The 144179-nt window shown below is 40.6% G+C and overlaps 5 protein-coding genes across 7 annotated transcripts; 1 reads left to right on the top strand and 4 right to left on the bottom strand.

The window, feature by feature from the left end:
• Positions 1 to 38888: 38888 nt before the first annotated feature.
• Positions 38889 to 40995, bottom strand: ino80c (INO80 complex subunit C). Its single transcript, XM_028581649.1, has 5 exons — positions 40705 to 40995; positions 40208 to 40324; positions 39993 to 40104; positions 39442 to 39509; positions 38889 to 39339 (listed from the first exon to the last, which is right to left on the bottom strand). The coding sequence occupies exons 1-5, from the start codon at positions 40888 to 40890 to the stop codon at positions 39208 to 39210; spliced, it is 615 nt and encodes a 204-aa protein (XP_028437450.1). The 5' UTR covers positions 40891 to 40995; the 3' UTR covers positions 38889 to 39207.
• A 5885-nt stretch (positions 40996 to 46880) lies between these two features.
• Positions 46881 to 50568, bottom strand: LOC114557778 (sperm-associated antigen 4 protein-like). 2 transcript variants are annotated; one of them, XM_028581432.1, is made up of 10 exons: positions 50512 to 50568; positions 50050 to 50141; positions 49400 to 49490; positions 49085 to 49284; positions 48866 to 48960; positions 48586 to 48706; positions 48363 to 48475; positions 48071 to 48244; positions 47869 to 47958; positions 46881 to 47687 (listed from the first exon to the last, which is right to left on the bottom strand). In XM_028581432.1, the coding sequence occupies exons 2-10, from the start codon at positions 50060 to 50062 to the stop codon at positions 47523 to 47525; spliced, it is 1062 nt and encodes a 353-aa protein (XP_028437233.1). In that variant the 5' UTR covers positions 50063 to 50141; positions 50512 to 50568; the 3' UTR covers positions 46881 to 47522. The 2 variants fall into 2 exon arrangements, with proteins under 2 accessions (XP_028437233.1, XP_028437232.1); XM_028581431.1 differs by lacking the exon at positions 50512 to 50568 and having other exon boundaries at positions 50050 to 50221.
• Positions 50569 to 54543: 3975 nt separating this feature from the next.
• galnt1 (UDP-N-acetyl-alpha-D-galactosamine:polypeptide N-acetylgalactosaminyltransferase 1) lies at positions 54544 to 107694 on the top strand. 2 transcript variants are annotated; one of them, XM_028580743.1, is made up of 14 exons: positions 54544 to 54900; positions 73621 to 73733; positions 91859 to 91998; positions 92126 to 92294; positions 97784 to 97950; positions 98375 to 98502; positions 98609 to 98688; positions 99265 to 99435; positions 101450 to 101567; positions 101879 to 102059; positions 103578 to 103717; positions 103897 to 103995; positions 106022 to 106156; positions 107057 to 107694. In XM_028580743.1, the coding sequence occupies exons 3-14, from the start codon at positions 91860 to 91862 to the stop codon at positions 107201 to 107203; spliced, it is 1674 nt and encodes a 557-aa protein (XP_028436544.1). In that variant the 5' UTR covers positions 54544 to 54900; positions 73621 to 73733; position 91859; the 3' UTR covers positions 107204 to 107694. The 2 variants fall into 2 exon arrangements, with proteins under 2 accessions (XP_028436544.1, XP_028436543.1); XM_028580742.1 differs by having other exon boundaries at positions 54544 to 54904.
• Positions 107695 to 114832: 7138 nt separating this feature from the next.
• Positions 114833 to 128128, bottom strand: tmem245 (transmembrane protein 245). Its single transcript, XM_028580338.1, has 17 exons — positions 127454 to 128128; positions 125410 to 125527; positions 124672 to 124767; positions 123906 to 124013; positions 123515 to 123718; positions 123258 to 123427; positions 119659 to 119763; positions 119492 to 119574; positions 119305 to 119395; positions 119090 to 119188; positions 118868 to 118999; positions 118537 to 118659; positions 117777 to 117922; positions 117502 to 117602; positions 117222 to 117396; positions 116370 to 116564; positions 114833 to 116282 (listed from the first exon to the last, which is right to left on the bottom strand). Exons 1-17 carry the CDS (start codon positions 128051 to 128053, stop codon positions 116252 to 116254), a joined length of 2577 nt encoding a protein of 858 aa, XP_028436139.1. The 5' UTR covers positions 128054 to 128128; the 3' UTR covers positions 114833 to 116251.
• A 1853-nt stretch (positions 128129 to 129981) lies between these two features.
• On the bottom strand, positions 129982 to 132959 carry frrs1l (ferric-chelate reductase 1-like). Its single transcript, XM_028581476.1, has 5 exons — positions 132422 to 132959; positions 131928 to 132012; positions 131536 to 131674; positions 130587 to 130833; positions 129982 to 130494 (listed from the first exon to the last, which is right to left on the bottom strand). The coding sequence occupies exons 1-5, from the start codon at positions 132624 to 132626 to the stop codon at positions 130322 to 130324; spliced, it is 849 nt and encodes a 282-aa protein (XP_028437277.1). The 5' UTR covers positions 132627 to 132959; the 3' UTR covers positions 129982 to 130321.
• Positions 132960 to 144179: the final 11220 nt, after the last annotated feature.

Raw genomic sequence — 144179 nt, 5'->3', positions numbered from 1 at the left:
TCTCCTGTAATTTGTGTTAGTGTTAGGCCTTTTCCCATTTTCTGAGATTTTTTTTTTATGTTGTCTCTGCTTTTTGAAACGGTACGGACAGAATATCTTGTGCAAGAGCCCTCAAAGACACCACCACGCTCTGTGTCGCCATATTCAACTTCACTGCAGGATTTGATTCAAGTTTTTAAAAGACAAAAACATGACGTATAGCCGTATAAAGTTTGTACAACCTCACGAACTGTGTTGAAACGTGTGAAAATGTCACCGCCATTGTGCATTTTGTGTTGCAGTGACCTTTTATGGATCACAAGGATGCAAGAGCTCCACTGTGCAAAGGAACAACACTGTTGAAAGTAAATTATGTTTAGGTTCATACAATGAAAAATACAACCTATCCTGTATAAGTCGTTCCATATTGTCTCCTCTCTATGTCTTTACTTCTGCCTGAACATCTTTCCCTCAAAGCTGGAGCCAACTTTCTTTAGCTGTCTCGTTTGTCATTAACGCTTGTTCACTTTGACAGATTTTTCACAATAGTTATTTTAATAAATAAAAAAACTATACTCTGAACAATGGGGATGATAGAAGTGTCACATTGCAAAATCTATCATTCTTGATATGTAGTGAATGAATGTAGTCATTACATTACATTGTATTACTACATGAACACAAAAGGCAGTTGGTAATGGCATATGTACACTTAATTTGCATTTGTGGGAACATTTTTAGAAATTCAGATCATATTCAAATCAGTAAAATGGATTTACAGTAGTAGATGCAAGAGAAGAAGCTGTGCCTGAACTGTGAGGTCAGTCACACTTTAATGCAAATGTCGAAGTGAGCTGGTGGGTTGGACTACTCATAATATATGACAAATGAACCAATTTAAGAAGATGTCTGAACACTTTCTGAATGATAATGAATGATTTGCACCAAGTCTTGGAGAAGAAGAACATGTCTACTGAAATCTTTCTTCTGCATTCTTTGTTAATTGAATCAAATCACCCTCTTTAAAAAGTTGCTTGTGAATCAACCACCATCTTCTCTCCCTTCTTCTTTTATGCAAGTCTGTGTTCCATTTTAAGATACTAATGCTAATTATAAAATGACCATATGATCATCCATATGGCTCATTCTAATTGCTTCTCTTGTCATCTGACATTACACACTGATAATAAGCCACAGCTTTCTGTGTTTATACCTGTTCTCTTTCAGTCCACTGTCTCTGAGTTGAAGGAAGAATCTGAGAACCAAATGAAAATATCACCTGGACTCGTTCCATTGTCCCCACTCTGCCTCACTCCTTATTATCTATTTGCCAACTTCTCTTTTATTATCTTTCTGTTTATGCTTGTTTGTTTGTGTACTTGTTTCTTTCTTTCTGCTCCTTCTCTCTGAAGATGCGGGTTTCCTGCCAAGACATCCGTGTCCTCCATAACATCTCCATGCATTGATGCCAGAGAACTGCAGAGATAAATTAGAAGTGCATTATTTACCAGTGGCCCTGGGTGTCAGGGCTAACACTGAAAACTTCCTGATCCAAAATCTTTTCAAGGAATAGTTTGACATACTCTCAGAAATACGCTTATTCGCTCTCTTTCTGAGAGTTACAAGATCAGAACTTGTCTTCTCATCTAACTCTCAGAAAGAAAGTAAATAAATGTATTTTCCAAAGTTTTGAATTATTGTTTTAAAGATCACTAGCTATTTAAGATTAAATAGTGAACAGTTTTGAAATGCATTTGAATACTAACATTACATTACATCCTTTCCTACTTCCCTGGACTTTATCTGGCTATTTGACAAGAGAGTTAGCATAGATAAATCCCACCGACTGTGGATCCATTAAAAGTAAAACAAAGTGAAAGCAAAAAAAGATTTTTGTTATGTGGTCATCCTGCAAATATAAAACAATTGCATTCAGCTAAGTATCATGTAATTTACAACAAAAGATGTCTCATAAAGCAACGTCTGTTCTAACACACTCTGATTACACTAAAATAATAATTATAGATGCACTCACAGTGCTAATAATGTGCATATGATTCCTGTAATGCTTTCTAAGCACCACAGCAGCTGCAGATGGCGAACACAGAAGGACTGAATGCCAGACAGAGACCGGGTGGGCAGTTGGTTTATACTAAAATATTAGTATTAGCAGTGAAATAACAGCCTGGGAATAAAACCACTATATCTACCTATTTATTTATTTAGCTGTAGCCTCAGGCAACAGTAAACCGGTGCCCTGTCAGCTACATCAACCAGTGGAAAAGCCCCTCTGTGTATATAAGTGTGAGTGTGTGCATACAGTATGTCTTATTATATATAACCACGGCAGACACAAGCAGAGCTAAAGCAGAGCAATAATAATTCTCTTCTACATATACTCTCCCTCTCTTCACACCTCGCCCCCCCCCGTCTCTCTCTCTCTCTATCTATCTCTCTCTCTCTACCTCTCACTCCCCATCTGTCGCTCCCTCTCTCTACCCTCCTCTCTCTCCACTCGGTCGGTGAAGATGGATCACTCTGTGTCTGTCAGCAGTAGTATCACAGAATGAGAATGTATTGTCTGCTGTCTCCGATAATAAATGCTGCTATCTACGCTACTGTTCCTGGTCATAATAGATGGCCCATATCTACACAGCTTCTGTTTATGAGATTATCACAGCCCTCTGCTGTCCCCCAAGCCCCCGACAGGAGAGATGGAGAAATTACTTTATCGCTAGGGGGCCCCGAAAGTTATCATTTGTGAGGAATTCGTCGAGTGGGAGCTTTGTGAATTGGCAGTTACTGCCACTTCTGCTGTGGCGACACACGCTCTAAGAGTGTAAGCACAGAAGCAGGAGAGGTTAAATTGTTCTGTGATTGCTCTTTTATGCTGCTTGAATCCGTGATGTGTTATTGAGAGAGGCCAACTGAAGGAGGGGAGAAAAAGATTAGCATCAAACCAAACTCTCTCGTCTTGACAGTATATCACCATTTATCTTTTTTTTTTTTTTTTATCTTGTTTTGATTTTTGTGAGCATGTACTTAGCACATGCGAGTAATCACATATGGATCTCACACTGTCGGGTTTATACACTTACAAAGAGCCTGGTGCTGAGTGCATTATTAAGATGTTTGGAGCTCTTTCCAGACAGTATTTCTGGCTGCTCATTCAAATCAGTGCAGGCCATGTGATAAATGAAGGTCTGGGCAGCAGAGAGAATCGGTCACAGTCACTGGTCACTGTTGGACAGGGTTGCCAGTCATTAAAGAGTGTGTATGTTCATGTGTGTGTGACATGTATTACTGCCGGTCACTGAGGGAGTCTGTTGACATTTGACCCCAGTCTTGACCGCCTGACCCCGGCGTGACCTCCCTGTCTGGCTCCGACTGTAGAGCAGAGGGTCTTATTGGCTCGAGCTGCTGACTGATGGTTCTCCTCTCCTCTCTTGGCTAAAAGCCTCGACCTGTGCTTGACCACAACAGGAAAGAGCAGGATGAGCCAACAAGGGCAGCTCCTCATGACCGTCATGTACAGATACTGTGCACTGTGTATGGGGGCCTGTGATATACAGCTAGTGATGTTTCTTTTAATGCCTTTTAGTGTTAGAATTAAGTCTTAACATTCACTCACATTTGAATAATAAGCAATAAGCGAAGCAGACTAACAACATTCTGTCCTGTATTGGAGAGAATCTGGGCTAAAAGCACTGACCAATACTCCACACTTGCTGACCAATGGCTGTAATTGGCTCAAGACCTGAACAGGGGCTTTAATTGGCTGTTGGCCCTGTCCATATGAGCAGAAGGGACAGTTGGCTCTAAGCCACCTGCTCTGCTGCACATGGCTGTTAATCTGAACTGCTGTACGGTTTTGCCTGAATTTCATCTTCACACAAAGCACAAGTTCCAATTTTGCATATATTATTTTTTCTTCAATCTTGGTACAATACATCTGATAACATGACTGATTTTACTCCAAAGCTATAAGACAGGGGAGCTGAGCCCTTTACTAATAATGGCATCATGGGAAAAGAGACAGTGTTTTGGAAACTGACTTCTTTGAGATGTATCAGGAGCTTTTGACAAAGACTTTATAAATAAGAGTGCTGTTTTTATGTTCACCCATTTATAATATGAAATTGTTGCCTTTCTATAAATAGAGCTGAGTGCATAGTGACCAAGTCTGACTCAAATTATTGCCAAAAGCTTAAAGTTACATTGAAGTTTAACTTATAAAGGTCATCTGTGCTGCATTTGGATGGCTGCCATGCAACTCTAAGAAGAAAGGGTTCTTATCTACACTAGATAGTGCAACCAGGGATATGAAATTTAAAAAAATAAAACATTTTAAGTGCTGTGTTTTATTACCCATACTACATGATAGCATTATATCGACATGATTAAAACATTATAAACCAACACAACTATTATTGTATTGAATTGCTTTAAGGAACAGAACACCCAGAGGACTTTAAAGGAGAATTCCGGCCAATTTTTACGTTAATCTTGATTGCTAGCTACGCGAGTACTTTCGATAGAAAAAACCCCGACCCGAATCAGTGCAGGTAACACGGAGAAGCTGCAGCTACGTACTACAAGCGTCCCCTGAGCTAAAACGGCAGTGCTCGGGGCAAGTTTTAGAGTGCCTTTGTGCCTCTTAACAGACACAAAATGCAATTAATATGTCTGTGCCACATGAACAGGGCCCTTACGTGTCAACAAGATGCGTTTTCAACTAAGACATTGTTTAAATTCCCCTACCCTGGTCCCTGTCTCGATCCTGCCGGTAGCTAGCTTGCCCTGCTAGCTGATAGCCGTTAGCGGCTAGCTGCCGTCCGGTGAGTGTATTCAGACAGGCTTCTGTGATAATCATCCCAATAACAATCCACGGAGCGGTGGTGGTGTGGCTATGTCCTCCAGGGGACAGGTCATGTCACGTCTTGAAGTGTATTCCCCCCTAAAAAAAACAGTAGTGCGGTAGTAGCTGTTAGCTGTTAGCTGCTAGCTGCCCTCCGGTGAGTGTGTATAGCCAGATAGCTGTTAGCCGTTAGCTGCTAGCTGCCGTCCGGAGAGTGTATTCAGCCAGGCATCTTTGATAATCATCCCAATAAAATCCACGGAGTGCCCGGTGGTGTGGCTATGTCCTCCAGTTACTGAAGGCTACCTTTAGCTTGTGCTTGGAGCAGCAAGTTCATCTGCCTGTTTCCCCTCTGTCTGTCAGTCTCGTTCTTTCCAACTCTTGAGGCTAGTTCTTCGTCCCATTTCTGCAAGTAGTACTTTTTTGCTCTGCAGGTGTTTTTCATTTCATCATTGCTTAAACAGTCCAGAAAGGCCAAAGTTGTCAGTTATGAGCTTGTTTCAGGATTTCCTAAAGCTTTTAAGCTCATCGTTCAAAGAGGCAATAGTGTGCTGATATTTTAGTCCCCCAGTTGCCCTCTCCTGCTTTCTAGAATAAAAATGTCCCTGTCCTCTAGATCCTATTGCTTTGTAAACCTTGACAAATGTCAGAGCAGGCCAAGTTCAAAGCAGACAGCTCTACATTGTCATATATATGTTTGTTTACATTTCAGAAAACAGAGCAATGAATATGCACCACATGTCTTTGACACACGCTCATTCAGCTTGTATGTGTTGACTGTATGTGTAGTAATCAGCTAGGGAAACATCCATCTAACTGTCACACTATAGTCCATAGGGAGAGACACACACAGGCTAACACTGAGGAATACACACACATGCACACACGCCCCTCATCTCTGTCTGGCAGACCATTGGTTACTCATTAGATACAGAGGGTAAAAAGACAGACTGGAGACAAAGAGCAGCTATGCTCTGATTTCCCCCTCTCCTTTCTCAGCAGTATAACAAATGATTATTTTCCTTTATCTGTATCACTCTTGTTTTTACACTATATGTACTCTGTATGCTTGATTGTATTGAAAGTTAGAACCAAAGACAACATCTTTGTTAAAATCTGGACCGTTTTATGTTACGTTTATATCACATCTATTCCCCTCAAACATCAACTTTACAACAGTTATGGCTCCTTTGGCACTAACTCAATCCATATGTCTTCATCGGATGTTGATCTAATGCAAAAATTGTGTGGATTAGTGCATTGGAAGTGTTATGTAGAGCAAGCCGGTCGTTAGCGAATACAACCCCGACAGGGTGATGCATGACCCTGACGCGAGGGGGCTTGAATCAGCCTGAAGGCTTCTTACCAAATAAATAATTTGACACATAATATTGATTAAAAAAGGATTTTAGGGACTGTTCGTTATTTATATAAAGAGCCACCGGAGGAGTTTTGGGACCTTTGTAAAAATAGACTTGACCCTCCCTTCGACAGTAAAAAAATTTCTATGACACTACAAAATGATTGCAATAAGAGGAATGACCCTCCCCATCAATTTATGGATGCCTTCTGTACTGGTTAGCACTTGGTTAAGACGGGCAGATGCCATTTATTTTTTACAGCCAAGACATACATGATTCAACCTCTGCATTCTAATCTTATACATCCCAATCCTCTGTTACGGTGTGGTGGCCATTTCAATAGATTTACTCACTAACATTGTTGTGGAAACACAATAAGCATGGAAACTAAATGCACACTTCATGCATTAATGCATTACTTCAAATACTAAGTAACTCATCTAGTAAACTAGTATTCACATGAAATAAAACAATAAAACATTGAGACCATTCACCAAAGGGTGGGTAACACATTCAACACACAAACTGGTTGCTATGGACTCATCACTAGGCTTCCTCAGTCATTGTATGTTTTAGCACATAGGTAAAGCTGCCAAAGCTGAACATTATATTCCAAAACATATATGTTTATTTTTAAAGCAGATTTTAAATTACATTTTAACAGTTTAACAATTCACCCTTATGAAATCCAATCGCGGCATTGGCTGTCTTGGAACGCAATAGACAGATGGTGGCAGGACACCCCGACACTTAAATTCAACTAAAATGTAACAGTGAACCTACAGTCTGTTGAAATGCCTCTCCAAACGCAGAAACGAAGCGCAATCACACCATGAAACATTAAGAAAATAGATTTTTTTATTTTGCCGTAATCCAATGACATGAAAAAAAAGTAATCGACAGCAATCAGTAGATCCACAAAAAGGTAAATGCAAGTTCTACGCACGTCACATTCACCAGCCAGTTCCAAACAGGTTGAACGAGGCCTCTCCACTTTCCGTTTTAAGTGGAATAAAACATATACAAGTCCAAATCTACACAAAACGCGCAATCAATTAGTAAGCTGACATCACATGGCGTTTAGGAAACCTTTATTGCAACGTTGGCACAGCAAGATTTGCAGACATAGGCTAGTGAAGAGTAATTTTCGTTTTTTACGTCTTGCTGCTTCCATCGTCAGCCAGGTAGGCTAATATTTTTTTTATTAAAGCAGCATATGAAATTGGATGTATTATCTACCACCATTTAGTTGTTTTGTGTTATTTAAATTATTATTATTTATAAAATATCTGGTCATGCCAGACATTATTATTCCACTAATTTTTTTAAACAATGCAATTACCCATTTCAGCCACCAGGGGGGGGAGTGCTCCCTCTGCCTCCCAGCAAACTCATGGGTCAGATCCATGGTAGCGGGGGCCGAGACTGAGCGCTACATGGATAAATATGCACCAAACAAGTCATTTTGAAATATTGCTGTTTTATGAATACAAAAGTTGTGTGACCCCCCCTCCTAGACTATACAATTTTGGGTGACCCTCCCCTCAACAAAGAATAAAAAGACATGACCCTCCCCTATTTTCCTCCGGTGGTCCATTCAATAAATACCAAACGGTCCCTTATTGATTTTAAAACAATTATATTGCTTCTGCTAAAAAAAATAGTCCGTTCCATTTCTACGGTTGGAACACTGCGTCCATTGCCAAGTAAACTCTGTAGCCTAGCGTAATAATTCACATTAAACTGAAAATATCCGTTGATGGTGAAGTCAGACGAGGTGAATGGGACTTCTTTGAGAATATTTATGTAGACTTTTTGGTCCTCATTCATCCTGTTTCCTTCTTGCACAGGTGCTGCAGTTGACACACCTGTAAACACAATGTTACAATGTAATGTAACTGTTGTCCTTACGGCTAAAGTTACTGCGTAGCGATTACACACTGAATATGAAGATTTAGCAATAGGCGCTCAACAGATCTGCTGCAGTTGCCTGGTTTGGAGGACAGAATCTTGCTCCACTTTTCCCCACTTTTAGATAAATTAACAGACTTTTTTCTGTGAATTGACGAATGTCCTCCAGAGTGATCCGAACTGTGTCAATGGTAACGCTCTGCTATACATGGCAATGGTCTGTTATACAAAATTAGCAGTGAGTCAAATAATCAGCTACAATTGCAACTGACACTCGAGGTGCCAACCCCCGAGACTCTCTCATCTCATTTCCAACAGATTGAATAATATGGACTATTTGATGTTTATAGTTCAGTGTGAATATTCATGTAAGACCTAAAGTAGAGAATATTAGTAAGCATACAAATTAGAGGATTAAGAAATGTTTGTAACTTACATTTTAATCACTAATTAGGCACCTGTAGTTGGCAAAATAGTACATATTCATCTTGATTCATCTATATGCTTGACGTTCCACTTCCAGGATTGCTCCGGTGCCGCAGGAAATTCTGCCGGATGCATGTATTTTCGCCGATGCCAGTTTCCTTCCGCTTTCTTTGTGTTGGAATTTTAAACTGAGGTGGATTAATGAGGACTATGGTTAACTGCTCCTCAGATCTCTGCAGGGTGAATTGAGACAGCTAGCTAGGCTATTTGTCAAATCTGAGTTTTCTCTCGCACAACTATTTTACAGCGGCTCCTTGCAGGGCTTAGTGCCGCCCAAGATGATTGTGATTGATTTGAAGAAATGGGGTAGGTCTCTAAAATACAAAGATTAAGGTTTTGTATTTGTATTATATCAAACTACATAGTCTTTATGAGAGGCAAATGTCATCTTACGACAGAGTATGTTTGTTTTTTTAAATCAAAGACACTGACATTACTTAAAGTCTTGAAGCATTTTTAAGCACTGAACATTTTTTAAAACTCTAGAAACTGCCTGTCAACATCTGGCTGATTAAAGTACTTAAAATTGTTGTTGTCATTATTAGATCCATCGGTCACTGTAATCATAAAACTGCTGGGATGATGCATATATATGATTAGGAACCAGTATCACCGGACGAGAATTGTTATTGGACAATTCTGCAAAACCCCAGATTATGTTAAATAAAGACATTTTGGCACAGTAAGTTTTTAAAAATTCCTAATTTTTTACAATATGGTGATGTTATGGTTACAGTTAGGAACACATTGTGGTAATGGCAAATAAACTATGGTTTAGAGTAGGGCTAGGGTTAGGCAATTAAAACACTTGGTTAAGGTTATAGGGAAACAAAACATAGACCTCACATGCTATATGTGATAGGTCAGTTTAGATTAAATTTAGTTGTAAGTATGGCTTTGTTTGTTTTTTAGCCCTGGTGTCTCGTCCTTTTCACTTGCTGCAGTGCACCCGTCTGCCTGCCTCATAAATCCTTCAAATTGTCACCACATTCTGTCTCCAGTTTACTGTCTTAGCTAGCCTCAGGGCAGACAGGCTAACTGACATTGTGGGCGGTGAGGATGTCCTATTTAAAGTTTCCTTTACTAATGAGACTTCTAATCAAAATGAAAACAAGCACAAAACTACACACACCTTGTGTTTACCGTAGACTGTTTACTTCCTGTATCATCAAGTTGAATGAGGGATAGAGTTGTGTGTCTCTTCACTTGTTGCATAAGAATATTGCTACTGAATCAAGAGGCTGAACTTTATTTGAACTTGATTTTTATTAAAGGACAGGATTACACAAGATTCAGACACCATAGAGCAAAATAAGTCTGCATGCATGTACGTCATGCATGTGCCTGAGCAAGCACTGTCCACCTTGTGTCCATCAGTGAGGGAGTTGAGGGCCATCTGATAGCTCTTGGTGGTCTGTAGCATTGTTGGAAATATATAAAGGATGGAAACACAAGCATAGCCATCACTGTGGGAGATTGATTCTTCTTAAGTGACCTTGTGCAATGAAGCAATCATTTTAAAAGAAAGCTTATTGAGAAAGGTAGTGTGGTACACAGATGGCTTGATTTGATATTATTTTGCCCCAAACTAACCAGCCATCACGTCAAACAATGCTGTGAAGTTGACATTTGTATTGCTTATCACAACATTTTCATGTGTTGAGGTTTAACCCTTTGTAAAGTTGTTATTGCACAATTAGTCTAAACTTAACTTCTTCTTTACACTTCTTTTTTACACTTTAACATGTACAGTAAAGGCATCTGAGCATGATTTTGCAACATTGGTGCTTTTTTTCCACATTTTGCACTTGCAGCTGTCATTTGTGCAAAATTTGTTTTGGACTTTCACTTTGGTAATTAGATACATATAGGCTGCCATAAATGGCATACACAATAAAAAAAACAAGTAGGTAATTAAATTATGAAGGACTTCTGGATTTTGAGATTTTTGCAGCCATTACAATTTTACCACCGCACACAGAATACTGTATAGTATTGCAAAGAATTTGAAACCTCTTTTGCAAATGTTTAGAAATTGTATGCACTCCTCACATTTCAAATCAAAGCAAGAAAGAAACGAACATTCATGCTATAATAAAAATAAAAACCACACCACTTTGGTTTAAATAATCATATACCAAGTATGTCAAAATGCGGTATGGCAGAAGAGGGAAAACACTGTAAACATATTGGAATGGATCCAGACATTACCATTGCACCATAGCATTAATAATAAATGAACTATTATGGATGGAATCCATATCAGGATAACTTTGTTTAGAAAAAAAAAAAAAAAAAAAAGACATCAAAGATTTGTGATCTGACTGGTTTATTATTTATTTTCTTTTTTAAGCTTTGTTTATTGTTGCATAAATATACAGTTGTCCTCAGTGCTTTTAATGTTTATTATTTCTTTAATGTCAGTTTCATTGTATGTAAATGAGATGAGTGGATCGCCTTCAGAAGAGTCACTGATATAACTGACAGACTACAGGGCATCAAACACAATGGCAAGACGTACATAGGCCGTCTGCTTTGAACTACACACACACACACACACACACACACACACACACACCCCTTACTCCATGTGGAGCTGCTAGGAGGTTTGGTGAATGGAATTGTTGGGATTAACATGTAAACAATAGTGTGGAAAAGGACACACAGACACAAAGACATGAGTACTGGCAGACACAGTGAATACCAATCTGTGTGTGCGTGCGTGTGTGTGTGTGTGTGTGTGTGTGTGTGTGTGTGTGTGTGTGTGTGTGTGTGTGTGTGTGTGTGTGCGCTTTTTTTGTTTTTAGGCGTAACAATGCAGTGGCCCTCTCACCTCTCATTTCATGTAGATGATGAAATAACCCCACACATTTGCAGTAAATGAATGCACAGCAAAGAGGACAATATAATTTGTTTAATTAAGGCCAGGTTTAGCATGTTTAATTATGCATTACTTATGTTTCTTTTTCATCTACACCTGGTAAAATGTTATCAAGACTCAGTACATGTGTAATTGAACCATTCCATCAATGGCTGTATTCATGTTCTGAATGTGTTGTCTACTTGACTGGCCCTCTTGCAACATGTACAGTAGAGGCATCTGTTTCACTTCCCAGCATTACTCAGCTCGAGGCTTGGGAGGTTATTTCCTGTGTTGAATTTAAGAGGAAATATTGCAGCTGCAGCTCTTTTTTTGTTTGAAACTGTCCCTGAACAAGTCTCTGGATTATAGTAATGACATTACTGAGTGTGTTCTCAGAGAGAAGTGTACAAGGGAACCCCTGCCTTTATAATGTGAGTGCTGCATCCTTCTGTGTTTCTATGTGTGTCCTGAAAGATGTTCTTTCAAACATAAATCATACTTCCAAGCGGCAATGAATTCTGAAGAGCTCCCATGATCAAGGTTATTGTCCTCGAGTGTGTATACAGCCTCATACTGCATCATTCTATAAGCTAAGCCCTCTCTTGCCTTGGGACTTCACTAAATTAAAGGCATGCTGGCATCTCTTTCAAGACCTCAGATCTCTGTGAGTACCGCTGAGCAAACTTTCAGTATCTGTACAGCTCCTGTGAATGTCTTTTTTTTTCATGCTCCTGCACACACTGCCAGCAGCCCCTAACTTTTGTTTGTCTTTGAAGATACTGTTGTCAAAGGGCTTCCAAATGCCAGACAAGCAGAACAATATAGTCTATTATTTAATTGATTTGACTGAGGGTCTAAGAATAGAGGGTTTTGTGTGATGTACAGATTATAAAGCACTTTGAGGCAAATTTGTGATTTTGGGATATATAGATAAAGTTGACTTGACGTGTCGCTTGACGTTGATTGATTTAATTTGGTGTTTTATATCTAAATGGATGGATGGATGGATGGATGGGCGTACAGCGTGTCTGCTTCAACATCAGTGGATGCTGTACTGATCCCATCTCCTACCAGCAGTTAACGTTAGTTTCTTCTAACCAGGTGGTCTTTCCGTAACCTTGTGACATCAGTTGTCAAAGCATACCCACATCTTCACCACACAAATCAAGAGAAAAATCCCCTAACTTTAACAAAGTACTTTTAACCCAAGCAGGAGGACATGTTGAAAACACTCATTTGAGTAGTTTTGAAGGGTTTACAATATTTGCATTCATTGGGACTTGTTGCAATACATGTAGCACATCTCATACAAAGTAACAAATCCACTCATAGTCATGGCACAAGCAAGAGACAGTCTACTATACAGTATATTACATATGTACTTTGCAAAATATAAAAAAGCACATGTACTTGTACATGCAAAATCATAAATCAAAAAACAGATAAAAAAAACATTTCTCTATTATTACAAAACCAAAATTCTACTATTACTATTTCAGTTGTACAAAAATTTATTTTGGAGGGGTGTCTCTGTGGTTTAGTGGTCAAAGTGTAAGACTCTAAGGCACGTACTAAGTAATCATGATGTTTGAAACCTTTGTTGCATGTCATGCTCTTCACTGTCTCTCAACTATCAAATAAAGGACAAAGCAAAAATGAAAGATATTTTTTTATATAGATTTATCAGTTGTGTGTTACAAAAACGTAGAAAGTGAAAGTGGTTCTCGCCATCCTGATATGAGGAATTCCTTTCTCAGCAGTAGACATACATGCCCACGCACCTCCAAGCATGTAACAGAGACCAGAACACAGGTGCGAGATGTAGGCTGTGATTACGCTTAGTAATGAACACATTAATCTGTGTGTGTGTGTGTGTGTGTGTGTGTGTGTGTGTGTGTGTGTGTGTGTGTGTGTCCGTGTGTCTGTGTGTGTGTGTGTGTGTGTTATGAATTGCAGCTTAAGAGGGGGCGGGGGGGTAGAATGTCTGTGTGTGTTTTTCGGTGGACCCCCCTCTGTGTTGCAACATGCTCTTGCACACTCTCCTATACTCCAGATGGTGTAGGTGACTCTCACACACGCATACACACACATTCAAACTGCCAGACAGACATAGAGTAAGCAGCGGTGATGTCAATGATTACAGATTGGTGACAGGATTTGATTAATTAGGGTGAGTGTGCTTCAATATTCAGCAAAATGCATAATGATCCCCATTATAGCCAAAGACACACATACTGCTGTGAGGATTTACTGTTCTTATGAGCAAGTATTTGGGTGCATATGTGTGCTTCATGATACTGGTTCATTATGTCTCCAGAGCAATGGTGGAAGGAAAGAGACAAACAGATGAGATGAAGTAAATGTAAAGATATTGGGATGACTGAGTAGAGCGGAGAGGCTAAGACTACCTCTGAATACTTCAATGTGAAATAAAAGTTTTAGAGTAGTAATATTATTGTTTGTCTAATAAAACGTGTTAAACAGTGAGCTTTAGAGGTGTTGGCAGGCTTTTTTAAAAATCTTTGAACAAAACCAGGTCAGTTGTTTCCACCTGCTTCCAGTCTTTATGCTAATGCTATGCTAGGCTTTAAGAGGCATGTATTCAAAAGAGAAAGGTATTATTTCCTTGACCTTTACATTGGACTCTTGTTATACTTGTCTTTTTGTAGGTTTTATAATGTATTAAGCCCATCAAATGTTTTTTTATTCTTAATCATCCACTTAACTGCCAGGAAATTGATTTTGAATGACACGTCCTAACAATATTTGTCCTGTTATTGGGAATAGCAAACATTTGGGGGTAAATGAGCATCAAATGTGGAAAGTTTTTTCCCTCAGTGTGCCCTGTGAAAGCAACCAACTTAGATTGAAAATGTCAAGATATCCCTTTAACAAGGCAGATGTGATCAAATTGTACATTTCCTGTTCAGCAGACCAGGCATTTGGGATTTCTGAGGATTATATTAAAGGTCTACTGTTCGAAGCAAGAACTTTAATGATGTCGCTCCAAAAACTTCAACTACCACTTTTCACAATGCATTTCTCTAAAAATCCAACAATTGTGCACAAAGAATGAATTTCTGTGCCCTCTTTTTGTTTGAGTGAGTAAGTAAATGGGCCCTTTAAGGCCGAGCTATGTGACCATCGAGACAATGGGGTATTTTACAACTCCCTCCAGCCATTAAGATGGCTATTTCTAAAGCAGTGGCAGCCACTTTAGCCGGGGTCCCACATGGTGCTGTGGGCGGATATGGATAGACAGGGCAATTACACTGGATTTTTCATACACACACACACACTTACGCACATACACATACTAACATGCACTTCTAATAGCACTGTGATTTCAAGAGGTGACCGTGAGACACACACTCACACACACTCACACACATGCCTGTCCTTTTGTCTCAGCTGTAAACCTTCCTGTGTCATCTACCGCGGTAATCTATGGCATCATTAACAGCAGTAATTAACATATGTTATCCATTAACATCTGATATCAAAAATTAACCAATCAACTCTGCCTCTCTCTTTCTTTGTCTCCCTCCATCTTTGCCTGTTTTTCTTTTAATCATTTAAGAAAATAAGACAGCAGCATCAAACCCACCTCCTCAGCAGCTCAACACCTCCTCAAAAATATACAGTTTAATCTGCGAGTTCATAAATCCTGATTCTGCTTCTCTGGGTCAAAGGAAGAAAATCTGAGATTGAGTGGTATGCCACTTAAAAATGTGGCTAAGGATAGTACTGTAGCTGGCAGGACCTTTCACGGTGTGTATCTGTGGGTGGTTTAGAAGCTCCTCTGAACCCCTGCTGTTATTCTGTAAAGAACCGAGCAGCCTGCAGACGATAATGGCTCCACTGAATAGCTGCATGATTATACCTCTTTCTGTGAAATGTCTTTTTACCCTTTTCTGCATTTTTGCCTGCATCTCTCCTCTTTGTCTGTTCCATTCTTCCAGCTTTTATTCTTATTTTCTCCTTTTCTCTGTTGCGTCTTCCTCTTTTTATTGTCTACTCCAACCTTTCTTCTTCCTTATTGACAGAGTTCACTTCACAATCAGACTTTAGCTCGATCTATCTATCCATTCATCTCCCTGTTTTATCCCCATTTAAACAATTATCGTGTCTCGCCCCTCCCTATGGCTTTTCAAGCGTAGCCATTTGAACAACTATATTACATTTTGCCATTTGACATCAAGTAGTATGAATCAGTTTATTTGCAGCATACCGTTAAGACAAACCAACAGTTTAGGAAAGCACAGGCTAATGATGTTCTGTCAAAAGTTTCTAGATCCTAGTCTATTTTATTTGAACTTCCTGTGGCATTTGTGAAAAATTTATATCCTTTGTGAGATGACCTTGTGTGTGTGTGTGTGTGTGTGTGTGTGTGTGTGTGTGTGTGTGTGTGTGTGTGTGTGTGTGTGTGTGTGTGTGTGTGTGTGTGTGTGTGTGCGTGCGTGCATGCGTGTGTGTGTGTGTGTGTGTGTGTGTGTGTGTGTGTGTGTGTGCGTGCGTGCGTTTATGATTGCTGCATCAGTGCAACTAATGCATGCTGCTACACACTCTGTTAAACCTCTTACCTGGTCCATCTTTCCTCCTTCAGTGTCTTCAGTAACCTTCTATTGTCTCTGTCCATATTCTGTCATCTGCTAATGCATTCTCCTATACACACCACTGGCACATACATCAACACACAGATACCTACACACACACACACACACACAGACACACACACACACAGAACACAGTCACGGGCCTTTATGTGCGCTCCTCAGAAACACACATACACCTCCTGTCCTCTAACACTCACACACTCATAATGCATGCTATGGCATTATTATAACTTAATGCTAATCTTACAGTATTGCATTATTAGCTGTTAATGTATTCTAGGACACTATTAGCTGCTAACACTAATACTACGGCACTATTAATGCTTAATGCTAATGCAGTAACAGTGAGAGTCCTGAGCTAGCCCGCCCATCTAGGATTATGCGAAGCTTTATAATCCCTTGTTAGCTAGCAGCGGAGGCATACATCACACCTCCAAGATAATCTGACAATACACCTCGCCTTGTCCTCATCTACTCCCATAATCTACTCCTTCTGGGATAGTCACTCTATCAGCTACTTTGGTGATAATATGTACACACCACAGTTGTTGTCAGGATGATCTCCCTTCAGTCTACAGCAAACTACAGAATCACAGTACAAACTGTAAAGTGTATATGTTGGCATTAACTGTTTTCTGCTTGCCAGAGGGGGTCAAAAGCCATTATAGGCACAATATCCACTCAATGTTATGATAGCATTCAAAGCTTTGTGTAGTATATGCCTCAGGGTAATGTCTGTTCAGAGAAACCTTTTCTGACTCAGTGGATAGACATCCTTTCACTCTCAAATTTGTTCTCCCTTGCTGTTGTCGGAATCTCCCCTTCCACCTGACGGCAATAATTTTACTCTAGAAAAGTATCATGGGAAAGTTAATGTAGTTTGTGGCATCCTTTAACATTATTTAGCAGCCTGTGGGCACTGCAATAGCCCTTTCATACATTTCAACGTGGCAACTGTGTTGGCACAACACAAAGACCTCTGACAAAAATAATGCAGGATTTTCCAGCAAAAAAGTTGAACCTAGCTCAATTTTTGCAATGGGGTGCCATCCTTACCTTATCCTTACCTGTAACGCGATGGCCAATCAAATACAAGCAAGCACACGTTCATAGTAGGTTACGTTGTAACGTAACTGTTTACCTTACAATCATCGGGAGGGAGGATATAATTTTTTATAATTTTTTTTTAACACTGCACTGTTTTGGACTATACACCCGTGCAGCCAGGCCTGCTTGATTGTTTGCCTTGTCTGTATGGACATAATTACTATCTACAGTACAAAGGAAGCTCTACATTAGCCATTTTACCTCTGGCAATATTTACTTAGAACCAGTGTGTATAGCACAGTTTCAATTTTACCAATTCTGGCAAACTTCAAAAACCTTGAAAATGTTTCTCTTCTGTAGAACAATTAGAGTGGTTTCTCTCATACATTTCTCCCACATTGGGGCAGCAAAGTAGTAAGTGTAGTATGGAGATCCATCAATCCATCCATTTTCTGTACTCACTCTTCATTGTCATGGCGGGGAGAGCGATGAATATATGTCTGGCAACTGGAGATTTAAAAAAAACGGAGACGGGGGACGTCTAAGTCCAGACAAACTAAAACAAAATTAAGATGAAATAAATATTTGCTTGTCTGAACTTCATGCCCTACAGTATGTTAGGTCAAATACTAATCATACGGGCTGAGTTGACCTTGCTATATTGTGACTGCTGTATCAAAGTTGCTGTCTTACTCTTAAGACTAGCAGGCAAACAGATATATACTGTACATAACAATATATCTCGATAGCCAGACATTTAGGTAGGCAACATACATACTTAGTATAGTAATGTCCTTTTCTCTTTTGGTTATCACACCGTGATAAGAAACAGTGGATGGAAAGCTGAAAAGCATGATAGGAGGGGAGGAGAGGACAGAAGAATGGAGGGAGAGGGGGGCAAAGACAGGCAGCGGAGCCGAGAGAAGAGAGGTGAAAGAGGGGCGATAGGGATGAGAGGAGGAGCAGGAGGCAAAAAGGGGGAAGGGGGGAGACCGGAGAGGAGTGGGGAGATAATGTACTGTAGGCTGATTAATGTCAAAGGCGCTGAGTCCTGAATACTTATGAAGCAGATGTCAATGGAGCTTTACCCCGCAAGGTTACACAGAGGGAGGGGTGTGATGGGAAGGGAAAGGGGAGGGTCACGATCAGAGTCGGTAGAAGGGGATGAGGAAATGAAGGTGAGAATGAAACAAAGGAAAAAGTTGAATGAGAAAGTAAAGAGAAACAAACAGAGCAGGGATTGTGACAAGCAGGGAGGTGAGCGAGGCCATGTCCACAATTTGAAAACGCCAATCCAAAGTTTTTCATCCGTACTAGAAGTTTAAAAAAAAAATCTTGTTGCTTTAAAAGTTTGCCTTCTCCAATGAAGAAAAACACTCTTCTTTTGGGTTGGTACAGGCCACTTGAGCCAGCAACCATGTCCCCTTTGAATGTGAGCAGCTTTCTGCAGTCTTTGAGGCTTTGTTTGTCGTTTACAGAGCGAACGTGAAGAGTGGACTGTACCGCAGACACATTTTGGATGTGTCATGGATCAGATGCATCATCATTTTTAAAAAGCTCTGTGTGAGCGTCCACATTACAAAGCAAATCCAGAATCCTCAGATTGATTCACTTTGAGCGTTTTTGAAAAGACCTGTGAAAAAAAAGGAGACAAAATTATTCATTGAGGACATGAGGCAGGGAGAGCAAGTGGTCCAGACAGTAAACATGGTGTGCGTACGTACACAGATATAGATATATATATATATATATATATATATATATATATATATATATATATATATATATATATATATATATATATATATGCGTGTGTGTGTTTGTGTGTGTTTTTCAAAAACAAGAAACCTGTGGACTGAATCAGTAAAGTCTGTATGCCTGAATAAGCCACCACATCTGACTGAACACCACAAGGTGAACATTCATCTTAAGCGAGTGGTTTCAACACCATAAGGGCAACACATAGCGCAGCTGTAGTGCATAATGTATTCTGCGTTTAAAAAACTGTCACATACAAACAAACAAAAGCCGAGCTACGCTCCTGATCCCACTGATGTACCCCCCCCTCACCCCTCCCCCATCTCTGCCTGTCACTACTTGTAGACAACAATAGACCTTACACCCTGTTTGTTATTGATGACAGAGCAGCGACCTTTCACCTCTGACCTGTGGGAGCAGCCTTGACCTCGGGTTTGACCTCTTGGGACAGTTGTAAATATACTGGGATGCATTTAATGACCCCTGGGCAGGAGAAAGCTCATTGATGAAAGGTCAAGAGCAGATGTCCCACAGCCACGGTGACCTCAGGAAGGGACTGGATCTGCTGATTAACTGACCGGACAGTTGATTGAACAGAGAGAGATGGCGACGCGAGGAAAAGCTGGGGGTCTGTTATCAAAGATTACAGGTTAGCACTGCTCACAGATCATTCAAAGGGCGCTTTCTGTCTGAAACATGAGCCCTTTAGGTATTGAAACCAGCACAGTATCTTGTTTTCAGTATCGATACAAGCGTCAATAAGATTGAACCAACAAAAATGGATCTGTCTAATGTTAGATCACCTTCTAGGCCACATTAACACTCTTCATGTACTCTTTTCTTCTATGCTGCTGTTGTCTGCACTTGTGCAGCAATTACCTGATTCGTTCAAAGAATTCACACTCATTTGTTTTTTGTTTTGACATCCATGTGAGAGAGGCACATGAGAATAGTGAAAATAAATGCAGAATGTTTGGCAAATCATTTTAATGGTAATAAAAATGTATTCTGACGTAGATAAACTTTCTCTTCTTTACAGTTTGAACAATTTGAGTGACTTGACACTACTCAACAGTTTATTTAAGGAAAAAATATAGATTGTATAGCATACCAATTTTTACATAAGGTAAACAAGAAGGAATGAAAATCAGCAGTTTTCTTCAATAAAGTATTTTGTCTCTAGTAATTTATGGAATTACTGGGGGAAAAAAACTAAAGGTACATACAGTACCAAAGAATAGTGTGACTAATCCTGCCTCTCTCCAGCATCATGTGGCAAGTTTTCTTCATCACATTGGATGTCTGCGTCATCTCTAAATACTAATGAATGGGGTGTTTCTATTGCTTTCTGAAAAACAGTAAGAACACAGTTTTACTATTGTAAAGATATAGTGTTTTTCACTTTTTTTATAGCCGTGTATATAACCTCAGACATCTTATCTGGACATATTGGTATCTTTGCTCTTTTACCTGTTTCTCTCAAACAGTACAGTGTATAATTGTTTCATTCTTATTTGGTGTTTATATACAAAAAAAGGCTTTCTGATCTTTCTCTACATAAATACCGTATACATGTTCACTAACTAGTCTAAAATAAGACACCTACTTAGGCTTTCAGCTAAAATTGCAATCAGCAGTGTTTGATAGGCACCAGACTGAAATCTATTCTGTTTTGAATGTGTGGTTAACAGTTTTGACAGCAGTGTGTTATCATTTGAACAAAGTGCTGTAAATCTACAGTGTTGTGCACGTTGTGGTTAAAGTCATGGGATAAGTGTGTAGAGTTTTGAAAACTGTGTTCAAGCAATGAGAAACGAACTAGAGTTTGGTCCACATGAGCTGCTGCTGTGCAGACTGGAGTTAGAGTTTTGCACTCGTTTAGCAATCGAAAAAAACTGTAAGTAACATTTTGCCTGATCCTCCTAAAAAAATAGCCACTGAAAAGGACAACTAGATATAAACGGGCATGTTGGATATTTTTTAACAGGGATACTGAAAAACTGTTGGGTTGCCACAGAACATGGAGAAACGTATGACAAACATAAACTGCGTGTGTGCCACCTTCCTGCTGGGGGGGGTGGCTTGAGTAAGGCAGCTAACAGGTACAGTGACAAAAAGATGTCTAAAGGGGTCTAACTGTCTCACACTTCTAAGAACTCCAGTGAGTTTAACTTTGCCACTACAGGTGCAACATGGTGGGGGTTCCTCCCATGTTTGGTGAATTACTCAAATGTGGCTCTGCTGACATTACTATTCCTCTCTCATCTCTTTTTTCTTCCTGTTCTCTTTCAAATCTCTCCTCTGCTGTCCTCTCCTCCACTCCTTTAATCTCTCTCTCTATTAGTAGTCTATTTACAGCGTATTCAGCCTGACAACACTTACTGCTCTCCAGAGCTTTATCAAGCCCCTGATAAACTCCACACACACACACACATTTACATACAGACACATGCATGCACACAAATTTATGGAGTGTGTGTCTGCAGGCATGCATTTACGGGACATTTGTGTTTGTGTGTAAGTGTGTGCGTACATTTGTAGAGGTATATAATGCATACAGCTTGAGTTTCTGTGTGTTGTCGGTATGGATATATAAACGTGTGTATACGTGTGTTCGTATGCCTCCGTCTTGCGTGTGTCCGTGCACGTGTGTATACGTTATCAGCAGTGTCCCAGTGTGCTCGCCGAGGGCCAGTCTATTTAGTGTTCATAACAAAGCCTTTTACTGAAGCTCCAATCAGGATTAAACCCTTATCAGCACACACAGACCACAACACACAGCCAGCGTGAGAGAGAGAGAGAGTGTGTGTGTGTGTGTGTGTGTGTGTGTGTGTGTGTGTGTGTGTGTGTGTGTGTGTGTGTGTGTGTGTGTGTGTGTGTGTGTGTGAGGGGTGGGGTAAAGGGGATTATATTGCACGTGTGTGTATTGTATATTGTGTACTGTATGTGTACGTGTGTGTGCATATCATTTGACCATACAAGCTCATGAGTGAATGTGTTTAGGTAGGTATGTGTGCCTCATTGTGATTTTGTGTATGTGTGCAATTGCATGTGTGCATTTTGCATCTACTGCATCCACAGTGTTGCAGTTTATATGAAACTCTGAAACCACATTAAATCCAAATTCAAGGCTGGCAACCCCCCTGGGTTCGTTAATTATCATCTGTGTGTGTGTGTGTGTGTGTGTGTGTGTGTGTGTGTGTGTGTGTGTGTGTGTGTGTGTGTGTGTGTGTGTGTGTGTGTGTGTGTGTGTGTGTGTGTGTGTGTGTGTGTGTGTGTGTGTGTGTGTGTGTTCAAAAACAAGAAACCTGTGGACAGAATCAGTAAAGTCTGGATATCTGAATAAGAGGAGAGGAGAGAGAGAATGTCTTACTCTAATTTAACTCTTAATATAGACAATATGATAGTAGAGAAAGAAAGAAAGACGCATTAGAGATCAATCAAACAACAATTAAACGGAACATGTAATAATTATTGAACATAAAAAGGTTTTACTGGAGCCCAATAAAACTGCACTTCTTGCAACAGTTCCTCTGTAATGCACTTTATATATGGATTTTCATGTTCATACAGAGGATCTTCACTCAAAAACAACTTAGAGACAATAAAGTTTTGTGCGTTTGCGCCTCTCATGGCTGCAGATCCAAGCAGCGATCTTGGCAATACAGTCATCTTTGTTTTTTTCCAGGTCAAAGCTCAAAGATCTGATCTGAGGTCTCCAGATCCTATAAGAGATACTATATACTGTAGGCCTTTATTATTATGATAACACTGCATCTAATTATGCAGATTTGGTTCATTAATATGCATGAGCCATGCCGCCGCCAGGAAAGGAGCCTGCAACAGACACAACAATGAGCCGGCAAAATTAGAGTAAACTGAATCTATGAATAAAAATCGGAGGCCACAGAGGATTATTTACACCCGTCTGTCTGCTTACTGTGCCTACTGTACAATGAAGGTGCGTGACACTTTATTAAAAAGACAAAACAGAAAAGTGTTAAAGCTCTGTTGCTCTCTGCATGTCTTGTGTCTTTTTGTTTAGTAGAATTTATAGATAAATATAAGTCACATCATTTCATCCTGGTTATCTGTCTTTTTCCCCATAAAATTAATTTCATTGAAAATCAAACATATTATGCTTATATTTTAAAATGTGCTTATTGCACTTGTCATACATTTAGTGGCACCGTGTTTTGTTTAGTTATAGAGTTATAGAAGAAGAATGAATTACATCTGTGAAAGAAAAATCCACAGAGGATCATGTAATATTGTCTGTCTACACTGTCTAACCTTTAAATAAAACAGAAAAAAAATAGAAAACACAATTTAGAGATAATCCCTGAAGAAGAGAATCACTCAATTCAAATTCGTCCCCAAGGCTTTTGCTTTACTGTAAATAAGAATATTTATTTAGTAAGCTTGACTGAGTAAAAAAGCACTGAAATTCAGAAACGTCTAAAAAGAAAAACGCAAGTAAGTATCTCTTTTCACGTCCACTTTCAAAGATCTGCAGACACAGGAGATTTGGTGAGTTGTATAAGTTTAAGTCCCGATAATAATTATTCATATATCATATATCTCTTAGTTTTGCATTGCCCTTAATTCAAATCTATCCCGAAAACTAAATAGCAGAATACAATATCTAAATTCACAGTAAAAGCAAGATAAATATATTTTAATTTGTACCTTCAAGTCAAAGTTATAATGGTGAAAAAAAATTGTTATATTCAATAGATCAATGATGAACTATCAACGTCTCAGTCTCAACAAAAATCACCATGTTTTTCTGCACATAAATACATATGTACAATAAAGGATGGAAAACGATTATGAAGATTTAATATGACACTTACTGTCAGCGTGCTGTGTCTGATATACAGTAAAGGTACATCAAAATATCAAAAATTGGATGGGCCATCATAGTCCATTTGGATATAGGAACAGAATTAAGCTGAAGTGAAACCATGAATAAATATCTGAGTCCTCAGAGGATCATTAGCACCTGTTTGCCTGCTAATAACCACCATGCTATGCTAATGTGTTCTGCAGTTATGACCCGCTGGTAGCTTTTAAATGCAGAATAATGAAACTCAGGTGTATTGTGAAGATGCATGGACTGGCTTAAAAGTCTGAAGAATATTTTTAGTCACATTCATGCATAGCACTATGGCCAAAAATCACTATGACATTAAACATTGATGAAGTGAATTTATGAATAAATATGTCTGCCTCTGTGGAGAGTAAGGTTGACTTACATCCTCTGTGCTCACTGTTGCTGAAGGTCCACAGGTCCTGTGGATCCACATAGCTTTTATTCTCATTTTTGGAACAAACAAAACACTAAAATTGTGTTGTTTGGGAAAATGTGTGCAAACTCTGTCTTGTATGCTTGCAAATACACTGCTTGCGTGTCTTTAACTTAGAAAACAGGGTAAGTTAGAGAAGAGAATATTGAAGTTTTATCATCTCCATAGAGAAACTGGGACATTACAGCCCCAATATTAATAAAACATATCACTTTTTTTTTTCAAAAGAAAGAAAATGAAAATAAACACAAATAGAACTGTGGGGCGTATTTAAATTACAATTAAATCAAAGTCACAACCAACAGTTTCAACAGGAGATGTGTTGTTAAAATGTGTGAATGAAAAGTATGAAAGATTGAATGAACGATTTAGCAGACAAACCATGTGTCATATTCAAATCATTCTTCTGGGAGCCATAGTTGTGAGGTGTGAGTGTGGCAGTCAAAGAGGTGTTTTTTTCCCCAAATTCGCAGCCTGATTATTTGTTGTAAATTTACGGTAATGAGTTAACGTAAAACATTCTCAGATGAGACAAACATCAAACACATCAAAACACTTTCACAAAGCAGTTGAGGCGTATTCTTCACACGATGTCCATGTCACACATTGTTAAAAGACATCATGGCGTTCTTATTTCAATATTTTCTAGGTCTTGCAGGAAGTATAAATCCTTAATGAATCAGGGTCTCGATGTTTTCAAATCAAACTGGTGTGATGGAAAGACAAAAAAGTCCAGGGTGCTCAGGAAGTTCAGTCAGATGTTTGTGCTCTTTGGGGTCGGGAATTCAATTACAGTAAGTGGAAAAAAAAAGGAAAATCCAAGGCACTCACTCACAAAATTTAAAAGGGAGAAGCAACCTGGTGTGATGTTCATTCTTCTAGAAATCCAACACTCAAAGACAGAAGGTGGTCTGAACTATTCAAGTGAGGAGAAGCTACAGTTTCAAGTTATCGGCTTTGTGTGTGTGTGAGTGTGTGTGTGTGTGTGTGTGGGGGGGGGGGGGGGGGGGGGTTGTTGGTGTGCTTGTTTGTTCTAATGAGCATCTGTCAGTACAGACCTGATAACCACAGAAACACCCGGGGTGATTTTCTGCCCGTGTTCACAGAAGCTCTGAGGCTTTAGAGCGAGGTCAACATCTGGGCTAAAAGAACAACTGTCACACCCTGCAACACTTTAATTACTGCTTTCATTAAAATGTAGTAACACTGGTAGCACTGGTGTTTTCTGTATGTGTCTTTATATGACTAAGACTCTTCTTTTTTTTGGAAGTCTGTAGTGTGCTGTGAGATTCCCTACAAAAATGTGAAGTTCTGCAGAAAGTACAAAACAGTACCTAACTTTTTTATAATATATCACTGCAGTGGTGGAAAGTGCATTCACTCAAGTACTGCATTTATGTACAATTGTCAGGTACTTCTACTTTACTTTTAAAGTATTTCCATTTTCTACTTAAACTCCACTACATTTCCACTACATTCAATTGATTAATTTAGATACTAGTTACTTTGCAGTTTTACATTAAAGGTCCCATGACATGGTGCTCTTTGGATGCTTTTATATAGACCTTAATGGTCCCTTAATACTGTATCTGAAGTCTGTTTCCCGAAATTCAGAATGCTGACCATTATGATGACGGACAAGGTGTGGGACAACTGAGGCACAGCTAGCTTCCACGAGAAACTAGAAGCCAAGTCATCATCATCACCAAGTTTCATTCTTTTGGTCTCCTCAGGTTTGGTTGTGTCAGACTGTGTTGAGGGCTGAGATGTATCAGCACATTACAGTCTTTACAGTGACAAAAAGGTTGGCTGGTGGTCACAGTTTCGCTATGACAACCGCCAACCTTGAGCTGTTGTCACCAGCCGCAGCTCAACAGGATTTTTGATATGGTGAGTTTTATGTTTATTGCGTATTTGTTGTCTGTTTCGCTACGCTTAAAAACGTGATATAAAAATGTAGTTAACGTCAGTGTCACCTTGTGTTGTTTATGTGGTGAAACTTTGTGAACCACTGTTTTACAAAGCTGAGACAAACCACTTTCACTGTAGCCTGGATGCCAGCCGAACTTAGCCCCGCCCACAAAATTTGAGGTCGGGAAGTTCGACACAGACTAGAATCTGAGTATGACCACGTCAGGCTACTTTCACTGTATAAACCCATGGATTTAGTATTCAAGATGTCTGCTAATGCAAAGCCTGTCTGTCTGTAGGAAAGACCAACATTCTTAAGTGTTATGATGGTCTGTCTCTCTTCCATTGTTAATTGCCTTTTTCCCACCATTTTTATAGCAACACACTACTTTCTGCTGTACAATACTGTTCAAATAATGCTCACGAGGGTATGGTACCACAGTGTGTTCCAACAATACTTTTATACAAACAGAGGGGTTGTAAGTAATCCAGACAAGTTGGAACACCTGTGGGAATTGGTAGCACCAACTTTCAAAGCTTGATCAAACTCCATTGCTGCAGAACAGCTTTACGTTGTTAACCCATTTCTTGTTCCCTGAAAAAGGCCTTTTTGTAAAATACTAAAATGTACACTATTTTTCAGTTTTGGGTAACCTAGACTTTTTTTAACCTCAGGCAGTTCACCACTTACCTTTCTACCATTTCAAGCTATTCATTGGACTTGAACTGCTAAAATTTCAATAAAAAAAAAAAATGGGGTGTTCTAAAACTTTTGACCAATAGTGTATATATAAATATATATATATATATATATATATACATTGTGTGTGTGTGTGTGTGTGTGTGTGTGTGTGTGTGTGGTGCACAGAGGTGTGACTGTGAGCCAGAAGCAAAGGAAGGTCACCTCACGTGCACGGCTCAGTGGAACAGCCAGCGCCTGGTGACTGTGCACGAGGAGCCCAGCACCAGCAGTCTCCCAAGGACAACAAAGTGCTTATCCAGGAGAAAAAACAAGGAAGGCTGTAGAGCTCTCTGATCACACACACACACACACACACACACACACACACACACACACACACACAAACACACACCTGAGTATTCCGTGTATAGGGTCACATGTATAGACATAAACAGAAAAAGCCTCTTGAGTAAATTCTCTATGTCATTCTCTATGTCTTATAATCTCAATCTGGGTTGTGTGTCCCTGCTGCAATGTGAACAGCACATTTACTTTGTACATTTAATACAGTTGAAATGTTTTTTTGTGGATGTTCATTACAAACTATTAAGTAGTTCCATTTAGCTGCTTCAGTTTCAGGATGCTGGTATTGTACATGCTGGCTCACTGTCACACTGCCATGACTTACTGGGACACTTGAATAGACTGAAGCCATCGTTAATGTTATTAGTTACCCCTGTCAATATACTGTGAAAAAGGTCTGTTGACTCCAGGCGACCATCTCTTTGTATGAAGTGTTTACCTTTGTCAAATTCTCCACTGCAACTTTTTTCCAGTGCCTCTGTGTTATCTTTCAGACCAGCCTTTTCCAGCCACTGGTATGATTTCTCGATATCAGCCGCTTCTTCTATCTGTGGGTGGTACGTGCCATGCAAGGGCTTGTCCTTCCATGATGGTTCCTCTTCTTTCCCTGGCTCTTCATCAGCGTGTTTCTGCGGCCTGAGATATTCACTTAGCAGGTCATCACTTGGAGCCATCTTCTTGATGTACTACTGGAATTGTATAGTTTCATCCCAGATAGTGGCTCAGACACACATTTGCGGTGGAAAACTTTGTGTTTATTCTCCTGGCTTCTACTTCTGTAGTGTACCTCTTCAGGCAGGTAGCCAGAGCTGTGAGTCTTTGGTTGGCAGTCTCCAGTGCTTCAGTTATGGACAGTTTGGTGTACTTTCTAGGTACCTCTTTCTTCATCACGCCTTTCTGTAGCTATTATGGCCTATGCCATAAGGAGCACTATCCTATGAAGTATAAACAAAGTTCAGAGTCACTATCTGTTGTTAATGAATTCCAAGAATGGGTTTAAGGTTTTGAAACAGGTTTTGATGACCTGAGCAGGACTGGACTCCTCTAACGCTCCCCCACCTACACGTGGCAAAAAAAAAAGTCACCAAAATGTTTCAATGTTTAATTTTCTGTACATTTTGCTTTCCTGCATGATTGTCTAAATGATGCTTCAAAGCCTTGAAATAAAAATCTGGTATGAAAAAAAGCCAAGTCAACAAGCCATAAAATCAGCCTGTAAAATATCCAACATTTGTTTTTTGTTTTTTTCTCTTTTCTAAAATTTTTGCAAATTGTCACACTGCCCCAATTTTCAGATAACATTACCTCAGTGTTCTCAGTCGTAACAGGTCCTAAGACTCTAAATATAACTTTCATAACTAGACAGGAGTTCCAGCCAGTGCTTACAGTAAATGACAAAGGTGTAACTGATTTCTATTGTCTATTGTAGAGTTGCCACCTGGCACCATAGTTTGTAAAATAAACTGTGCAGCAGTCAATTCTCAGACCTAATACCTATCATACAAACAAAGGGCAAGGAGTTTAGTCAGGGAGGCATTAAACATCCACCTCAATACTTTTTCTTTCAGTAAGTATAGGTGTCATATAACAACTTCCTATTTCCGTGCAGAACCTTGTTTTGTACAGTAAGTGGAGCTGTCCATTGCCTGCAACCCTCTTCACTCTCCTCAATGCCATCGGTGGTTCAGCTGTTGTTTCTCATTATAAAAACCACCTTATTGTGTTTCTTATTATCCCAAGCTGCTCCAAGCAACCAGTATACTGTGTGCATCAGTGTGTGTGTGTGTGTGTGTGTGTGTAACTGCCAAATGGAGACTTTATTTGCCTCCAACCTTCTAGCTCTTTCTCTCTACTCAGGTGTTTGTCTCTTCTGTCCCCTCATTATAAAAAACACTTTTCTCCCCTCTCTTCTTCCCATCTCTTTCTTTTTTCTCCCCCTCCCTCTCCTTCCTCTTTACTCTCAGCCTCCTTTTCTCACTACCCCTCCCTCCCCCCTTTCTCTTTACCTTTCTCTCACTCATTATCAAACGGCTTGAAGCAACCAGTCAGCCATATGTGAGTGAAAACTGCCACCTCACACTGTTTGCTTGTTTTATATCGAGTCTGCTTTTTGCCTTTAACTTTGCCCTAAACCTTTGGCTATTTCTGTTCTTTTTAACAGTAAAACTAATTAAATGAGCAGCTCACAGCCAGCATTCAACCATATGTGAATCTATCTCATAATTCTAGCTGAATTTGTGTTTGCCTTAAATCTTTTCTATTGTGTTTTTTTTTTTTTTCTCAGTATAACTAATTAGTGAAGGAGCTCCCATCAGCCGTGTGTGAACTTGTGTCTTGTTTGTACTGAAGCTGTTTTGGCCACAAGCTATTTCAGTCCTGTCCCTCATTAGGGATACCATTCTAAGTTGTGCATTTTTACATTTAATGTGTTTTTATTTCTACCTTTCTTAAAGCTATAACCAATATTTATATAGCAATGGATGAAACAATTATATGAAATGTGAAAGGTGTCACACAGAAAATGATCATAAGAATCCTCAGTTCTCAGCTCTACGGAGCATTTTATTGTCTAAATGTTGGTTGTTTTGGTTTTACAGTCCACAACATCGTTCACTCTGATTGCTCTCACCAGAGAAACAAAAGTGGATTTAGTAAAAAAAGAGCTGAAAGGAGAGTGAACATTGCACATACATTTACCAGGTGGCCAGAAACACGGCTCAAATGAATATCCATGTTGCTCTATGTCTGCTGGACTTGGGAATAAGCAACTGTTGGCTAACGTTCACCATAACAACTTGATAATATATCCATGTTCTGTTTCTAGCTTGTTGTGCTGCCCCAAAGTGTCCAGAAAAATCAATAAATGCAAATGTAACAATACATTTCTGATCATATATCAAATATGTTGTCTCCTTATATATGTGGCATGGGTGGTAATGTATCACACTGTACGCAGATAGTATTTTTTTCTTTTTCACTGTTAGTATTACATTTTCTGTATTTTTTTATTTGAAAATATTATGTTCCATGGAGTCTAAATCATGTTGACCGCTCTCAATCAGTTATTTTGAAAGTGTAGATAACAACAGGCTTCTATCATTGATTGTTCTTTAATTCAGATTTGACAGTTTGTCCTCTGACAGAGTCACTCAAGTGAAAGTGTCATTCAGTTCACTTCTACTCAGGTTAACAAGATAATTCTATTTCTTAAACAAGCAAGTCAGCAGTCTTTGTAAAAGTCCTCTCCACGACGATGACAACGCTATAATTCACTTCCTGGGTCCCAGAGGGTCAAGCGTGACTCGATCCAATCAGAAACCATGCCAATTAGACGCCTCAACTGGCACTTAATTACCACTCTGAAGAGGCTGATGGGCCATTAATTAGCAGGACATTAACGGGACTGATTGTTCATTAACAGCAGAGCATATTAGAGGAGATAAGCCTCGATTGTTATGGACTCTGGTGGAGGAGAGAAAGGCTGAAGCTGTCTCCAATAGAATTAGATAACCTGCTACGGCAGTCAAGTCTGGGATAATAGTGTTAACAATGGCCATTAAATGGGAATACCACTTACTTTTAATGTTGGAGTATGTCACTCATATGACTGAAGTCTCTATTCATGCAAGTGACACGCTTCATCTGAACAAGCACTTGAAGCTAATTAACTAGCAAAGTGGTATTGTAAACAGTTTATACTGTTTGTTGTTTCTATACTGGGGTTAGGAGAAGGACATCTGAAAAATGTCAGTTTCTGTCGCAAAACAATGCATTGTAACTTAAACTTGAAATATGGTCAACACACTGGCAGTGTTCCTGACTTGTTTAAGGAAAAATAGATTTCAAGGAGTCAATTGCAAACAGAAAAGACCTGATAAAACAGAACCAAATTTGTTCAGCCGGATAAATTCATGAATTTTTATGTACAGATCTTTACAGAAAGATCAATGTCTCTGTTCATTGACCATAATGTGCACTAATGATACAATAGATATCCCCAATTATTTGTTTGTTCAGCTCTCTTTGGCATTTTTTTTTTTGTAGCCTGGTTGTAGACTTTTGAATTACTACCCACAGCTTGTTTTTTTAATGAATCAAATAGGTGGTGTTCATTGGCTGTTTGCCCAGTTGGAAAAATAACTGAGCCAATCAGAGCTTTGTAGGAGGGAATTGTGCAGAAGAATGAGGACGTCATCTCTCTGTGCCAGAAAAATAACGACAAATTGTGTCGCAAAGAGCATGGATTAGTTTGACGCAGCTGTACAGGTAGTTATAAGTCGACTTACAGAAATAACTTTTAAATTGGCACATTTCTTCTATGAAAAACATTAGCAACCGCTACTGCAGCAGTCACTTGTTACTAATCGGTTAGGGTAGAATAAGTATAAACATCAGGCCACTTACGTAGGCTACGGTGAAAGCTCTGCGTGGAGCCTCCGCAGAACCATAAAACAGCCACCAGGCGCATCTACGCTGTGTTCCGTAGGTGCCGCGACCCCCGCGAGTAATCACGGCCATTCAAGTCAATGCCAACAGCCGCAACACAGCGTGTCCCAGAAGCAAGCCGCTAAAGCTATGCACCTGGTCTATATTTACACAGGGCATGGGGCATTCAAACAGCGGTGCAGGAAGTGGAACAATGAGAGCATCCAAGCATCAATTTATCAAAAACACACCCCCAATATCGCACTCTTCTTTACAGCACCATAGATGACAAGAGATTCATCTTGGAGGTGGAAAAACATAATACACATTACAGATCCTTTTAATAAGGACAACGCCAGAAAAGAGAAGGCATGGAGTTCAATTGCAGAAGTGCTTGAAGTGGAAGGTAGATACTAGCTAATAAACACGTAATTGTTCTTTCAAGTACTTGTAGAGACAATAAAATCTGTGAGTCGGGTAGCAAGACTCTCTGCTTCTGAGGCGCTCCCGGTGTGGTGACGGAACAAAACCGTTGCGCAGCCGGAATGCAGCGCAGACGCGGCTGGTGGAAAATAGGGGGGTTTGGAAACATCATACTCTACCCACCAGGGGGCGTGCCGACGCAGTGAGATTAAATGTTTAGTTTTGTCTGTCCTGATCTATCTTTGCCTGATCTGTGTCAGTCCGCCGTAGAGTTTCCCTGGGGAGGAATGTTCTAACATCCCCAACTCTTCATTTCACGCTTCATTTACCGTCACACTCTCCCAAAACACTAACACGCACGCACGCACGTACGCGTGCTCGTGGGCCTTTTTCTTTCTCTCCATGTGTATGTTCTTTGTCTCACTCTTTCTCTTACACAAGCAAACACACAAACACAAATAATGCACTCAGACACACTTGCTAAAAAGTTAAATGACAGTGTGTATGGGAGACCAGCTTACTGTATATCTGCTGCAGTCAATAGGTACTGGATTGTTCTACAAGGGCAAGCAGAGCAGAAGGCAGAATGGACCAGAGCTCTTATGCGCAGTGATATGGATGGATGAAAAGTTTACACGCACGCACACGCACACGCACACACACACACACACACACACACACACACACACACACACACACACACACACACACTAAGCCAGTAACTGTTGTTTTACCTCTAAAGTCAATGCAATTACCTCTTTCCTCTCTCTGCGGTGTATCCAATGTATGAATATGGCTAGGAGACATGCAGTAAATGTGTGTAATTGTGTGTGTGTTTCTGTGTGAGAAGGTGGAGTAGTTATTGGAGACTCTGTAGCTCATAAAGCCTTTGCAGGAGCAATATAAACTTGCGTTACAGCTACAGGGTAGAGGATTTTTACAGCAAGGTGGTGCTTAAATTTTTTTTTTATTTTGCAAAAATGCTTCTATTTACAGTAAAAAAAAAAGTGAGTTGTGATACTCCCATTTACGTGCTAATGTATGGAATATAATGGTCAGGAAATCAGCATTATACACTTCCAGGGGAAACGGATCATTTGCAAGTTCATTCAAAGTCATCCAAGATTATGTTTTCCAGTCAGTGGTTGAAATTCACACAACAGCCATCAGACAGTTAATTGGATTTTGGAGCTGAGCTGGTGATGAAATATAAGGTCTGAGACACAGGTTCAAAGATACACACACACTTAAGCACAGTGAGGCATTGAGTTGCATCACCAGCAGCAGTGTGAATGGATGGGCGCAATCATTACACGCACACACAAACACACAATGGTAGGTAGGTATGAATAGATGGTCTGTCTCGTTGGTGAGATTGGTTCCATCTGTTGTGTAGAGGGTTGCAGGGTCACATCCCTCCTATTATATCTCTCTCCGTTCAATGACACTTTATTCACCTGAATGTAGGTTCCTGCGATGGATGGAGCTAATCTGAGCAACAGAGAAAGATGGGAAGGCAAGTTTAGATAGATAGATAGATAGATAGATGGATTCCATTCTGTCTTATAGGGAGAGAGTGTAACAGCATTTGCTGTAGTTGCTGTACATATCTAAAGTAAATGCAATGTCCTGTTGCTAGACATGAGACTATATGTGGTTTCAGAAATACAATACAGTATGAATGTGCCAGAAACCCCACTTCCTGGACCTCAAACAGTCTTAGCTCAAAGTCAACAGATAGTGTAGTAGCCGTTGTGTTATTTTCCACAGGCAACAGTCACAGCAGGCAACTTTTACACATACAAACAGGCCTAAATTAGTATCTCCACTACAGAAATAGTGGGCTGGGCTAATGAGGATGAGGGCAGGAGATAACACAAACATACAAGAAGAGAGACTGATAGACAGAGGAAGATGGACTGACAGAAGTCCTACCAATCAAAGGCCGAAGCAGAGTGCTAATCCTCCAGCCAACGAAGAAGAAGAAGCCAGGTGAGGAGCAAGAAGACCGGGAAGGTGAGGAGGGGAGATAGGAGCGGACAGGACAGGAAAAGGGAGAGAAGGAGAAAGATAGCGAGGAGACTGTGAATGTGGACCACTGAAGGACAATCCTTGTCTATCAACGTGAAGAATTACCTTTCTCTCTGTCCCTTATGCCCCCATGTGAGCGCACATACACACACAGGGGAACAAGTTGACCTGTGAGGGAGCACTGATTGAATCTTCAGTGGGATTAACAGGGATTTAGCCCAGTGTAATGATATCTGAATGAGTTGATTAGCTATCTGATGACACTTTGCTGTTTGACCTCTACAGCCCAATAACAACTTGTTCGTTTAGACTGCATTCAAACAGGGAGAGAAAGAAAAAAACTCATATGGAACTCCTTGAGGCAGCTAAATGAACCATGAAACTGTGTCACTGTGTGGGCAGCCATGGCATGATCAGTTATGGTTAAAGATCAGTTTTCATGTGGTTTGTCCCTACTGAGGGACACGCAAGCAGTGACAAAGTACGACCATGAAGGGCAAAAGTTTCCCAAGAAGGCAAAAGTACAACAACAAATAATAGCTGCAAGACGGCTACATACAAATTGTGATGATGCTGAGTGAAAAGGGGGCAAAAATGGAGTTTCTAGAGAAAATAGCTGCCTCTGCATCACAAAATGCTATATTAATAATCAATCAACTGTAAGACTGTAAAATCTGTGAAAATGGGTATACTGCATTAAATTAATTTTTAGTAGATTGTCAACTTCAAGTTTAAGTTTATCTTTATTTTCCTTTAGGGGTTAGGTTAGTCATGCAACCAGGTAAAACCATGTAATGTGGGGGGAAAAACGCTAAAACCTACCACTTTGTGTGTGTGCGTGTGTGTGTGTGTGCGTGCGTGTTCATGTGTGTGTGTGTGTGTGTGTGTGTGTGTGTGTGTGTGTGTGTGTGTGTGTGTGTTAAATACCAGCTGTGCCACTGGGATTCAAAAACATTTGAGTGGCGGTGCAGGGAAAGTTCTTCTTTCATCTCTTGACAGATCTTTTGTTCAGAACTTGATTTAGATTTCAGCTGCACTCCTCCGATCTCCAACACAGATGCTCTGTAAGGATTGTGGAGCTTTGCTCTTTTTTCACATCTACCTGCACATTGCCATTCGCTGCAAAAAGTGCATGTAACTGGTGTGTCAGTGGGTTTTAGGAAGGAAGTTACAAGTAAGGAGCTTTTTTTTTTCACTTTTTAGCTGTCTGAACTACGGTACATTTTAGTGGAAGTACTCTGCTTTCATTCTCATAGACGTCTTTGCCTGGAGATCAACTGCTGTGAGCTTGGTGCTTGTCTGCGCATAGCCATGTAGAAGATCATTAAAGTTAAAAATCTGATCATTCTAGTGTCTAAAGCTGATCACTGTCTTTAGCTAGGTGTTCAATGCCATGTTGAATTTAATGCAGGACTTAGCTTCATCACCATCACAAACCATAAACATTGTGCCTCAACCACTGTAGCAAAATAGTTTATATGGTGAAGCAGCATCTAATAAATTGAGACTGTTATGTCTTTGTTAACAGGGAGTAAAGAAGTTCACAATGCTACTTCTGCTGTGCCAATAGGTCAAAAACATAAATATGAAAGTTCCCCTGCTGGCTCAGCAGGCACTGGAGTTGGTCTATTGATCACCTTACCAGAGCTGGGGGTGCAATCCATTTCTCTGACTTGACATTTGAGGCTAGTTCTCATGGATTTAATGCATCATGGCTTCTATCAACAGCTTTTACACAGCTTGTTGTGAAAGGCTCATCCTTATGTCTGAACAGTCGTGACAGCTACTCCCTGCATGTGATGGCATGCTGAGTCATGTCTCTTCACAAAGAGAAGAGAAAATGAGAATGAGAAAAGCAGTCCTGGAAAAACTGTACTGAAAAGTGAAATAAACGATATAATTACTGTCTTTAGGCATTATACAGCACAGTAGCCATCTCCATCATCGCTAAAATGTGACAGTGACAAAAACCCAAGGGCAAACAGGCCCTAAATGAGCACCAAGACGACATTAGTTCACCCAAGTGCATCTCCCCAGTTTTGGAGAAACTCGTCTGCAGAAGTTCAGCAAAGTATACATTGGAAAAAAAATCTAAGGAGGAGATTTTAGCAAGTCTGTCTGTGCGTTCTGTGAAAACACACATCCTGTGAAATGCAGCAGGTGCCAAATCCTCCATCAAAGGAAGATTGCATGCACACGACAAGTTTCTTAGTGATGGTAGTTATAGGACTGAACTGTAGGCCTAAATTGCATTTCCGTTTACTTATTAAAATGTGTAATGATTAATGATGATTTAGTCATCTGCCTGTTTAAATCAGTGTGCTTGTGTTTTTATTATAATTATGGATACTATATATCACTTTTATCAAAGCCTGTTTGTCAGCTAAACTTGTCGGCCTGTTGTTAACTATGTACCAAAACTATGGAATTCCCTACCCAAGGCTATAATAGACGCAAGCTCTGTGAAAAATTTTAAATGGCAATTGAAAACGTATTTATTCAGCATTGCACAGCCTTTTACTAGTTGGTAGTATTTATCAATCACCTGTTGATGAATGGAAGGCAGTCAGAACTGTGATTGAATACATACAAATTATCTTGCTTCGGTACAATTGGGAAATCTCAGACTTTGCTCAGAAATGGACACACTTGATCTGAAGGAGTCACTGTGGGGCCGGGACACCGAATATGCTCAGCTACGTTTGGATGGCAGACCGAGCAGAGCTCTGGCGCACCCAGGTGGTGACACAGTGTGACTGAGAAGACAGGTGTACCTGCAGGATTTGTTTGCTGCATAATAAGTGAAAAACAGCTCGCATGCTGCTATTTTCCTTTTATTTTGGAGTTGATAGACTCGGTTAAGCAGATGTATGCGATACATATTCATATAAAGATACTCATACAAGGCATGTATACTACAGGTTTATATCGTTTCACTTTTGAGGACTTAACAATTACATCAATTCCTTATATCCTAACCATAACCTCATTCTGACTTAAGCCCTAAACACAAACTGATACTACCACTTTATACTTTCTTGGACACAGCAAAGATGCCCCAAAATGTAAAAGCACGCACGCACGCACACACACATACATGCTTATAGACACACAGACAAACTGTAGCGGGTCATGTGCTTGGGTAGCAAAAAGCCCTGGCACTGTTCATTAATCACTATGTTGAGGTTTTGATGTCACAGCAGGAATGGAAATGCTGGTCTGACTCTCATAGATATACTATACTGCCTTCATCAGCTTCAACAAAGTCCAAAGCTGGGAGAAGTAACACTCAGGCATGAGCAAAGACTGGTCATCTGCAAAAATACTAATATGTTTGTACATCTTTGGAACATATCACCCAGTGTCACTCATGTATGTTTTAATAGCTTTTGGGCAACAATGGGATCCTATGGCAACTTATTATTCTTTATTGGTAACATATACAGCTGACTTATTTCAAACGACTTCTGATCGATCTGTATTCACATAGCCCGGGAAAACCTTGACGAACTTCCGGCAAATTAGAAATTTGCTCTGCAAGTCACTCTCAGTTACAACTGAGAAGGGTCTGGTGTCAACCAGGCTAGTATTCACAGGGCCTGTGTAAACAAAGCATCAAGAAAGGATTGCAGAAGAATTATAATCTAAATTAGCAAGTGTATCTCCCCATCTCAGCAGGTAAGACCTCATAGCTCATTGGTCAGAGTGGTGGGCTTACAGATGTTTTAGGTTTGATTGATATTTACTTAGGGCTTTTTATAATTTCCCCAAGCTCCTGAGTGATCCGATCACAAGTGGTCATTCAGGACGCATTCGAGACACATTCAACTGACTGTGAAAACACACGTACCTAGAGCTGTCCACTTGTGAAAAGATCATTCAGGACAGATGTTAAAACCAGGTCGGAACGGGGCCTTAATGACTGTGCTTTATTCTTAGTTTTTGCATAGGGATCATTCACATGAGAAATACAAGGGTCCTCATTCATCAAGTTTGTGAAAAATTGCGTAAAATATACCATGGAAATGATCCTGGATGCTTGTCATGTGTGATTAATGAGCCATCCTCACTCTACCAGTCAGAGAGCAAATCATACATCAAATGCAGCTGTGGAATTAGAACCATGTGGAACCAATTCTACATTTACATATGGCGCATGTGAAATTAGGCCTGCTTGGTGACTCCTGGCTTATTAAGACTCTGGCTTGGCACAGCCACATTTGCATAGCTTACATACATGCAGGCTACTGCAGAGAACAGACAACCCAAGAAACAGGAAAGCGCAGCGTGGAGTGTGGATGTTTCAGTGAAGGCACATGGGAGTGTTATATAGCAATGTCTAACAAGTTTGATTAAAGGTTGTCATATAAGCACAATTGAGATGAAAAGTGATTTCAGCTACCAATTTTCTGTCTCGATCTACCAAGAAAATGTGTATTATACAAAGGAAAAAGAGAGACACTGTAATCAAACTTCAACAAACAATGCAACTAAGCTGACTGACGGTCTGAAATAGACAAACTCTTTCCAACAGCTTTGCAACATTTTTGTCTCCTTCTCTATAGCCCAACCTCACTGCATTTACACCACTGGAGTCAGATGTTCTACCACAAGGAGGTGTACAGCATCCTAGCCAGTAATACTTGTATTCAGTACTTGAGAAACAACTATGTTTCCCAAGGATTTGGCAGGAGCAAATACACACCAAGCTCTCAAATTTGCCTCAGGGTTTATAGGAACACTTAATGGGAAAATATCATCAAGGATACTGGGAAATGTATATGAACAAATAAGAATAAGAAAATCGTATTGCTGACTTTTGACATATGAACACTTTAAATGGTAAATAAAATGGTCACCGGACATTCTCGGATTGAGTCGCATTTTAATATCCAGTTATTGACAACAAACATGTCTCACAAATAAACTAAGCAATCACTCAAACATTTTTTTTCCCAATTGAAAAAAAACAAAAACTTGTTGCATTTATTTTGTCACACAGTAACAATTCTGACTCAGATTGCCTTCTTAAAACAGCAGTGCAAATGTTCAGCAGTGGCCTGTGAGCTCCAGCTGATCTGTCCTGTGCTCTCAGTGTCTCCTGGCTGGCCCAACAGCTTCCTACACTGACGTGAGTTCAGTTCTGGTTTGAACCTGTTTTAGGTTTCAAGCCTTGCTCGGCTGTCAGGGCACGATGCAAGTTGCCTTTCGGAGGGCCAGGTAGCCTGTGACAACATCGGTGGGGAGGAGGCGGATGTAGGAGAACTCCTCAGAGGATGTGAAGCGTAGCTTTGTCTGAGGGTCTGTGTAGTTTGCCTGAGGAAAGACAAGAGAGAGAATACAGTGTGTGCTTTATACAATACTTACAAGGTATTTTGTTTATTGTTCAATAAGAATTTTTGCACAGTGATAACTCACAGGGAGTCCAGAGATGTCAGAGTATTTCTTGGGCGGCTTCAAGGAGGGAGGGGCATCAATGCTGTAGTCTGTGAACACAGAAAGGTCATAAATTAAACTACTGATTAAAACTGTCCTAATATGGGCAGTTCTTCTAAAAGTGACATGGACTTATCAATGCAGCCTTCTATTTATTATAAGCTTTGGCATACAGTATACTGTAAAGAATTTTCAAAGCCTCTTTTTGCCAATACCACTACACCATGTTGACCTAAAAATCATTTAAAATACATTTAACAAAGACAAACTTGATGTATAGAGTCTTGAATTCAGTTTCAAATTAGTCATCGGTAGTATTAAAATCAAACACTGGAATTAATATGAACTTTTGCTTTAAAACTTTAAAAATATAAATGTAAGATTTGTTGCACACCTTAGACAATATTCATAAACTGAATATTTCATGTCTTGGGCATTAGGGTTAGAATACAGAAATAGAGCCTACTTTTTTAGAGATAAAACAAATAAAAACATGTACATGTACCAGGTAAAAATAAGATTCAAAAACTCACAGTTGGGATCGTTGAGCTTCCAGGGTAAAGTCCGCTCCAAAGCCAGAATCTGTTTGAGATTCTTCCAGGTCCTGTTCTTTTTACCTGCTGCTGCTCCACCAATCCCAGAATGCTGCCGAGATTAAGAGAGGAAAAAAGGGAGGCGGGGGGGAGAAATTGAGGGGAAAGCCAAAGAAGCGGATCAACTTTAAACCCAGATGGATGCAGACGCTCACCATAAATGTGGGGTCTTTGAACGGTGGAGGCTTTGCTGTGGACTCAGTGATGGCAATTGGTCCACAGTCAACTGTTCCCACGGCCTTCACCTCAGCCACCAACTCCACTGCTGTTATCTGATGAAGCATGAAAGACAAACACACATTTTAAGATACTTGTTTTGCATGTTTCCATGTAAACAAAGTGTAAACACAGTGTAACATTATCATAAAGTGTCCATGTAGCTGTTAGGACACTGATACTTGTACTTCCTGCAGTTTTGTACACTGTGTGTTTGTGATGTATTGTTTATTTGGCTGCCTTTACATCTGAAACAATTACTATTAGCAACTATTTTGATTTTTCTTGCACATTTCATTTGTCTAAAAGTACAACTGAACAAACCCAAACCCTGTTTGTATATTTTCTTATCAATTACGCTATTCTGAGCTCTGAGTAACGTTCATTAATAACACTACAGGCAGACAGTGGAACAGATAACATTACTGTTCATCACCTGTGTCTGTATTGTTGGTGTCGCTGTCAGCTGGCCTTTCTTCTTCTTGCTGCTGCTGCTGCTGCTCCCGGTGGCCTGCTGAGCGGCAGAAACCGCCAGACTACCGGGACGTTTCTTCCCCCGGAGAGCGGCGGAGCTGGCGGCTGCCGGCTGAGCCCGGGCGGTTATAGGGATCTGAGACGCCATTTGTGGAGAGCAAAGTGGTTGCAATGCGATATGATGCACCTTTTGCTCTCGATACTTAGCACTAGCCGGCTAACATCCGGATACATCGTTTCACCCGGATATGAATTGTTTCACTTCTGGGAACAACTTTAGATACGTTAAAATAATGACATAATTATTATTATTAATAATAATGTATAAATATGGTTATATATAGGCCTAGTATATATTATATCTTAATTAAAAATGTGTAACTACAAAAATACATATACGTTTTAGTGTATGTAGTTAAATGTGAATGCAGTAAAACAAAACAATATATATATATATATATATATATATATATATATATATATATATATATATATATATATATATATATATATATATATATATATATAACGTTATGGGCTTTATAGTTTTTATTTTTAATTTGCGTTGTTCAGATAACGTTAAAAAGGAATCCTCCGCAGAAACAAAGCATAAACATATAAATACAAAATAAATAAAGAACAATATATATGTATGTAGTCTGTGTAATCAAGAGTAGGCGTGAGCATCCATCAGTCGGCGGAATCATAATAGTTCTGGCCATTGACATATATATATAATGGACCAATAGACCCCGTTGCTCTGGACGGAGACCAGTGAAGGCTATTAGAAGCACTTTTCCGGTGATCTCTTGCTTCACTGCGCAGCCTCCAACTGACAGAGACAACGTGAGCAACGTGTCTGAAAGTTGTAAGTCTTCTGGTAGCTATGCCGAGAGAAATCTCAATTATTTCCAATCTTACAGAGACGGAGAGTGTAGGTATATGTAAGGAGATAACATAAGCACAGGCTAATTATTGCTAACTAACATGCTAGTTAACATTAGTAATTAAACCTAAACAGCTAATGTAAGTCGAAACTGCCTGCAAGCTTCTCCTGTACTATACGGTAATTCCTCTACTGTGCGACAGTAAGTCACTTGGTTATGACACAATCGTTAGCTTATTTTTACAAAAACGTCTGCTACGGAGCCATAACGTGAGATACAAGGTAATGGAGCCTTTTATACATTGTCGTGTTTCTTTAGAAATAAACAATGGACAAATAGAGTCTTTAAACGCTTCAGATGTAAAGTTATTCGCAGTCAAGTGACGTCGCAGCGCCTTCGGAGGTTCGCGTTCTGAAGCAAAGCTTACCCCCTTGGTTCTGGCCCGGACTCATTGGAACGAGCGCGCGAATTGTTTCTTCTTTTTTTTTTTAACCGGTTCATACCAGACCAGAAGTCAGTCGGCGGAATCGTAGTTGTTCTGGCCCGGGGCATTCGGAACGAGCGCGCAAACTGTTGGTCTTTCTTTGGATCAATTCGGACTGCAGGCTTTGTGGAAAGAGTTTATAACGGTAAGTTGAACGATGTCAAACAATCAAAACAATCAAACAGTTTAGTGTGCTTGTTTGTAATGCTTGTTAACATCATTTCGGAATGTTTTGACCAGGTTTTAACTTCTTACGATGGCTAACATTAATTGAAGAGGCATTGGCTAACGTACGCTTTTTAGCTGGGTTAGCTAAATTAACTGAATGAACTGATAAGCTAGCTAGCATTAATAAACAACTTTGTGTGTAGCTAGCATAAAACATTAATGCTGTTTAACGTTGGTTAAATGTTGTACGTTAGTTTTGAGGTGCTGTCAATTGGTGCTGTTCAAAACTAACGTAAGAAGTTAAAACCCGGTCAAAATTGACTGATGGATGCTCACGCCTACTCCTGATTGTACACAGACTAACGTTACATGCAGAACTGCATCTGCGTCGATTTGTGCGTCTTTCTGCAACACTTTTAAATGCTTCCATATTGCCGACATGTCAACGTAATTGTTCGGTGATTGAACATTGAAAATAAGGGAGATTTCCCGGAATCCATCCCCAAAATAAGGGATTTTTTTTTTTTTTTTTTTACACGATTCTTACCCACAAACTTTAAAAAAAGCACTAATCATTAACAGTCTAAAGAGTTTATAACTACACAATATATATTAAAGAATTAAAGATCAATGGATATGTTTAAAGTACTTTATTTATGAACAAAGTAAACATTACTTACACATTTTCATTTGCTACAATGTGTTTTAGCTTAATGTTGGGAGACAGAGTGAGAAAAAAAACTCAAAGAATTGGTGGTTAATTCGGTAATTTTGGCCGTCGGCGTCCTGATCCATCATTACACATCACACTCATCTACTCTACTCTCCTTGATCATTCTAAATTACTACTATTGCTACTTTTTCCCTCTTCCTCGCGCCGGTCACAGGCCGATGATGCCATCAGGACCACATAATTTACAAAGAGCAGCGATGAGATCCCCAGCCCACCAAACTGCAACCCCTCTCCACCCCGACTACACCTCAATATCCTCTCCATAAATGTTACAAACAGGATTGGTGACAAAGCGCAGCCCTGGCGAAGGCCAACCCTCACCTGAAACGAGTCCGACTTACTGCCGAGAACCCGGACACAGCTCTCGCTTTGGTTGTACAGAGATTGGATGGCCCTGAGAAGGGACCCCCTCACCCCATACCCCCGCAGCACCTCCCACAGTATCTCCCGGGGGACCCGGTCATACGCCTTCTCCAGATCCACAAAACACATGTAGACTGGTTGGGCATACTCCCAGGCTCCCTCCAGGATCCTTGCGAGAGTGAAGAGCTGGTCCGTTGTTCCACAACCAGGACGGAATCCGCATTGTTCCTCCTCCACCCGAGGTTCGACTATCGACCGAACCCTCCTTTTCACACCCTCTGGTCCCCCTTTTTAAAAAGGGGAACCACCACCCCGGTCGGCCACTCCTTAGGCACCGTCCCAGACTTCCACGCAATGTTGAAGAGGCGTGTCAACCAAGACAGCCCCTCCACACCCAGAGCCTTAAGCATTTCTGGACGGATCTCATCAATCCCAGGGGCTTTGCCACTGTGGAGTTGTTTAACTACATCAGTGACTTCCGCCTGGGAAATCGACGACAATCCCCCATCATCCTCCAGCTCTGCCTCTAACATAGAGGGCGTATTAGTCGGATTCAGGAGTTCCTCAAAGTGCTCCTTCCACTGCCCTATTACCTCCTCAGTTGAGGTCAACAGCGTCCCATCCTTACTGTACACAGCTTGGATGGTTGGTGCCGACCGAAAGTCCTTCTCCATGTCTTCTCCGAACTTCTCCCACACCCGCTGCTTTGCCTCTTTCACGGCAGAGGCTGCAGCCCTTCGGGCCCCTCGGTACCTTGCAACTGCCTCCGGAGTCCTCTGGGATAACATATCCCGAAAAGACTCCTTCTTCAGTCGGACAGCTTCCCTGACCACCGGTGTCCACCATGGTGTTCGTGGGTTACCGCCCCTTGAGGCACCTAAGACCCTAAGACCACAGCTCCTCGCCGCAGCTTCAGCAATGGAAACTTTGAACATTGTCCACTCGGGTTCAATGCCCCCAGCTTCCACAGGGATGTACGAAAAGCTCTGCCGGAGGTGTGAGTTGAAAGTCTGTCGGACAGGGGCCTCCTCCAGACGTTCCCAATTTACCCGCACTACCCGTTTGGGCTTACCAGGTCTGTCCAGAGTCTTCCCCCACCCCCTGACCCAACTCACCACCAGATGGTGATCAGCTGACAGCTCCGCCCCTCTCTTCACCCGAGTGTCCAAAACACACGGCCTCAGATCAGATGAAACGATTATAAAATCGATCATTGACCTTTGGCCTAGGGTGCTCTGGTACCAAGTACACTTATGAGCATCCCTATGTTTGAACATGGTGTTTGTTATAGACAATCCATGACTAGCACAGAAGTCCAACAACAAACAACCACTGTGGTTTAGATCAGGGAGGCCGTTCCTCCCAATCACACCTCTCCATGTGTCTCCATCATTGCCCACGTGTGCGTTGAAGTCCCTCAGCAGAACTATGGAGTCCCCCACTGGAGCCCCATGCAGGACTCCAGTCAAGGTCTCCAAGAAGGCCGAATACTCCGAACTCTTGTTTGGTGCATATGCACAAACAACAGTCAGAGTTTTCCCCCCCACAACCCGCAGGCGTAGGGAGGCGACCCTCTCGTCCACCGGGGTAAACTCCAACGCAGCGGCGCTCAGCCGGGAGCTTGTGAGTATCCCCACACCCGCCCGGCGCCTCACACCCTGGGCAACTCCGGAGAAGAAAAGAGTCCAACCCCTATCCAGGAGTATGGTTCCAAAACCGAGACTGTGCGTAGAGGTAAGCCCCACCAGATCTAACCGGTAGCGCTCCACCTCCCGCACAAGCTCCGGCTCCTTCCCCCACAGAGAGGTGACATTCCACGTCCCCAGAGCCAGCGTCTGCTGCCCGGGTCTGGTCCGTCGAGGCCCCTGACCTTCACTGCCACCCGTGTGGCAGCGCACCCGACCCCATTTATACCATGGTCATGGAAAATGGTTAAAATCTAAATGGCTGGCAGGTATTATCTATTAAGACAAACTTATCGCTAATTAAAACGTTACATCTTGTGTGTTTAGGCCGTAGAATCTCGTTTCTCTGCTGGCTTTAGCTTTTTTTTCTGCTTTAATTTAAAAAATAACACCTGTGTCATAGGTATGTGATAGTAAAGAAGTTTCTTGTTCCTACAGTTGTTAAAGACAGAAATGAGCTGTAAAATGTGTTTATTAGATTGATTGTTAGTTTGGCAATTATCTACTTTGTTTTAAGTTTCTGTCCTGTCTTTTTATCTCAGACATTTTAAATAAAATTTAAAATGTGTCACTCATCTGTTCTATCACTTTCTTTGCTGAAATTTTAGGACCCAGTACGTTGCCCAGTACGATTGCTCTAAAAGTTGCTCCGTGTATCATCAGTTTTAGTGTACCTTGGTAAATACAAGTCATAATATTTGTTATACATTATATAGACCAGTTAGTTAATAGAAACAAAAATCAACAGATTAATTGAGAATGAAAGTAACTGTTAGTAGCAGACTTCCATCCTATAATTGTAACAGTGCATGGGCTTTAGCGCCTGCCATAAGTTCTGTGGTTGAAACTATCCCAGTAACCCTTTGGCTTCTCAGACAGAAATGGTATACATTCACTGATATCTATTACTAGGACCCATAGCACAAGCTGAATCATGCACAACATCTAAAAAAAATTAAACTATCCCTTTAACTGAAAAAAAATCCATATTTTTGTATATGGTTTGTTTTGTGGGTATCATTATGACAGAGGCCAGAGGTGGTGTGAATCTGGGCCAGAACTAATAAATGGAGCTGGCCCAGTGCCAGTCCAGATGTGGCCCAGAGTATCTTGGAGACTCGGATCTGGATATGGAACTGGTCCAGATCTGGCCCACCTTTGGGCCAAATGACTATAAAATAATTCTCATCCGTTCTGGAGCTGGGCCAGTGCCGGCCCAGATGTGAAAACCGGATCCGCACTGGCATTGGCCCTTTGTGCTAAAGGACACCGGCCCAGGTCCGTTTTACAGATCTGGCCCACAACTTATGAAGGATCTGGGCCAGATCTGGGCCGCATGATTTTTGTTATTATGTTTCTGGGGGGTTCTGATGAAAAATGGTGGAGCATGTGAATTCAGTGAGGGTGTTTTTCTTTATTAAAGTGAAAAACCAAAACATGTTACACATACAGTATGTCCTGTGGTTTGATGTATCAACCACTGGACCTTGATTAATCAATGAAAAGCATGAGCTACAGTATGAAAATCAGAGCGCATGCATTATTTACAATAACTAACTTGATTTGTTTATGAGTTTTTCAAGTTTATATTCTATTTTCACCTGAATCTGGCTTTTTTTATGTTGTTTGTTATCATAAGTAAACATTAAATTATTTGTTGAAGTTTTTTCATGATCAACAATGTTCTTTTGTAAGATGGAAGAATTATATTTTTATGTTCTTTTATACTCATATCAAGGTAGCACTTAAGGATTTTAAATAAAAGACAAAACATGCAGAAATTATTTTCCATGATCTTTTATTGTTATGATTATTACATCCGTATTTATGCAACCAATTAACCTAAGCTGCACATATTTTGTGTGGGAGGAAACCGGAGAGGACCCGGAGTAAACCCACGCATACACAGAGAGAATATGCAATCTCTGCACAGAGCAAGAACCATAGACAGTCCTTCCTCTGTGCGGCTACAGCGCTCTCCACTGTGCCACCGTGTAGCCCTCAGACTGAAACCATCTGTGAATACGTAGCCGTTGTGTTGTGGAATTTAGAAGAAGAAGAAAGAAGACATGCTCTTAATGATCCCTAAGGGCAAATTACATAAAGTGTGAGAGTAAAGAGTGACAGAAAATACCAGCAAATGGCCAAGTGGTGTAGACAGCCACGTATCTCTTCTTTTCACCTTGCAGGGAGGAGGTTTCGCTGGAAGCAAGTATGGTGAACCTTCACAGTACACCATACTTCCCCCTAGCATCTACCCACCCACCCTGTCCTCCCCTGCACAAGTGTCCCACCCAGCCAATTGGAGTGGATATCATACCTCACCACCCACTTACATAAAAAAAAATAAACCTAACACTTGCTGGTATTTTATGACTGCAAATTCCACAACACAAGGTTAAATTAAGCCTATTTATCCACAGATGGTTGGAATCTGATTTAATTTTCACAAATGCATACTCATCTGTCTCTGCACCCAGATGTTGGTGTCCTGTCTGCTCCTTTGTGTCCTTCGTCTGCCAGCATCCCATGGACCTTGAAACTGTAGAGACAGGTGTAGTCAGGATTGCCCCAGTTGGTCTCGACTTGCAGCTTTACATGGTGGAAGACACCTTTTTTATGATCCTAAAAGACATGAGGAATGAGCAGAGTGAGTTAGTTTTGCAAAAACAGAGAGGATGGAAAATAAGCGATATAATGAGTACAATAAGGACAGACAAACTGTAACTCTTTTGATATATATTATCTTGTGGATGAAATAAAAAAATGCATTTGCATGTGTTTCATTGCATGGTGTAATACTCACAGGCAATTTGAAAGTCTGTGATGACTCCCCATCCTGATCATAAAGAAAGGTTCCAAGTGGGGTTCCTTCTTCATCAAAAGTCTTCATGCCCTGCAAGAGAGAAAAATAGAGATCCAGTTGAACACCTTGTTGTTCTCTATGTGATGTGTCAGTGAAATACACAGGACGTATGCAGTGTAACAATGTTCAATTTGTGACTTACACAGACAGAAAACTCCTTGGGGGCGCTAGTAATGGTGCCAGTTGGGGACAGGTTCCTTGAAAAGTGACTCAGTGACACGTGGCTTATGGTGACTGGGTGGGACAGGGTGATGAATAAATGTCCACGCTCACCTGCAAAGGGCCAGCAGTGCCCTATAACCAGGGGTGAGCCTCCCTGAGGAAAGAAAGAGTATAAAAAGAGAGTTTAGATGGTATGTTGTAATAGGCAATAAAACAATCACAAACATAATATCATACCACGTAGCAATGTGATTTGTGTATGTAGTTCCTACCTTAATTACAGTCCCTGGGTTTGCACTTTTTAGCCACATAGGTATCCAGAGAAAACTCCAGCCTGCTTGTGCATGGTATGTTGTTGAGGAGAGATGAGATATAACACAGGCCCCTGCAGACAAAAACACAGAAAGTGAGAAAACAATTTTAAAACAAAAAAACTAAAATGTGAAAATTACAATCTGACAGATGAAAATAATAACAGTGATTTAAATGTCTCACCTTGCGACTCCAGAGCGTAGTTAGGCAGTGTGTCCGCCACCGGTAGCAGGTAGTTTTCTAACCTCAGCTGCTTGTCCTGCAGCTTTCTTATTTGTTTTGCTAGCTCTTCACATGATGCAGCCTGTAAGTGGGTGGAGATTCATTTAATGATGCATGCTGACATCAGTGTGTGATTCACATTTTGGTTGGGTGAAAACATTTTTGGACTGCAATTGTGTTTACAGGTGCACAGAAATAATGTAAGTAAGAGAGAAAGCCAAGCTGCTTTTATGGGTCATACCTTAGTCGTATTGGTAACGTAAGTTGAGACAGGTGACTCTGAGGGTCCGCAGTCCAGAAAGCTGCTGTTCAGAGTCGGTATCAAGTATGCCAATCCTTTTGGAGGGAGAAATAAAGTAAAGGAGAAACCAGTCAGGGATGTTTTATTCAAAAGATAGACACTCAAACTTACAAGCTGATGAACTAGATACAATTGTTTGTGGAAGGAGATATTGCTTACCAAAACACAGGGGCACTAGGAAGAAGAGAATGCCAAAAATCTTGAACACAGTGGAGGCCCTGCTGTTGGTGTTTTGGATACTAAGTATGTTGCTGTTTCGGTTAGTGAGTATGTCACTGTCTGTGTTTCTGTTCTTCTGTTTTTCTGCTCTGTGGCTGGTACTTAACTGAGAAGTGTTCCTACGATGTCTTCTGAAAATCCTGGATGAAAGGAAAATGAAGATGTATAATGAAGAACGTATGACATACCATACATATACAGCATAACTGTCGCATACACACACACACACACACACACACACAAACTCCAGCTTACTTGCGCGTGGTCTCCTTGTAGCAAATGAAGGGTTCTCCCTCAACGTTGTAGTATCCTGTTGAATTCAACCGAGAACTTTTTCGTGATGCGACTGTAAACGAAACAAGAGAGCAGAGGAGAGGGTCAGTCACTCACTGTAACAAGTTATGTCATACACTTTGAACTGTTAGTTTTCTAATTATAAGACTTCTACTATTAGAAGCAACTCAGTGCACGTCAATAGTATTATGTTTTTAAGCATCAGATACACGACTAACGAATAACTGTCAGAGATGTGTTGATTAAACTTTACAGTCATTTTTGAGGTTGCAGTTTGTGGTGGATAAGCTTTTTAACCATCTACTCTTCTTTTTGTGAATATAGTCTTCAACATAGACATAGGAATAACTTAATGTCGCAAAGTTTTGGGATTGGATTTTTTGTCAAATTAGAAACTTTGCAGCTATAGTAGGAAATGTACAAAAGCCATGACTGGTTTACATTTTTTTGAAAAGTGTGTCAAACATTTTTTCCAGCCACATTTACATTGGACAACATTATTAGAAACATCTCTCTCACACAGCTTGCATTATAAATCTCCCAAAGGTATGATTTATCACATTAGGCCTACACATCTGAATATTTTATAGCAGAAACCATATGGGATTTACCTTTACTCGGCATGTCTGTAGCGTCGTAGTCTTGAGTCTTGTTTCCTTCAGAAGGCTAGCTTTGCGTTGTGTTCACTGAGAAATCAGGTAGCCTAATGAAATGCAATCTATTAAGAACACCTAGGCTAACTGTTGCGTTCCGCATTCTATTGGCGTCATAATGAACTGTAGAATGAATGAGCGTTGGACCGTTCTCTTCGATGTGTAGAACGCGCACACACTCACATACACACACACACACACACACGGGTAATATTTGTAATATTGTATTATATTACATAATATAATATATCTTTATTTAATTTGTTTAGGCAAACCCAAATATATAAAAGGCTATAGCCTACATAAGGCATAATAATATATTAAAACGCTAAATAAAAACACAATGAATAGGAAAATTAAATCAAGAGAAACAACAGTTAGTATTTCTAAAACTAATATTAATATTGATATTACTGTAACCTGTAGGCTCAGCAGCTGATTGCCTTCTGTCAGTGGAGTGCTGCTGCCACCGTGTGTTTGATGGGAGGTTCTGCACCGCAGAAAGCAATCGGTGCAGACTCTTAGCGATCACATAATGGATGAACATTCACTGTGAAGACAATTACTTTTTTAGCTCCGCAATGGACCCAAATGATAAAGCTGCTGATTTGTGGTGATCAGTTTTTTGCGACCAATTGTCATGAAAACGTGTGTCCTCGCTTTTTTTTTGGTAATCCCTAAAATGCAAACACACACAGCTTTAGGCCTACTCTTTAGTGTCCATGAGTTGTTAGCAGTTTGAACCAAAGAGTGATTTTCTGTTTAATCTGAATCTGAAACTGTTAGAGGCCTGAAGAGGTCAAACTATTAAGTACTTCACAAGAAAAAAGCAAAGCTCAGAGAAATGTCAGAAAAAAGAGAAATCTAAAATTGAGTAGAAACACGTTTTCTTTTTTCTTTTTTTTCCTGTACCAATAATCATTTTATGAGCCCTTATGTTCCTTGGATCCCCACATTATGAAGCACTGCTTTAGCACACTGTTTGGTCTATATGTTAACATGGTCAAATAATTATAAAAAAGTCATATTTTAATATGGCTATAAAAGAAAAGACACTTCCTTTGACCTGAACTGTGAAAGAGTGAAAGTGAGAAAAAACATTTCCTTCCAGTGATCTATCAAGTAGTTCAGGTAGAATTAAACAAGCTTACCCTGTCAGCATTACTCTGCAGTCTATAGTGGCCCCTGGTAATCTGCTGGTTGATTAGAGCAGGATGCTATGCCTTGGGAGGTACATGGTTATAGTCTTGTCGTTCACAGTATTTCGCACAAACACCTTTGAGGGGAAAGTGCCTCTAGCATATCCATCAGTCTACGCTGGCCCACCAGGGAAGGACCTGTCAGCATCCAGACATCTCCACACAAAAAAATATCTACATCAAAATTCAACACAGTGCCCTCTGAGCTGCTGCAGAGACCTTGATGAACTGAGGGATGCTAGTGTAATACTGTGAATGTATATTTGAGACACACACAGAGAAGCCTTACTGCTTCTTTGCTGTCCTTGTCCTGTCTTATACAGTAAATAGAGGACCACACTCGCAGGGGAAATGCTGATTCAGAGGAAGGTCTTTCCAAATGTCTCATTCATTTTTCAGTGCTGGCACACTGCTGCTGCCAGCTACATGAATAAAGTATACCTAGAGACTCTGCACAGGCTCAGTTGCAAACAGATATGAATGTTTCATGGGTGAAGTTAAACTATGAGCTATAACTGTGAGGCATTGGACCCCCCACACCCCTTTCCTGAACACACCCCTTTCTGTGTCAGGCCAACAGCAGGTCGGAGCAGCATGCTGGAACCGGCAACATCAAAGTCAAAGATTTTGCACCAGTTGTACTCAAGCTTACAGTCTAAACACACCTGGGTGATACGCAGAGCTCCACTGTCAAACAAGGGAAACTGTTGTGTAATTGCTCAGCTGTCTGCGATGCTCTCAAAACCATCATGTTGCTACAAATAGCCATAGAAAAGGCATTTTCATGGTGAAGTTGATTTTCAAGTTGACACGCACACACACATATGCATGCTGTTAGGGATGCTATTTAAAATGAGATTATGTGCGTGTTGGTGGGGTTTTCTGCTCCAGTGACTCTGTGTGGTTTGCAAGCCAAACATGTAAGCCACAGCCTGAAGCACAACTTATTGATCTGTGTCAGCAGGCCATTGACTGGTGCTGGATATGTGTCAATATTTGTAATGGGGATGGATAGCTCTCACGTGTGTCTGCGTATACAGTTGGCAGAGCCTGCATAGTTTAAGGACATTTGTATGTGTGTAAAGACTGGGCTACTGTATGAGTGTGTGTGGTGAATAAAAGAGCATTTACACAAGAACAAGTGTGCTCTCAGCTGATATGCAAACTCTATAGTTCAAAGAGTTATCATAGCTGAGCCCGTCTGATCTTTTTCAGTTTATCTGTGTGCTATACAAAGGATGTGGACAATGTTTATTTCTAAATACAATAACACAATAATAACAATAACAGAAATTGAGTTGCTTTATTAAATTAAAGCCTTCACGGCTTTGAAGTAGCTTTGCGGCATCCCAAAGGTAGCTGACAGTAGGTTTACTATTCCAAGTGAAAGTTATAATCACAGACAATAAAAACCCTGAGGTTGTGATAACCTTTTGCAGATGTATAATGACTAATACAAGATGGCAAGCTTGTTAGGAAAGAATGCAGATAGGCTGTGTGTATCACATATTTAATCACTGACTGGGCTGAATCTCACTTTCGGAATCCATTCTGCATGACCTAGAAGTGCAGCTGTTTTGCAATTCACATCTCATCAAGTCGAGGCAGAGTGTTTTCTGTCTGTGCAGGTAGAACATTGAGTCATAAAAATGAGACACGGCTCCTCTCTGACTTCATTATTTGCAACAGAAGTTTGGCAGCAATGCTGACACAAACCAATTTGCAACCAATTTGCATGTGTAACTCTGAAAAGTGGACTGACACCATATCTTGCACATTATATGCTGGCCACCGTGAATCTTTCACAGAATTATATCCGGGAATGTATTGCCAATCAGAAACACAATTGACAATTGTCTGTGGGAGTGCGGGGGTGGAGGGTGGGGAACAGTTCTTATAGGGACAATCTATGTATGGTTTGCTGATTGATCTACACTCCCTAAATAAATAAAAAAAACACAATTGACCATCACTGTGAATGAGTCAGTGGGTCAATAGGCCTGAATTGGTATCAACTGAAGAAAATGAACTCACTGAGTCAGGTAGCTAGCACTGCCTGGTACCGCCAATGGTCTGAGCACTCCCGAGTGCTTCTCTTATTCTGGTAATAAATTGTGAAGAAAAAAAGGTTATGCCTGCAGTCAAGACATTTAAACACTCCCCTGATGGAACAGGTAATAGTGAGCAATACTATTGACACATTATTTATAGCGTCTTGTAACTGAGAGTATCCCATTTGCCATAAACAGCTCCCCTGTTCCTTGTGGTGGAAAAGAGGAGTCAATTTTCTTTTTCTCTACTTTTTCTGTCCAATTTTCCTCCTCAATATATAACAATATATGACTCTTAGCTGCATAAGGTCTTATTGGATTGGTGGAATGTTTGCAAGTAGTGGTCCATAAAATATGTGAAAGTTATGGCCCTCTGTCATAATGACCTATTGAACTTCCCATCAGTCCCATCAGTGATTTGTGGTTTATGTGTACTCCAATACACAGGTATATTTAACAGAAACTAAACAAAAAGGCTTTGTGGAACATGTGGGTGTCTTCCTGTTGTACAGATGCTGCAACAGTCAAATTATATATATATTTGTTTATCAGTTTTTTATTCAGGTATGAAACCTGATCAAGATAGAGATGCTTCAGGATGAATGTGTGTTTGTTTTTTTCCGGTGAGGAGTTGCAGTGCCCTCATTTGTATGGCCTGTTCAAAAATGAATATCAAAAATTGTTTAACACATATAGGAGAAGGTTGGGGTGCTCACAAAAATTTGGTGTGCTACTACTTGATTATAAATCAGTTTACTCATGCAGTTCACCTTACTCTCAAACAAAACTCAGGCAACATCATTCTCATTTGGTACAATTTGTCAATTTTGATTAACCAAACAATGTATACATTAATATATTTGTTAAATCCAAATGTGTCTAGCCAATATCACTGGCAAAGACAAGATGCTGTACATATCCACCTTGATGGACGGTACAGCAAGCATTTGGGTGCAGTTGTAACATTTTTTGGACTGAAAAAGAGGATGGGATCAGATATAGTAGGCTATTTCTTCCGGGGTGAGGTAGTATAGGGAGGGATGAGCACTGATGCTGCTGCCTCTGTTTGCTCCGCACATCAGCAGCGGATCTTCTCTCAGTCAGGCAGACTCAGGCCAGGCAGAGGCAGCGCGTCCGCCCGGAGAGAGAGAGAGAGAGAGAGAGAGAGAGAGAGAGAGAGAGAGAGAGAGAGAGAGAGAGAGAGAGAGAGAGAGAGAGAGAGTGAGAGAGAGACCCCACTGCATAGCGTTACTCCCAGATGAACCACAATCACATTCATGGTCTTTTTAAATTGATGTCTCCTCTTATACCACCTTTTGACACTGGACGGTGCTCTTGTATCCGCATTCAACGCGAGGAACGCCTCATCCCCGGCTTGGTTTTTGAGGTTTGTCTCGACGACACGGAGAGGACCACACTCCCCCCATCGTTAGCTCGCTAAGCTAGCTAGCCCGCTAACTTAGCTGTGATACTTTGTACCGTATCGGCGTCAGTTTTCTGCCTCGTAGCTAGCCTGCGGTCTCTTGCGCCACAGCGGTGGATTGAGGTGCCCTGCCACTGTAGGTAAGCGAACAATATATGTGAAAAACATTGCATCGTACTTGTTTTTTCCCAGCCACACTGTCAACGCAGGCTTGTTTCTGGGCTATGAGCCACTAACGTTATCTAGTAGCAGACTGGCGCTATGGCAGTGGTTCTTGTTGACAGAAGCAGCCAAGCAACGGGGATGTGATGCGACTCACCGTTAAACACACATTTATACTTTACTTCGCAGCTAATTAGCCGACAATGGCTGTTCCTCAACAAGCCTGAAGTATGCTAAATGAAAGAATGCCTGGTTAGTCGATAATATCGATGCTCATAAATACTTTTTTGCCATCTTATGTTAGCGTTTACTCTTGACTGTCGAGTTGTCGTGAATGGGCCACTGCCAGGTTAATGTTATCTCACACTTGCCGCATTTGACTGCAGCGAGTTTTCCTAACGGTCTATTCAAATGACTGGACAGATAGCCTGCTTTAACGCCCATTAATAATACCCATACAAAAAGATTAAAAAGCATCCCGTGTTTAAAGTTGAGCATAATGGTTACTATATGGACTGTATATGTACTCTTCCTGGTAGACATTTCCTCATTTATCTCTGAACATTTCTGATCTTCAGTGTTGCATCACAACCTGGAAAGATGAGCTGTGCACCCGGAATTTAACCCCTGCGTGGTGCTTGCTGTGTCTCTTGTGTCCTGATAGAGGTCAGATGATTTAGCTTAGGCTGATACATATAGGAGGAAAATAACTAGTGGCCAGATTGAACCGCTTCCCTTCCTTGTCGGGCTGCATATTTTGAGGGCCCTCCTCTGTTGAACAGAGGTTAATCACATTTCATGTAATTCAATCACTGAGAGACCTTTTTATTGGGTTCGGTTGAAGCATGTGGAGCCTGTTGTGTTTAAAAGAGAGACTCATTGAATGAATGAAAGAGGAGAGAATGAGCATGCATGAGTGAGCATGTATTAACAATGCTGTAATTATCTCAAGAGATAAGAAAATGGATTCACTATCAATCCTGTAAGAGTCTGCAGTTGCGGCGCAGATGAAGCTAGGATTGACAGGGAACCAATTAAATTAATCTGTCATGTTCCTTAAATGGAAGGAAAAGAGGAGCATGTATTATTTATCCACAGTATGTGTGTGCCATTGCCTGTATGTGTGCAGCAAGATTATATGCTGTGTAGCTGGAGGGAATCTGCTGTAGCCTTGTGCTACCTGTAGTCCCATGGTGCCTGAACATGAGCTGATTGCTTTGATCATGTTTTGAACAGGAATATCTGTGTGATACAGCTAAACTACATAAAAGAAGCACTGACTTGACCATGTACGTCAAAATTGTCAAATATAGTGTTTGTTGCCTTGAATTGTATATAGTACATGTAAATGCAAGTTGTCGGCACAGGATTTTTTCCTGATTTGAGTTGTAGGCCGTGTGTGTCATGTTCAGGGCCTTGCCTCCGAGCTGTATATCTGAACTCAGCCCTGTGTTAAGGCATGACTGTCCAGCATTGAAAGGAAATGAATCATGTTCCTCATTTCAAGGCCATGGAGTCGGCATGATGCGTTTCCTGCCCTGTGTGTGTGTTGACTGTGTTGAAGCCTCAGCAGATGTGCCTGCTTTCTGTATGTGTCCTACTCTCCTATACTTTATAAGGCGGATTTGAGAGTCATGCAAATTGGGAACATTTGGCCAATCTTTGGGACATAGATTCAGTTAGAGGCGAGTATTTGGATTGCGATAAAATTAGGTTCTTTGTCTAAGAAAAAAATGACATCACAAGGGCCCTCAACATGTATAAGGATACAAATCTGTGTAGGTACGTCATTGTGGTTTTAGCTCATTTAGAGGGTACATGTTAACTATAAGGTTGTGTGTGTTTCCACTGTGTAATGGTAATACAGGTGGTAATAATTATGATATTAGTATGCTTTAGAATTTAATTAGTTTAATATGTACAAAACTCCCAATTATAAAGCGGGTGAACAAATGCAACTGAGTTGTTTTACATTTTTCTGTTTGAAATTATGGTCCGAAATTTGTAGTCCTTAGTTTTTTCCTGGATTTTACTGCTCATAGTATTAAATTGAAAGTGCAAGATGTTAAAGTGAAAATCTCTGCTATCCACTTTGTTTGTGTGTATTGGTATTTGTGAGTTTACGTGCCTGTCATAGAGTGTGGCTATGGTGCTTTTATTGCTCCGAGCTGGTCTGGAACAATAGCTCTATTCTGGCCCATGTCTCCGGAGGGAGGCAGCAGCATTCGGCGTTCCCGACACTCTGTGTGCCAGCAAGGCTTGGTTTGGGATTGGGTTTCCACAGCCACCTGGAGCTCAGAACACAGGAATGCCATTGTTCCTCCTTCCAGACTATGGCCGGATCAGACACACAAACACACACATACACACACACACATGCATGTACACACTTTCAGCACACAACATGCAAGAGGAGCTCATACCAGCCTGCCTGTCCCCCAAAACTTAGGTCACCCTGCTTTGTTACGTTGTCATTGCTTACATAAAAAGAAAACATCAATTCTCTGCCTGCACGCACAGCCACAGAGACTTGACATTACGTCTGAGTGGCTAGTATTTTGAGCTGCAAAGCACAGAAAATATCTGTGAGCTTAATTTATTGTAGTTCCACTTTTTGTTCTCTTGTTTTGGCTGTCTGATAATCTTCAACCTGCTGGTATCGGTATCGGCGAGTTATAATGCTAGTGTATGCACCGATCCATTACCACGTTATTTAGCCCGAAATAAAATCTAGTTTAAAGTAGTTTATCTTATTTTTTCATTATGACTGGCTGTCAAACTGGATAATAAATAATAATAACAAATAAATTGAATTTTGATTGTGATCAATTTTACCTCTTAACGATCACAAAAACAATGTGATCGGTAAAAAAGAGTTTTTTGCACATTACATTTTGCCAGTAAACTCTTATTTTGTCTTGTGTTCTGAAGGTGAAGGTTAAAAAGTTCAATGGGAAATGTATTAAGGGAAATTTCACAGTTCAAGGTGTTTTCAGTGTTGATTTAACTGTTTCACTGTTTTTTTAAGTTCAATAAATGCAACATCTTTCCAAAAGTCAATGAGTAATTGTGATTACAATATTCACCAAAATAATTGTGATTATGATTTTTTTCCCATAATCAAGCACCATCCTACTGTGCGTCCCAGACTTGAGAAGCTGTGACATAGAAATTCAATTTAAATGTATTAATATGGATAACTATTGTCATAGAGAGACTAGAGCAAGCGTAGCGACACTTCGTCTGTTATCTGTTCTAGCCGATGAAAAAAAAGATTTGTTTACTTCAAAGTTGTCTTTTTAATAAATCCTCCTCTCGCAAGAAAACATCGCACAAACATCAGCTGTCAGTAAGACATCTTATTACTGACTGGGGTTTGTTTACAGGGTTTTGTTTTTAATAATGTTGTCTGATCACAGCACTCATCAGACAGACTTATCTCTACACTTTGCATCATTGGTTTTTAGCAATGTGGCAGTACAAAAATCCTATTTGCTTCTGACAGATATTACCTCTTCTATGTGTACCTTGACATTTGAGGGTGTTTATTAGCCTTTATTAGAGAGGAGAGGAGAGGAGAAACCGTGGGAATAGAAAGATAGGGGATGACATGCAAGAAAGGTGCTGTGATTGCTTTATATTCGTTGGACCAATTCATATTGTAATTGAAAAAGTGAACGTGGATGTACTACCTGTTTATCCTGCCTTTGGTAAGATTAGATTTGACTTTTTTACACAGAACTGGCAGCCTAGATTTAGTGTAGACCTTCCAGAAACTCACTCCGGATGTTGATAGCTAGTTCAGCTGGATCAGATAGCAGAGACCTAAATGGTTGATCTTCAGACAAAGTGAGGAGAGAGAGAGCGAGAGAGAGAGAGAGAGAGATCAGCATTTAGTACTTTTGCCTCTCAGTCCTCTTGGGTTTGTAGGCAGGCAATTACAATTGTGTGTGTGTGTGTGTGCGTGCGTGCGTGCGTGCGCATGTGTGCACGTGTTTGCCTGTGCGTGTGTGTCCTCTGGCTTTGCAGCGGGTCACATTAGGGATAGAGTTGCACAGAAGTGGGTCAGCCAGTGCCACCAGGGAGTCTTGCCAGCTCCCTGCTCCCTCTCAGGCTGGAACCAACTAAAGACCATCACAAAACACGTGAACCTTAGTTGTGTGCATGTGTGTTCAGTATAGGTTTATGTACTGTTTGTTGGTATTTATTGTTGGTGTGTGTGTTTATACACAGATTGATCTTTGCTGTTCTCATCCATTGAGATAACATGCCCCCGCCTTGTTCACTGTACTTTGACTCCTTATAAACAGCTTTGCTGGAAATACTGTAAAGCTGTGCAGGCAAAAAGAGCAGTAAGCCTAAGCTATTGCGCAGTATGTTTCGACTGCATATTGGGCCTCTACAGATGATTCCGAGCCTGTCACACTCAGCTGTGTCTCAGCTGGATGGACACAGTGTTTCTGCTGGCATAATGATAAGAAAATAGGATTTAGCCCAGTATTCAGCAGAGGTTTATTTCATCTCCTAGATGCAGTCTTATGTTTTCTGCATTGGTTCTCCTCTGACAAGGAATTAGTAATCTATTTCTGTTCTCAGTTTGCTTGCCTATGCCCCTGCATTGTTGAATTGAGGTGACATCATGAAGTAATAAGTATACAGCTGCATGCTGCCTGCATTATATATGCACAATAATGGCACAGATCATACTTAACTTCCATCCAATACAAATAAAGCTGCTGCGCCAAATGAAGTTTGTTGGATAGCGTCGGAAAGCACTTTTCTAACATTGACGATGTCTTTTAGGCATAGTCTGTGCCCACTTTCTGCCGCTGCTGGCCAGGTGTGCTTATGTGTGAAAATGGGCAGGGTTCCAAGTGGTATTATTTACACGGCCTCTTCCTCCACAGTATTGACCACTCACAATAAATAGCTTTCTGGAAAGAACTCAAATCTCTGATGCATGATTGTGGATTAGAATACATAAATATTTTGAAGAAGCGAGTCTCAACTTGTAAGTGATCCGCATTCCAGCAAATTAATGACGAATTCCTCGCAAGAAAATGTGACATGCTTCTTGTTGTCATTGAGAACAGGGTAGAAATGTTATAAGCATGTAGAATGATTAACACACATGAGGCAAAGAATTTGCAGGATATCCTATATAGGAGCTTTTTGTATTACTGTTTAAAGTGGCTACAAGAAGTATTTTTAACATACAATTGGATTAAATGGCGTACACCTTAAATGTGTAAGGTGAAATGGCTTGCTCTTAGTGATGAACCCATAGAGAATAATCAGATGACGCAAATGCAGTTCCCTTCAGCTCTACAGAGTTTTATCACTTCCTTCATCTTATTGTTTTGCTTTTATCAGATGCTACTGTTTTTCTGGTTCATACATTATTCTCAAACCGCTCTAAAATCTGACTACACTACCTGCCCGGAACCAAATAACCCAAAAAATTAAAGACTAGCTAAAAGGAGTACACTGTAATAAATTTCATGTTAACTTGGAAATGAAAGTTCACCTGCTGCCTTGAAAATCAAAGTTCACTCAGCTTGAAGACTGCCTTTGTTTCAACTTAGAAATTAAAGTTAATGATGTTGCTGTAACTACAGTGTTCTAGTTTTGTTAAAGTTGTTCTTTTAGTTGATTTAACTTTGTATTACTTGCTTTAACTTCATACTTTAAGTTAAAACAAATAATTTATTTTCTTTAATAATGCAAGAAACCTTCCTTGCCTAGTATAACAGACATACTTTTCTGCTTTATTTCAACTCACAGTTTCAAGTTAAAACGACATAACGACATTTATAGCGGAGATAGCGTGGGTGCTTGGGTGGGGCCGCCCCATGTTTTGTATGTACTCCCTCCACCGGGCACCAGTGCTTTCTTGTTTGCCACGACACGTTATATTTTAGTAGAAATTTGAATAGGCTATATCACTTATCGGCAGTGTATAATTAATTTATTGTGTCCATGCTTTAACTTTGCCGTGGAAGAATAAAATGTTATTTTCAACTCGAAAGGCAGCTCTTTTTTGTTGTAACACACACACACGCTTTTTTTTCAACTGATAACTTACATTCCCAAGTTCAATCAACACAGTGAATAAATGGAAGTTTAACTTTCAAAAACTCATAAAGTTGAGTTCAAAATCCAAAACTTGTATAAGCTCGTTCAGTTAAAAATAAGAAATAAGTGGACATAACTAAATGTGTCTGTAATATTTTACAGTGTATGAATATTGGACTAAAGGTGCTGACACACCAAGGAGATTATCAGCCGTCGGACGGTGTGGCGAGGTCAGTGACTCGAATCTGTTCGGTGTGTCCCGTGCCGTCGTCAGTCTGTGGGGCTGTCGGCGTTCATTTTGGCCGACTTGACATGTTCACTCGCCGGCAGGGCAGTCGGGACTCACCCGGAAATGGCGAGCGGAATGAGGTGACTAGAGTCTCTCAAAATCTGATGAAAATCTTTTAAACTGACCTTTGTTGAGCTGAAATGAAGACAGATTCATCAACTGCATGGCCTATTTCTTGCTTAAAATGTTCTCAAAGACATGTTTCAGTGAACTATTTTAGTACAATATGAGATCGTATTCTGGCTTTGAATTTCCGGAGAAAACAAACCCATGTGACACGTTCGTCCAATCAGGTGCCGGTTTTCATTTCTTGGGCAACAATACAGAGTAGCGCTGCCTGCTGTTATAGAGATATATTACGTCTCGTCTCGTCTTTTTGGTGTGTTTTGTGGCACTTTGTGGACCAACATGGGGAGACTGATCATTTCGACTGGCTTTTCTGTCAACGGTTGGCCGTCGGCTATGTGTAAGCAGCTTTAGATTCACCAGGGGGGCCTAAAACATAGTCTGGCTTATAGGGCTGGGACAATATGCTTTTGTGCCGATTCAATTCTTTTGCGATACATGGGTGCTGATTCGATTTGTATTGCGATTTTCATTTATTGCGATTCTAGAAGCACTGCGATTCAATAGTATTGAGTATTGTGATTTTCTTTTCCTTCTTTAACAAAAACAAAAGTTGAATAATACACTTCTAGAGACAATATATCGTGAGACGTTTCTAACTAATTGTTTTCTAAAAAATAATGCACATCACGTCAGTCAGTCTAACATTTATTTCATTTGAAAAGAAGTACATATTCTGCTTTCGCTCTGATATAATGTAGTCGGCGTTGGCGTTACCGTATAAAAAAAAAAATATTTAGGTCAATCATTGGTAAAAACAATAAAATAAAAAATATTGATTCTGTGGAAAAGAATCAACATGTCAGGCATTCTCCTCCCCTTCCGCTGTTTTCGCTTTCTATTTTTCAACAGCACTGTCCGTGAATCCGGAGCTTAGCACCACACAAGACGATTGTGATTGGTTTAAAGAAATGCAAACGAGCGAGAGTTTTTTTTTTTCTTCTTCTGATCCCTGAATGATAAGCAGTGTAGCCAGACCATCACAGGCCTGGTTACGTGACACTACCAGAAACATGACTAGAAATATACATTTAAAAGTAATATGTCAATTTTGTGTTCACAGCTTTCCCCCAAGTGGCCAAAAAAATCTGTTACTGCAGATCAAAACCCAATCTGTGATCAGCAAGGAATTGCTTATCCCGATGGCGTAGATCAGTTAACTACACAAATCAAAAAGATGAGCGTCGGCTGGAATACTGTGGCTGGGGACAATGTGAAAAAAAAGTTAGTTAGTTTTTGGCACATGAATATGAGAGTGGGTGAGTAGAATGCAGGCTGGGCTATGTTAGAAAAGACTAAATAGATTTTCAATGTGTATACAGGACATGCATGTCAATGTTGAACCCTACTTTTGTTTGCGTCATTAGTATAATATCCAATCCTATTTTTCTTTTATACCTTTCAATGCAACTTTGTGAGCTTGAACGAAATCCAATTGGATTTGCAATTGCAATTGACTTGTTGCAAGCGCAGGTGGCTTTGACTTGAGTACTTGGTTGACTTCATAAACAGATCCTGTGCTTGGATAGTACAAAGCTTTAAGATGTACATGCACACCTGAACAGAGTGAAATAATAAAGACTCAGGACAGTTCAGCCTTGTAGCATTGAGTAACTCTGTGATGCAGCAGCAGAGTTTAGTAAATATCAATGATAAAAATGAATACGAATAAAGACTGTTTGAGAATTAAACCAAAATCTTGTCTTTGAGCATTTATTATATTTTGCAAAATATGAGAATACAGATTCACAGGTACACGCAGTACAACTGAATGAGCATTTCTAAACTAAAATCTAAACATCACATCATCATATAGTCAAAACCTCTCTTAAGCCACCCCTCTCACTTTATCTTTTAGCCTGGCCATAGTTGAAAAGAGGACATCATGAAAAGTCAAACCATCCTCACCTTCCCCTCTGCTCTCTGTTCTCGATATTAGCCTAAACAACAGTTTATCTCAGCAGGCAGAAGGAGAAATGGTTTTGTGGCCTTCTCGACTTTGTCTGCTAAAAAGTTAAACAAATGAGAGGCTAGTGTCTCTCCAAAATAAAGCTTCTAGGCTAAGAGTTCATGGCTGCAGCTGTCCCTCTCTAGTCTTTAAGAGTCTAAGAGGAAGGAACAGCATTCTATGGCGGTTTTAACCAATCTTTAAGCAAATGGTTAAAATCCTTAATCAATATTGGTTAAAATAAAATTTGCCACCACAACTCTTATACACTGGGTTTAGCACTGGGTTTAGCTTAGCTCCAATAATTCCCCTCGTTTTAAGAGTATGCTGTTCATGCGTCCGTATGTTGCACACAGCATCTGTTTTACTCTTGAGATATGACCCGACAGGAAAAGACCTAATTTTCTTGGCGACAAGGCCTGCTCCTTGCCCATCCCCCCCTCACACCCGCCATAGGAGGAAGTGGAATATTTCCAAATTCTGCTGACTCGGGGAGAAACGGTTGTGTGACACATACTTACACACATGTCTCTCCTCACTCCAGCCTGGAATGATTGTTTGTGTGCCTTCTCAATGTGTTTGACATTGTTTGTTTGTGAGTGTATATGTTGGCTTCTCCATCCAGCGGGTACGCCTGTTTGTTTTGTAAGGCTTGAATGATGTCATGGAAATTTAAATCTCAAAAAGAAGTGTACTTTATGCTGTAAATTAAAGAGGGTATTTTCAGTGGAAGGCAGCCACAGTACAGTTGCACGTGGGATGAACTCCAGTTCTAAAGCCAGTGCCTTGGTCAAGGACAATAGTACTACCTGCTGTAGCATGCCTGTCACCACCAGTCAGCCCAGGGTTCAAACGCAGGACCTTCTTGCTGTGGCCACTGCTGAACACTGAGTCACTGAGCCAACCGTATCCACAGAGCTGTTTAATCAAGAAAGCCCAGAGAGGATTTATAGAGATTTACCACTCCATTTTCACTGCTTTCATCCTAAAGAAGAGAACCCTGTTTGTACCTGGATGACAGTTGTTAAGTGGTCTTTGCTCACAGTGCTTTTAAATGGAGGCCTTACTACTAAAAGCAATGCACAGCAAAGAAAGACAACTTTTATATGATTTTTGAATCAATGTGATGTATTACTTTGATTTGTCAGTTACTTAATTTGCTTTATTAGCCAAAACCAGACATGCATGTGTGGTTATTTTATCCCTAAACAGTTTCTCAGTTGATCTTCCAGGAAAATTACTTCATCATGATGTAGTAAGAAGTAGAGTAGAAACACAAGGCAACAAACATGCTTAAAAATTATGTGTATTTTTGTCACTTCACTCAAAACTGTCTGTTTTCTCGTTCAGAAATCTGGCCGGCATTGTAAATAAGAGTTTCTTTTTTTTTTCTTTAACAAAAACATTTAATGCAGCACAGTAGGTTGGGTTTAAATGGAATTAAAATAGTGTTGATAAGTTACTTTTGCCTTTTAACATGCGCAACGTGGGAGTGGGATGAAAACTATTCATCTTTCTTAAAACCAGTGAAGGTAAATAGTGGTGAAAACTAAAACCAAATCAACTGTGTTTTGACTAAAGTTACTGGCTCACAAATCAGTTTGAATTTGATCTCACCCTACTGAAACTCTTGTTCTGTAGATTAGCAGTGAGTGAGTTCATGTAGCTTTGTGTACTTGTTCAGGGTTGCCCTTTAATTTGGGACTGTAAACCCAAACACATTCTTTTTCACAAAAAGAAGAAATCTGAAGTGTGACTACACTGTCAAAGCTGGACTCTCAAGGTTGTTTAGATCATTCAATGTTGCAAACATAACCGTAGGCAAAATATGTGTCCCAAAGAGAAAAGTATCTGTAACTTTTGGATATAGAGAAAATAAGAGAACTAGAGGAGGGCAGAAAGGACAGACCCCTGCTGTGGCAGCTCTGGGCTCTGTACTAGTTGTGTGACAGCCCCGGGCTCACTCTGATTAAGGTACAGCACTCCCCTCTGGGCCCGCATACACACAACCATCCATCTCTACCTCTTATCTCCTACCAGGCCACTACTCTTGAGTGTCTGTTTGCATGTGTGTGGGTCTGTGTGTTTGTGTGTCTTTGGACTCTTTGAGTAGAGTTGTTCTGGCCTGGTCACACTGATAGCCATATCAGTAGTTACTCCTAGCTGATGGACTGCAGAACAACAGGCTCATTGTTTTTCTGAGTGTGTGCGCGTGGGCGGGTATTCTAAGCCATTAGAAATTGCATTTCTACGAGGTGTGTGTGTGTGTGTGTGTGTGTGTGTGTGTGTGTGTGTGTGTGTGTGTGTGTGTGTGTGTGTGTGTGTGTGTGTGTGTGTGTGTGTGTGTGTGTGTGTGTGTGTGTGTGTGTGTGTGTGTGTGTGTGTGTGTGTGTGTGTGTGATAATCTGCCAGGGGCTGGGATGTGGGTCAGTGTGGCTGCAGCTCTGCGGCGAGGGACAGCAGCAGGATAGTGCCTCTGTACTTACTGTAGGGGGACTAGTCTGGGTAAAAACATGTTTCACAAAAATGCAGGCCAACCTGCGCTTATGATTTAGTAATTTATTTAATTTAGCCTTTTTTTCCTGTGTGCTTAGATAGATGTGTTCAAACATATCAAAAAGTATGTGTGCAGCTAGCCTTATTAGAATAGTATCGACAGGGGCATAGTGATCGCAATAGAGATTCAAATCTGTTACTTAATATACTAAGATTGGAAAAGGGATTGCCAGATTAGTCATAGTGGATTTCACCTGCAGTCATAAACTCAAAGTTATTGCTGAATGTTTTGGAACAATGAAAGCTTATTGAAGGTTATGTAGTGTAACTAGGTGCGTGCGTGCGTGCGTGCGTGCGTGCGTGCGTGCGTGGGTAGGGGCTATTCACCTCATGATGGAGCTGCTTAAATGAAATGTTGATAGGTTAGGTGTGCGTTCGTGTTAGAGGTGTGAATCTTCACTGATCTCCCAATTCGATTATGATTATTATGTCAGCAATTCGATATCTCGATGCATCACGATGCGTCAAATACATTTTTCTATTAAAGCCATGTAGGATTTTTTTTTATTCATAGCTTTTCAAGCTTCAAAAACCAAACATTCTGCAGTGCTCTAATACTAAATAAACTGTATACATAAAACTACAGCACTGAGCACATTGCACTTCCTGAATGTGCAAAACATAACAGAATATGTAAACAGAAATGTTGTTAGGCATACATTAAATTGTAAACCGAAATAATCGATTATGAGCCGGCCGATTATCGATGCAGCATCGTCCATGTCCATGATTAGATGCATCGATTATTTGATTAATTTCAGTTCTAGTTCGTGTGCATATGTGGAGTTGTATGTGTAGGCTATATTTAGAACTTTGTCCAGTGATTGATTGTGTATTTTGCTACAGCCAATACTATAGGCTATTTAGTGTCCATTTTTTGACATACAGTCTCATAGATCAAAAAGTGGCCCAGTAGTGTTAAATAGCAGGATTAATGAGGACGGAGCGTGTAAATGATGGCACTGACTGCCAATGACAGACAGAACTGTTTTGAACAGTGAAATGTAATTCTCTCCTGTGAAAGAACAACATATTTGCTTTTTGTTGAAGGTGCTGATGACGTAGCTATTGTGTATGTAACACTTGGGAGTGACTCGGCACACTCTGTATGCCAGTTCTATTATATTGGGTCTCCAGATGTCTGCTGCACATGTATCATGTCATCCTAATTTTGGACATACTGAAGTTGCATTACATTAAACGCACTTTGCTTTTTGTGAAGTGCTACATGGAAAATAAAGTTTAATGTTCTTGCTGTGTATGCAGCTAAAAAAACTGCTTCTGTTGTAAGGATATTGTGTTAATCTCACATTTTGCCACCAGGAGAGGAGGAGATTGCATGCTGTGTAGAATTGCTAGGAAGTCTGTCCTGGATTGGGAATGTTGCCGGGAGCGTTTCAGCCCGCAGCTGGGGGCATGCACGCTCTTAAGCTTGATCTTGTTAACAGGGCTGCTGGCCAGAGCAGGGACATCAGGGAGAACCAAGAACCAAGAACCAATCAGAAGCCTCCAGATGTTACAAAGACACACCGAGATAGATGGGAAAGTTCTGGCTCTGTAAACAGGAAGCAGATCTCTATCTTTCTCTCTGTGATTCTCTCCTTTTATCTATCCTTTTCTATTCGTCCCTTGGTCTCTCTTTCTTCCTCTACCTACCCGGCCTCACTCTGCATAAGTATAAGTAAGTATATCTAGAAAAGGACAGGCCCCCAGCTCCCACAGCATGTCCTTATTATGGAAAGCAAAACAGGCTGTTGTGTGAGAAGTTTCTTTCAGGAAAGGGGTGACATAGTAAAGGGTCCAAGGAGGTTGAACCAGCTGCTTCTTACCTACAGTATGTTCTCCTTGCTCTATTCCTGGCATTCCTGTTTTCCTCTCTGGGCTTCCCCTGGAAAGCTGTCAGAAATGGTGAGCTACAGCTACAGTTGCCTGTGAAACTGTTGTTGTCATCTTTTGTTGCCTTTCCTCTTGTCCCTATTTAGCATGAGGTGCTGCAGGCCCCTTAAGGCCTTCCTTTCCCACACCACTGGAGACATGGGGTGTTTGACAGAGCAGGGGGTCGAAGGGAGGGCTGAAAGCAGTGCAGTTTGCACAGGATTTGCACAGCACTGTTTGTTGTTGCTAAGACCAAAGATGTCATCTTTGGACTCCCTCTGTTACAACATACGCTACAAACGGAGTCACATAACATGTAGAAACCCTGGCAGGGAACCAAACACACACACACACTTCATGCTCATAGCAAGCTATCACACAGTCTTAAGAAATCTTTTTCCTGTCTTACCAAGTTTCTCTTCTGTCCTCTGTGTCTTTCTCTGGCAGTCTTTAGAGAGAGAGCGAAACAATTAGGTTTAGTGCTTCGCCGTGGCTGGTTGGTCAGAGTGTGTTCACGCTGAGCCTGGGGAATTGTGAAGGACTGATTTGACTGTCTGTTAGTTTTAGCTCAGCCCACACTACCTTCTCAATTGTCCAGAACAAAGGTCGTTTCAGAGCTTCTCAACCTTGTTTGGCTCCAGTCCTGCTTTGAAGTCTCAGAGGCCTCAAGTTTTAGCATGACAACTTTAGCTTGCAGTATGTTGTGTGGGTGCATATTTGCATAAACCACATGACGTGTGTATTAAGCAATTTCTGCTTGTTGAACGTGTGCTTGCTAACAAAGATTTCATCATTAGTCCACCCATGAGCTCCTCCTCACCTCTGCATTTGTTAGTGTGCCTCAGTCACTGGTCTTTTGGATTTACAACAGGAATTACGTCGACTCAAACTGAATGGAAAGAGGCGTGCGTGGGAGAAAAGACTTTGTAGATTACTAATCGGGAGTGTTCAGTAGGACAAGACAAGGCAAGAGTAGGGTGGGATGATGAGGACCCAGCCATTTGACTGCCATGCTGCATTCTCAGTGTTGGTTCTCAGCTGGTCACAGCTGAACGAGGCTAAACGCATAAAAACAAGCTCAATGCAGAAAATGTGGATTGCTCACATCTGGTCGATACTTGATCCGCTTAATAAGGTCTGTACTGGCACTGAGTCCAACAGATTTTATCAGTGTATTCCTACAGAGAATGGGAGTTTGGGGACAGAAGGGACAAATGCTATAGTGGAAAGGGTGATCAGGTCATAGGACAGACTGATGTTTTTATATTAGAACTTTGAGACTAAGGTACTGGGCCTTTCCAACAACACCAAGCCTCTTAACCTGAAACAAAGTGGACACACCGTATATGTCTGGCTGTGCTCTCTGGATGCTTGTGTTGTGCAGTCAGTGTTGGCTTTAATAATGTCATGTTCCACTGGCACAGCTCACTGTTTGGACAGGTCCATCTCTGCTCATTTGCTCTGCATTACACATCTGACTAAGCATCCATCTGTTTGCCTAACCACTGAGGCAAGACATCTTGATGTACAAAGTGTATGAAATCAGGTCTGTCTTACAGCGGCAGTATCTGTAGGCCTAACAGCTACTTTTTGTGTTTTTAAAGGACTGAGCATTTAATAAGAGAACAGTTAATACTAGGGACCGACCGATACTGGTTCTTCAAGACCGATACCAATTATTAGTAGTTAGTGAAACCGATAACCAATATTTGGAACCGATATGCATTTACAGTGAAACATTCAGCATAACACAGTAAAAGTGAACAAACAGTCAGATATTATTGTGGGTGGGACATTAACTCAGACTCAGTGGTGAGGGAAGCAGAAGCACAGACACAGAGCTGTAGCGGAGCCAAAGTACAGCACTATTTAATTAATTAACTTTATCGGTTATCAGGCAGATAAAATGCTGATACATAATCTGCAAACTGCCAAAAAAATGGCCCCATAATCTGTCTAATCCCTAGTTAATACCCAGGTGGAGGAAAAGCTGAGGTAGCTGTATATGTTGGAAGGCCTCCCGACGTTGCTGCACTGCTGGAGAACAGCCCAATACACAGACCTCTTTGTCATTCAAATTGTCTAATTCAAATTTGGATGACAATAATGAAGTACATTATTGTCAAACAAAGGTTTATTTCCTCATTCTCTGGCTCAGTGTGTTTTATTTTTGTTTCTGACCGATAAGCCACATGCAGCCACTTTCCTGGAACCGCGTGCAAAGTTTGCACTAGCAAGTTAACAAACAGTTTAGAGATAAATTGTGTAGGCTATTCTTCTTTCACAATGCAAAAAAAATCTTTTTTTAATAATATTGTTTTTAACGGTTTTACCGATGGTATTAATCAGTTGAAAATGTGTATGTTTCAACGTCTAATCATTAACATCCCCAGTTTCATTCTTGCACGTTTTGGTTGATCTCTTGGTCTTTTTCCTCCTCAGCATACAGTGTTGGGAGTAACTCGTCTACCAAAGTAACGCAATTACAGTAATGTATTGCTTTTTGCTCTAACGCAGTAATATAACGCGTTACTAATAACATTTTGGTAATATTATACCCCTTACAATCTCAGTAACGCTAGTTCCCACACAAAATATATTCTGTGATTAAAAGAGTAACGTTATTTCCTGTTGCTGGAAGTAGATTGAGTCTATATTTGGGAGAAGAACATACTCCCATTATTTTGAGGAGTTATTACACTGCGTTGGAGCGAGGTGCTGTCCTGTTCCCATGGTCAGAAACGGACAACATCTGTCTCCAAACAGGTAACGGTACGTCAGTTGTCAGCGCGGACAGTAGTGTGTCCGAGCAACTGACAGATGTCGGGAATTAACATTTAACTATACCATGCTTAAATACAATTGCATTTTTAATTGAGTATTTTTATTTTCTCCTACTTTGTACTTCTACTCCACTACAATTTTCTGTCTTTTATTAAAGTATTGTATGTTTTACTTCACAATTTATTTTATACTTTAGTTACTTTGCAGATTCAGATTAATAATACAAAATATTATGAACAAATAAATTATGCTGTATTAAATGGATAAAGATGAGACTTTGTTGATCCCGTGCTGAAATTCACAAGCCACCTGCCAAGTCATACTTCTGCGGTTATTTTGGTGAAAGTAACTCAAAGGTAACGCAAAATAAGGCTGAATGATTTTGGAAAATAATCTAATTGTGATTTATTTATTTTTTTAACCAATATAGCAATTGCGATTTAAAATGTGATTATTAATTTTTAAGCTCTTTATCTGTTGTATTATTTAAGACAAACAATAAATCATTGTATAGTATGACCAACACAATATTAGATAGATTAAACATACTGTAAATTGTTCTTTCCTGTAGGCCTGGCGTTTATATTATAATATTGATGAAATTAGGTGATGTATGAATGACATATTATTTATTTATAAATACTTCAATCACAGTGACTGATTTGTTGTACGTCCAGCCTTGTAAACATGTAATAATTACCATGACAACATAAAGCACTGACAAATTTAGCTTGGTGTAAACATTAATATGAACGTAACATTAGACAAACTAATGTGCAGCCATGTACACCCTGTTACTGCTCGACTAATTTCCACGTTCTGTTCTGAAGTCAGTGATCCCTGTTGGGTGGTATTTCGCTCACTTGACACACTGGTGATCGGCTTTTTAGCCATGCAGCTTTGGTACATGGCTTTGTGGTGTTAATTTAAGTGGGGATACAGTAGTGTTGCCCCGTGATGTAGAAACGAGCAAGTTGATGCTTCCTCTGCAGACTGCTTTACGCTCGCGTGTCACTTGAGTGTAATTGCAGCCTTTGCAATCAGAGAATCTAATTTTAACATATCACGATTTAATTGCAAATGCAATTAATTGTTCAGCCCTAACACAAAAGTAGTGTAAAGAATTACAATTCAGAGACATTAATATTGTAATAAAACTAATTACTCTCAAATGACAGTAACTAGTAATCTATAATGTTTTGAAAGCAGCTTGCCCAACACTGTCAACATACTGTACATGTATAGCACTCAATGACAACAGCATGAGACCAGCAGAATGAGGAGAGGAAGCGGTTTGTTCTGCAGACAGCGATAGAGATGGGTTGCTTGCTATTTGCGCTTGTGTGTGTGTGTGTGTGTGTGTGTGTGTGTGTGTGTGTGTGTGTGTGTGTGTGTGTGTGTGTGTGTGTGTGTGTGTGTGTGTGTGTGTGTGTGTGTGTGTGTGTGTGTGTGTGTGTGTGTGTTCTGTAGGTTTATTTTGTGATTGTCAGGGGAATCTGATGAGTATTACAATTTATACAAGCTCTTGCTTGTCCTGCTTCCAATGTGCAGATGGGTTTCATTCCACTCAAACTTTGTGGAGGTGTATGCAAGATGAAGAGAGAGGTAAAAAAGAGATGGTTTGTGACATGTGGGAGAGGGAGAGTGTTAGGGAAATTTTGATTTACATACTTTCCCCCTTGTTATTTTTAAACTATTTGCATAGAATAATATTATACTGAATACTCTAAACAAGATAACTGGAGCCATTGCTTGTCCTAGTCTAAATCTCGGTGTGTTCCTGAGGGCATACATGCCCTCCCAGACCAGATAGGGGAGACGTCATCGACTCCGAGCAGATAACAATTGACGACATCTACTGTGTATCATGATTTATTACAGTTATTATAAAAAGCAGCTGTAGAGAGCTTTTCGTTAGGTCATTATTATTCTGTAGTGCGGAGAAGGCCTCCTCGTTGGGTTCTTGAGTAAAATGAACTTTAATATATCTTCAGTGGTCACTGTCTATCATTTTATAATGTAATTATTCTAAGAGAGAGAAAAGTAGGAAGGACAGGAGGAATGATGACTCACCCAGGAGCAGACAGACACACACCTCTGGTGGCCAGGATCCTTCACATACTGAAGCATACCTGCACTGCAGTACAGCCTCCTCATACTCATTAACGCAGGAGTGTGTGGGCTGGCAGGAAGAGATTTATGGTATGGTTCTTCTTGTAATACAAACTCTTAATACACACACACACAGGCTGGCAATATGAGTCTCAGTAGACCAGAATGATGACTTGGCTTTAAAGTAGGCCAAGGACCAAATTGAAGGACACACACACACACACACACACACACACACACACACACACACACACACACACACAGTCATATTCACTCTCATCTATATTCTCTGCGGATTTTTTTAAAATAGCAGATTAATCCAGTGAAATGAGCAGTTCTGAGAATCCGTCAGTTGTCCATCCTAATATCTCTCTACCCCTTCATCCCTCTTTCTCTTGTTTTATCCAGCTCCAAGGCTGGCAGAGTGTCTTTGGTTATGTTTGACCTTTGGGTGGGTGTGGAAGGAAGGCTGACAATTGGCAACTGATTGACAACTTTCCAAAGTCAGCTATTCAGACGAGTTTGACTGAAAGATGACGCATTTCCACTAACACCGGGAAGGATTGGTGCAACTGGAAAAATGCCTGGTGACATTGTGACTCTGACTGTGTGATTATGTGAGAAAGATGAGTGTTTTTATTTTGCGTGCGCAGCCAGGAAGTATGTTTGAGGCCATTAAGTGACAGCCTTTCTCAGGCCTTCCTGTGGTTGCTTTGTGCTTTCGTGCCCCTGAAGTGTGATCGGAACACTTTTTCTCTTTTGTAACCATTTGACCACAGTCAAAACTCCTTTGGATTATTTCTTGACTTAGACTCTTGGTTTCAAGAGCACACAAGAATCGTTGCATAACTTCTTAAAATGCATGTTGCTCTTTCACATCTGTAGCGAAACAAGGTTTTTATTCTGTGTTGGTTTCTCTCTCGTTCAAGGAGCATGATCGAGTGACCAGCGAAGGAGGAAGTGGGATCTCTGACGCTCCGCCCCTTCTGCTGGTGGAGCACCCTGCACATCTGACTAGAGACCTCTTTAGTCACTTGGACAGGTATGAGTATATGAATGATGGGGAAGCATCATGTTACTTAAGACTCATATTAGCTTCAGCCAAATGTCACATTGCATTTTTGCACTGACCAAGGCCTAAAATACGAAAAGAAATACATACAATACACTGAAAAGACAATTAATATAAAACAGCAGATATGTCAGAAGTTTATCATTCAAGAGTCAAATATAACCTGTAGGGGTGTAAATCACAAGTTTTATTATGATACAATATTATATTGATTCTTTGGACAACGATACAGTATTTTCTGATATCACAAAATCTGTATAAAATATGATTTTGATTCAATTCAGGGGCCTGCCATCAATATGAGACTATCATATGCCCATTTAACACATATATATCAACTTACAAAAAGCAACTAAAATATGATTCAACAATTTGAATTATTATCGAGCTATTCCAGACATTTAAATTGAAAACATACAGTACAGGCCAAAAGTTTGGACACACTTTCTCATTCAATGCGTTTCCTTTTTATTTTCATGACTATTTACATTGTAGATTCTCACTGAAGGCATCAAAACTATGAATGAACACATATGGAATTATGTACTTAACAAAAAAGTGTGAAATAACTGAAAACATGTCTTATATTTTAGATTCTTCAAAGTAGCCACCCTTTGCTTTTTTATTAATAAGGGGGAAAATTCCACTAATTAACCCTGACAAAGCACACCTGTGAAGTGAAAACCATTTCAGGTGACTACCTCATGAAGCTCATTGAGAGAACACCAAGGGTTTGCAGAGTTATCAAAAAAAGCAAAGGGTGGCTACTTTGAGGAATCTAAAATATAAGACATGTTTTCAGTTATTTCACACTTTTTTGTTAAGTACATAATTCCATATGTGTTCATTCATAGTTTTGATGCCTTCAGTGAGAATCTACAATGTAAATAGTCATGAAAATAAAGAAAACACATTGAATGAGAAGGTGTGTCCAAACTTTTGGCCTGTACTGTACTTTAAAAAAAAAATAATAATAATTATGAAGCGGGAATTTCAAAATAAAAGCACATCTTAAATAGGGTTGGGTACCAAAGCTTGGTGCCATTCCTAAACGACTGGTATCTACCGGACCATATAACAACGCAGATTTCAGTGCCTCATTATGGTGCCACTTAAATGCCTGCGCTGTACTCTGTTGCTCCGAAACAGACATTACAGGCAACAGAAGCATCACTGCACTCAACACTAGTTAACATTACAGAGCGGGTAACATTAGCTTACTGTTGGCTACTAGCTGGCTTAAACATGGTTAAAATGCTGACAGTTAAATGGTCTAACATGTGGGTGTATTTCACTCGAAAGGAATACAACACCAGGGCGTGCAACAGTCTGCAGCTGAAGACACAGTGTAGACCAGTTGCACTTTGAGACACCATGGCCACTGTCAGAGTTGTCGGAGATATAACCCTGACATGACTTAATGGTGCATTCAATTGCACCTCGTAAGCTCATGGTGCATTCAATGTTATTGTACCCTTCCACCATCTAGTGGTTCTTCTTTTTGTTGTTTACCAACAATTGGCTGGTGAAATAAGTTATTGTGATAAGTTATTGTTAATTATTTAAATTTGACCACATGGCCTTTGCAATAAACAATCCGTTCTTTAATGTCACAGACTGTCATTCGTCATCGGTTTAGGCACTGGCCCCATTTTTTTTTATGTTTTAGTACCGGTATCAGAAAAAACCCAAACGTTTTCCAAACCTAATCTTAAAGATGATGATCTGTATCAATATTTTAACTTTGCATTGATGATATTGGCTCATTGATGATTGAATCGATATATCGATCCAGATTCACGTATGTTACCAGTGTTGGAAGTAACGCGTTACAAAAGTAAAACAGTTACAGTAATGTGTTGCTCTTTGCTGTAACGCAGTAATATAACGCATAACTAATACAATTTGGTAATATCATACACGTTACATTCTAAGTAACGTGAATTACAACGCATTTTAACCCAGAAATTAAGTGGTTTTGTTTTTTTAAGAATTCACCAACATCGTGAAATGGCATTTGGCACCAGAGAAAAAAATCAGTGAGTAAAAGAGTAACGTTATTTCCTGTTGCTGGAAGTAGATTGATTCTATATTTGCGAGATGGACATACTCCCATTATTTCCAGGAGTTGTTACGCTGTGTTGAAGCAAGGTGCTTCCCCGTCACTGTTCCCGTGGTCAGAGCCAGAGACGGACAACATCTGTGTCCCAACAGGTAACGCTACGTCAGCTGTCAGCGTGGACAGTAGTGTGTCCGAGCAACTGACAGATATAAAAATGTTGGGAATTAACGTTTAGGCTTACTACACATTAGCATTACATTTTATCGGTGGTGGAAAGTAACTATACCATATTTCAAAGCAACGGTAAGGTAGTTTACTTTTAATTAAGTATTTTCTCTTTTTTCCCTACTTTATACTTCTACTCCACTACAATTCAATCAAGTGTTGTACATTTTACTTCACTATTCTTTTATAACTTTAGTTACTTTGCCGATTCAGATTAATAATATAAAATATTATGAATAAATAAATTATGATGTATTAAACTGGACTTTGTTGATCCCGTGGTGAAATTCACAACCTACCTGCCAAGTCATACTCCTGCGGTTATTTTGGTGAATGTAACGCAGAAGTAGTGTAAAGCATTACAATTCAGAGACAATATTATTGTAAAATAACTAATTACTTTCAAATGTAAGTAACTAGTAATCTATAGTGTATTACATTTTGGAAGTAACTTGCCCATTATTACACCCTTAATAACCTGACCATCCTCACTGTTATTCTGCTGGTATACTCATGCCAACAGCACTTGCTGATGCATCTCTGAATTCTGTATACATGTGTTTTTATGCTGGGGAGTACTTCTTTCAGCAGAATCCTCACTGCTCTTCAGATTTTTTTTTTAACTCACTTATAGAGCAGCCTTTTCTGTCAAATCTAAATGGTCAGTGGTGACACAAGTGTTGTGTAACTTTTTAAAATGTATTTGGATGTAGATGTTCTTTAATTCCCAAAGGTTCATTGCAGATAGAATTGGTATAGTTATTGTTAATATTGTAGCTGTATTTCTAAGATATTAATATGTGATAATATGAACCAAATCCATAGTTAGTGATTAGCTGTCTTTCTTGGGTTTTTGACGCATTGCAGATGCTTTCAGCAGTTGTGGTTGTTGGACTGTGCTAATGAGGCATGTTATTTGTGTTTTGTGTGTGGATACATAGGGTTGAATGTTCTTGAAAGTGTACACAACAAATACTGTAGTATGGTCTTTGGATACTGTTTGGAATGCCCGAACGAGGAGACGACACATTCAAGAGCAGGGTTCAACGATAAGGGTTGCCCGATGGCAAACACCATGTTGGGCAAGTACATTTAACAACCTGTTAAAAAAAGGTTCAGTCTGCTCCATTGAACTCAAGCAAACAGTCATCTGCTCTCTCTCCCCTTTGAGGGTGAGCAACTGGAACAATGACAGGACGTCAATCACAACCAAATAAACAGCAGCGCGAGTGTTGCAGTTTCTCCTCAGGCAGAGTGACAAATAGCGACAAAAGCCTCAACGGCTGATTGACCATGAAAACCGCGCACGCGAGAGTTCCGTGGAGTATGATGGCTACAGTAGATTGGAAAATAGTGTTATGGGCACTGCCTTTTGATTAATTTACTGTTCATCAGACCCCTGATGAGACAAGAAGCTGATGTTAGCGAACGCCCCGACCCCTCTGCCTTTGACTCCCCACTGCAAGAGACGTTGTATTCCCACGACACGCTGTATTCAATTACTGATTAAAATGTTTTCCAGGTTAGCTGGGATGCATAGCACTCAAAATCAACATGAAAATACTTAGCAATAGGGCTGGGACGATATGCTTTTGTCCCGATTCAATTCTTTCACGATACATGGGTGCCAATTTGTTTTTCGATTTTCATTTACATACACTATTTAATGATATATGTATCAATCTTTCCTCAATTTGGTAAATTGGTAACTTTAGCCTCACTTAATTCTGATGTATTTTTCCTTTTTTCTAAGTTGTGATTATACAATTAACTTACTTTTTCCAGCTGTTTCAGCATAATCTGTGACCACGCTCAGGACCCATAACACCTCAATTCACCATCAAAACCACGTTATCCTTTTTAGCAATTTTCATATTTGGTTATTTTGTGTTTCCCTGGGGTGTCATTTATATCTTTGGCCTTTTGATCTATTTACTGTAAAGAAATACCAAGCTCAATCGAGCTTCAAGTCTCTGCAAGTTGACTTCCATACTATGTTGAAACCAATATTAACCAGGTTAGCTGCCTGGAAGAATGGGGGAAAGCATTTCAAATAAATATTTGTGCTTAGGAAAATACTGAGCAATTTTGTAAATGATACATGATTTCTTGAGAAAAAATGCAAAAATGATGCAAAAACATCATGTGTGGTGTTTTTTCAGTCTTTTTCAGTTCAGAAAGTCTTTTTTTCTTTTTTTTTCATCAAAGGCTTCCCAGTACATACCTAACAATTCAAGAAAAAAAATTTTTACAGTGTAATGCAGGGATGTTGCCAGGTACACGCCATGTGTTCCGGATGCAAAATCAGAAAAGATGCAGTAAACTAAATATTGACAACAAATCCATGAATCTGTAAATCTACCAACTGGTCACCATTTTCTTACCATCTGCACAGCTATCTTGCGAGGGAGAGACTAAATGCCCTTGCTGCCACAAAACTTGGAAGTAATCATTAAGTGCTACAGTCTTGAATTACAGACAACTTTTTCTTGTCTTAATCAAGTTTTATGTTTTGTGATTTCACATAATTGGACTCAATTCATTTTCTGATCACTCATCACATTCGATTTACTTGGTACAAGGTAAATGGTCTTGGTGCTCTCAACTCAAGATGTGACATTTGTGTAATGTTTTGTAAATACATTTTTCAAATTTGGGATTTTGGGGTTTAATTTGCAGATACATTTTCAACATACATGAATATAACTATAATTATAACCATAGACCATTAAACACGAGTTTAACACACAAATTTGACAAAAAACTAAACAAATTTCATTGGCGTCCCACTCAATTTCCCTGGGACCCACTCAAATAACCACTTGTTGGTCCCGGGGACTCACTACTGTGAAAACCTATCAACATCACTGATAATGTCTTTTACAATTTTCACATTTTTATGTTCAGAAAATCCAGGTAGACTATTGAAGTGGTTAGTAGGCAGGGAAATCCTGCTGTGATGCCAGAGTAACGGTAGGAGAGCAGCGCTGAGAGCAGCTGACACACAACAGAGGCCAGACACACAAACCTGCCAGGTCAAACAGCTCAGACTGTAAGTATTGTGATTTGATCAGGGTGTGCACACATTCTGTGACGGTGTGTTAATTGTGTAAATAGATGCATTATGCTTTTTTTTCCAACTCTGTCCATCAGTGTCATTAAAGCCTCCACTCCGTATGCTGTGAGTTGTTAAAAGAGCAATTACAGCACACTGACGTCACACAGACCAAGAGGCATGATGCTGTGGTTTTCTGAGTTCTTATGTTTGTTGTAATTTGTTTAATTGTATACATGTGCTGTGTCTGTGGTTGTCTGATACTGCATAGCCAGGCAACTGCACTCTCCAACTGTCAGGGGAACACCCTGTGACAATAATGTATATTGATTTTGGCCGAAAATACCCGAGTGATTGGAGATTGAAGTGTTTAATTCCACTTTGCGCCTGTGCCAAGCTTTGCATTGTTAATCTATTTCAGTTTGGACTTTTATGCTACCATGAGCAGTTCTGCCTGCTTCACTCTTTGCCTTATTTAGAGTGAGTTTTTAAACTTTGTTTACTGACTCTGTTTCTGTCTCTCTAGTTCTCACTCTTAGTCCGACAATACTTGTTTTTGAGGCCATTACCAATATAAAACGAAAAATATGGTATTTCAACCAATATACACTTTTTTTCTATAAACTCTTACTATGTTTAATATGAATCCCTTACATTTTAAATTATCAATTTTTTTAATATATAGTCGATAAAACTAAATTCATTTTTGAACTTGGAAATAGTACTTTGACAAAACAATCAACTTTAAAATCCATCTGTACACATCACTTTTAATTATAAAGAAATATATTATTCTCAATCTCCGCCCAGTAACGGTACAGTTTAATCTGTTTTAATGCCTTTGTTCATCATCTGTGATGTGAACATAAGATTTCCACACAGTCAAAGAAATCAAAAGTGTGCCTCAGGTTGAAAGATCCTAGCACACTGAGGAGTGTCTTGCTTGCATGACAGGTTGTCAGCCAAAGTGTTAATCATACTCTGGGTTTCCTGCAGAACATGCGTTAGTTAAGGTGTAGCTGACTTCATGAACATTCAGCTCTGGAGCAAAGTGCTTCAGAGCAGCAAACTGAATCCATTAGCACTTTTCGTTATGCTGCCCTCAGTTTCCGTCACAGTTTCTGTCATCCTTCTCAGTTTCCATTTCTTCTGTATTCTGTTAGTTTTGTAGTTAGGTCATTTTGAGTCAAGAGTGGGTTTGTAAAAGTTTATAGTCTGCCATGCTGTTATCTTGCATTCCTCCGCCCACAATGGCATAGCTTAAAGCTGACTCAGAGTTGACTCGGGGCTTCTAGACTGATGATTTGAATCATCAGTCCCCTAAATCCCTAGGGGGGTATCCCTAATATTCAATGTCCATAATGAGTCAAATGAAAAAATAAAACCTACATAAATCAGGGTTTCCCCCATGAAAATATTTAAAAGAAGAAGGGGTGAAATTTTATTTGAGTTAGGGGGCTTTCAAACCTGCCTTTTTAGTTAGGTTGAATTGCACTAGAGTTCATTTTCCCCCTTGGTGCGGTTCGTTTGGGCAGGTGAGAACACAGCAATCAAACTCTGATACGCACCAAAAGCGGACCAAACTAGTGTACCGAGACCTGCATGATGAGGTGGTCTCAGTACGCTTTTAATCAAACTCTGGAGGGGTTTGTTTTTTGTGAGAACGTGATCCGGCCTTGAACAGCACCAACTACTGTATGTTTACTCCGCAAGTCTGAGCTAAACGGCTCCTGTAGTCAGATCTGCTTTGCAATCTGCGATGCGGCAGAACATACAAACTGTAGCAGCTTGCATTGTTTCTCTCACAGAAGCAGACTGTGCTGATGCTCATCGTCACTTGCATTTCCGTGGTCAAACCAGCCACTGCTAAAGTTGTGAGACAGACACCAGCACAGCAGAGCAAATTCTCAGTGACAATGTCTGATTTTTTTTTTTTTTAAATGAAATGAAGTGGTTTGAGCATGGAGATGCAATAAATATTCACTAGTCCAGAACACAGGACCTTCTTCCTGTATTTACTTTTTTGCTCCTGCCCCAGACACATCTGACCAATAAGCGGAGTGAACGTTCTTGCTTGATTTGTAATGACGCATTTTGGTACGCTTGTATTTTTTTTTTTGCCAAGAGTGGCTGTGTACCCCCCATCGAGAGCAATGAAGACGGGGCTTCAGACCACCTTGTTTTGTTTCACTTTCCTAATATTAGCATCTTCAGCGTTCCGCTCCAGTTGAGAGGCATTGCATTTCTAAAAATCGCCACTCCCATCAGCGTTTCTTGGAAACTGTTTGGCTTTTTAAGCCCATATGACCCAAGGACAGATCACGCACTTGAATAGCACCATCTCTGGTTTTCTATTTTCTCATTGAAGATGCTCCAAACAGCAACATGCATTTTTACACACTTGTTTACGACAGAAAAAGGTTGTTTAATTTAAGGGCATCTGGTTTCATAAAGAATAAACCAGGCAAGAGAGCAAGCAAATGAACAGTTTGTAGTTTATTAAATGAATTAGCAGCACAAACTTTGTGTTAATTAGTAACACATAAATCCTCCCCCCTTATTGGCACTCCCTCATATAAATACTATCTCTCCTCCCTCTTTATTTTCTTTTACACACAAACATGAAATCCCCAGAAGGGAGGCTCCCCGCTCCCAGTAATACATTTTAAAGCGAGTGCTGGATTCTCTTGCTCCAAAGTTTGTCCAAGTGATTGTGAGAAACTCCGGTTGTGCAATCTCCAAAAAGGGATTAAGTCTGTTGAGAAGAGGAGATGGGGGGGGGATATGGTAAAGACACAGAGAAGGATGTGAAGGGGGAAATTGTGTTATTCTAGGGAGGTAGTGATGGCAACCGTGTTCTTGTAGGGAAGTAGTGATGGCAACCGCTCTTGAAAGGAGACGACATCACTAAGAGACAAACAGGGTAGTGGGGGTGGGGCAGCTGAGAGAGAGAGCAAAATGCCCATTATTGAGATAAAAGTGGAGGGAACATGAGATGTTCATGGATTAGGGAGAAAGCGCGGAGATGGAGGGATGGAGATTTGTGTGTCTGTTTAATGTCATAGGGAGCCAGGCTGTTTAAAAGAGACTTCAAAGAGACTAGCACCCAGCATAAACTAAACTGACACACACTCACACACATGCAACACACACAGAAGCAAGGCCTGGGGCTGCAGTGAGCACAGAGGAGACCTGAGGTGTCCTCTGCCATGCCTGATTAGAAATACATTGAGTGGAAAGGCATGGCTGAGAGACGGTGATGGGAAAGTCTGTTAAGTCAATGCACATACATATAAATCTTCTCTGCTGCTGCTTGGAGCGCTGCTGTCTACTTCTTTTACATCCGCTGTGATTAAATAGCATTCAGGGAAACCAGTTGACATCTCTGACAGCCTTTTGACACGACTTTGTGAGCAAGAATATTTGTGTGCGTTTCTGTGATGGAGTGCCTCAATGTCTCCACCCAAGTGCATTGTTATGTTTGGCGTATGTGCGTCCCTCTGCCTGCACGCCAGGAAAGGTGAAAAGGATCCAAGTTTCTGCTGTGATGTCAGGTTGTGTCATGTTACTGCGTGGGGGTCAAGCAAGGCCAGGACCATTAACAGCGGTCAGAGAAACAGAAAGGAGGGAGATTTTCGAGCAGGGTCTGTATTTCAGGCTTCCCGCTGATCCTGGAATTTCAAGAATTTTGAGAGGAGTGGTCTAAACAAGCAATTTGACAATTTTTTTTTAAGATATCCGGGAGGATCTGGGAATTAACTTACTGTTACTTAACAGGAACATACCACATTTTTTTTTCTTCTTATGTTGGTTTCCCCCATAACAGTCCTGACTGTAGTGTAACACCAAAATGTCAGGGATGTGATGGGAACCCTGAAATTTGAGAAAACCTGGGTATTTAACTAGGGCTTACAGTAAAATAGAAAGTGGACTTACAAAACAGCAAGGTTGAAAGCTATTATAAGATACAGTTACATACCGTATGGCATGGCACATTTTTTAATAGCACTTAGCCCTCAGCAATTTGCTCTCTTTATACTGTAGAGTAACAGCAGTACCAACTGCAGTCAATGGTGTGAACATGCCACTACCACACACCATCAATAACACGTACAGAATGCTACGTGCAAAAAATCACCTACTTCAGTGGTTCCCAAACATTTTCTGCAGGCCCCCCCTTTGTAGATATACAAAAGATATAAATAAAAGCTATAAAATATTTCCAAGCCTCTCTTGAAAGATATATGTTAAACTTGACCTGTTGTACAATGTTGCAATATTACAAATCTCTGTTTACACTTTATGCAAGTAAATTGTTACTTAGGCTATTTTATGCACCTTTTTTATTTCATACTTGCTTTGGCAATGTAAATGTCTGTTTCCTTATGGTTTAGACATTATGGCTGATAATTATATAATTTATGTTTATTAAAACTCTGAGCCCCCTCTATAAATAATACAACAGATTTCAGCAACTCTTAAGTGCTTTGCAAACTATTTGAATAAAAGAAACACTAGAGTTGCAACTAACAATCAAACTAATACCCCGTTTACACGTACATGGTTATTTTGAAAAACTGAGACATTTCCCTTCATTTTTGCCCTTTCTTTACACGCAAACAGAGAATTTGCCTCTGAAAATGATTCTTTCTAAAATCTCTGGCCAGAGTGGAGATTTTGGAAAACTTTGTTTGCACGTTTGCATGTAAACTGAGACAAACGGAGGTTTAGGCAGCCGAGAGAGAGAAAGAGGAAGTGATTCGTTGCTGTTGTTGCTATTTTCGGGATTCTGATTGGCTAACGTGGGCTTGAGCTACTCGTTACACTGCATGCTCTTGACGGCATATATACACGGGTACATGTAAACAAACACTTTTCTGACAACTGACAGCTGTGCACGATGTCATTTTTGAAAACGGAGAGGTTGAAATGTCCATTTATAAAAATAGCCGGTCACGTGTAAACGTAGCATAAGTATGAGATTTTCTGCTTATTATTTTCTTTGGTCTATAAAATTGTGAAAATTGGTCATCACAATTTCCTTAAGCCCCAGGCGACCTCCTGACATTTCTTGTTTTGTCTGACTAACCGTCCAAAACCCAACCATATCTGTTTAATATCACACAAGACAAAAAAGCTGATGTGCTGATAAAGTAAAAAATGCCACTGTCAAATTTGACATGAATGGTTCTTCATGTAGATGCCAGGCTACTCAAACTTGTAAACTAAGGTCACATTTTAAATTTGATTCAGTCTGCGGCTGAGTGCCAGTTTAAACTCCTGTAACATGGTGTACTTTCATTAACCTTGTCAAAACTCTTGTTGCTGGAGTTTACTTGATTTGATTGAATTATTTTCTTCACTGAGAACTAGCGATCAGAGCGTTGCATTTATCTGCTGGTGGTTTCTCTGCACTAGTTTCTCTTTGTCAACATGAGAGATAAAGTCTTCCAAGTTTACAAAACTCTTGTGAATAGTATTATGAGCAGTATTTTGGTTTATATCAAACTCAGCAGTTGCCATCAATTTGTCACAATTTAGTGCTCCTTGTTATTGACTGTGTTGCAGCTCTTATCTCTCATTGCAAGTAGTTATTACATAAAAGTCTGAGGAAAGAAACATTTTCACTCTAGTTTTCTGCAGCGGATGGCACTTTGTGCAAACAGAATCCTGGAATCAGGTGGAATCTAGAAATGCTGCTATGCAGTTCTCCATCCAAGCTAAACTTAGCTAAGCTAAGCTAGCTATGCAAAAACACTTCCTCCCAGGGGCACGAGAGAAATCACCGTGGCCAAATTAATTTTCTCCCTTCTGCTTGTGCTGCTGCAACCTGAGGGATCACTGAGGCAGAGAATCAGCCAAAGAGAGGAGAGATGGTACTGAAGGAGAGAAGGAAAGGGGAGCAGAGGAATTTTAATGTGGCTGTGTGTGTCTCTCGCTGCCTGCCAAAGGAAAGCAATTACTATCACAGCTCCTCTCTCTCGTGTGTGTGTGTGTGTGTGTGTGTGTGTGTGTGTGTGTGTGTGTGTGTGTGTGTGTGTGTGTGTGTGTGTGTGTGTGTGTGTGTGTGTGTGTGTGTGTGTGTGTGTGCTTTAGCACACAGGGATTTGGTATGTTGATTGAATAAAGGGTGGCTTGTACACTGCAGGGTGCTTGGGAACTCTGACACAGAAGATGTCTGTTTCCGCCGTGTAACTTAGCTTAAAAACTTGAAAGTAGCCAAAGCTTTGCTTAGAAACCTTGAAACATCCTATCCAAACTAAACTTTTACAAATGCCCTGATAGATTTACTATTTTTCTTCTGGAGTGATATAAGATAGAAATCCAGCAATGCACAGTGCTCATTTTGAAGCTCTCTCTGAGTGTGAAGGTGACCATTTGGAGAGGTGCTGATAAACAGCGGAACATGGCTGCACACCCGTATGATTTTCCAACACTCATAACTGCCAGCGTTAATGCAAGGAAGTGTATTTTGATATGGCTGACTTTTGGCTACTACTTCTCACAATGTGCCTTATAACAACAGTAAAGAGCGCGTTTAAAGACGCACTCCAGACCGGCAGGATTTACAAACAAAGTTGGACTATTCACGATCCTGTGCCCAAACACCCGGTGAGTGGAAACTACACAGACTTTTCAACCACTGTGAGAACACTGGACCAGGATGAGTGGATTATATTCCAAAATCAGAAAAGAGCATTCATGAAGACCCTGGATACAAAACACCTCGAGGATAAACATAACTTCCTCTTCTCAGGAGAAACGCCGACAAAATGGATCAGACTCATCCGCATTTTAAATGGAATTTCCTACAAGAACGGAGCTTTTACAATCATCTGGCAAAATGGAAGGCAGTTTGGATTACCTTTCCTGAAGTTCACAACCCGTGTACTGAAGAAAATGCCACGAACCAACAGAAACCTCCCTGAGGCCCAGACCCTGGATTCCCTCCCTGGCTGGATGGAGGCAGAGCTTTTCTTTTTTATGCGGGACGTTGTTCAGTCAGCACTAGGGGCGCCACAGAGTGGAACCCATCAAAAAACGCAAGTGGGCAAAGTCAAACTATTTATGGCAGAATAGAAAATCTAGAGCAATCCAAATTATTCTTAACAACCGTACATACCTCAAATGCACCAGTCTGCGCAAATAATCTGTGCAGAACTACTACACCTCCAAATGCGCGCCTGAGAGGCCTGAAGGTATGTTAAATGCACCGCCATGGACTGGATCATTATTCCCTGTACACTCTAGCCAATTTAATGCTTCGCTGTTCACTGCCACTGAAGTGGAGAAAGTGGTCTATAACCTCTCCAATAATAAAGCAAGCGGACTTGATGGCGTGACTTATGAAATGCTGAAAACTACCAAACAAATGATGTGTCCAATTCTGACCAATATATTCAAGATCTGTCTGGAGAATGGTTAAGTTCCAGAATCATGGAAAGGGGCCCTGATCCACCGTATCCCCCAAAAAGACAATATTCCTGAAGATCAGTCTACCTGGAGAGACCTTTCCTTACTACCAACAGTCTATAAGGTATTCATGAAATGTATGTTGTAGGGCTGAAACGATTCCTCGAATAACTCAAATAATTTGATTACAAAAAATCCTCGAAGCAAAATTCTTTGCCTTGAAGCTTCGTTAAATCAATGTAATTAAGGTTGTACAGCTCACTGTGTTTCCGCACGGAGGATTATTACTAGCGCACAACAGGTTGACGCTTCTATGGACACAAGACTGATGACCCAGATTAAAAATGAAGGAAGACGAAAATAGCGAGGGTCTAAGAGACAGGCGAGAGAAAACAACAGAAAGTTTGGGATCATTTTAAGCTGCAAACATGCTGCTACATCATCTCTGTAGAAAACATTCAGTGTAGGCTACTTATCCACGGAACAAACCCGACACAAGGTAATAAACGTATGCTGCTTTTGTATGTATACAAAAGACAGATTTCCTTTTTTTTAGTAAACAATAATAAATATATTTACTCTTGCTGTTTACAAAGTATTTCTTATCAGATTACTTGATTAATCGATGGAATAATCGGTAGAATACTCGATTACTAAAATAATTGATAGCTGCAGCCCTAGTATGCTGTCACGAATACTTCCCTGGCTAGTAGAGACAGGAATACTCTCACCAAAGCAATAAGCTTATATCCGTAGGCAGGAGATGAATGAACACGTCTTCTGTCTTAAAACGGGAATAGACGACTTCAAACGCTCATCTACCAAGTTCTTTAAGGTCTTTTTGGATTTCCGTGACGCATTTGGCACATTGTCCCATAATGTCGTGTTTCACGCATTAGACGAAATAAGACTACCACAGCTGTATGTGGACGTAATTAAAGACTTTTATAAGAACTCTTACATCCAAGTCATATGTGGAAGCGCCCTAACTGATCCCATACCACTCAAAATCAGCATCAAAACAGGGTGCCCGTGGAGCGCCATCAATTTCATGCTGGCGATTAACTCCTGGATGAATTGGATGTGCCAGTGCGCGCCAGCAGGTGTGCGATCCCCAAACCCAGTGCAAGGCTTTGCGGATAATGTGGAAATCTCCTCAAGAGATGAAAGTGTGATTTCCAACATGCTCCTCCGCACAGATGGGTTCATAAGGTGGTCAGGTTTGGACATCAAATCTACAAAATGTGCTGCATTTTATGAAAGACAGTGGAGGAAACAGATGGTATAAAGCAAAGTCTGACAAACCCCCTGTCTTTTCATTAATGCAGAAACCTATCCAACTGTATGAACGCCACAAAACATATCCTTATCTGGGCCATAAATGTAATGTCAGCGGTGATTGGGAGGAACTGATCACAGAGCTGTTTCACGAGTACATCCAAAGACTTGGACTGATTGATTCTGCCTCCCTCCCCATAATGATGAAAATTGAGGCCATCGGGCTGATCATAACGGCTAAAATTCAACACCTTTTCCCGAACGTACACATTCCACAACACACATTGTTAGCGATGAACAACGGAACGGTGAAGCTGGTGAGGAAATTGCTCTATCTCAATAGTCACACAACTCGGGACATTATTTTCCAGCTGCGCAGAGACGGGGTTCTTGGTGTCCCAAACGTTGAATGGAACAGGGCATCTTCTCAACATGCTCCACAATGACAATACAACTGTTAGAGAGCTATCACGCAAATCGCTATTTTTACATCTACAGCGTTGCAAAATGACACAAACGAGTCCCAGGTTCTTGGATTCAAACTAAAGCAGAACGGAAAGCTAGACAGCAGAGCAGCCTGATTCAGAGTGCGCTCCGACTGGCTGGATTTTAATGATCTCTGCCACCGCACAGGACTACAACTGTACTGGCTGGGACCCGACGGAGCAGTAGTCGCTCTCAACGACAACATAATCATTGACCCACTGGTTTCCACCCTGAAGATACTCAATGAAGACAATACATCTCACCAGCTACAGATTAAACACGCAAGAGCCTCAATTCTTCACCTTAGACAGACCCAAAACGGACAGCACTAGACGGGCCTCAGACTGCAAGGAAAACTCATTACTCCAATTTGCTGACCACTCTGTATCTCAGTCTGTCCTGACAAACCCCTCAATCTCATATGACATCCTAATATTCATGAGTAAAGCAAGATTACAGTGTCTCCTAACCAGGTACAATCTGGCAACATGGTACCCATCAAAGTACAAACCCTACTGCATATTACACCCAACTCAACAGGAAAATGAAACCGTTACACACATACTAAACGGATGCTACAATTATAAAGGACTGTATGTGGCTAGACATGACTGTCTGGTTGATCTGGTTGCCAAGGATTTGCAAAAGATGAACTATGGACATGATAGCAAGATTTACAAGCACAAATGGCTAAATTGTAAAATTCAACTGGTTCCATCATAACACATCCGACAGTGACTACTTCAAAAACATTCCAATAACTCCTGTCATTGTAATTGTAAATGAGGCTATTAAATCTGTATGTATCTTTGAGGTAGGCTGCTGTTTTGATCTGCATATGGACACTTGCTACTATTCCGAACTATTGAAATATCATCCACTGGTAGATCTCATTCACCAACTTGGATACAACTGAAAACTAATAACTCTGGTATTTGGAAGTTTAGGTCATGTCCATAAGAATTTGGTCAGGGGGATGCAGCTAGGGGTCTGCAAAAAAAGGAGGCAAAAAGACTTGCAAAATTGTGCTCTGTTTCAGCCATCATAGGGAGCATTCAAATATGGAGACGGAGATGCTTTGTTTATCCTTAATGTGTTGAGTATTATAAATGGAAAGACCTGTAAAAGTACGGGAGCCATGTAGACCTGTCACTTTGTCAGTGACTCTTCCCAAAGTATTTGGATCTTGTTTTTTTCTTGCGATGCCTTTCAGATCCAAATAAGTAAGTGTGTGTGTGTGTGTGTGTGTGTGTGTGTGTGTGTGTGTGTGTGTGTGTGTGTGTGTGTGTGTGTGTGTGTGTGTGTGTGTGTGTGTGTGTGTGTGTGTGTGTGTGTGTGTGTGTGCGCGCTTTAGCACACAGGGATTTGGTATGTTGATTGAATAAAGGGTGGCTTGTACACTGCAGGGTGTTTGGGAACTCTGACACAGAAGATGTCTGTTTCCGCCGTGTAACTTAGCTTAAAAACTTGAAAGTAGCCAAAGCTTTGCTTAGAAACCTTGAAACATTGAGAAAACTAGAATCAGACCTTCAGAGATGGTCAGCCCTATACCTCTCTCTCACGGGTAGAGCTAATTGTATAAAAATGAATGTTTTACCTAGATTTTTGTATTTGTTTCAGTGTCAACCTATATTTTTGCCCAAATCCTTTTTTCAGTCTTTTAAATAAATTGATCTTTTCCTTTCTGTGGGATGGTAAAAATTCTAGAATCCGGAAAGAGTTCCTAGAGAGACCCAAGAGCCAGGGTGGTCTAGCACTTCCCTATCTAAAGAATTATTATTGGGCGTCAAACATACAAAAAGTTATTTAATGGTTTCAGTCCCCAGAAAAGGAATGGTGCCAAGTTGAAAGAAACTCCTGCTTATCAACATCTCTCGCCGCTTTAATTACAGCAAAATTACCTTTCTCACCATCGCAGTATACTCCAAACCTTGTAGTACGTTGTACTCTCAAAATATGGGCACAATTTAGGCGACACTTCAAACTTCTTGAATTTTCTATGTGTAGCCCTATTTCCAATAACCACCTCTTTCCTGCAGCCAGATTGGATCATACCTTTACACAGTGGCACAGAGTTGGTCTTCTTAGATGTAGTGACTTTTATATAGATGGTCTTTTTTGCAGCTTTAATGATCTTGAACAGTCAAATTTATTTACGTATTTCCAGGTCCATCACTTTATTCAAACATGGAGCTCAACCTTTCCAGCATTACCGGTAAATTCAGGGTTGGACAATATCTTACAAGCTCCTGTGCAGCATAAAGGCCAGATCTCAAATATATACACAATCTTATCTTTTCAAAAAGTGTCATTAGATAAAATAAGATTGGACTGAATAACTTGGGATGGAGATATCTGATGCAGCCTGGGACTGCGCTCAGAGTAGAGTAAGTGGCTCATCCTCCTGTGCCCGCCTTAACTTGATACAGTTTAAAGTCTTTCACCGAATTTATTATACCAAATCAAAACTGTCCAAGATATACCCAGACATTGATGATAGGTGTGACCGCTGTAATTCTACTTCAGCCGACATGGCTCATATGTTTTGGATTTGTCCAAAGTTAAGAGATTTTTGGTCAACTGTTTGCAAAACTTTAAATTAAGCATTTGACACGAATGTGAGGCTGAATGCAGAGCTGGCCATTTTTGGTGTATTAGTGAGTGAGGTCTCAATGACCACTAATAAGAGAAACGCGTTTGCTTTTGCCTCCCTGTTGGCTTGTAGAAGGATAGTACTGGAGTGGAAATCTTCTAAACCACCGTATGCGTCAGTCTGGCTTAACAACCTGATGTTATTCCTGAAATTAGAAAAAATTAAGTATTTCTCTAGAGGATCGACTGATACATTCCATAAGATATGGGATCCGTTGTTGTTGTACTTTGAGAGGCTTAACACCCTCCCCCCAGATAATATAAGGCCCTAACAGCTCTGCCCTATACACACAGTTGCGTTTTCTGATGCCTGATGTGAAGTGGGGAACTGCTTCCTCCGTCAACCTTTTTTTTTTTTCCCTCTTTCTTGCTTTTGTTTTGTTGGTAATGGCAGTATGTGGGTGGTGTGGGTGGGATGGGATCGATTTTCAAACAAGAAAAAAGAAATCAAGACACTGTAACCAACTGATTAGATCTGTATTGTTTTGCCTTTCTTGAATAAAAACATGGTTTAAAAAAAAAAAAAAAAAATAAACCTTGAAACATCCTATCCAAACTAAACTTTTACAAATGCCCTCATAGATTTACTATTTTTCTTCTGGAGTGATATAAGATAGAAATCCAGCAATGCACAGTGCTCATTTTGAAGCTCTCTCTGAGTGTGAAGGTGACCATTTGGAGAGGTGCTGATAAACAGCCGACAGATAAGAGCAGACAGGCAGGCAGAAGGACAAATGGAGGAATTGGGAAGATACTTTGGCATGGAGGTTGAGGGGAGTGAGGAGAAAGACAGGGAGTTATAAGGAGAAAGAGAGTGTGTGTGTGCGTGTGCGTGTGCGTGGCTCAGGACTCACCATCACTTCTCATCTCAGCCAGAGCTTTAAATTTTCTCTCTTCCCCTTCTATCTCTCATTACTTTGTTAGGATGCGGAGGTTCGCCTACTGTAAGGTGGTTTTGGCCACCTCTCTGGTGTGGGTGATGCTGGACATGTTCATTTTGCTCTACTTCAGTGAGTGCAACAAGTGTGACGACAAAAAGGAGAGAGGACTGCCTGGGAGACAAGGTAAGTGTAGAGTGCCACACATATACAAGTGATCACAGAGACACACTCTCACATCCCTTCAGCATTGTGTGTGTGTGTGTGTGTGTGTGCGTGTGCGTGTGCGTGTGCGTGTGCGCGCGTGCTGCAGATGCCCTGACCAGGCCGCGGGACGGGCCCGGCGAAGGGGGAAAGCCTGTGGTGATCCCTAAGGAGAACCAGGACAAGATGAAGGACATGTTTAAGATCAACCAGTTCAACCTCATGGCCTCTGAGATGATTGCTCTCAATCGGTCACTACCTGACGTCCGCCTGGAAGGGTGAGCAGCCTCCCTGCAGCTAATCATCTGTCCTGTCACTTACTCTTACTCCACTCATTAAGGCTCAAAATGGCTCTCACTGGCATTCACTGTTGGAATAGCCAGGAATCAACTGGTTTTTTTTTGTGCTTTCACAGCAGATAATACAAACTTATTTTCCAGTTTGAACTCTGGTGTGGACTAAACAAGTGAAACCACCTGAAAAAGAAGGTTCTCAGTACCGGTTTGTTTGTGGTCTGAAAGTAAACAAAACAAAAGCTTAACTACTGTTAAATCATCTGCTGATTGTGAGCTGTACACACATAAGATGCATTAAAATGCAGCATGGGCAGTCACTGGATTATGTTTTCCCTAACTAAAATGCAGCAATATGTAATTTTTGTTGCTGAACCAAACTACAGGTGTGAAAGTGACAGTTTTGACTGTCAGTATTTTGTCATGTTTCCGGTGTGAACACAGACTCAAAGCCTGCTTAGCATTAATATTAGTATTGGGACACAGCAAGCCAGTTATTTTATGTGGTGACCTAATGCTACATTTGCAGACATTACTAAAAGGTCCAACCAATACAGTAATGACAGATTTCTTTAACAATCCCGCCTTTCTGGCTGTTCTATCAAATCAAACTGCCTTTCTCACCATGACTAATAGCCCTTTGGTTCACTCTAAAGGTTAAACCCTCACTGGCCGTTTTCAAAAGGAAATACATGCTGTCATGCTGCCCCTTTTTTATTTATTTATTTATTTTTTAAATTGTTTATTTTCACATTTTTCTTCTTACCATAAACATAGAAAAACAAGACAGCAGAAAAAGAAAAAAAAAGGTCTACTACGCCTTCGTTTAGTTGGTTAGCAGTGTAAATTTTGTACTTCATGTATACACAGACATCGCATATATATATACATACATTCTCTACACAGGTTTTATACAGACCGTAGACCATATTTAAGTACATTATTTGGGGGGGGGGGATTTTTTTCTTCTCAATCCATATTAATGCGTGTTATTGCTTGCCATTCATGGCCAAAATAATCTTTAAGGGGAGACCAATCATTTACAAACGTATCCAGAGTTTCATCCAGTGTGTATCCTTGGTGTAAACAACTGTGTGCCGGAAACAAAAATAATGTCTATAATGCTATATGCTGCTCGCCTTTCCATTCTTCATGTTTGGATTAAAGAACACTCTCCTACTTTAACTCTTTGGCACGAAAAACTTCTGTCACTGCTACCATATGAAAGAAGACATAATGTACTGGATGGAACCCTTTTTTATTTGCTTCAGTAATACTAAGTTGTATGTTCACAAGTCCTTCTCTATAATGAGGAGTTTAGTGTCACTTAAGTGTCTGTCAGTGCCAGCGGCTGCAGGTTGTTCAGTCATTAGACAGGCAGTCTGAACAGCAGACAGGCGTGCATCCGACCAACAGCTTGAAAAATATGTCAAGGTTAGTTCAAGCAGGTGGAAACCAGCTCGGCCTCCCTCCCCCCTCTTCCCCTTTGTGCGCTTCAGTAGAGGAACATGCATGGATCAGTAATGGAGGTTTTCAGAGCGATAGACAGAATGACTGACAGACACAAGACTGACAGGCAGGGGCACATGCACACTAGACAGGCGGGAAAGACAGGGGACATTGATCCGTGAAATGGGTTTTAGTCTTTGAGCGAGAGTTGATTACTAGGTGTGTTTTCACTCAGCCTTCTCTCGTCTATCTGCTTTTCCAATTAGGAGATAAGACCGAGTCAATATCGAGCAAGGCAATGTGTCCGTATGTGTTGGCACGCGTACGTTTGTGTGTGTGTGTGTGTGTGTGTGTGTGTGTGGATCAGCAGGTTTAGGGAAACGATGAATGAATTCATCATTGCCAAGCAGGTCACCATTTGCTGAAACTTTGAAGTGGAAACTCACTGATGATTTATTTTTATTATTGTCAGCAGTTGTTGGGTGTAAAAAACATAAACAGGAGAAGACAGTACATTTGTGTGTGTGTGTGTGTGTGTGTGTGTGTGTGTGTGTGTGTGTGTGTGTGTGTGTGTGTGTGTGTGTGTGTGTGTGTGTGTGTGTGTGTGGGGGGGAGTTGGGTGGATCTACTGCTACAGTATATGAAAAACACTTTCCATGACCATACCTTTCAGACAACTTTTTCTCCTTTTTAAGATTCTGGCATCTTTATGAGAATGCATATATAGGTGTGTGTGTGTGTGTGTGTGTGTGTGTGTGTGTGTGTGTGTGTGTGTGTGTGTGTGTGTGTGTGTGTGTGTGTGTGTGTGTGTGTGTGTGTGTGTGTGTGTGTGTGTGTGTGTGTGTGTGTGTGTGTGTGTGTGTGTGTGTGTGTGTGTGTGTGTGTGTGTGTGTGTGTGTGTGTGTGTGCCTGAGTTTAATGTCGCAAGAGTGATGCAGTTCAATCAGAACCAGTCTGCCTGCCCATTCTGACTATCCCCACAATCCACTGGCTGGAGAAACCGCCTGAAACTCATTACCCTGCTTTGCTGTTGCCAGATTTTGCTCCAGCAACTGTTTGGATACACAGGACTCACAACCACTCCTCAGTTTTTTTTATCATGATGTCACACAATGCATTTGTCATCGTGATTAAACGCATGTTGTTTGGGCGGACACACAGAGGTCTTGTTATCCATCAGCTGCACAGTCAAGATCGTCTCTGAAAAGTGGAAAGTCTTGGTTGATCTGTTTGTGTTTGTGAGAAAACGGAGAAGACAGAAATAACAAATCATCTTGTGCGATCATCACCCTCTCTTTCTTACAGAGAGTACAAGCACTCATGCATGCACACCACAGACTAAGAAGTGTGTGTGTGTGTGTGTGTGTGTGTGTGTGTGTGTGTGTGTGTGTGTGTGTGTGTGTGTGTGTGTGTGTGTGTGTGTGTGTGTGTGTGTGTGTGTGTGTGTGTGTGTGTGTGTGTGTGTGTGTGTGTGTGTGTGTGTGTGTGTGTGTGTGTGTGTGAGAGAGAGTGAGATTTAACATGCTCCAGAGGCAGCTGCAGGATGGAGTATATTCTTGACCTTCTCTCCTCCGTCGCCATTACATTCCTTCTGTCAGAATCAGCAGCAGAGAGAGAGAGAGAGAGAGAGAGAGAGAGAGAGAGAGAGAGAGAAGCCTTCCAGTGCTTTGGATAATCACAAGGAGGGAGGGAGTTATGATGAGGGATCATATTCCATCTGGCTATTGTGAGGGTTGAATCTGTCAGAGGAAGGAAGTCACAAGCTGCTTTCAGTTTTGTCATGACTAGATGACTGTTTCAGCAGCTTACTGAGCATCTTTTGACAAAAACACTTGACTGTGAGACAGTTGTAAGTCAGAGAGCTTGCATGCAGGTATCATGGCAGGCTGCAGTGTTTCTTGACCTACAGAGATTTGCCTCTAACTTATTCTCTAGCAAAACCTTTTTTTTTTTTTTTTTTTTTTTAAGTTGGATAATCATATTAAACATTTCTTTGGAATTGTATTCGTCCATATTTTCTGCCAGCTGCTGTGTAAATCAATCCATCGTAATATGATGATTATTATTACCAATGAATAGAGAATGTTTCCTAGAAAATCCATTTTTAATTTTGGTTGGTGAGATGAATATAATGACATGTATGCCTGATGAAAAGGTGGATATGATTTGACAAACTTCTTTAAAGCTTTGGCGAAACGGCAATGCACTTTTTTTGTGACACGTGGTTATTTAGAGACATCTTTTATACATAAATATTGCAGTGCAGCGTTTTAATGTGTGGTATTCTGTGCAGCATCTACTGTAGTCTGCATAACACTGAAATGAAACTGCCATAAATGTTATCAATCACTCTCGTAGGAACCCGCAAATTGAAAGATTGTCTTTCTTGCAACCCCAAAATGAATTTTGTTGGCCAAAGTAATAAAAGTGTTTATAAGCTGCGATATGGATACAATCTTCTGTTACTGTATCATAAAATACAGCAGTACATTTTCTTGAAGTTCACTTGAGGATCCTTTTCATAGATAAAATAACCAGATGGGAATGTGTGATGCTTTACCTCAAAATAGTGCCACGTTTTTTGAAAAACAAATGCAGCTGCTGTAAAACGTTCACTATGTTGCTACTTTGAGCAAGTTTCAGTTCACTGCAAGCTGATTTTCATACTAAAATAAAATAAACATTAATCAATGGCTGCCTGTGAGATACAAAACCTTAAATCCATAGCTATGCTTTGGAAAGTGGTCAGGTGTAATTTAAACAACACAAACGTATGTAATAGCCTAAACAACGCAAACCAACCAGTATGACCATTGAAGTATTTCTCAGGCAATACTTTGGAGAGCTATTTAAATAAGTATGTGGCACTCATATCTATCTTCTCTTGTCTCCACTTATGACTGCTGTGCTCTCGCTTCCCTGTGTGTCTCTCAATAAGAGAGTTTGATGTTTGTGTGTGTGCTCTACACTGCTATGATAATGACTCACACTCTAATTAGCATCACTAATCACTAAACGGTCATCATGCTGACCCACTATTTCTGTGTGTCTGTCTTTCTCAGTCTAAATTTGGAATTTACGCTCGGCTGCTCGCTCATTATTCACCATCAGTTTTCAGTGTTTGAAGTCGACAAGAATATGATTTTTCACGAGGCCATAAACGATGATCTGATTACCGTAATGCAGCAATTTCATGACTGACTAATGCGGTTTAGTTGAAGTCCTAGCTATTTCCTTCTTGTTCAGCGTGTGGACTCACTTTAGCTGCAGCTCTCTGTAGCAGTCTCTTACAATCAGACAGAGGCTGGACTGTGATGTCTCTACTAGAGTGTGTTTCTCTTTTCTCGCTCTGTCTCTGTCAGTTCAGTTTTGTCTGTGTTCAAAGCCTACAACTTCACTTATTGCACGTGGTTGTCTTTGTGTAACCACATCTGTGTTGGTTTTTCGATGCAATTATCACACTTCCTCTTGTTTTTTTTGTCATTTTGAACAGTGTGTTGTCTCTTCAGAGTTGAAATTATTTGAAAGTTGCTTGGTATGCATATTTGTAGTTGCATTAAGTAGAGATGTTCCGATACCGATACCAGTATCTGTATCGGCTCCGATACTGCCTAAAACACTGGTATTGGGAAGTACTGGAGTTTATGCACCAATCCGATACCACGTAATAAAGCCCTAAAGAAAATCTACGTTAAAGTAGTTTATTTCTTTTTCTTTTTCCGTTATAACTGACTGTCAAACTGGATAATAAAAGAAAGTTCTGTGGCATTCATTGTTTGTGTTTGTTCATGTTTCACAAAGAGTTTAACCTGAGCCAGACCGACAACAAAGATAGAAATCATATCACATTCATACAGGGATAGTAGTATACAGTTGTTAAAACATAATAAAATATATGACACACTGGTATCGGTATCGGGAAGTGAAAAATGGTATCGGACCATCTCTAGCATTAAGTATCTTTCTATCATTCCTATCTATCAGTTTTTTGCAATTAAAGATTCAGTTTTGCTTTCTTTTTGTAGGTGCAAGAACAAGTTATACCCCGATAATCTTCCTCGTACCAGCGTGGTGATTGTATTTCACAATGAGGCGTGGAGCACACTGCTGCGAACCGTCCACTCCGTCATCGACCGCTCTCCACACACACTGCTGGAGGAGATTGTTCTGGTGGACGATGCCAGTGAGAGAGGTATATACACACACACACACACACACACACTGCAGATAATTCCTTCAGTGCTTGTGCCTCTTGTTTGAGGCTTAGCCTATTTTTTAGACCTACTGTATGATTTTGCGGAGTTTGTGTGTGTAGCTGTGTTTGTGCGCAAGTGTGTCTGTGTTGCCCAACAGCCAGTCAGCATATATGTCCTGTGTGGGCCACTCCACCCTGTGCAATACTGTTAATCCCTGTTTGGGGGGATTAGGTCTTTAATTCACCAGCCGCAGGGATTACACTCTGTTATTACCCTCAATTTCTCCCCCCACCACCACACAACACCATTTCACCGTATGGGACCTTCAGTTGGATGGAGCAAATCAGAGGGGAGGGGCGGGGGCGTGTGTGTGTTTATTGATTCTTTTATTGCATATATATGTTTATTTGTATGTTTAAGATTTCCTAAAGCGGCCGTTGGAGCAATATGTCAGAAGGCTTGAAGTCCCTGTCAGAGTGGTGAGAATGGAGCAGCGGTCTGGACTTATTCGTGCTCGCCTCAAGGGAGCGTCCATCTCCACTGGCCAGGTGTGTGTGCCTGTGCACATGCGTGACATCCACTACCCACAGACCTGCTCACCATATGGTCTGTGCAATGTTTGGTTTGTCTAATGTTTTCTCACCATGTTTCTAGGTCATCACCTTTCTGGATGCTCATTGTGAATGCACAACAGGGTGGCTAGAGCCTCTGCTCGCCCGCATCAAGCAAGACAAGTAAGAGACATACACACACACACACACACACACACACACACTAGGGCTGCAGGATATGAGGAAAACATGCAATAAGGTTGTTCAATATCGCAATGATGATATTTTTTGCAATAAATAAACAGATATCAAAGTGTACTCAGTTCTGCTGCTTTCAGTATTCTGCTAAAATATTTTCCAACATTATTTTATTGAACAAATTTAACATTGAATTGAATATAAAAGGCACCACTAAAAAAGAATGACAGTATCTTTTTAAACTGTAATTTTCTACTGATATTTTCTTTCAACTAACATAAAAATCTGAGTGTCTATCGCGATATATTGCAGTCTTTCGCGATGTGTATATTGCGCCAGTTGATATTGCGGTAACGATTAAAAAACAATATATTGTGCAGCCCTAACACACACACACACAAACACATGCACAGCATGGGCTATTGTTTAAATGCATTTGGTTCTGGAAGTGCCACACCTTGCGGATGAGCAATTAGTCGTGATTGATGACCACCTAAGGTTACGAAGAGCAGGCTGATGAATGTGTGCGTGGTGGTGCGTTTGTGTGTCTGTTTGCTGTAGGAGAACTGTAGTGTGCCCCATCATCGACGTGATCAGCGATGATACTTTTGAGTACATGGCAGGATCCGACATGACTTACGGTGGCTTCAACTGGAAGCTCAACTTCCGCTGGTACCCTGTACCCCAGAGAGAGATGGACCGCCGCAAAGGAGACCGCACGCTGCCTGTCAGGTGGGTGATAGAGCGGGACAATAAAGGCCTTTTTGAAGTATCTTTCAGCTAGCTTTTTAATCTCTACAAGCTCCAGGGCTGCTGTTATGCAGCTGAACATTACCCCTCTCTGTTGGGTCAAGTGAAAAGAGAATGTGCCTACAGGGACATAATGGAATCATTGGTAAAATACCACATGATCATACACAGTAACTCTGTCAGTCAGCTGTTCAAAACAACTTATAGCTTGTGAGCTTTAGCGTTGCTGATAGGCATTCGCTATTAATGTGCACAGAGTAATGGTACTTCACCATTTAATTTACCACAGTTAATAATCATAAAATGTTCTTAAGGCAAGAAATACTGAAAGAAAAGATTGAACTTGTCTGTGTAGCTTAAGTCGAGATGTTTTGTTGATTGTATCATTTCTCATGGCTCAGGCCTTGGGACTAAAATCAAGAGCTTATTTCTGCCTGTCTATCATCTCTTCTTCCTGCCCTTGTTTCTATGCATGGTTGATTCCATTATTCAAGGTCACACACATAATATATCTTATGTAACACTCTGTGCCCCTGTTTTTAGTTGTTTTTCACAGCTGTGCGTGACAAAGTTTTCCTCAGGGTGTCTTGTAACTGGCCTAAAAAACAAAATTGTCGTAGGGTCATGTTAGGAAATTAAGAAGTACTTTAGACTAATGACATGACTTACATAAATAAACCCTGTCCTGTTACGAATTAGTTCTTTATTATTGTGAAGTTTTAAAAGCTATAGCACATAAACAAGTTTTCAGAGTGAAGCTTGTGTATATTTTTCAGTCGAGCACCAATATACTGTAGTTCAGTTCAGTAGAATGTGCTAGTGGGAAGTGAGTAGATAGTGGGAAGTGAGTAGATAGCGTAGCACTGATGTGATTTCAACTTCTCATATCTACATTTGGTATTAAATGGCTGCTAATATTACTATCTTGAGAGATTTTCTTCATTAGCCATGCCTAGCAAGCTACAGGCCTGCTGCTGTCCCCCTCTGAGGAGCTCCAGAGAGTGACTGTACAGGAGGAAACCTCAACCGCTAAACTGGTTGTTAGGGGCTCATCTACCTTGTAATTTACAGTACTGTGCAAAAGTCTGAGGTCACTAAGAAAGTTTCTCTTTACAGCTAAACACCAAGGTCGAAATAAGACTTATGGAAAAACCTCTGAACATATCAAATGACTTTGTGTCAATTAGATGCTCTAATTCCTTCATACAAAGAGCTGAGAGAATTTACCACAGAATGTTAAATTCTTAGTACAAAATACAGCCCTGTATTTACAGTTGTTTTGTTTTTATTGTAGTAGCAATTGTGTTCATTCAAATGTCACAGTGTGGTTTAGGCAATAAACACGTTTTATGTAACTCATTGTAAGTGATAGACCCTCACTGTTAGACGAATGTCTTTAATTAGAAATAGTTTTGCACTGTAATTTACATCTTGGAAGATTCCCACAAATTAGTAGGTTTGGTTTGTTTTACTTTGATGTGTTTGAGTCTTGTAAAAAATATTGATTTAATTCCCAGCTGAAGAGTTTAGAGAGCTTTGATCAGTTTACAGTAAAAAGATAAGCACACATATCTATTAATAACATTGCCAAAATGTGTGTGTGTTGCTTATTATTTTCCGCTCTCAGCCAAACGTGTTTGTCTGTTTGTATGCAAGGTATTGTGTGTTGGTAAGTGAACTTGGACCTTAAGTGAAAGCAAAAACAGACGGTAAAGAAAATAAGCCTGGTCTACAAAAGAGGAAATCATTCTGTGAGGGGGAGAAATAGGGGCCAAGCCTTGAGGCCATTGAACACTGACACACAACAGAGAAGTGAAAAGAAAAACAGGGAATGAAAAAAACAGGAAAACAGCGAATAACAGGGGGTGAGAGTGGCGATACATAAAACTTTGATGGGATCTGTAGATACTCTGTGACCTTTAGAAAGCAGGCCTTCAGTGAATTAAGTGCAACTAGCCTTACTCCTATTTTCCCCTACTGTCCTGCCTCTCTCCAGGACTCCCACCATGGCAGGCGGCTTGTTCTCCATAGACAGAGATTATTTTCAGGAGATCGGCACATATGACGCAGGCATGGACATCTGGGGTGGAGAGAACCTGGAAATCTCTTTTAGAGTGAGTGAACACACCCGCAGCCAATTGACATGACTGTGTTCTTCCATGCACTGGCAGGCATTAGTGTCTGCTCAAGTTCAGAAACACACACATACACATTACACTTGTGAGTTTGACTTTTCTGACTAAATTGTTGACTTGACGAATACTTTGTCAGGCGTCATCCTGACTGGCACTCAAACGTGTTCAGACTGTCACAACACAGACAGGACCAAACTGCGTCATCCATCTCCCAGCAGAGGCCTTATAGTATGTTTATTCTACACAGTATACTGTATTTTTGTGTTGATGCCAAATATGTTGTTTCACAGATATGGCAGTGCGGTGGGACTCTAGAGATTGTCACATGCTCTCACGTGGGCCACGTGTTCAGAAAGGCAACACCCTACACTTTTCCTGGAGGAACGGGACAGATCATCAACAAAAACAACCGACGACTGGCAGAAGTCTGGATGGATGAATTTAAAAACTTCTTTTACATCATCTCTCCTGGTGAGTTTGTGTGGATGTGTGGATGCGTGGATGCGTGCCTGCATGCGCACATGCATGCGTGCGTGCCTGCATTTGTGGGTGTTTGCGCTCATGCAAGTATGCATGTATGTGCTCATGTGTGAAGTTTAATCTCTGTGGCAGGTGTGATCTATCAATTAACCAGGTAACAGTGAGATATTGCAGTGGTGACCCAACAGTGCGGGTTGGGGGGCGGCAAGTAATTTCACGCTACGAAGCATATATTGACATACACACACACACACACACACAAGCTGGCAAAGAAGAGACAAGTAAAAGTAAAGCAAGAGTCACTAAATAGAGACTATTTTTAGATATAAACCACCTCTTAGAACTGGCTTGGAACTCAAAAACACAATTACTCCATTTTTTGTTTAGCACACTGCAGATTCTCCACAAGGGGGAGCTGTTCTGTTATTGTCAAACCTGTTCTAAACATGCCAATGTTCATGTTAAATGTGGACAAATTTTCATATAAGAAGTTTGTCCAATAAGTTTTATATATGAAAAATAAAACCTCAGATTTCCCACTGTTCTGATCGCTCTTGTTTCAACAGTTTTTTTCTACTCTCAGCTCAGTATGACATCAAACCAAGCTGGATTTCTATATATGGTCATTTGCCCTAAGCACGCTACTGCTGTGTTTACATTACATGCACTGCTACATGTAGCTACATGCTAATGTCAGGGAAGCGTTATTATGGATCCCACGTAACTTCTAGGCAAGTCCCGCGCTACGAAGCAGCTCGATTGGTTGGGGTTAGGCATTGATCTTGAGTGGTTAAGGTTAGGATAGCCGATTGGTCAGGGGATAGGACCTGAACAAATCGGGTTACGTTACCTTGCGTAAGCATAGACGCCTGGGCGATAGTAGTGTGTGAATGCTATTGAAGGTCGGGTCTTGCCTAGAAATTGCGGGGGTTCCATAATAACGCGTCAGGGAAACCTGTAATCTTGGTTGCAGATGTAATTTTCTCCTTAATTTTGAATCACATTACTGCTGGAACATGTCCGGTTGTGTAGTTTTTGGTTTAGAAGCCTTTACTCATGGTTTTTCACAGTATAAAGGCTCGCTTTATACTTTGTGTAAGATGACTACAGCTGCTGCCCTCTGCAAAGGAGTAAGCTCCACCTAGTCTATAGAGACTTCATATTCAAGTGTCACCTTTTCAGGTTCTTGGCCCTCAGATATGTGAGCTCTGCAATTCAATGAAATTGGGTCTACATGCTTCAAATCAATGTGTGGCCTCATTCTACTTTAACAGTGACACACTTTAAATCATGCTTACATGGAAAAAAGGAATTTAACAGCCATGCAAACACGAGACTATATGAGTGTAGTTTGGTATCATAGTTACTGACGTGTGTGTGTGTGTGTGTGTGTGTGTGTGTGTGTGTGTGTGTGTGTGTGTGTGTGTGTGTGTGTGTGTGTGTGTGTGTGTGTGTGTCTGTCTGTGTGTGTGTGTGTCTGTCTGTGTGTCTGTCTGTGTGTGTGTCCAGGTGTGACTAAAGTGGACTACGGTGACATCACATCTCGCACGGCTCTGAGACAAAAGCTTCATTGTAAACCCTTCAGTTGGTACTTGGAGAACGTCTACCCTGACTCTCAGATCCCCAGACACTATTACTCCCTGGGAGAGGTATACTCATTCACACACACACTTACAAAAACATACACTATCTGACTCACAACATTTTAGATACTGTAATTCGCTGTAACACAGACAGACACAGATGCATCTGTGATTCACTGCCTTTAGGCAGACGCAATGAATCTGAATCTGTTACTTAATATGGTTTCTGTGTGTATTCTGCTCAGATCCGTAACGTGGAGACCAACCAGTGCCTGGACAACATGGCCCGCAAGGAGAATGAGAAAGTCGGCATTTTCAACTGCCACGGCATGGGAGGCAACCAGGTATCTGAGGATGAAAAAAACAACATAAAGAAACAAAAACTGTCTAGGGATGCCACGGTGAGGAAGTTTTCCTACCGGTTAATAAACTTATGATTCCAATTACGCTGCAAACTCCCCACGGCTGTCTCTGGCCTCTCCAGATCTCCGGTCAAGCTTTTCCTACACGGCCCATTTTGGCAGCCACCAGGTTGAGACAGGAGGCCTGAGGGCTAATGTGGGATTATGGGGTACCAAGCTATTGCTCCAAGCCATCCGGTCCTTAAATCACCAGAGTGAGAGCTGTGCCTGTATTCTCGAAAGAAAGTCAAGTCTATTTTTTATAAGTGTGTTGGCCTCCACCGGGATTGTCACCGATTCTGTTTGTGATTTTTCATGGACATGATCTCAAGCCGGGGGGAAGAGAGTGGCCGGTTTAGGGACCTCAGAATTGCTTCACTGCTATTTGCAGATGAAGTGGTTCTGTTGGCTTCATCAGGCCGTGATCTCGAGCACGCGCTGGGGCAGTTTGCAGCCGAGTAGGGATGGGCATGATTAATCGACGATCGATAATTGATTATTAAGAATTTCGTCGATGACATTAATTTGTCATCGATTAAACTAATACTAGTTGCGTTGCATAGTGTGAGTCTTGAAGCAATTAAATTAATTTCACAGTGTGGCAGCAATTAAACATTTTACCACTCGGGGGGCAATATTTGACTCCATACTCAGTTACCTGGCTGCGAGTTTCCGTTTTGATTTCAGAAGTAATGATGAAGAGGACACGGTGAAGTGTGGCGTGGGACCATTTAGATTTTTTTTTTTTAAAACGACTTAGTTCACTGCAAACACTGAGATGCCGTGTATAAGTACAACACGGCCACGACTCAAATGATGTAGCTAGCCTACCACTAAACAATGTGTATCCGAGCCTGTTAATGTTGGTCGCGGCCGCGGTGCACCCTGCTCTCAGTCTCAACCTAGCATAAACTCGGTGTTAGCACGGATGAGCTGCGATGCACAACGAGCAGATAAAATTACCCAAGGGACCTGCAAGTTCATTGACATGGATAAAGGAACCAGCATATCACATTTCGTCACGACGTACCATCACCAGACCGGTAGAAACTCACTAGGAAGAACGGAATAAGGTTCCCCGGGCTGGCCAAGTTAGCGCGGAGGTAGGCGACCTGTGCATCCTGGCAACGCGGTTTTCGGCGGCTGGACTGACGGTCACCAGGTAGCGGTTGCGTCTGACCACAGATCATGTCAACATGCTTATTTTTCGCAACACACATCAGTAGACTGGTGCAGAAGTTGTATCTGAGTTAGCCTACTGGTTATTTTGGCTTTGTCCCGTGCCTTGGATAGTTTTGAGCTGCATTCTGTTTAAGAACGGCGGCTTGCAGCTGCAGGTTCTGTTGCTTCAGAGCGCCGCACCGCAGCGCATATATCTATAATCTATATCTATATCTATAACCTCCAGTTTAACTGCCACAAGTTGTTCTTCTTGTAATTAAGATCTCTCGACGATTGACTAAGGAAATTTAATCAAATGCCCATCCCTACAGCCGAGTGTAAAGTGCTGGGGATGAAAGTCAGCCCATTGAAGACCATGGTTCTCTGCCAGAAAACGCAGAATTGGTCCCTCTGGGTTGGGAGTAAGTTGCTGCCCCAGGTCAAGAAGTTCAAGTATCTCGTGGTCTAAAATGGAGCATAAGACCGTTGTGTTGAAGAAGGAGCTGAGCCGGAAAGCAATGCTCTCGATTTACCAGTCGATTTACGTCCCAACCCTCACCTATGGTCATGAGTTCTAGGTAGTGACCAAAATAATGAGAATGCAGATATAAGTATCTAAAAAGAGTTTCCTCCACAGGATGGCTGGGCTCAAACTTAGAGATACGGTGAAGAGCTCAGACATCCAGGGTAAACGGTAAACACTGTTGGCCACAGTGATATTACGGTTATTCCTGGCAGGAATCATGTAGGAGGGAAAGAAGGATGGAAAAGTGTTTTAAAATCCCAAATCTGTTTGTTTGACTTGCAGGTTTTTTCTTACACGGCCAATAAGGAGATCAGGACAGATGACTTGTGTCTAGACGTGTCCAAGCTCAACGGACCCGTCATGATGCTCAAGTGCCATCACCTCAAAGGCAACCAGCTCTGGGAGTACGACCCTGTGGTGAGTGGAAGAAGTGATGAAAATGTACATGTTGGGTGTATGTGAGGACGTGATAAATGCCCAGATTTACTGGTACATTAAATGTACACATATTAACATAGACAGAGGGTTCTTATGCAGGTCTTGTAAGGTACAGAAAATGAAGTTGTTCTTTACACCAGAAAAGCCTGGAAGGTTATATATTCCGGAGACACATCATTTTTGTTTTTTTCTATTTGAAATTAGTATAACACCATATGATGACATGGTAAAGTACAACAAGGATACTGATTTTCACCTTAATTTTATGTCCTCACACATCCAAAATGTTGAGTATTTCCTGATGCAAAAAGACACCTCCCACTGCAGTTTACAGTAAACAAGGTCCTCTTGCAATAAGCACAGCTCAGAAAATAATTCCATAATAAAAAGTGAAAAGAAAAGTTGTGAAAAAACACAAATGAGGTGCTGATTATGCACCAAACTTCCTTTATTGTGTTTTCACCTTCATTTCTGTATTTTTATTAACCGTTTTTAAACAGTTTTTTTAAACAGTTTTTTTTTTATTTTAAAGAAAATAAACACAGTGTATTCTCAATACACATAGAGTATGATAATACATTCAAGACCAGCTGTCATTTCAGTTAGTGGGATATTTATTGTTTTCAGTTTTAGGGTGATATATATCCGAGCTGACACATTACGCAACTCAACCACAGCATGCCTCACTCTGAGAGCTAAGCCAAAACTATATTGAATCTCAAAATTAAAGTCTAAAATTCCTTTTTTTATATATTGAAAATATAATCTACAGCTACAGAAATGTGTATTTATTCACATACCCTTGTGAATTTAAGTTAACCGGTCAAAAGCCTGATTTTTACCCCCTCACACTCTCTTTCTGTTTCCCCCACTGTGCAGAAGCTGACCCTGATCCACGTCAACAGTAACCAGTGTCTGGACAAGGCCAGCGAGGAGGACAGCCAGGTGCCCAGCGTCAAAGACTGCTCACCCACACGCTCCCAACAGTGGCTACTCCGCAACGTCACACTACCAGAGGTCTTCTGACCACACTCTGCACACTCCCAAACACACACACTCTCACACACACAGCGGCCCAGGGTAAGCAATCAGGGTAATAGACGTGTTTATTAAAATTGGGCACAAGGAAAGGAGAGACTTCCCACGAGGGGATTTCGGGAAGAGAGGAGGACGGATTGGACGGTACTACCTCTGCCAGAGATAAGGAGGGAGGAGTGTGTTTGACCCTCCTCGGAGTGACAGAAGAGGAAAGACTCCGTCTAGGAGACAATGGCTGTTGTTTTAAAGAGATTTTAACCGCAGAGAGTGACTCACCGCTGGGTGCGAATTATGAGACTGGCCAGTGGAGTCAAGGTTTGCACTCACAGCTTCCCTGGACTGAACAGTCCACCCCTCATCTCATCAATTAACGTTTACTCACTGCCTCTTATGAGAGTGTGTGCACTTACGTGTGTGTGTGTGTGTGTGTGTGTGTGTGTGTGTGTGTGTGTGTGTGTGTGTGTGTGTGTGTGTGTGTGTGTGTGTGTGTGTGTGTGTGTGTGTGTGTGTGTGTGTGTGTGTGTGTGTGTGTGTGTGTGTGTGTGTGTGTGTGTGTACTCTGAGATGAATGTATGCTTTGAGAAGGGGGCTGAATTCCTTGTTGATTTCTTTCTTTTTTTTATTTAATTTTGTAATGAATTTTAAAAATGAACTCTTATGAAGAAGGGTGTGTGTGTGTGTGTGTGTGTGTGTGTGTGTGTGTGTGTGTGTGTGTGTGTGTGTGTGTGTGTGTGTGTGTGTGTGTGTGTGTGTGTGTGTGTGTGTGTGTGTGTGTGTGTGTGTGTGTGTGTGTGTGTGTGTGTGGTTCAGAGCCCCTCCTACAGTCCTGCAGCAGTGTATGTCTCCCTCTGGTGTTTCTCCTCGGCATCTCATCCTACAGGCAAGCCTCCTCGCTGAGGAATTTCGAAGGGCCTGCACATTTAAAAAAAAAAATATTAAAAAAAATAACACAAGGACCCGACGTCTGCCATCCGCAGAGATCTAGAGATAGAGAAATATGTTTGTGATATCTTGAGATTTCTATGTCAAGTTTTTACATGGCTTTGTCTGTTTTTACTGTGAGAGTGCAACAGAGCAGTAACCCTAGTCTGTCTGTCCGTCTCTGTTGTCTTTAAAGATGTTTAACATAGAGCTTACAGACACACGCACACACACACATACACATGCACACACATACACAGAGGACTCTGCATATGTAACTGATATTCACTGCCTAATGTAGTGTTAAACTATAGGGAACTCTCCCATAAGGCACTACATAGTCACACACACACATCATGTATACATATAGGAAAGGCTGCACTAGCCTGATACTTTAAACCATATTGTCATATCTTCTTCTCAATAACCTCTTAAAAAATACACTCCAAGGGCTTCTTTCCTTCAGTGGAGTGTGTGGACAGTTGTGTGTGTGTGTGTGTGTGTGTGTGTGTGTGTGTGTGTGTGAGCATGTGTCTTCAGTGCTAATCCCCAGTCCATCAGCTCCCTGTTCACTAGGACAAACGGCTCTCAGATTCCTCGCTGTTGGACAAACAGAGCCCGTAGCGTAGACTGACGTCAGATCAGCATATCTCTGCGTCCGTTATACAAAAGAGCAAAAGCTGCTTTTATTTTCTAAACATAGCCGAGTTGCTGCACTCTCCTGAGGACATATCTACAGTAGGAAAGGAAGCCTGGAAAGCTGTTGTTAGAAAATCAAAGAGACGTCGCTGAGGTGAGTAAGGAGACTTTATCAGAGACAGAATAATAATTGTTGAGAGCTGAAGGAAGTGAAAAGATGAACTGTGGATTACAACGAGCGCAGCAGCAGCAGACATATCTTAATCCATAACTACATATCTCATTGTGCAAGCTCACCTGCAGTATTTCACTATTCATATCTCAGTGAGCCAGACAGCTGAACAGTTACATCAATGTGTCATTTTCATTTCAACCATCCTGCTTTCTTTATTCAGTTTTTTTTGTATCACTCCTGCCAATCAGAGCAGGAGAGATGATTTCATAAAGGTTGTAACCATTTGGGCTTCCTCCAGTGGAGGAGGGGTTTACACACAGGACACTGGTTCATCTTTGTTTTGGACACGATAGTGACAGGAGGCCGTCGACGGATTTCATGTCTGAGCAAGTGACTGCGTAGGGAGGATGTGAACGTTTTTTGATTGTGAGACAGAGGGAGTGTAACGATTGTTCAAATTTTGGTGGGGGGTTGAGGGTTTGTCGTTAACTGACATGTCTAGGCTTCCACACTGAGCTGATCCAAATGTAGAAAATAAAAGTGAAAAAGTTTACAGAACAATACGAGGAAAATGTTGATTTCTGCTTTTTTTTTTTGGTCTGTACACACACACTCATAAAATGCACTTTCTCTTCTGTCAGAAACTAACAGTTCACAAAAATGTGAGTTAAGCTTTTCTCATGAACAAACAAAAGTTAAAGTGCTCATATTATGCTCATTTTCAGGTTCATAATTGTATTTAGAGGTTGTACCAGAATATAGGTTTACATGGTTTAATTTTCAAAAAACACAATACCGTATATTTGTTGTACTGCACATGGCTGCAGCTCCTCTTTTCCCCCTGTGTGTTGAGCTCAGTGTTTTAGCTGTTGGATGTTTTCCATCTTTGTTGGGATAGATGTGCAGTAGCTAGGTAAGCACCACCAGCCAGTCAGAAGCAGTGTATGAGTGCGTGCCACAATAGCAGCTGGAAGAGCAGTGTGTTAAAAAGGGACGCACGTTCGTCACGGAAGTAAAGGCTGGACGACAATAGAGCTGTTTGGAGCAGTTGGTGAACAGTGCTTTCTGTTGGAGATGGTAAGTCCCTTTGGGGAGGACTTTGGGCTTTTTCATTTTGTAAACATAACGTGCGCAAAAAAGATACAGTATATAACACAATAAAGGAAAGGGAAAAAAAACAAAAAGCATAATATGAGCACTTTAAGTTTGCATTCAGTGTTTCTCACCAAAAGTAACTGTGTGTATCCTTGAGGCCTGACGCACGTCTTGAATCCATTTCCTTTCTCATGAACAATTATTTGAAAATTTGCGATTTTAAATCATTGTGCATTGTTTACATCCATGTTTACTAGCTTGCATTCATCTTCTTCACTGCACAGTTCACATTGCTACGTTTCTTGATGGCAGCCAGCGACTGTCAATCATGGAATATTGCGAAACTGCTGGCGAGAGCTATATTGCGTCAGTGGTGTGCTTGTGCACATGCATGCTTGTCCTGGTGCGTGTGCAGTACACACCCACTCGTAAAAATTTAAGAAGAATTCAGTTTTTAACCGAAATAAGAAGAGTTGGGCTGTGACTTGAAAATTTGAATTGAAAATTAACCACATGGTCACAGGGTGTGACGACTTTTGCCCGTGGCACCCATGGGAATGAAAAGATAATAATCTTAAGTGTTGTAGATAATGGGACATGACAGTGAAGTGAAGGTAATAGAGTTGGGCAGTAGACTCACTGCATGTTTTGTGGAGAGTGGATTATTCAAACTCCTTGACTTGATCTGTTGAATTATTCATGTGTCTGGATTAGACCCACCAAGAGCCATCAGGAAGGCATATAAGACAACCGTGTTTTGCATAAACATCTTTAAGAAAGATGCTGATTCTCTGCTTTTGTTTTATGAAAGCATCTCCTGTATAGTGAATTAGATATTGGGATGTTTTTTTTGTTTTTTTTTTATATTCTAGTTGAAATGTCTCCAGAAAGGCCAAAAAAGATATATCGGTGTCAAAAAGTCAATCTGCAGCATCTCTGTGCTTCTTCCTGGACCTCGAAGACTAATGTGCTCTGTAGATCCAAGAAGAGTATTCTTCAAGGAGACACCTCACCCTGTTCACTCGTGTGAATAACACGAGTGATTCTTCCGTTAAGGAGATTTTGAGCTGCGTGAGCTCAGGAAGACTCCGCTCTGGTTTATGTGCTGCAGAAGAATTATGTGGAGTCTGTGATCTGAAGAAATGGATCAAAGCCGACTCATACTGTGGCCCGGTGGGAAACTCCCGAGAAAAGACAGAATATTGAAGCATGTTCAGAGGAACAGACTGAATTTATAAACTTAGACGTGTGTCCGTCTAATTTAGTCATTTTAATATTTTATTTATCCTTGTTTGTCAAATCAGCTTTATATTTTATTATTAAAACGCTACGCTAACTCATTAAATTAGACTTCTCTTTAGTTGAGTGGAACTGGGTCGTATTGTTGCTCTTTTGGTCAGAATGGTTGAATGTTTTGCACAAAGAAATTAAGTTATAAATTGTGGATAATGATATGACAGATTATTACAATAATTCAGTGGTTGTTACTTGATAATATGAGTGGGTTTTAGCTCATAATATGTAGTAATGTTGACAATTTGGAAATGTATTGCTTTGACAGAACAAATTCATGTTTGCTGTTCATAAAGAGATTTTCTCATGTTCGACAAGCTGCTACATTACCACCAGATTTGAGCCACAGTCCTCATTTTAAACTGTTGAAGCCTGAACCAGAGAGACGCCGACCAGCAGCAGCATCCATGTGGAGCTTCAATTGAAGTTAATAAGATGTATTATTTTCTGGCCAATTTCTTTTTTCTTTCGATGAATTGAATAAAGTCTCCTGACTGTGGTCTTTTTAAAAATAAAATCCCCTTTGCCTTTTTACATCATAAGTGTGTGAAGTTGCCTGGATGGCCGTACTTTGATTCAGCTTTAGCTCTCCAGTAGGATCACGTTAAATGTATTACTTTTTCGATTATATTCAATACATACCAGTCAAAGTGTGGCCATCATCAAACACATTAGCTTCACAAAGAACCTTTCTGGTGTCCCACATTCAGGACAGACACACAGAGATCAATAAGACTTGTCCGTTCAAAATGATGTACTTTATTGCAAACATTTTGTTTTCTCTATCTCCTGCAACAAATACATGTATGTACTAAATATTAGTAATCTGAATATGTGAAGAATGTGTTTGTTGATTAGTTTACTGGAGACTTCAGTTAAAAGATGCCTGGCTTTACCAGCAGCTGTACTGCAGCTTTGCATGGATTTGTTATTTATTCCGTCCATCTGTCCGGAGCCTTGCTGACACATTTACAATCTGTAAAGACTTCACAGCACAGATGACACCGTCTGACTCAACTCATTAGTCATTAGACAATGAAAGAAAAGCAAAGAAAAAGTTCCTTACTTTTTATTACACACTGTACCATGACCTTTTTATGACTTTTTTATGATACACTATATTATGACTTTTTATGACATACTATACTATGAATTACTATACTATGACTTTTTATGACACTATTTATATGACCACTATACAATTATTTTGTTAATGACTTTCTAACTTGTCATGACACACTACACCATGACTTTTTATGACTTTTTATGACATACTATACTATGACTTTTTTTATGACTTTTCGTGACACACTATACTATGATTTTTTTAATGACTTTTGACCTTTTCATGATATACTATACTATGACTTACTATACTATGACTTTTTATGACACTATTTATGACACACTATACAATTACTTTGTTAATGACTTTTTAACTTGTCATGACATACTATACTATGACTTTTTATTTGACTTTTCTTACGACAAACTATACCTAAAACATTTTTATGACTTTTTATGCCACACTATACGACTTTTTATGACACACTACAACATTACTTTTTTATGACTTTTTATACATACTATACTATGACTTTTTTATGACTTTTTATGACTTTTCATGACACACTATACTATGATTTTTTTAATGACTTTTGACCTTTTCATGACATACTATACTATGACTTTTTATTTGCCTTTTTCCTATGAGAAACATTCCCTAAGACTTTTTTATGCCTTTTTATGATACACTATTCTTTGACTTTTTACAACTTTTTATGAAACCTATACTATAACTTTTTTATGACATATTATACTATGACGTTTTTCTGACACACTATACTGTGACATTCTTGCGACTTTTTATGAAATACGATACTATGACTTTTTATGGCATTCTATACTGTGACTTTTTCATTGATTTTTCTTCTGACAAACTTTCCCTAAGACTTTTTTTATGACTTTGTTTAATGACAAACTATACTATGACTTTTTTAAGACTTTTTATGACATTATTCAATGACTTTTTATTTGCCTTTTTCCTATGAGAAACATTCCCTTAGACATTTTTATGACTTTTTATGAAACACTATGCTATGATTTTTTCATGACACAATATACCATGATTTCTTGACTTTTTGACTTTTCATGACACACTATACTATGACTATTTTTGACACACTATAGTATGATTTTTTATGACTTTTTATAACATACTATATGACTTTTTTATGACACACTATACTATGATTTTTTTTGTCTTTTCATGACACACTATACTATGACTTTTTATGACACACTATAGTATGACTTTTTATGACATACTATACTATGACTTTTTTATGACACACTATACCATGACTTTTTTATGACTTTTTATTACACACTATACTTTGACTTTAAAGGTCCCATGGTATGAAAATTTCACTTTATGAGGTTTTTTAACATTAATATGCGTTCCCCCAGCCTGCCTATGGTCCCCCAGTGGTTAGAAATGGCGATAGGTGTAAACCGAGCCCTGGGTATCCTGCTCTGCCTTTGAGAAAATGAAAGCTCAGATGGGCCGATCTGGAAGGTTACCTCCCCTTTCTCTGCTTTGCCCGCCCAGAGAATTTTACATGACTTTTCATGACATACTATATTATGACAATGTCAAAATGTATGGAATGGGTCTTTAAAAAGGTATTACTTTTAACTTGAGGATTCCTACATATACTATGTACTAAACTACCCAACAATACCATCATCATCAATCATTACAGCAAGGTGTTCTTTCTGCTGGGCTTTTGGCCTGTCGCACCTCCAGCGGGGCCTGTGGTGGACTATGCATGGCAGGGGCGTCCTCTTCCCTGAGGCAGGCCTAAACCTAACCGCATACCGCAAGGTTTTGCTGCAGGGTCTTCGGCTGGGGACCACCACTCATTGACGTTTCGCACTTAGCCCAGAACATCTCCTGGTGGCGGGGCAGTGAACAGGGACGTCTCCCTGACACCCCCTGCAGCAAAACCTAATTAGATGTTACTCCCCAAGTCTTGTCTCGTCGTTTCAGCCAGAGCCAGTGGCTTGCTTTCTCCGCTTCCTCCGAGAGCTCTTTGGTGGATCTGCTCAGTGTGGCTCCACGTAGTCCCAGGTCCTTGAGCAGACAGAATATATAAAGTATTTAAAATAAATTCAACCCACAACATTCAATTTACACTTATGTTAATACATTATTATAATGTAAACACAGCCATTCATTGACTAAGATTTTAAATGCAGTACATTTACTTGAAATTGTTTTATTGGTACTTTTGCTTGAGTAAAAGAGCTTAATAGTTCTTCCAACATTGTATCATTGTACAATCAATGGTTGGTCGGAGAAAATGTCACCTGTAGGTATAAGTGAATAAAAATAATCAGATTAACTGACAATGGAAATAATTATTAATTGCAGTCATAATTCATTAAAAAAAGCAATTTTTTTTTTTTTTTAATAAGGCACTCAAAGCTACTGCAGTTTAAATGTTGTTTATTGTGTCAGTGAATATCTGGTAATTAAAAAACAGTACAAGCAACAGTACCAACTACAGTAATGTAGTAAAACAGTGAAAACGTTGCTAAACGCTTGTTCCAACCCAGAACACATCACAGCCCTCAAACAGCTAACACAGTAGCCATGTATGATCAATGTGTCACATTACATACACAAATCATCTGTACAGCTCTTTGATTAAAGCTTCAAGTGATGTTAACTACTCCATACTCTATTCAGAGAATCTATTCAAGTGCTCTGACTATAGTTTGACTATGGAGTGCAGGAGTGGATGAGGTCAGTAGAAAATATACAGACATTTCTAACAGTTTTAAGGTGTGAGGTCAAAACTATGATGAAATCATGTGATGGGGATGACAGTCAGCAAACTCTAAAGTGCTCAAAGAAATACTCAGTCAAACTTGTCAATATCAAGTTATTCTGAGTGTAAACGTGCTTCAATACTGACAGATCAGCTATGCATGCTTAAAATGAAAAGCTTGGTTGCATGTATGTGCACTCACAATTTGTAAAAAAACTAAAAAAGCTTTAAATAAATTAAAATGTACAAACAGAATCGCTCAGTATTCCTCTGGTCTCGGATTCAGACCAAACTCCCTGGAAGCAGGATGTCTAATCGGATCCACTTAAGTACTTCCCATCAAAAAATCAGCGGAGGCATTTGCTGATTCAACCGCACAGATACAGATACACAACAGTGGTAATGAAAGCTTGAACCTTTGTCAAAGCAGAGAGTTGCAAACTCACAGCTGCTATCACTGAAACATGAATGACCCATTAAGTTAAACTAAAAAACAGTCAACAACTCCTCTTAAGCCTTCACTACAAACTCTACTTGAGCCTCCATGAGGAGAGAGGTAAGGAGTAGTCACTGCACAACCACATACTAAGTCTGTAGCTTAAAAAAAAACAGTGTACAGGGTGGAAATCAGGGGCTTTGTAGATAAAATATATCATTTTGGGATTCACCACGAACCGCACAGTAATTTTAGGCATTGCTAAACATTACATAATTGATTTAGGCACTGGATTTCTGAGAGATGATGTGATTAACATCAACATCTCCACAATTCATAAACGTAATGCCTGATGTGATGCCATTGGTCCATGTTAGGGATCAGGATGAAAACTTGCATCTTTAAGTTTAGGGTTTTGAATGAGAGTGACAGGTGCCATGTTGCTCAGACAAACAGCTCTGGTATCTGACGGCATCATGGGTGACCGGCCGTTACGCCGCCATCTCTTCTCGGTCGTTCCTGTAGAGCCAGGTGGCGTAGGGAGGAGCTTCAGGGAGTGGAGTGCTTCCCCCTGAGGAATCAGCCAATAGATAGCCAGGTAACGTTCCACCGGGACACACCCTCTCACTCATTAGTCTTCTTCAGGACAGAGGGGTGGAGTCTGTGAAGGTCCTGAGAGTGACAAGCAATAATGATTTGGTTGCATCTTTCTGAAGATTTGATCAGCTCATTGAAAGCGTTGCAGATTTTTATCTTCACCTCATGGGGTGGAGCGGCCAGCTGGATTGCACCGGTGTCGGCGCTGCAGAGCTTGGGCTCATCAGCATGGCACTGTAGATGTTGGCTGCAACTACCAGGATGCAGAGGAGGATGGGCCCGATGATGGCACCCTCCAGACCCAGATAGTACGCTCCACCTGCCACCGCCAGACCTGTCAGATACGGGTGTCCACCCCTGAGACACGAGACAAAAAAACAGATCAACACAAATAATAAAATAAAAATAGAAAAAGAAATGCGTAGTGGATTTTTATTTTACATATTTGACCTGACATATACGTAATGTAAATCATTATGTGTATTGTACATGACTTAAAAGCACAGCAAGCGTTTTTAGACTTCAATCACCTTAAAAAAGTTGTCAATTTTTTCTTTCTTTTTTACTATTTAACAATGTAGAACCCAGGCTATGATTCATAGGTTTTGTAAACAATAATGTAAATTATGTTAATGAAATTTACAGGGCAATTTTACAATAATGTTTGTCTGTAGTCTGTTTCCCCTTACCTTAAGACTAATCCAAACTAGTCATTTTTGTGACACCTAATCATAACCTAACATTAAACTAAGTTAAATTGAACCATGAAGGGCGGCGCTACAGGAAGCACTATTCAAAGGGGAATAGACGTGGACACATGGCCAGGCTGCCAATAACAGCTGAGATGGAGCATTATTAAATGGACACACTGTTTATAGCTAAAAATAATGGTTTCCTTTTAAAGCCATATTTGGGTAGCAACCAGGCAGTTTGTTTGATGAAATGTGTTGGTCAAATGTGTCAACGCTACAAGGGAAAGCTCTAATAACACAAGCTGGTGTCACACATTCATACCCTGATATGTCAGAGTAGATAGCTGTATCTACAAAATACGTCGGGAGCAGATGGCAGATCAGCAGCAGCAGGGCCTTGGCGCCTTCACCCTGCACCAACCACAGGTCGCACACCGCTGGCACAGCTGCCCAGTAGGTCCCCAGGAAAGGCACCGCACCCAGGATGGCAGCCAGAGCTTAAGGCCAAGAGAGAGGGATCCAAAGAGTGAGAAAACACCGACTGTGGCTCGGCAGGTGCAGTTATAGTGACGCCACGATCTGCTGTGAACACGCTGACTCACCAGAAGGAATGAAGACTATGTTGATGCCAAATATGGTGTGAGTGAGCCAAGTGTAGAGGCCGTAGAAGCCAGCCATTTTCAGAGAGGCGTCAAACACTCCTCTTCAAAACAAACAACCACTTATATAACACACTTATCTCCGTTTAGATTCTTTAAATAATTAAAGTGTGTGTGTGTGTGTGTGTGTGTGTGTGTGTGTGTGTGTGTGTGTGTGTGTGTGTGTGTGTGTGTGTGTGTGTGTGTGTGTGTGTGTGTGTGTGTGTGTGTGTGTCTACCTGATAGCCTCTTCTACAGACTGGCCTATGATATTTGAGGAGGCTCCAGGCTGGGAGAGGGGGGTCAGGCTGATCACCCATTTGACAGGTTTGTAGTATTCACCACTGGAGCTCAGCAGGTAGAAGAGAGTGGTCAGGAAAATCACCTGAAACCAAATATGCAAATTCAGATTATGTAACGTGTACTAAAAAAACCACAAAGGAACAGAGTCCCCTTGTACATGTGAATCCTCTACTTTACCACTAAAGCACATCACACTAAGAATAGTCATGCCCTTCAGACATATCAAGCATCAAGATCTGTTGCCAATGCTTCCATAAAGGCCTGTCTGCAGAGGGTTTTTCTAATTTCTAGATCACCAAGTGAGAATCAAGGGATAAATAAAACAATTGGTTGCACTATCCAGACCAAGAACACATATGTTCTTTTTTTAAACAAATGCATGCAAATGTACAGTATGTAATGGTAACAATTAGAGGTCCCCCACCAACCACAAACAAGGTTGCTAAATGTTGGCAAACACCAGGGACAACAATGGGAATAGCATAATTCAATCACTGATAAAGGCTGATATGTCCATTACAAAAGAATAAAGATGCAGCAAATGTGAACTTCAAAAGACAATTTATTTTCTAAGTGCAAAGCAGTTTACCCTCAGTTTGAATTTTTGCTGGTGTTAACACAAATAATTAGCCTCGTAAATAAATATCAATAACCCCACCCCATGTAACTTTGTGTCAGATGATTCAGTATTCATACCAGACTCAGGGCAAAGTTGAGCAGAGCCGTGCCGCTGTGGAACAAGACGGTGAGGAGAGTGGTCGTGGTGGAAATGAGGAGGCCGACATTTCTACTCATTACCACCCACAGAGACTCCAGGATCTACAAAACCACGAGGCAACAGTAAACATTTCATCCACAGGATTTTTGACAACAAGGACAAACAAAGGATGCAACGCTCCCTAGGCTTTAGTCAAATGTTATTCAACCAAGAGTTTAGCAAATGATAGACTGACCGATCTATAAAAGCATAATATACGCAAATCAACTGCCTCATACAGAAGATGGTGTTAAACACACTCAAACTTACAGACAGCAGAGTCTCAATATTTTCCTGCAGAAAGGAGGCAACGTCCTTCCAGTCCAGGATGTCACCTAGCCAGCTGTTCCCTCTCTGAACCGCCATCTTCTGACCACGGTGGCGTCCAGGGTGGGTCACGTTCTGGAAAATGCATGGAATATTTTGGGTATGATATTTTTAAGAGGAAAAATCTGTCCCCCAACATCAAGAAGTGAAATGGACTGGCCTGACCTTCACAAACCAGGAGTGGTACAGTCTGTCCCAGAGCTCCAAAACCTGTTTCTCAATCACAGCTGTGTTGTTCACCTTGTCTCCTAACATCTTATGGAGCTGCAGAAAAGAAGATAGATTCAATGCATAACAACTTACTAAAGTATTCAGGTTTTGCGTCCATATTTTGAGTCAGAGATATCAGTGGAAAACATTTAGGCAATTATTATTCTTACCTTTTGCGTTATCCATTCTCTACCGTGTTGATAAACATTAGTAGCAGCTGAATTCAGAGCCTTCTGCACCACACGTGCCTCTGGAAGCAAACTAGAGGACAATGTGAGAAGAAAAGATGATGAGAAATTATTAACTCGAAACACAAAATAAAAAATGACAGAAATAAAAGACAGTAAACTGTCATACTTGGCCCATTCTGGATGGTTAGACACAGTCTCGTTGATGAGGTTACTGGTTACGTCGATGATGTGAACACTTTCATGGTGAACCTAGAAAGATAAAAATGACTTTGACATCCAAGACGATGTCAGTGATTTGAAATGCGGTGAAGTAATTCAACAAGGAACAAAAACCATAGCGGTGAGCAGCAGAGCCATGAGCAGGGTCCCTGTGACCAGGAGGAAGATGATGAAGATGCTGATGATTTTATCCAGAGATCGCTCCAACCACACGACCATCTACGCACATAGAGAGGACACAGACCGGAAGAAATAGAAAAAAAAGGGGGGGGGGGGGGGCGACAGGGAGGTACGAAATCAGTACAATTCTGAAGAGGTTGAAAACATGCAGTGATCAGACACATAGAGAAACCTGTGTCCTTCCTATGTGAAGAAGCCATGTTGGATCTGAAAGCTGCCACCTTGGGCCCTGAGAAAAACAAGGTAGTTGACTGAGTGAGCCAGGGTATCTGTACACATGCATGCGCGCATCCTTGCACTTTAATATGGAAACATGCAAGTATCAAACTCAGGTTGTGTTATCTTCTCAACGCATGACTTTTCTGTCAGTATCTTTTATTTGAAAATTGTTACAAGCCCATCCATCAGTCTTTCAAAGTTCCTTCTGTTGAAATGTGGTGAAATTCTTAACTCAGGTTTCTCAATGCTCCAAAACTGCACCAACTGTGTTAATGCCACACAAGTCATGTGTTAAAATTAAGTTACTGGAGTGGATGGCTCGTTACTGTTAGTGGACACATCTCTCCCATAAGGCCATGTTCCTGTTTGTCATAATATTGATGGTGAAATAATATGGCAGTTAAAGTTCCACTGCATTTCAGCTACACTATGTGATACAGTCCTAAAGTCCAGAATAAATGGTTTAATATTCTAGGTGAATGTTGAACTTTTTTCTTACCGTCCATAAGAATGAAGCTTTGCTTTACATAAAATAGTTGGCAGGCTGACTGATGTGGATTAAATCCAGAACAACAAAATGGAAACAACACATCAGCAAGGACTTATTCTTGATTTTAAAATCAGGCAATTAAACTGATAAGTTAGTACAGTATGTTGATCACCAATTAGCAAAAAAATGGCAACACAAGACCACTAATGACACTTTGAAAAGGCCACACAGTCAGTCCTGTTTTTACAAACAACACATTTTTTAATGCAGAAACTGACCTTAAAAATAACAAATACATAATCAACATTACAAACGATGTATTCAGAAATCTCAACATTGCACCAACTTTTCTGTGACATTGTTGTCTCAACAAAAACAGGACATTATATGCTTCATGAATTGGCATTTGTGCTTCCAGAGTTAATGTACAACAACAAACATCCTAGTGTAGGGGCACAACCCGTAGACAAAAAAGGTTAGTGCGGTCTGATAAGTTACCGTTCACAATATTTCCTGCACCTAAATCAGTTTATGTTTTAACTGAGAAACCCAGTGGACACCTGGCTGTTTCTGTAACAGCTTCTATCTTGTAAAAGACAACAGGTCTCATACCTACAAGAAATGCATTGCATTAACACTTTTGTTATGCTATTAGGGTTTCTTATATCACTATTCGACATTGGTTTCATGTCAAAAACCTACCACGATGATGCCAGGATTCAAGATCTAAATTTAATTTTACTTTTAAAAGGTCCCATGGCATGAAAATTTCACTTTATGGAGGTTTTTTAACATTAATATCAGCTCTAATAAAGCTCAGATGGGCTGATCTGGAATCTGCTCCTTATGAGGTCATAAGGAGCAAGGTTACCTCCCCTTTCTCTGCTTTGCCCACCCAGAGAATTTGGCCCGCCCATGAGAAAGAGAGAGACATTATGGCTTGCAAGCAAAGTGGTCAAGGCCCCCCCCCCCCACCAGAAATGGCACATTCTAAGGAAAGCTCATTGTGGGACTGGCTCTGGTGGCTGTAATTCTGCACCAAGGCTGAATTTCAGGAAAGAGACTTCAGATACAGTATTAGGGGACCACTAAGGCCTATATAAAAGCATCCAAAAAGCAGCATTTCATGGGCCTTTAAAGAACAGTAACAGTATTTTTCTATATTCTCCAATTGTCAATACATTTTAATGAAAAGACCGAAATAAACAAAATTTTAGTCCATCTCTCAATACATAACACACAGGCAACAATTTATTGTTGGTTTAGTTCTATTTATGGGATTTATTCCTAAAACACATCCTTTGTCCCTAAAACCTGGAGTGTCTAATATGTATGCTACAACATACAGTTAAGGCCTCATAAAAAAGCACCATAAAGAGAAGTAAAACTCTTCTAAAAAAAATGGAAAAGTTGGCCCAAGTTTGTTTTTATTTAGTGCTTAATGTTGACAAATTATTAGGTGTTTCCATTGTTTTGTTCATCCCTAGCCACATTTCCACCCATAAAACTCCTGAAGCGTAACCAAATCTCTCCAAGGCTTCCATGATAGTGTTTCTCATACACCTCTATAAAAACATAGTTAACATCAGGCTTATCGGCCAACATTTATTCAGAAACACTGCCCTCTCCTCCCACTCAGCTCTGCTCTGTCTACATCAGCCATCTCTCCATGCAGCTCATACAATCTCAAGCCAAACCTGCCAGTTAGATCACAGCAGGGAAGGTACGGACGAGGCAGAGGGACCAAAGAGTCCAACCTCCCTGACCGTAGCTTCCGGTTACAATAAAGCAGGAAGCAGGAAAGCAGCGAGAGGATGGACATGTAGAAAGGATGCCAGGGTAATGACGGTGGATGGGTAAAGCGCCAGTCCAAGCGTGAGCTAACGCCTTCTCACACACACACAGACACACACTCACACATATATACGGGTTATTATCTTTCTTCTCTCGCTTTCTCTCATGCACACTCTTTCTGTCAGTCTCTCTTTCTCTCAGTATTCTGCTCCTCCAAATCATTACCTGCTTGTTAAGCCAATGCCAGAGCTTGGGGAGGAGACAAAGAGACATTGGGAAGATTATTTTTGGAAAGATCGTGTGCAGCAGTCATCACATGTACCCGTGTGACAAGAACACATCCTCTTTGGGTACAGGCAGTGAGGGATCAGGAAGTGTAGCATGGCAGGCAGGATTTAACACAGGGTGTGGACTAGCTATACAGTGGGATGCAAATCATTGTGATTTTAAACACACAACATTAGTACATCCCAAAAACCTCAGGAGAAAGACATCTTTAAGTGTATAAAGTGTCAGTTGTCGCCTCATAAAATTGTTATGGCAAACAATTGCCTACTTATACATCCATTAGACACAGAGCAACATGATCATTTATTTGGAGTCTTGTTTGTGTTCAAAGTCCAATATTCTTACTTTCTTTTAGCTTGTTTTTTGGAAATATCGTAATCTCTATCTGCTAAATAATTCACTATGTTTACCAGCTAGTTGCTAACTTTGTCTGTCTGCCATTAAGTGCCGAGCAGTTAGTGTACAATCGGATTATCAGAACTTTTTTGGGGGGGAAAAAGCCACCTGCTGCGTCTCTGCCTAAGTGTCTAATAGACCTTATAAAGCTCAGTAGAACTGAGAGGAACTGCAGAGTCCAGTGATAATTTGGACATTGATGAATATACTACATAAACACTAAAAACACGTACCGGTGTAACAGATAATGTTTGCATGCCAGGATGAAAATGTGTGAAATCAAAGAAAGAGAAAATAAGGAAAGCGCCTACACCTGCGGAACCTGGAGATCGGTCGGAGATGTTACCTTGGTGTCGACACGCAGCAGGAACTGGGCCAAGCCTTTGATTGGTCCGGGCAGCAGGGCTTCCTCTCGCTCCCGTCCATGCTTCTCCAGCACCGCCCACCATGAGATGAGAGTCCGCTCTGCAAAGCCCTTCAGGCCAAAGTGGACCACCAGCTTCTTCAGCACCCACACTAAAGTATGAATGCAACTATTAGTCTAAGTACAGTAGATCTGAGACGACGCATGTGAAAGGGAGTGTGCATGCATGTGTGTGTTACCAGCCACAGGAATAGGCAACAGTTGTAGGATCCAGAGGTTGAGCCAGACTTGAACCAGTACAATGGCCCAGACCAGTAGAATAAAGTAGATATCACTGGCTCTATGGGAGCTTTTCTCTCTCTGGAAGAGGCCGCCTGGTAATGAACGAGAGCCCAGATGTAGCCCAGGAGTGGAGGGTAGGGGGCCCACAGACTGCACACCATCTTGGAGGAAATGAGAGAGAAGGCACAGAGGAAGCATAGAAAAGGAAGAGAAAGATAGAACAAATGGGGAAGCTAAAAGGAGAAGTGTCTTAAGCTGCGGTTCCACTAATGGCTGCTAGAAGATGGGCTAGAAAAATGTTTAAAGTATCGAATAAAACAACACAGAGTTGAAAGTGAGCTCTCTTACCTGTGGTAGAGTTTTTACTAGGCTCAGTTTTCATCTGAAGGTTGCTACAGGAGATTGCCATGTAAATAGTGTTAGCAGCAAATGACAACACCTGCCCCGACAGCTCTCCTGGGGAGATGAAGAGAGACAGAAAATAACAGTCACACGGCAGAGCAAAAAGCTGTGTTTGTGTGTTCCCCACGTGGTCTAATGGTCCCAACTGTCCACTGATTAAGGGACAAACTGTCCACCTCAAGTAGCTTATGGTTTAGGTAAAGCTATTGTATAACTTAATCTAAGTGCTGGCTGAGCTTGAGGACCAGAGAAGACAAATTATTATAATGTTAGATAGCTGGTCAACAATATTCTTTCCTATGGCAGTTCATCAAAGTTAATTATAAGCTGATTTGACCCCCCCCCCTTGACTTTAAAAGCAATAGTTTAACATTTTGGGAACTTGTTTGCTTTATTGCTGAAAGTTAGATCAGAAGATTGATCCCCCTCTCATGACTGTACTGTAAATATGAAGTTACAGCTAGCAGCCAGTTAGCTAAGACTGTAAACAAGGGGAAACAGCTAGCCTAGCTATGTCCAAAGGTAATGAAATATACCTACTGTACCAGTACCTCTAAAGTTCATAAATTAACATGTTATATATCTATTGTTTGATTCATACATTTACCAGTACTCTTTAATACCATATTTACAGTATTACTGCCCAGTTGACGGGGAGCAGAGGCTTCTTACTGTGGTAAATGTGAATGTGTGTATGTCCATAAATCTTCACCTCTGCCAGGGACAGGTGGTTTCTCCTGGGAGCCGACAATGACGAGAGTAACCACAACCACAAATATGGGCACTCTCCACGAGCCGGTCAGAGACACTAAAAACAGAAACAGAAATCAGGCTGGTAATGGCAGATTTTCTCGCTATTTTGGAGAAACATGTTGCTGCATATGTTTTTCAAAATGTTGACCTCGGGTGCATTACTGCTGAAACATATGTATTTATGTTTTAAAATGAACTTATAAAAATACATGAGGATGTAAAAAATTACTGATACTATTGATAATTTTAGCCAATCCTATGGTAACAATTTTATTAAAAGGCACATGCCAAACAGAAATTTTTTTCTCAGATTTGCCCACAGTCATGTGAAAACCCTACTTGAGCAGAACTTCTTCTTAATAGCTCTCAGTCACTTAACATTTCACGCTAGAAGGTCAACACCTCTTTAAGGCATGCCTTAAGGGTGCTAAAAATACTGGAGACTTCCTCATCTTACTTTGTAACTCTGCATGAGTTCTGTCGGATACTAAAAAACAACTTCACTCCCTTGACTTTAGAAAAACACAGTGTTTAAATGTATTTTTTGAAGCCTGCTTCAAGCTGCCCGTTACCTGCCAAGTAGTCAAAACTTCAAGAAACCTTCCCAGGGGTAAAAATGGAGATTGAATACAAGTATGGAATGACAACAAACATGTCTGAACAGACTCTGCAGGCTTTCCCTCCTTCCCACACTCACCGATGTAGAAGAGCAGGATGGCCCAGACAGGAAGAGCCAGGGCCCTCAGGTAGTGCTCAGTGTGGGGACCCCACTTGAAACAAACTGCCAACAAGTAGCCAACCACCACAGTGCACACCTGAGAGGAAACAAAAGAGGCAGAGTGGCAAAAAAATTAAAACTGAGGAGATGTTATGGGGTACAATCACATAAATGAGGTATGAGGGAATTTACAAGGTGTGGGATAAATAAAGTCTATCTTATCTTATCCTATAAATGTAAATGTTGTACATTGTGCTCAGTCGGTGCTTCTTCCACATATAGCTACTATCTCAATATTTTCCTAATATTTTTCCTAAACTGTTCCACATTTCATAAACATTTGAAGACCTTAAATATCAGACTACTTTCTGTATTTCCCAGACTTCTGTTAACCAACAGACAATAATCTACTTTTTTGGCAGGAAAAGCATGAAATACGATGCTCCAGTCAGTAATCACGAAGGTCTTAGCTGGTTCCACTCCACACAAAGACATATTTCGTTGTAATTTAATATAGTGTGTGATCCATCCTATTTTTGGACAAGGGCCCTGTGTCAGTCTACCTCTGCATTTAGAGAAAGGACAGGCTGTCTGAGGAGGAACATTTAATACAATTAGTATCTAGTCAAAGCGTGGCTGGGCTCAGGCCCCTTCAGCTGTTTTGGAATAATAAGGTATTGATCGATCAGACACTGAAACTGCAGGAAATTTGATTAGCTAAGATACAAGTTTAGGTATATGTTCCAAGAAAAATAGGTTAATGGAATAACCCAGACGCATTCAAGGAAATGCAATTCCAACAATTTGCAGCAATTTGTCATTCTGCAATGCTTTTAATTCAGTCGGATTGTTGATACTGATTATCATTTATGGGGTTATGTTGGGATAATATCATATTGTGTCATCCTTTAATAATGTAGCTTATACACATTAATGAATGTGAGTTCATTTGAATTAAACTAGGAAAATTAGTACTTAGGGCTGGGCGATATAGAAAAAAAATCAAATATCACGATATTTTTGACCAAATACCTCAATATCGATACCGCAACTATATTGTAGTGTTGACTATTGGTGCTTTCACAAAATATTTACACAATGAGATTTTAGATAAATAATCACCAGTAATGTGGATGTAATGACTAAGTGGGTAAAGGCAAATAATAGAACAGTTACACCAGTCTGGTAAGTGAGAAAAAAATGACATAACTTTATTGTTATGCAGCCTTTAAAACCAGGAAAAGACAACACTTATGCCATATTACAATATCCAAAATCTAAGACGATATCGACATAATATTGATTTATTGCCCAGCTCTATTAGTACTCCACAGATTTTTTTCTTAATTTATCAATTAATCATTTGGTCTATAAAATGTCAGATCATAGTGAGAATTACCACTCACAATATTCAAGTAATGAGTTTACCATCATAGAAAACCCAGAAAACTCACGGCTATTTATGCTGGACACTTTTACCTGGACACTGAAGAACCTCCAACTGAACCAATCTGTAAACTATGTCATGTCGTTTCCATCAGTGTAAGGGTGTTTTGTGTTTTTTTGTATGAATCCTGGCTGCAAACCAATTTCCCTGCAAGGTATAATAAAGATACTTTGAACTTTGGAGAAGATGGAACCAGTGAACTTTGAGAATTTTCTCTTGAAAAAAAAAAAAAAAAAAAAAAAGACCTAAATGACAAATCAAGCATTAAACTTTTTGTGGATTATTTTTTTGTCTATCACCTAATCAAATTAGTTGTTTTAGCTCTGTGTTTAACTTCTTGTTTCATATTTCAGGCAGTAACATAATTAATATTGAAAAAGTATTCCTATTAATTTTGTGATATAGATTTCAACCATAGGCTATATAGCCTTATAGCCCAGCTTTACTCTGTATGCAGCCTGTTGAGGAGGATCCAGTTGACAGAGCTGACCTCGCCCACAGTAGCATCCACAGAGGGTCTTTTGTCATCATTACAGGGGGGATGTAGTTTCCAGTTGCCACTGTCCATTAACTCACCCACACAGTGTTGAAATAGTCGAGCGCGGCCCCGATGATCCAACAGATGTGCCCGAGGATCACCTGCATGCCAATGACGCTCCAGAAAAGGTAGAGGAAGTAGACAAGCGGCGCCCCGGCCCCGATCACCAGCAGCACGGTGAGCCTCTCTAGCACCAGCCTGCCCATCGCCTCTACCCCGTAGTTCACACACCACACAGGGATAAGCAGGGTCCCCACCACGATGGGCGTCCCGGTTTCCTGCAGGCCGCTTAGCCATGAGCGGCCGAGCCGAGCTAGGGAGTACTTGAAGGGGTGGAGGAAGGTTCCGCAGAGCACTGCCCAAAGCAGCGGGCGGAGGAAGGCCTCCAGGATGAAGTACACCAGGACAGTAGCTCCGCAGCATATAGCCACAAAGATCATAGCCCCCGTGTTGTAGAAGGCCTGTTTGATGTTTTTATCAAACTTCAGGGAGGACGGCTGGGTTAGCAGCTGGCTCACCATTCCGACAGCCGGCTGAACGCTTTCGGAGAAAAAGACAGAGTGAGGCCGCCCAGTGAAAGGACTCTCCTGGGGAGAGACGCAGGCCGGCTCCGGCGCCGAGTCCTCCTCGTCTGCCATGTTCTCCGATTCGGTCTCGGTCCGTCCACCCGAGGGATCCACCGCGTGAGGGAGGAAAACATGTGACGTAGCACTAACGAAATGCCCAAGGGCACCATGGGCAATGAAGTGAAAGCGAGAAAAAAATGTTTCCGGTATTTTTTAATAATAATTTTTAATATAATTTCTCAGTTTTCTTTAATTTTGTTGTTTTGTTTGTTGTTGAATTATGTATTTACTTTTATCATTATTTATAATATTAACAATAATAAACATTTGATCTACGTAAACAAATAAGGTTCTTGTTTTACTTTTAAGGTGTGGTGCTGCATAATGTATTGTAAGTCTATTATTTTAAAACTATTAACTTATATTTAGCATTTTTAATTTCACACTTTGGTGCCTCACAGTGGTAGTATTATAAAAAGATATGGTTGAAGACAGCAATGCACAACACATATGCCATTAGATCAGAACAATTTAAAAGATGCTATAATCACCTTTTTACAGCGACTTTAATATAGTCAGGAATAAAATCAGTATTTTTAAAATACTGATGCAAAGAGTCTTGCATGTGGCTGGATAAGAAGTGTTTTTATCTGATGTGGTTGGAACAATGATTAACAGTTGGCTTATGGTTACAGCCACTAATATATACTACATTTTTATTAACAGGTTATTTTGTGTTATGTAAATGTTGCATACAATTTGTGCATGGAAACCAAGGAAGCAGGCCCTTCGAAACAACATTCATGGTTGAATATATTATAAGTATAAGTTGGGGTAGTCACTGATGTCACCCTGGAAGACTATTTCCACACCTGATTTGCACCAAAATCTAAAGTTACATATAGTACCAGGTTGCTACAGCATGTGCATTCTCAAAATACAGATGACTTGACATCCTCAATGGTAGCTAGGGACTTAAATATATATATATATTTTTTATTTCTATTAATATCATCTCCTGTGGTGGCCTTATACTGTTTGACTGACATAGCTGTCTGTTCATGTACAGCAAGATATGTACTGTCTTGTGTATTTTATATTGTTATTTCTTCACAGGCTTATTGATAATAAACACAACCATGGCATATTGTTTCAGTTGGAGGCGTTTTAACGTATCAATCAATTTTTAATACAGATCAAAAGGCTGCAATAACAGCCCAGGGGAAAAAATAGTCCATGTCCAAGGCAAACAGTTCTTCAATCCACAGGTTGCTCCTGTTCAGTGTGTTATTGCTTGCAATAGTAACTCATATAGCAGTCTCTTTCTGTCTGTACTGATAAACAAACCCAACAGCTACTGTGGTTGAGAAAGGGGAAACGATCTAAAAAAGGAAATTGAGGAAAAGTGAGATGAGCCAAGTGTTTGAGTGCCAAAGAAAAAGTTAATGAAAATCTATTGTATGGTAAATGCATATTGTAGGCAGTCCCTAAAAGCTTGGAAACTATATTTTGTGATAGTACGAACAACAAATATTGTATCTTTTGTTTTTGCAAAGCTTGATATCCATATAAACATAAGAGGGTAAAGGGACAGGAAGAGTGTGTGCAAACGGCTTTGAGCTGCTTGTTTTCTTTTGTCCTCAAAAAACCTTTGCGTTTTAGCCAAGTTCAACATGAGGCACTGTCTTCTCATCACCGGTGAACAGCGGGTTTTGGAAATCATTTCCAGATTTCCCAGTGCATGCAGTATTTTGAAGACTTTTGAGATTTCTTTATTGTCATGTGTAGTAGTATTTTTTAAATACTTGGAAGCTATCATAAATACTGAAAATAATTGGCCTATTTTATTATAACACTATCAGACCTCTTGTTTTGTACTGACACCAGTACATGACAACTCTACAATATAGGTTTATTAATTGTCAAGATCCTCTGTATGAGTTCAGAGTAATTAATATATCAATCCAAGTGTGTATGTTCATGTCATTTTCTGTTGTTATACATGTTTTCTTTGTTTTCCTACTTGGAAGTTTATGTCATTTGTGGTAATGTTTCATGTATGTCTGTTGGTGTTATTAATCTCATGTACGTTTGTATGTATGTGTATGTCCTCTTTTTTTATACGAGCTACCCAGGGATGCACAAAGAATTTCAGCCTTGGCTGACAATAAAGTTGTATCGTATCGTATCGTATATATACTCTCTATCGTGTTTACTATATCTAATACAGTGTCTCTTTGTGCAAAGTGCACACTTGAATGTGGCATCAGACAACTTTTTTTTATTGCTGCTTCATCTTCTCATCCCTCTTTTTTCCACTATGTGCTCTGCTGTGCTTCATTATGGTGTTCCCATTAGTAAGTAGAAGGTGAGGGCTACTATGAGCAGTAAGCAGAGGGGAGAGTTGAAGGTCTGGTAGGCTGTAGAAGGCATGAATAGGTCCTCATACTTATAGATGCTGATCATGCGGTCGCTCACAGGTGGATTGTCGATGTCATGCCTCGTGATGGAACCTGTTAGAAAAGGTAAGATGATGTAAGATGTCATGAAAGACCAAAAAAAAGCACAAAGACAGTTGACTTGATGCTAACGCTTGATCAATCACCTTGTATGGCAGGTCCCCATGCAAACAGGTAATACCATGACAGGTGTAAGTCCACAAGTGTCTCCTCTCTAGGGACGTATAACGGACGTTTGAAACGGCAGGTCACCCGGTTGTTCTCAAAAATGCCCTCTTCGTCTCTAGCAGGGTTCCTCTTTATTTCCTTAGCCCATTGGCCAACATTGTAGAAGTGATGAATCCGTACACGTCCATTATCGTCATGGACACAGCCCATGACATCGTCTCCTCCCTGAGGAAATAGGAAGGATGAAGAGCTTTATTCCAAATTGTTACACATTCATTTCTTGAAAGAAGGTTAGTTCTGATATAAAATTTTAATATCTATAGTTATTGGGACAGATACTAATAATTGTAATGCAAGTGCAGTAAGCGCCAGTGTTTTCTGACAAAGAACTGTCACACAGTGAGACTGCAGTTACATGAGACTGGAGACATATTTTGACTCTGCAACTAATTCTCTAAACTTTTATTAAAATGGGTCATTATAATCAACATGAGTGTAAGTTTTCAATTTTTCTTCCTGTAGGAATAGGCAACATAGGAAGAAAAAAAGTCAAAACATCCTTTAATATTATAAACTGAAACACTGTCTAGTTGATGTCCATCCCAATTGACTGCATGCATGTCAAACTCACTTTCAGCTGGCATATATGTAATAGGTCATTATTGGGAGAACAATTTTGTGAGTGCTTTAAAGTACATTTTTGTGTAGTTAATCATTTGGTTTCACTAGTCTATTGACTGTACGCTCTTAAAAAGATGCATCATTTGCAACACATCTATGCGTTTCATTATAGATTATTGACCATACATTTGCAGTAAAATTGTAACAGTAAAATTTAAAATTAATTGTGCTATAAAATAACACAAATATGTGTTATGATGTCCCAAACAAAGTCCCAACTGTCAAAGTTGTTGTGCAGCTACTCACCATTTTTTTGTCAGAGGAGAAACCTACGGCCACCCAGCCATCCGTGTCTGCACTCATCTCATACTCCACATCTGTCCCAATACGACGATAACTCAGAAAATAGTCACATGTTTCTGCATCACACCCTGGCTTCCCATATCTGTACATAGACAAATAAACACTTTCACTTTAAAGGCAATACTGACAAACAAATTTGGAATATCATAATAACACGAGGGATTGAACTAGGGCACTTTATAAATTAATTTCCACCAGGTTTCAGAGAACAAAGACCACACAGTGGAGAAGACCATGATTAGCTCCAGTTTTCTGTCAGTCCACAGCATCTAGGATCAAGCAGCCCAGCGGAATACGTCTGCACCATCAGAAAAAGATGTGTATCCTTCGCTAACCTTATGCAGCCTTTGGTTACTCCACAGTCGCTGACCTTGATCTTGGCAAAGGGATCCACTGGTGGGGCGGTGGGGAATGGATAACCTGCAAAATACAAAATCAGCCCTCTGTTGGTTCCACACAAAAACAATTGATGCATGCTTGTTTTCAAGACAGTCAAAGGACCAACTAGAGGGAGGCCATCTGCTGTGTGTGTGTTTGTGTGTGTGTGTTTGTGTGTGCGTGTGTGTGTGTTTGTGTGTGTGAGGAGGAGGGGTGGGCAGCTACCACCGGGGAGCTGGCCTGGGTGCTGAAAGGCCTTGCACAGTGGAGACAGGTCGGATACAAGACAAAATAAACAGCACAAGTTAAGTTTCTGCTTACAGTTTCGCTTTAATTCTCCCTGGTTATGCTTTAAGCTTACATGTTAGAAGTTTGTCTATTTCTCATGACCTGTAAACACAACCCACCAACTGGGAATCTTTAGTAGGCCTACACTGCATTAGATCCTTACCGTCATCGGACAGATATCTGGACTCCAGGAACTCGGAGGCGAAGGTGCTGTAGGAGTCCTTGTGAGGCTCCTGATGTCCCGGCTCTCCGTGCTCCCCGTGGCCGGCCCGGAGTGCTCCTTCATCTGTGGGGCTCGCCGTAACCCCCCACCATCCGCTCTGGATCAGCAACACCAACAACTGCACGAGCCTCCGCAGGAAAATCATGGCCACAAATGTCAACAAAGAAGCGGTAAAAACGACTAAAGCAACGTGAAATCAAATCGGATTCTCATTATTGTTTGAATTTCGGTATCTTCGCAGGTACCCATCGCAGCGTCACCAAAAATCATCCCCGCATCCCAATTGCCCGTTTGGCTGTTTACTCGCAGGGGTGTAGGGGGGTTCAGCGCCGATGACCGTGTGATTAAGAGGCTAATCCAATCCTAAATTACCCATATTTGTAATCGTACCATCTAATTCAGCTACACGCCCTTAATCCTCTTTGAAATCCGAATCTAGATGCCGAGCAGGGTTCATTAATCTTCACATATTTTCCAATCGGAGTATTGCCCGGATGAATGGTTTCGCCCGGCCTCCCTCTCTTCTTCCTCCTCAGTCAATCACAGTAATAACCAATGAGGAGCCGATACGTGCTGTTATAAGGATCAATGAATTGGGGATTATGCCCCATAGTCAGAGATAGAGGGTATTTCCAAAACAGTTTACACAGTCTTTCGGAGATTTGGTGGTAGGCCTAAATGAATCGTATCCCATGTACAGTAATGTTCAAAAAGCCAGGCCATGGGTGAGAAAAAAGCAGGAGGCTTAAAAAAAGACAGGTTGGTTGGAAATAAAAAAAATAGTATTTTTAGTCCCCCTAAGTTTAGAGTCCTGACATACCAAAAAGAAAGTCTCTAAAATTACTTATTTAACTATTTGGATTTTTCATATTCTTTGTCAGTTATTTGTGCAATTCTATTTTCTGTAAGTTCAATCTTCTAACACAAAGGTTTAAATGCTGTTTATTTATATAAAAGTAGCTCAATTTAAATGTGCTTTGTCCAAAAATACTGAAATCAGCCTATAACATACCCACCATGTTGTTAATTGCTAATTGCTTTGTTTAAATTATTCGTATTTCCTGCTGCAAACAAATCTGGCACATGTATCCCACAACTGTCTAATAATATGCATATATTTTATACAGGTCCGAATCTAGATGCAATTTAAAAATGTATGAGCATTGTGCAGCCTTGTATGCACTCGTCAAATGCATTATTTATTTAATATTGTGCAGCTTTAATTTGTGTATTTAGTTCACAATGTCCCAATAAGATTCATTCCAACTGGAGCAATGCAGTTGACCCAGTAGGTGTACCTATAGTACTGGTGAATTTCTAAATTGATACACAATGTGTAGACAGACATGCTTGTGTACATAGTGTGAATGGATTAATATGCATTGTTTTAAAAGAACAAAACATCAAAAGAACCATCTAACCGTCCTCACTCATATCCTTGAACTGTTTCTCCATCCTCTCTTTTTTCAGTGGTTGTACAGAGTCCTGCCACTTGGTGGTGATATAAAGCCATGGTTTGTTTCATGTTCAGGTTTGCTTAGGGAGTCTTTTCTTATTCCACTATCTATCTTTTTCACTTTTCACAGAAAACTTTTCCAACTGATGCAGTTCACTATGTAATATATGACTGGCAGGGTTAGAACAAGTTGTCTCAGCAACTTGGGTTAAAGACAACTGACAAGCAAAGTTTTACCTAAATATTTGTAAGGACTTCAGTCACTTCAGTGCTCTTGTGTCTTACAGCTGATGATAGCCTGGTTAATTATGATCGTATTAGGCCAAGCTATTATCTTAATATTATATATAATCTATAGTTGAGAGAAATACAAAATCTAAAGAATCTGTAGCCAATGATAGATCATCATTACTGTTGACCATGTACAATTAAACATTAAATAACTGCAAATGCCTCTGACCCAGGAAAACACTTAAAGGTGCTCTAAGTGATGTGACACGTTTTTTAGGCTACAACATTTTTTGTCACATACAGCAAACATCTCCTCACTATCTGCTAGCTGCCTGTTCCCTGAACACACTGTAAAAAACGTGGTCTCTGTAGACAGCCCATGCTCCAAAAATGGCAACGTGTTCAGGGGACAGGCAGCTGAGAACTGTGAACAAAACAGTGAAAGTTTAACACTGCTTGCAAGCTTAAAGGTCCCATGCTAAAAGGTCCCATGGCATTTATACCACTTTATAAGGTTTTTTAACATTAATATGCGTTCCCCCAGCCTGCCTATGGACCCCCAGTGGCTAGAAATGGCAATAGGTGTAAACCGAGCCCTGCGTATCCTGCTCTGCCTTTGAGAAAATGAAAGCTCAGATGGGCTGATCTGGAATCTAGCTCCTTTTGAGGTCATAAGGAGCAAGGTTACCTCCCCTTTCTCTGCTTTGCCCGCCCAGAGAATTTGGCCCACCCATGAAAGAGAGACATCATGGCTTTCAAACGAGCAAAGTGGCAGTTGGTCAAGGCCACACCCCCACCCTCCACCTTGCCCCACCCTCTCTCCTCCTCAATAGCTACAGATACAGAAATGGCACATACTAAGGAAAGCTCATTTTGGGACTGGCTCTAGTGGCTGTAATTCTGCACCAAGGTTGAATTTCAGGAAAGGGACTTCAGATACAGTATTAGGGGACCACTAAGGTCTATATAAAAGCATCCAAAGAGCACCATGTCATGGGACCTTTAAAGTGATGGTTCAGAGTAATTTCACCCTAGGGTCCTTTGCACCATGACCTCGAGCCAAACACCCCCCCAGAAGCTTTTTTCACCTGGGTCGAACATTGTGAGAGTTAGCGTAGAGTAGCGTTATCAGCTGAATAGCTTAGCGCAGGGGCTAATGGACCCACGTTTGTATCTCGTAAGTTACCCCAATAATAATGCCCGAAATGATACCAAACTTCTACATTAGTACAAATAGGTTGGACTCATAAAACGATGGACTGGAAAGTTTGTAAGTACACCAGAAGTTTATGAACACTTGCCTGCTCTTCTGCTCTCTGTTGCTGCTGCTGCTGCTGCTACCTGCAGTTAGACCAGCGCTTAGGGCCGTCTACAAATTACTACACCGAAAAGAGATACAACAAAAATATTTATTAATTTAATTTTTTTTTAAAGTAAGTGCTGTAGTATAACTAGCAGGAGACAAGTAATAATTGAGGTAAGTTTGGAGACATTACCTTATTTAATCATTAATTATATATATAAATATAAATATAATGAATTGGTTTAATAACAGATGGTGCCAACATTAAACAATGATATGTATCATCACACACCTTCACTAACAAATGAAGCACATTTGGACTGCTGGTTTTGCTTAAACTAATGAAAATTACCTACATTTATTGAATATACAATATAAAAAGTTACTTTAGTTGTTCACTTTTGTTCAGTATTTGGCCAAAAAAGTCTGATTTGTTTAGCAGGGACAGCAGGTGAGGAAGGCACAAATACTGTAAGGCTGAGAAATGTTGCTGTTCATGTCCATGTCCCGTAGGTGATGCTGGTGTTACACAATCTGAAAAAGTGTAAATAGACAATGATTAAAGGGATTTAAAGGCTGACTGACATCCACAATAACATGCACGCAAACACACACACACACACACACACACACACACATACACATTCAGACACACAGCATAGCAATGTAAATGTTTTTAAACATTCAAAACACATGAAGTCTGATGAATATCTGCACAAAGATTGATAGGAAATAATACCATAAAAGCCATAACAACATAAACCTATGGCATGTGTTCACTTTTTTCACTCTGAGTTTCCATGTATGTTGTAGCATTTATGTGTGCATGTGTGCTTTTAAGTTTACATTGTGTAGTTTGCAGGTTTAAAGGGTATCCACTCAGGCATGTAAACATGTAGGGGGGGTTTTGTATCATGTGTGCGCACATACATGTGTACATACAAGAGTGTGTGACCTTTAACCCTTCCTCTCTTCACACCGTCTCTCTCTGCAGACACAAATCACCCTGATCAATCGCTCCTCTTGTTCTCGATCTGCCTAATTATCCCTCGTTTATCCTCCTATTATTGCCACTTCTACCACCTGACCCTCTCTCTCTCTCTCTCTATGTCTCCTTCCCAATTACCATTCTGTGTAGGGGGCAATGCTTGCTGGGTAATGAGGGACTCTGGGCATAGCAATCTTATCTTAATAGCCTTAAAGGGCCACTCATTAACACAAACACTCACTATGTCTTACATACACACACCTATCCACACACATCTGTCCTTGCACATCATGCCATAGAGAGCGATGGAGAGACGGGACATGATGGAAAGAAAGAGAGAATGAGACAGGAGAGTGGAAGGGGATGGTGAGAGAGAAGCAATGAGGAGAGGGTGAGGCAGGCAGAGTGGGGAGGGAAGGGAGGTCTGGTAAATGTCAGCAGTGGGTCTCCTGGGCCTGAGAGATGAGTTAGTGACAGGAGAACAATGGAGGCTGGATCCTTTCAGAAACACAGCTCAATGAGTGCATGCCTGGATGTCTTCTGCTTCATCAACAGGCACTTGTAAAGACAGAGCTAAACACATACATAAACATAAACACAAACACACTAATAGAAATATGCTTGGCTGGCACACATCCAGCCACCCACAATTGTACGTCTGGACACAAGGTAAGCCCTGGATGTTATGGAGGATCAGCAGCAATGTGGATGGCTTAGTCAGAGCTCTCAGTCAATACCAGCCCCTGTAGACTCGTGAAGACTGGCCCATCAAACATACGTCCTGCATACTCGTATCTACTCTGCCACAACTTCTTCTCTTCATTCTGTCACCTTAACGAATAAAGCTGGTGATACTCTATATTTCTCTTAATGTCAACAAATCCTTTGAACGGACCAAAACCAACAATGAATTGACCATCCTACTAACAGAATTGTTTGTGTTGCCAAAGCCTGAGCTTATTCCTCTGTTGTCCACAAACTATTAAAAATCCATATAAATTCACCAGCGTATGCACTATAACCTCAATGCCAGGCTGGTTTCAATAAATTAATGAGCCCTTTTAAAAAAAAAAACAATTGTGACCTGTTTTTTTTTTTTTTTTAAGTTTTCTACTTTATTTATTAGGAACAAATGGGTTTAGGGCAGTTGAATAATATTGAGAGACATATTTCATATTGCTGGTTTTGCTCTTTTGATGGGCTTTATTGACAATAAGTATAGAAGTTAATAGAAATATAGAACAACTTTAGCTATATTTTATAATCCAGGTCTGCCTCCTCTTTGCCTGTATATCTCCTGCAGGTAAAATATTTCACCTCTCCACATTCCTTTTGTTCTGTTTAGAGGCTTTTACTATAAGTGTAATTGCAGTGGTATCATGTATTCCCTCGTAGAGCTGCAGAAATAAACCAGTAGGTTAAGTCTTATTTTGGCATCTGAACTCAATGTTGGATACCTCCCACCTCATTCTCTATCGGAGAGTGGGTAGATCACTTATCGACTCATCCCCTCTTATAACGCCAAGCTATTACCTCTGTCTCTAACTCTCTCACACACACAAACAGTCATAAAGCAGGTCTTTGATCTAGCTGCAGGCCACCCCACCCCCAGGGCTTCATTTAGGAGTTGTCAGAAATCACTTTACTCACAGAGGACAGTAAACACTACTGGCATGCTCTTCTGTCTGCAGAGCAAATTCACCTGAACGCCACCCCATCCTTCCCACCTTCACACCCACAAAGGCACTAATAAACAAGACGTGCATCCTTACAGGTGTATGCTTATTACACTTATTGGGTAGTCCTAGTATAGGGATATGAACAAAAGCATGCCTGTCTTTGTCTAATTTGCATATGTTGTTTGGTTTGTGCAGTTTGTCTGTTGGGGTCTCTGTGTGTACCAAAGGCTGAAAGCTTCCATTGTGCTGATGAAATGTTTGCTTTAGAGATAAGGAGGCACAGATGAGACATCGATCAGCAGTCATTAAACACCTCCAACTGTGGTGACACACATTCACATGCACACACTCAGCCACATTAACACGTAGAGCTGACAAACACAGAAAAATTTATTTAAGCTCTGAATGTATTTGATCTCATTCCAGCCTCTCATACATTGGTCTCCTGCCATCTGAGTGACTCTAAAAGCTTGTATTGACAGCTGACTTAAAATGCTTGTTGTCAGTAGACTTATCCATTAAGCTGTGACACTGCTCTCTCTCTCCATATAGACATGCCGACTGGCCAGGGCCTTAAGCAGTGATTATGGTGTTGGGCATTGGGAGCTGGGGGATGCACCGTCATTAGTCTGGTTAATCAGAGCCTTGCTCTAGGTTAAGCTCCGCAGCCTCGAGAGACAGGCTGATGAGCTGAAAGCCGTGCCCAGCCTGTAGTTCTCGGGTCTGGGCTCCAGCGGCTCCCCTGGCCCCTGTCTGCTCCAGCCAGTAATCTATAACTCTCCCCTGGAGCACCGCGCGGAGGCTCAGCCTCCTGGACAACACTGACACACGATGCATGGTAATGAGACACACACAGAATGACACATTGTCACACACACCTGCTCGCACTCACCCACACTTCCCACTGATGCAGTGTTAGCAATCATCACTGAGTTTCTATGAGTTTGCTCTGCCTGACTTCCAAGAGCAGTGTATAATGCTCAGTGGCACTCCAAAAACAAGCGAGCCCCTCTGTGTTTTACCAGTTAGCAGTGACCTTGACTTAATGACCGATGTGATTTGACGTCTAAATGCTTAACTACCCCTGTCCACGGTGCGCAATAATAACCAGCTCAGCTGAATGAGTGTATAATGACCACAGGGACTGTTGGGTTTTCAAACAGGAACGACCCAAACACATGCACACTCGTACACAAACAAATTCCCATGGGGCCACGAGGGGTCTCAGCTCAGCAGGGACCCTCCAGAGAGGTGTATCTGAGCCAGGCCTGCCATTGGCTAGCCCCCTCTATTCAAGCGTCCCCTGTGAGCTCATTAGCCCCAATCATAACCACTTCCCTATGTCTACTTTACATGCTCCATCCATCGCCACCCTGCCACACACAAATTACACTCTCCATTAGGATTGGATGGATAGTGTATGTGTCTGTGACTGGAGAAGTGTATGTGTGCTTAAAGGACAAGGAAGGTCGGAGAGCCCTGTGAGGCCCCGACATTTCCCAGTGGACTTTGCAGACCCCAGTAGAGAGTAGAAAAATGGGTGGGAGGTTGCATGAGAAGAGACGACCGTGGGTGAAAAGTAGATAGAAGGAGGTTAAGAAGTGTGTTTTTCTAGTGATGAAGTGGATGACCAGGTAACAGTTCGGGGCCCCTGTACTGCTCTTTTGTGCTGTGTGACCCAGATGGGCGGCGAGAGAGAAAAAGAGAAAAGAGAGGAAGCCAGAGAGAGATAAAGAAAGAGGCTTTTCATTTAAAAAATGAGTTTATGCTGCAGACACAGGAAGGACCCCAGAGAACCGTAGAATAGGACAAGACAACAAAGAGCCCCATCATCAGTTTAGTGAAAGGATCTGTCCATCTATCCCTTTTATCTACCGCTACTCTCTTTTTTCAGCATCTCTTCCTCTCTTAATCAGCCTCTCATTGTGCCATTAGCTGAACCTGTAGTCTTAATCAGAGGCTTGGCACAGACATCATCGTTATCCACTGCCCTTCTCACACACCTACACACACACACGCACAAACACTAAATAAACACATTTTAATGTGACACCAATCATGTCTTCTACTCAATGAGCCCTCCTCCCTCTTGTAGCCCACAACCCAAATATAATACATGGGACGCCCATCTCTCCCGTCCATTCCCTGTGTGTGCACAGCTTTTTGGTGTGAATCCCGAGGGGAGGAGGGAGAACGAATTCAACTCAGTAACCCGAATCACCTCCTATCCCAAATCTTTGCTGCATGAATACTGTACACACACACACACACACGTCAGTGAGTGTGTATTGATAATGTCCATTAGCATATTTATGATCATTGCCAGCCTCTTATTGTTTGGATGCTCCATTAATCTTCATCTGCTGCCTGCCGACTGACAGCTCAATCTAACAGGCCATCACTGGGCACTGAGCGCACATACACACACACACACACACACACACACACACACACACACACACACACACACACACACACACACACACACATTAAATATGCATAGTTGTACATAAAGCATACTTGCATCAACAATTGAGGGGCATTGTCTCACATATGCACACACACACACACACACACACACACACACACACACACACACACAGACAGCATGATTGACATTCACCCCTGTGAGTGTTATCACCGGAGGTTATCATCCCCAGCTTTGTGGGGGTCTGCTCAGCTTCTCCATGTGCAGTGCTGTTGAGTCGTACCCGCAGCCGAGTCTTTGTTCCTTCTGGGCCATAGGTGGGCGATGGTACCCCCTTGATCAGGTTGTACCAAGCCAGCCTCTCACTGTACGTCTGCCTGCACAAACACCCCACATATAAGTCATCTATCCCAACCCTTCCACCATCATCATTAAAGTTCCCTTCCTGTGGCTTAAGCCAGTCCCCACCAGAACTATCAAATGCACCCCTCCGGCCAAAGTCTGTAAAGAAACTCTTCTTCTGAGGTCAAAAATGCGTAAAAAAACAGGAAAAATGTACCAGTTAAGAGCACAGCAGAAAGAACCAGGTTTCTACACAGTGCCTGATTGTGTGTGTGTGTGTGTGTGTGTGTGTGTGTGTGTGTGTGTGTGTGTGTGTGTTTAATATGATGACAGTATGTATTTGTGCGTGCGCAAGTGAGCGTTCATGTAATGTGCGCTCAAATGTTAATGTGTTTGTTTAAAGCCAGTATGACTGACTAACTCACAGCTGATTACTGGCTGAATGAGTGCTGGAAGTGAGCCAAGTTCAATGGGAGGTCTGTTCTCCTGTTGCCTCTTCCTTTTTCTCCCCCCTCCTCCTCCTGTATTATCCTGCTGCTCCAGGAAGAGCAACCAGGATGCCAGGATAGGTGTGTGTGTGTGTGTGTGTGTGTGTGTGTGTGTGTGTGTGTGTGTGTGTGTGTGTGTGTGTGTGTGTGTGTGTGTGTTTATCTGGGTTATAAATGAAAGATAGCAGATGAATGATAGCAGAAAGTTCACAATATAATTTCTAAATTAATTTCTAAGTTGAAGTCTATTCAGCAGTTTGACCTGTCTTAAAGGAATAGGTCAACACTTTGAGGAATACTTTTTCACTTTCTTTGTGAGAGTTAGATGTCAAAATTGTTAAAGGTGTCCTGCCACACAAAACCGTTTTTACTTGTATTTTTTTTAAATATGTTAGGTCCATATGTGTTTGTGTTATGTTGTGAATGTGAAAATGAACTGCTACCTCCTCTGTCAGCTCTAGCCACTGAAAAGAAATAAGCAGAGAAATCAGGCCAATTACAAAAGCTGGTCAGTCTGACGTGGTGTTGCCTGAGCTCATTTCTATTCATGAGTTCGCCCAGTTGCGCTGGGTAAAGGATGCTGATAGCCAGGCTCTCATTGGCTAGCTGTTAGCCAATCAGAGTCAAGCAGCTTAGCTTATTGAATATTAATGAGAACTGGCACAAATCTTTCTGCAGGCTTTCTATACCACACTAGAATGGCTTGAAACAATGTAACCGAGGCATTTTTCCACAAAAAATGTTACAGAGTGCATGATAGAACTTCAGACATCACCACAAAGCAATGAAATACATGTGGCAGGGCACCTTTAACACTTTCATGTCTGTGCATCAAAGACTGAATTGCCATTTTGTTTCTCTTCACTTATTCATTGTTACTAAGTGGGAGATATTGCCGCTGTCAAATATTTCCGATATCTCCAACTAAGATTTAATAGAAGGCTGACATTTTCCGACTCGGTGGTTCGTAATTATGGTCTGAAAGATTTGTCGTGAAAGTTGCATAGGTAGTTAGCTAGCTAGGAAAATGGCTTCCCTATTTTGAATTCCGCCTTAAAGTTCTGATTGGTCGTATGTTTCTCCAACTGGCAATTGTCATTGGAAACAACACCAGACGTATTTAAATAAGTAAACACATTTGAGATGTGGGCAGCGATTCAGAGGTCTGGAAGCAGGCTAGGTTAGCCTAGTTTAGCATAAAGACTGGACGCAGGTGGAAACAGCTAACCTGGTCCGACTGTTTGTTTAATCTATAACTAAAAACATAAATGTCAAAAATGACAACAGTTTATTCAGCCATCCAGCATCTTGTAGCGTCTCATCTGGTTACCTGGCAACTTCGACAAGACTCAATTGAAGTAACTGCCATCGGCTGTTGTTGGCCAAGTTATTATACAGACAGTATTTATTAATATTCACAGACCAGAAAATGCATGTGTCGTCTCAGTTTAAATTAAACATTAACAATACACATCTGAAGCACACTATTGCTTTCTGGAAACTTTGATGATAATCTTATGAATAAGTTATATATTTGTGTACCAGAACAGGGTGCAACCAATGTTGTTTGATTTTGCTTTGTGTTATTTTATGTTGTTTCTTATCTGACTGCACTGCATCAATGACAGTGGGCATTTCCTCATAACCTTACATCTGAAACAAGACTCCTTACATTTTTATGGATAAACCTCCTGTGAATAAGATGATGTGTGAAATCTATGGACTCATTTATCTTTAAGCTATAAGACGGTTTAAACCACAACGTGCAGGATAGAACAAGTCGTAATGCTTCTCTTTTCTGGGCCATAAAGCTATTTTTATAAAGGCTATCTATAATATCAGAGATCAGAGATTATAGAAGTTTTATTGTGATCTCCCACATAGCGAAGAGTTTTATGTAGCTTTAGTAAATCATTCCTTACCTCTGTGATACTGCTCCTAATACTGTTTTGCCAGTGTGAGTATAAGAGTTGTGCAGTGCTAACATTTATGAGGTGTAAGCTAATATATTTGAATAGTTTATGGAAGCAGTAAAGAGTGAAATACATAATTTGCTAACATGTACCACGTAAAACAGCTCTTAAAGACGAGCTGTGAATACAAATGCAGATTATCTATTGTTGAAGCATATTCTATCATTCATGACGAGAAAGGCTCTTTCTCCTCGCTGCATTTACCAAAAGTAAAACTCCTCCTGTCTCTTGTGAAAATATTTAGAGCGATGTTATCTTACATTAATGCATCTTCATGCATCACAGGAAATTGCAGAATATAGTCTGTAGATCCAGATTGTTCACTGATTAAAACTGCTTTCAATACATCCAAGAGACATGTTATTTTTGTATGTTTGTGTTTGGTCAATTTTGATTGGTTAAGAGTACAGACGCGCACTATCACCTAATTCATTATATTTAAACCTACGTAACACGCACCACGTTGCTCTACACAGCATCCGCTACTTGCATTATGTTTAAATCTCATTTCTCTGTTTCAATGCAATGAGTCCATGACCTGGTTAGTGTGCTGGAGGTTCAGATTGATGTATTAACACTAACTGTAGTTCTCTCATCATCATCTGCATTTAGCCCATGATTAACTCCCAATCATATGGCGTGATTAAAAGTCAGAGTAAAAATATTCCATACATATTTAATATTCCACTAACAAGGAAACCAGCTCCCAAACTGCCAACAAAAAATAGATATACACCCATAACACGCACACACTGACACATACATCTCTCCTTTCCTCGCCTGAAAACACACCTAAACATTTGGCAGCTA

The sequence above is a fragment of the Perca flavescens genome, chromosome 6 (genome assembly GCF_004354835.1).
Source record: "Perca flavescens isolate YP-PL-M2 chromosome 6, PFLA_1.0, whole genome shotgun sequence".
In the NCBI taxonomy this organism is placed as follows: Eukaryota; Metazoa; Chordata; class Actinopteri; order Perciformes; family Percidae; genus Perca; species Perca flavescens.
The sequence above is the reverse complement of the archived record's forward strand: the minus strand, read 5'-3'. Positions and strand labels throughout refer to the sequence as shown.

Bases quoted from the DNA above. Each gene is read 5' to 3' on its own strand.
- ino80c (XM_028581649.1), bottom strand. From the start codon at position 40,890: ATGGCGTCTCAGATCCCTATAACCGCCCGGGCTCAGCCGGCAGCCGCC. The intron at 40,325-40,704 runs GTGATGAACAGT...ATGCTTCATCAG, and splicing joins CACCAACAATACAGACACAG to ATAACAGCAGTGGAGTTGGT. The intron at 40,105-40,207 runs GTGAGCGTCTGC...TAATCTCGGCAG, and splicing joins TCAAAGACCCCACATTTATG to CATTCTGGGATTGGTGGAGC.
- LOC114557778 (XM_028581432.1), bottom strand. The intron at 49,285-49,399 runs GTAAGCTGGAGT...CCTTTCATCCAG, and splicing joins TACAAGGAGACCACGCGCAA to GATTTTCAGAAGACATCGTA. The intron at 48,707-48,865 runs GTATGACCCATA...ACCCACTTACAG, and splicing joins ACGTTACCAATACGACTAAG to GCTGCATCATGTGAAGAGCT.
- galnt1 (XM_028580743.1), top strand. From the start codon at position 91,860: ATGCGGAGGTTCGCCTACTGTAAGGTGGTTTTGGCCACCTCTCTGGTG. The intron at 103,996-106,021 runs GTATCTGAGGAT...TTTGACTTGCAG, and splicing joins ACGGCATGGGAGGCAACCAG to GTTTTTTCTTACACGGCCAA. The intron at 106,157-107,056 runs GTGAGTGGAAGA...CCCACTGTGCAG, and splicing joins TCTGGGAGTACGACCCTGTG to AAGCTGACCCTGATCCACGT.
- tmem245 (XM_028580338.1), bottom strand. From the start codon at position 128,053: ATGGCAGACGAGGAGGACTCGGCGCCGGAGCCGGCCTGCGTCTCTCCC. The intron at 123,428-123,514 runs GTAACACACACA...TTCATACTTTAG, and splicing joins GTTGCCTATTCCTGTGGCTG to TGTGGGTGCTGAAGAAGCTG. The intron at 119,764-123,257 runs GTAACATCTCCG...CTATGTGCGTAG, and splicing joins TGCTGCGTGTCGACACCAAG to ATGGTCGTGTGGTTGGAGCG.
- frrs1l (XM_028581476.1), bottom strand. From the start codon at position 132,626: ATGATTTTCCTGCGGAGGCTCGTGCAGTTGTTGGTGTTGCTGATCCAG. The intron at 132,013-132,421 runs GTAAGGATCTAA...TGTATTTTGCAG, and splicing joins CAGATATCTGTCCGATGACG to GTTATCCATTCCCCACCGCC. The intron at 131,675-131,927 runs GTTAGCGAAGGA...GTCTATGTACAG, and splicing joins GTAACCAAAGGCTGCATAAG to ATATGGGAAGCCAGGGTGTG.